Below are 131511 nucleotides of genomic sequence, written 5' to 3' on the forward strand. Positions count from 1 at the left end.
TTCATAACTTACTCCAAGCTTGCTAAGTCTTCTATTTGCAGAAAGAAGAGATGATTGACAGATGAAGACCTGGCATAAGGTACATGCTCAATAAATGGTAAATATCATGATTAAATTCATAATGAAACCCCACCATTGAAATTGTTTCATTGGTCAAACTTTAACTTCTTTTAAAATTGAAATAATTTTGGAAATGTTTAAATTACAATAGGAACAAGTTGGTTTATTGTATCAATTTTCTTGAAACTTTGGAAGCCTGGGATAGGAAAAATTCTAAAAACAGGGTGTATCTGTCTTCACAGATTTGACCAACTATATCAATAGAACAAAAGTTAATTTTGAATTTCTCAGCTTTAAAATAGTTAAATAAATAAAGAATAAATAAATAAAAATAGTTAAATAAAGACATAAATAGACATCCACACTGCTAGGTTTATTGCAGCACCATTCACAATAGTCAAGCTATGGAATCAACTTAAGTGTCCATCAACAGATGAATGGATAAGGAAAGAGCATTGTATAAGCCAGGTGCAGTGGTGCATGCCTATATTCTCAGCTACTCTGGAGGCTGTAGTGGGAGGATAGGAGTTCATGGCAGCCTGGGCAACATAGCAAGACTCCATCTCTTAAAAAATAAAGAAAGAAAATGTACACACACACACACACACACCATAGAATAGTATTCAGTCATAATAACTGAAATCCTGTAATTTGTGGCAACATGGATAAAACTAGAGGATAATTATGTTAAGTGAAATAGCCAGGCAAAGAAAGACAGATACTAAATGATCTCACTCATATGTGGAATTTAGAAGGTTGATCTTACAGAAGTAGAAAGTAGAATAGTGGTTACCAGAGGCTGGAGGGGGTTGGGGGCATGAGGAGGGGAGATTAATAGAGATTGGTCAACAGGTACAAACTTACAGTTAGATAGAAGGAATACATTCTGGTGTTCTACTGCATAGTAGGGTGATACGGTGTGGCTCTGTCCCTACACAAATCTCATCTCAAATTGTGATGGGAGAAACCTGTAATACCCACGTGTTGAGGAGAGGGAGGTGATTGTATCATGGGGGTGGATTCCCCCATCCTGTTCTCATGATAGTGAGTGAATTCTCATAGCATCTGATAGTTTCATAAATGGTTCTTCCCTCTTTGCTCTCTCTCCTCCTACTGCCTTGTGAAGAAGGTGCCTGCTTCTTCTTCCACCATGATTATGAGTTTCCTGGGGCCTCCCCAACCATGCAGAACTTTGAGTCAATTAAACATCTTTCCTTTATAAATTACCTAGTCTCAGGTAGTATCTTTATAACAGTATGAAAATGGACTAATACATAGGGTGACTATGGTTAACAATATTATATTGTATAACTCAAAATAACTAGGAGAGAAGATTTTGAATGTTCTCACCACAAATAAATGATAAATGTGTGAGGAGATAAATATGCTAAATACCCTGATTTAATAATCACACAATGTATACTTCTATCAAAACATTACACTGTACCCTATAAATATGTCAATTATGGAAAATGGGTAGGGAGGTTCCAAGATGGACAAACAGGAAAAGCTCCAGTCTACAGCTCCCAGAGTGAGCAATGCAGAAGATGGTTGATTTCTGCATTTCCAACTGAGGTACCGGGTTCATCTTACTGGGGCTTGTCAGGCAGTGGGTGTAGCCCATGGAAGGTGAGCCAAAGCATGATGGGGCATCGCCTCACCCGGGAAGTGCAAGGGGTTGGGGAATTCCCTTTCCTAGCCAAGGGAAGCCATGACAGATGGTACCTGGAAAATCAGGACATTCCTGCCCTAATACTGCACTTTTCCAACAGTCATAGCAAATGGCACATAAGGAGATTATAACCCGTGCCTGGCTTGGAGGGTCCCACGCCCATGGAGCCTCACTCACTGCTAGCACAGCAGTCTGATATCGAACTGCAAGGTAGCAGTGAGGCTGGGGGATGAGCGTCTGCCATTGCTGAGGCTTGAGTAGGTAAACAAAGCAGCTGGGAAGCTCAAACTGGGTGGAGCCCACTGCAGCTCAATGAGGCCTCCCTGCCTCTGTAGACTCCACCTCTGGGGGTAATGCATAGCTAAGCAAAAGGCAGCAGAAACTTCTGCAGGCTTAAACGTCCCTGTCTGACAGATTTGAAGAGAGTAGTGGTTCTCCCAGCATGGAGTTTGAGATCTGAGGATGGACAGACTGCCTCGTCAAGTGGGTCACTGACCCCAGAGTAGCCTAACTAGGAGACACCTCTCAGTAGGGGCTGACTGACACCTCATGCAGCCGGGTGTCCCTCTGAGATGAAGCTTCCAGAGGAAGGATCAGGCAGCAACATTTGCCGTTCTACAATATTTGCTGTTCTGCAGCCTCCGCTGGTGATACCCAGGCATACAGGGTCTGGAGTGGACCCCCAGCAAACTCCAACAGACCTGCAGCTGAGCGTCCATACTGTTAGAAGGAAAACTAACAAACAGAAAGGACATCCACACCAAAACCCCCTCTGTACATCACCATCATTAAAGACCAAAGGTAGATAAAACCACAAAGATGGGGAGAAACCAGAGCAGAAAAGCTGAAAATTCTAAAAATCAGAGTTCCTCTTCTCCTCCAAAGGAACACAGCTCCTCACCAGCAATGGAACAAAGCTGGATGGAGAATGACTTTGATGAGTTGAGAGAAGAAGGCTTCAGACAATCGGTAATAACAAACTTCTCTGAGCTAAAGAAGGATGTTTGAACCCATTGCAAATAAGCTAAAAACCTTGAAAAAAGATTAGATGAATGGCTAACTAGAATAAACAGCATAGAGAAGATCTTAAATGACCTGATGGAGCTGGAAACCATGGCATCAGAACTACATGATGCATGCACAAGCTTCCATAGCTGATTCAATGAAGTGGAAGAAAGGGTATCAGTGACTGAAGATCAAATGAATGAAATGAAACAAGAAGAGAAGTTTAGCAAAAAATGAGTAAAAAAGAACAAACAAAACATCCAAGAAATATGGGACTATGTGAAAAGACCAAATCTACGTCTGACTGGTGTACCTGAAAGTGACAGGGAGAAGGGAACCAAGTTGGAAAACACTCTTCAGGATATTATTCAGGAGAATTTCCCCCACCTAGCAAGGCAGACCAACATTCAAATTCAGGAAATACAGAGAATGCCACAAAGATACTCCTCGAGAAGAGCAACCCCGGGACACATAATTGTCAGATTCACCAAAGTTGAAATGAAGGAAAAAATGTTAAGGGCAGCCAGAGAGAAAGGTCGGGTTACCCACAAAGGGAAGCCCATCAGACTAACAGCCGATCTCTTGGCAGAAACTCTGCAAGCCAGAAGAGATGGGGCCAATATTCAACATTCTTAAAGAAAAGAATTATCAACAATCAGAATCTCATATCCAGCCAAGCTAAGCTTACTAAGTGAAGGAGAAATAAAATCCTTTACAGAAAAGCAAATGCTTAGCGATTTTGTCACTACCAGGCCTCCCTTACCAGAGCTCCTGAATGAAGCACTAAACATGGAAAGGAACAACCGGTACCAGCCACTACAAAAACATGCCAAATTGTGAAGACCATCAATGCTAGGAAGAAACTGCATCAACTAATAAGCAAAATGACCAGCTAACATCATAATGATAGGATCAAATTCACAAATAACAATATTAACCTTAAATGTAAATGGGCTTAATGCTCCAATTAAAAGACACAGACTGGCAAATTGGATAAAGAGTCAAGACCCATTGGTGTGCTGTATTCAGGAGACCCAACTCACATGCAGAGACACACATAGGCTCAAAATAAAGGGATGGAGGAAGATCTACCAAGCAAATGGAAAACAGAAAAAAGCAGGGGTTGCAATCCTAGTCTCTGATAAAACAGACTTTAAACCAACAAAGATCAAAAGAGATGAAGAAGGCCATTACGTAATGGCAAAGAGATCAATTCAACAAGAAGAGTTAACTATCCTAAATATATATGCACCCAATACAGGAGCACCCAGATTCATAAAGCAAGTCCTTAGAGACCTACAAAGAGACTTAGACTCCCACACAATAATAATGGCAGACTTTAACACCACACTGTCAACATTAGACAGATCAACAAGACAGAGAGTTAACAAGGATATCCAGGAATTGAACTCAGCTCTGCACCAAGCAGACCTAATAGACATCTACAGAACTCTCCACCTCAACAGAATATACATTCTTCTCAGCATCACATTGCACTTATTCCAAAATTGACCACATAGTTGGAAGTAAAGCACTCCTTAGCAAATGTAAGAGAACAGAAATATTAACAAACTGTCTCTCATATCACAGTGCAATCAAACTAGAACTCAGGATTAAGAAACTCACTCAAAACCGCTCAACTACATGGAAACTGAACAACATTTTCCTGAATGACTACTGGTTAAATAACGAAATGAAGGCAGAAATAAAGATGTTCTTTGAAACCAATGAGAATAAAGACACAACATACCAGAAACTCTGGGACACATTTAAAGCAGTGTGTAGAGGGAAATTTATAGCACTAAATGCTCACAAGAGAAAGCAGGAAAGATCTAAAATTGATACCCTAGCATCACAATTAAAAGAACTAGAGAAGCAAGAGGAAACACATTCAAAAGCTAGCAGAAGGCAAGAAATAACTAAGATCAGAGCAGAACTGAAGGAGATAGAGACACAAAAAACCCTTCAAAAAATCAGTTAATCCAGGAGCTTGTTTTTTGAAAAGATCAACAATATTGAAAGACCACTAGCAAGCCTAACAAGAAAAGAGAGAAGAAACAAATAGATGTGATAAAAAATGATAAAGGGGATATCACCACCGATCCCACAGAAATACAAACTACCATCAGAGAATACTATAAACACCTCTATGCAAATAAACTAGAAAATCTAGAAGAAATGGATAAATTCCTGGACACATACACCCTCCCAACACTAACCCAGGAGAAGTTGAATCTCTAAATAGACCAATAACAGGCTCTGAAATAGAGGCAATAAGTGATAGCCTACCAACCAAAAAAAGTCCAGGACCAGATGGATTCACACCCGAATTCTACTAGAGGTACAAAGAGGAGCTGGTACCATTCCTTCTGAAACTATTCCAATCAATAGAAAAAGAGGGAATCCTCCCTAACTCATTTTATGAGGCCAGCATCATGCTGATACCAAAGCCTGGCAGAGACACAACAAAAAAAGAGAATTTTAGACCAATATCCCTGATGAACATCAATGCAAAAATCCTCAATAAAATACTGGCAAACCGAATCCAGCAGCACGTCAAAAAGCTTATCCACCATGATGATGTTGACTTCATCCCTAAGATGCGAGGCTTGTTCAACATATGCAAATCAATGAACATAATCCATCATATAAACAGAACCAACAACAAAAACCACATGATTATCTCAATAGATGCAGAAAAGGCCTTTGACAAAATTCAACAGCCCTTCATGCTAAAAACTCTCCATAAATTAGGTATTGATGAGACATATCTCAAAATAATAAGAGCTATTTATGACAAACACACAACCAATATCATACTGAATGGGCAAAAACTGGAAGCATTCCCTTTGAAAACTGGCACAAGACAGGGATGCCCTCTCTCACCACTTCTGTTCAACATAGTTTGGAAGTTCTGGCCAGGGCAATCAGGCAGGAGAGAAAGAAATAAAGGGTATTCAATTAGGAAAAGAGGAAGTCAAATTGTCCCTGTTTGCAGGTGACATAATTGTATATTTAGAAAACCCCATCGTCTCAGCCCAAAATCTCCTTAACCTGATAAGCAACTTCAGCAAAGCCTCAAGATACAAAATCAATGACAAAAATCACAAGTGTTCTTATACACCAACAACAGACAAACAGAGAGCCAAATCATGACTGAACTCCCATTAACAATTGCTTCAAAGAGAATAAAATAACTAGGAATCCAACTTACTGGGATGTGAAGGACCTCTTCAAGGAGAACTACAAACCACTGCTCAACGAAACAAAAGAGGACACAAACAAATGGAAGAACATTGCATGCTCATGGATAGGAAGAATCAATATCGTGAAAATGGCCATACTGCCCAAGGTAATTTATAGATTCAGTGCCATCCCCATCAAGCTACCAATGACTTTCTTCACAGAATTGGAAAAACTACTTTAAAGTTCATATGGAACCAAAAAAGAGCCTGTATTGCCAAGACAATCCTAAGCCAAAAGAACAAAGCTGGAGGCATCATGCTACCTGACTTCAAACTATACTACAAGGCTACAGTAACCAAAGCAGCATGGTACTGGTACCAAAACAGAGATATAGACCAATGGAACAGAACAGAGCCCTCAGAAATAATACCACACATCTACAACCATCTGATCTTTGACAAACCTGAGAGAAACAAGAAATGGGGAAAGGATTCCCTATTTAATAAATGGTGCGGGGAAAACTGGCTAGCCATAAGTAGAAAGCTGAAACTGGATTCCTTCCTTACACCTTATACAAAAATTAATTCAAGATGGATTAAAGACTTAAATGTTATACCTAAAACCATTAAAACCCTAGCAGAAAACCTAGGCAATACCAATCAGGGCATAGGCATGGGCAAGGACTTCATGTCTAAAACACCAAAAGCAATGGCAACAAAAGCCAAAATTGACAAATGGGATCTAATTAAATTAAAGAGCTTCTGCACAGCAAAAGAAACTACCATCAGAGTGAACAGGCAACCTACAGAATGGGAGAAAATTTTTTCAATCTACCCATCTGACAAAGGGCTAATATCCAGAATGTACAACGAACTTAAACAAATTTACAAGAAAAAATCAAACAACCCCATCAAAAAGTGGGCAAAGGATATGAACAGATGCTTCTCAAAAGAAGACATTTATGCAGCCAACAGACACATGAAAAGATGTTCATCATCACTGGCCATCAGAGAAATGCAAATCAAAACCACAGTGAGATACTGTCTCACACTAGTTAGAATGGCAATCATTAAAAAGTCAGGAAACAACAGGTGCTGGAGAGGATGTGGAGAAATAGGAACACTTTTACACTGTTGGTGGGTCTGTAAATTAGTTCAAGCATTGTGGAAGACAGTGTGGTGATTCCTCAAGGTTGTAGAACTAGAAATACCATTTGACCCAGCAATCCCATTACTGGGTATATACCCTAAGAATTATAAATCATGCTGCTATAAAGACACATGCACACGTATGTTTATTGTGACACTGTTCACAATAGCAAAGACTTGGAACCAACCCAAATGTCCATCAATGATAGAGTGGATTAAGAAAATGTGGCACATATACACCGTGGAATACTATGCAGTCATAAAAAAGGATGAGTTCATGTCCTTTGTAGGGACATGGATGAAGCTGGAAACCATCATTCTGAGCAAACTATTGCAAGGACAGAAAACCAAACACTGCATGTTTTCATTCATAGGTGGGAATTGAACAATGAGAACACTTGGACACAGGATGGGGAACGTCACACACTGGGGCCTGTCATGGGGTTGGGGGAGGTGGTGGGGATAGCATTAGGAGATATATCTAATGTAAATGATGAGTTAATGGGTACAGCACACCAGCATGGCACATGTATACATATGTAACAAACCTGCACATTGTGCACATGTACCCTAGAACTTAAAGTATAATAATAAAAAAGTCAATTATGTGTCAATTAAAAATAAAATAAAACTTAAAAATTATATTAGGCCTACTTGTGGCAGACAGTCACATGCTTGTAAAAGGGACTAGGGCAAAAGTTTAATGAAAGCTTATGGACCATTTTCATATTAACTTTTCTATAATACAGACCCCTCAAATGTCACAAAATTTCCATACCACTAAGGCAAGCCAGGAAGAATAGTTCTCCATATTCTTTCCTGATTAGGAAGGCCAGATATCTTGATGTCTAGCACCCATTTTTATTGTTTTGACTGCCCAAGGGCTAGCATAAATAGTGCATCGTCATTACTACTGAAAACATCTAGAGGCCAGGCACGGTGGCTCATGCCTGTAATCCCAGCACTTTGGGAGGCTGAGATGGGTGGATCTCCTGAGGTCAGGAGTTCGAGACCAGCCTGGCCAACATGGTGAAACCCTGTCTCTACTAAAATACAAAAATTAGCCAGGAGTGGTGTTAGGTGCCTGTAATCCCAGCTACTCGAAGGCCTGAGGAAGGAGAATCACTTGAACCTGGATGTGGAGGTTGCAGTGAGCTGAGATAGTGCCATTGCACTTCAGCCTGGGTGACAAGAGCAAAACTCTGTCTCAAAGACAAACAAACAAACAAACAAACAAAAACATCTACAGTCAAACTCATATTCTTAGAATAGCCATTATAATCCTTTGAGAGTATCTGATTCAAACAAGTGATAAAGACCTTTAAAACGGAATTTCATGACTAAACTCTAACTGGATGACACATTAAAAGGTCTATAATTCCTTGAATGGTAAGTTTTGTCATGCTTGTTTTAAAACCACAGATTTATGGTCCTAACCATTGCTAGCCCTAAATCCTCAACTTGGCTTAGTTCTAGGCTTCTCGCTTTGTTTTCAAAACTTGAAGATTGCAATACATCCAGCTTCATATGCACTGGATTGCATACCTGTTTACAGATCTGGGAAAAGTCCTTTATAGAGGTAAGTCCCTTTGTTTCCCTGTAGTTCCATTGAATTCCACTCCTTCTCTCCCACCCTCTCTCCCTTAGATCTTCAATGTAGATGACAGGATTTTGACTCTTCTTGGTTTGGTCCTAAGAGAAGCTGCTGAATGAGAGAGAATGAAAATTTTCAATACATTCTTTTTTAGAATAAATTCTTTTGATACTTTTTTCATTGTGCAGGATTCAAAAGCATGCTATATAAACACAGAAGCAATGAAGAAAGAACTAGGAAGCAGGCTGCAAATATTCCAAGTAACTTTCTCCACTGGGATGTTAAACTAAGCATTTTATGAAACACAAAATAAACAAGAAAATGGACATGCTGGTGTACCAAGTAACAGAATAAATAAGGATATTTTATTAAATTAATGCAGGTACAAAAAGTGACAGTCAAATGCAGAATTAGATATTATCTCTGCCTATGCCATTTATGATGAAACATGAGACAAAAGGGATAAAGTGCCTTACAAATCCAACACCACAAGGAGGAGTTAGGAATAGACTGAGTAGACTATATGCCTTGCTCAGCCACAGTTCTTGCCTGTAATTCACACAAAGAACACTGTCACACAAATTACTGTACAAATGCACATGTACAAACAGATAACACAAGGAGCTCTGTTGGAGACGCTGTTTCTTCAACCTTGACAGGTGGCAAAGTAAAGGTATTCCTTGTCACTGACACCAGAATGTGGCCAAGAGGGAAAGGAAACTCTGGGATCTCTCAGGGCATCTGAATCTCAAAACCTCCAGGAAGCCTCTTAGGAGGCCTGTGTAGTGATGAAAGCTGGTGGCATTCAAGGGTTCAAGCACAACGAATGAGGCTTTTCTGGCACAGGGTAACTAGCAGTCAAGGTACACTACTGGAATTTCCAGAAAGAAAATGTGATTTTGCAAGTACAGCATCAAAGTGAAGTTTATACTTGACAGAAAGCAGAAAACAAAAGTTCCAGATGTGATTCTGTCATACAGAGTTAATAACAAGATTGCTTTTTAGGACTAGATTGACTCAGTGCACCCTGGAGAGCCCATGGGTCTCCTTTTGAGCAAACATAAACAAATCCAAACTCAGTCCTAGAGCAAATACTTAACAAATGCTGGTTGTCTAAATGTATATGTAGCACATATTTAACATGTACTAAATCATATGAAAGATTATGAAAAGCTATGGGAAAGATAACTTAGAAACAAAGAAGGCATGTGTCCTGACCCTTGGGAGCTTCAAATTCATTCCATGTGCTACATAAGAAACACTACAATAAATAAAAATAGCAAAGTGCACAGCAGACATATAATGTGTTACTATTTAGGGAAAAAAATTTAAAAATATATGCTTTTAACATACATTTCCAAATGTAGACTGTCTTTAGAAGAACATATGAATAAAAGGCAGTAGTAGTTGCTTCTGGAAAGGAAACTTGAATGGCTTGGAGGATGAAGTGGAGATTTTCAAACCATCTCCCATAGGATCTTTTGAATTTTGAATCATGGAAAGGTATGAATTTAAAATTTAATAGCATTTAAATAGAAAAGACAGAACTGTTAAACAATATCAGACACTATATAAACAAGCATTAGATTGTATGGCAAAGGCAAATCAGGGATAAATATAATGCTAGAAAAGGAATTCCAGTGTTATTTTTCAGGGTTATTTTAAGTACTGACCTCTCTTTGTAAACAAAAATTACTTTGATTATTAAGATGTTAAAGTACATTCAACTGTCCCAGACCACATTGGCCTATTTCCTCCTCTTGGCAACACTGCTTGGCTTTTCTCCTCACATCATCCTTATGCTCTGACACTGGACTAGATTGTAATAATATATTTTCTTATTAATCTCCTCATTATACTCCGAGCTCCTTGAGGACAGGTACTTTCTCTTGCTCACATCTGTAGATTCAATGCCTGGCACAGTGATTGATATTGCAAGGGCAGTTAATAAATGGGTTTTGAATAAATGAATTACTTAAAGTAAAATATAGCTGTAAATTGTATTATAAAAGGACAGTGGGTGGCAGTCTGAGGTCTGCTATTTACTGGTTTGGGCAAGTTACTTAATCTGTTTGCTTCCTCAGCTGTACAATGGGTAAAATAATAGTGGTTATCACAACAGAGTGGTTACAGTGATGAAAGGAAATTATGTGTGTACGGTATCACATAATTATAAAGCTGATATTTACATGGAATAGATACTGCACAGACACTTGAGGTCTGAGAATAAAATTAAGTCAATCAGAGTATTAATGGGTTAAATAAAGGTGACATCCTATACAAATCAATGGTTTGATCTTTATGCTTCCAATGTGTACTTGTAGTTGTAGAGGAGACCAAGCACCTTACAAATACTCCATGTTTTACTAGATGTGAGCAAGTCATTAAGCACCAAGTTTAGTTTGGCGACAAAATTGTAACATCTACTACAATATATCTTCAAAAGAAATCATTCACAACCACACTCCCATGACAAAAAGACCTCACAGACTCAAAATAAATAGGAAAATCTCATACATAAATACTGTTCCAACACTGGGACTCTCAGTCACGCAGAAAACAAATTGAGGCATTGAGTGGAGGCAAAGGGCACTTCTGCAGGAACTGACCCTCAAATTAGGGATTCTCAACCCGTTTTCCTAAGATGAGCAATGGATGATTTGCTTGGAGGCTCCTTGTTCAGAAGTATCCTTTCTCCCTGTCACATGCGCCGATGAGCCCCTCAGGCATTTGAAAGTATCAAGGTCTCCCTCCAGGCTCCCTGTTCAACTCCATTTTTCTTCATTCTCCTCCTCTGCTTTCGCCAGGTTCCATTTTCAGTGCTTGGGCCTTTTAAGTCCTATACTGCATGCGTCCCACGGGCCCATTCATTCCTCTGGTCGTGCTCAGCCCTGACAAACCCCCATACCACAGGCTGAGAATCCCTGCTTGAAGATCAGAAGTTCCAATGCTGGATTACGTCTCCTCCAATTGTGTATCTGGAGAGTGATAATAGTATATTAATTTCATGGGGAGTGGTCTGGGGAAAAAGTAACAAGAAATCTAATAAAAAACATAACATAGTTGCTGAGATGATAAATGATAAATTTGAAATGAGAGAAAGAAGCAGGTTATATTTGTACCCAATTATCCTTACATGATATCCTGAAAAACCCCTCAGTCCTGAGCAAATTGGGATGACTTTTCCCCCAGGATGACCCAAATAACATTTGCTACTTAGCTTTACAACACAGATGATGCTACGGGCCACAGAATGAAACTTGCCTGAGCTTGTCAAGTTAATTAGACTGCTTTAAACTTGGGCTCATTGTTAAGTTTGGTTTCTAACTACATTAAAAAAAATTAGAAACCTTAATATAACTTTCTTCTTAGTTCAATAAACTGGATGAGACTTTTCTGCCCTGCTTATAAATGTAAACATTTGTAGCAAAATGGATTGAAGCAGATGGGTTAAGAGTAAGGGTCTGTGGTTAGGCTAATGGCCCCCAAGCTTGATTTTTGTGATCAGTTGTGTATTCTTGGGCACTTTACATTATCTTCTTGACCCTCTGTTTTCTCTACTGTAAAATGAGGATAATTCTAGTATTTTTCTCTCTCTGTTTTTGGTAATGGCAAGGGGTGGGGGATTAAATGAGATACCGTGCATGGCGCAGTTAACATAGTATTACAATACTGACACAGAATATTTTAGAATCAATTAATTATCCATCCACCTAAGTCAACCTTGTCCCCTGCTGCAGGGAGCTGCTAGGGTGCAGGGCAACAGATTAGCAAAGAGAAGCTGACTCCTTCCCCTTCCCTGCTCCTCTCCTCTCTCCACAGAGCTGGTCCCTACTCTCTACTCGTGAGGGCCATCCCTAAACCTCCTGAGATGGTGGAGAAGTTCTTGTATTAGTTGTGAGGCAAAGGGGAACCAGCATTCTTTAAAAGGAGAGGAGATTATGACTAATGGATTTCTCTTTGTTATTGCTTTAGCTTTTTGTTTCCTTTGACTTCTACTTCCCAATTCCTTCTGATATTCTTACCACTTTGCTTCTTTGAGTTTGTAACTCGGATGCCACATTTTTTCATATCCATCATTCTCCCTTGAGAAAAAGAAATCATTTTTATTTCCATATAGCACAGCTCTACATCCCATACAGTGACCCAAGTTTAAATTTCAAGTTCTATGAAACATTTGTAATCCCTAGGAAGTCTGGTGGACATCCTTATTCCACAGTTCCCAACTTCTGAGGTTAATTAATTCAATAGGGTAAGGCACATGCTTTTGATCCCAGATTTTCTTGAGGACTATACACTTTTATTTTTCATCTTTTCCCAGAGATGAACCAAATTCTAAGGTATTTTAATATCTGTTGATTTCTATTCATTTCTACTGCCAACTAATCTCTTTTTCCAGAGAAATTTTCAAAATGCAAGCTGGCAACAATTATTTCTTTGTGCAAATCAACTGCATCTCAGGATCTTACTGTCATTGAAGCTTGATCCTTATATTCTGGCTATCTCAATCCTGTTAAGAACATAATTTTTGGTAACAGCTTATCTCTACTCTCTCAGTTAACACCACTTTCCCCCATGTAAGGGGTTGTGGGGAATTTTTCAATGACTATTGGAATTCCCTTCCATATTCTACTTCCCTATTTAACATCAGACAACTCTATATAATCACTGGATCTCTTGGTATACTTCTCTAAGTATTGGAGGAATTATTTACTCTGAATCATCATAAATGTGAGGAAATTATTTGAATATACTCATTTTCCTGGATTTTAATTGTTCCCACAGGTAAATGGAGAAATGAACACATGCAAATTATGTAACATCCTCTACCAATAATTTTACAAAATACTCTATGGTGAAAATACTACAGTTCTACAGAGGAACTATTTTTATTACTTAGAGTACCCAGAAACCAGCTGGGTGCAACTAATGCAAAACTAAAATGCAACTGAAAATGACAGGCATTTTAGCTCCTTCTTTACAGTAAGTCTGTGGTTATTTTCATGATAGAAAAAAACTGTATGACACTGCATCTTCTACCTCCATCCATACCCATTCTCCTGTCCCTCACCCCTTACACCTCATCTTCACCCAGTGATCCCATGCAGCTTCAATATAATTACTGTTGAACAGTGGAATGCCTTTGCACCACCCTGCATAGGTTAAGTCAGGTTTCCTTGCAGCCATGATCCAATTCTCACCCCCTCCTCATCCCCAGTGGAGACCACTGCAATTAAGGAAATACTACCTTTTCTTAAATAGAAGATGAATGTCAGTGCTACACCAAGGAGTAAAAAGATGGCTCCCAGAATTACCAAGTGAGTCCTTTCATTTGGAGGAAGTGCCAGCGGTAGTTCTGAAAAACAAAACAAAACAAAAACAAACTGACTAAAGATAAAATTTTGATGGGAAGGGATCATCAGGAGAATAGTCATCCTTGAAGTTTAGTTTAGCTTTAGGATAATTTTCTTAAATGCCAAAGTTTGAGTGGCTGGAATGGCGAGATACGTCTGTTAAAATGGGAACAGCATGGAGAAGTGTAAGAAGCCTAGACTTTGAAAAGGTGGCGCTGGGGTTAAATTCTGCTGCCCCTTAACCAGTTTTGAGGTCTTGGGCAAGATACTTAACCAGTGTACAAAATACAAATGCTAATACATTTCTTGTGAGGCTAATATTTTATAATGTGCTTAGCACAGTACCACATGGAGTGGCTACTCAGTATTAAATGGTGGCCTTGATTATTTCACTTCCTCTTATTTATTTATTTATTTATTTATTTATTTATTTATGTTTGAGGCAGAGTCTTTCTCTGTTGCGCAGGCTGGAGGGCAGTGGCACAATCTTGGCTCACTGCAACCTCCGCCTCCCAGGTTCAAGCAATTCTCGTGCCTCAGCTGGGTACTGCCTCCCGAGTAGCTGGGATTACGGGTGCACGCCACCACATCTGGCTAATTTTTGTATTTTTAGTAGAGGCAGAGATTCACCATGTTGGCCAGGCTGGTTACAAACTCCTGACCTCAAGTGATCTGCCCACTTTGGCCTCCCAAAGTGCTGAGATTATAGGCATGAGCCTCCACTCCTGGCCCCTCTTGCATTTTTTAATATAGAAGTTAGTAGCCTACAGTACATGGCAGAGATGGCCCACAGTAGAACATGGAAGACCAATCAGCACTGCTAAGGAGCTCCCACCTCCTCCTATCTGTCATCATGATTGGAGGCCAATGCTTGTTGTCTTATCTTTCTCTGCAGTTTGAACATCTCTGGACAACAAGTCATTAGTATCTCTTACTAGGCTCCTTGTCTGGGGTACCATACAGGAGGAAAAGGGGTCCCATGGCACACAGATGTTCAGAGATTGCTAATTCCCACCTCTCACCCTTAGTTAGCTTCTGCCTGGCTCAGCTCTCCACTGAGACCCATGATCCATCTTTAACTACCCAGGTGAAGCTTTAAAGACACAACAACAGCCAGCTTTTTCCATAACTTACAGTTTACAATGCCTGTTCGTATATGTTTTATTTCAGTTTCAGAACAACTTTATGAGTTAGGCATGCCAGTTATTTAAAAAAATCCCCAATTTACAGATGAGGAAACAGATTCAGCACAGTTATGTGAGTTACTATAGGCCACCCAACAAGTAAGTTGTCATAAAACAGCTTTTAAATGGCAGGAACCCACTAGTCTAGCTTTTACTGAAAGCCAGTTGAATACCTGAGGACTCATACCCAAGGATTATCTTTTCCTATTGATGGACTTTTCTGTCTAATTTTTCAGCTGTTTTTGCTGAAGTACATGGCATTTTCCTGTCAACATCTATTGGGGGTGGGGGAAGTGAGAAGCTCTTCTCAGAATATCTTTGTGTTTATATTAAATATCATGCTCACTCACCTCACTTTCTTTCACATTCTGAGCCTCCCATCAGACTGTGTCTCCCACCCTACCTACTTCTATAGAGTAGTGAGATAAAAAAAAAAATAGTTGAATTTGTGCAGGCAATGGTCTCAAATCATTTTCATACACTGTTGCTAATTTGACCCCCACAATAACCTTGCTCAGTAGGTTATAATCCTACAGAGAAAGTGAAGCACACAGAAGTCTAGCAATTTGCCCAGGGATACACAGCCTCATGTCCTGTGCACTAAACAGACTGCTAGCATTGAAATATTGTAGACTACCTTGTGAGAGGCACAGGGGAGAAAGGGTCCCTCCTGTTTGGCATAAGATAGAAAAATACGTTCCATTTATTTCCTGCCACAGAAACCCTGGAAAGAAGGAGGCGGCTCTGATGTGCCAGGATTTGGATTCCTGAAACATGGCCTGAATTGCGTATTCCTCTCAGGTATTCCCCCAGGTTTCCCACGTGGTATGAAAGCATTTCTCACATGGTATTGGATTGCCTGTTTTTTGTTTGTTCGTTTGTTTTTTATCTGTTTCCTGAAGAGTGTGAACGTGAGTCTTATTATTCTATGTGTATCAAATGAGTACTACAATGCATGGAACAAAAGGCATATTCAATAACTATCTGGTGAATGTTTATTAAGTAACAATATGATTTGGGTGAATGGAGGTGAGGAATTAGGATACATTTTGTAAATATAATGTTATTCATTAATTCATTTATTCAACAAACACTGAATGACTATGATAGGCAGACATCATGCTACGTGCTAGGGGACAGTGTTAGACATATTTTAATGAACACATTCAGAATATTACCTGGGATGACCAATTCAGCTGTATGGTTTTCCTCAGGATCTAATCTCCTAAAAATGCAGTAGAAAATCTCATTAGCTGTTGTGTTGATTCTCAGTGTGCTGGTCACATTGAAAAGCTTCTCCTCTCTCTTGGAATTGGTGGTGGTGGTCTTACCACTCAGGACTTGATGGTCACTGCTTGTCCAAATGACTTCGGCCTTGGGGTAGCCCTCAGCCTGACATGTTAGTTCATGTTCAGAGGTGACTGGGTCCACAACCAAAATTCTTTGGTTGATTTTGTTGTATGGAGCTAGGACATAAGCAAAAAGAAGTCAGGGCTTTTGCTGAGCACAGAACTAGATATATAGCTTGATGCTGTCTACATTAGAAAGAGTATCAATGCAGGCTGGTTCTCAGAGGGATATGCTTAATGTTCAGATGCCTCAGCAGTGGGGGACACCTGCTAGCTCTGCCTCAGTTCAGTTCAAAGTTGGGACAAGTTTGGGTTAATAGGAATGACTATCTTGCTATAAAAATCATGTTGGTACATTTATTGGGCTCAAACAAAATGTAAAGATTAATTTACACTAAAACCCCAGACTTCACCACTATGTAATATATCCGTGTGACAAAACTGCTCTTGTACCTCTTAAATTCCTATAAAAAAAAAATTTTTAAGAGAATTATCTTTAAACTAGCAGTCTTTCTATTCAAATATAAAATACCTCTCTCCATGTATTCAGGTTTTCATATGTTTCTCAGTAAAGTGCTATACTTTTTACATAGTGCCCCATTTCTTCTTAAATTTATTCTTGGATATTTTATTTTTGTTGTTATAAATCTGTCTTTATAAATATGAATCTCTCCAGCTGGTATGCTTTGTTTTCTTAGACTTTATTTAGTAAACAGAAAACCTGATCTTGATGTGTCATTCACTTTTCTGATTTGAAGTCAATGATCAGAAATCAGATATAAAAGTACATACTGTTTCATCTGTAAACAGTGATACATGTTCCTGGTGATACTTTTTAATGTTTAAATTTGTTCTTTATTTTAGAAGTTTTAAATTTACAAAAATAAAATTGCAAAGATAGTATAGAGTTACGTATACCCCTTACCCAGTTTCCTCTATTGTTAGTATCTTACTTTACCATGGTACAATGGTCATAACTAAGGATATTAGTACATTATTAATAACTAAACTGCATAATTTATTCCATTCCTCCAGTTTTTCCCTAATATCCTTTTTCTGTTCTGGGATCCTATCTAGGATACCACATTATGATACTTATATTTTAAGCTTTTAAATGCTGGCTATTTTAATAAATCACTTAAATAATTATGCTCAAGGAAGAAAGTTTGATTCAATTTTAGATCATTGGTTTGGGACCCTTTTAGGATTAAGATACCCAGTTTGCTGACAATTCTAGTAGATTGTTCAGTGCATCTATATAGCATAAGAGCTTTATTCATGTTTATCTATTACAAGTACATTAACATGTTCTTATTTTGTTGGTATAATCTTTTTTTTTACTCCTAATACTTACAGCGTAACCACTAATGATCTAGAGCCTTAACTCTCCATTTCTTTACCAAGGACAACAATAGATCTGTGATGTAATTTCTTCAGAGTTAACACAAAACAGCTAGGATCAAACAAAACTGAAATAAACAATGAGTGATGTTTTGATACTCCTACATCAATGAAACCACTACCAGTGGAAACACTGGAAATCAATGAAATTATGATTTCAAAACACAAAAATAATAGTTCTTATGAGTGGGTTGCTTTGGGGTAATTATGGATTTTCAGATTCTCTTATCTAATTTTGACTAAACTAACCATCTTACAAAATTAAATAACTAATTAAAAAGTTTTCCACAAAGAAACTGAGGATTGAAGATAATACTAATAATTCAAGCACAACCCAGAGGAAACAGCAGAAGTGACACTTCTTATTGGCCACTGTATGAGGTTGTAAACAATAAGTACTTACTTAGAACTCACAGTGTTATATAAAAAGACACAAACCTCAAGATTATTGACACCATCCACCTTTGTTAATGATAAATTTCACCCTAAGGTATATTATGCCTTGACATGTTAGCTAACAATAGTGAAGCATCACAATTAGTAAAAATTGAAAATATTGTTTATTAAATTTTTATTTCATCCTCTTAAAATGTCTGTTTTTGTACAAATGTCTATTAGGTTGAACCAGATGAAACCGGTAATATTCAACCTTTTTTGCTCTTCAAAAATGGCAATTTCTTACGGTACAACCTATATATTAATAGATAGTACATTTTTTACAATTACACACAAATGTGTGTGCATAGACACACAAGTGTAAAATGTTTTACAGATGAGGTGAGTAATCAAAATTTTTTGCAGACCCCTGGTTTACTAGATCTAGAACACTATACTAACGTTGAACAATCAAAATCAAGAAAAGGTCATGATAGTTTTGAAGCCAATATGTAACTTGATACATACACCAGAGGTACAAATACAGGCAATAAGTGGTTATTAAGGGCCCAGACTTCAGAGCCAATCTGCTTGGATTTAGAACTAGCTTTATCATTTACGAGGCTGGGTGAATTTGGGCAAATTACTTAATTTCTTTGGACCTCGGTTTCCTCATCCTTAAAATGGGAATAATACTTCTCATGAAATCAAATATTCCATCATTGAAAGACACACTCAGATTTCAGAGACAGTCAAGTGTGAAAAATACTCATCTTACATGATGAAACATCTACCCCACAGAGTCATTTCCAGGAGGAAATGAACTAATTTAGGCAGAATGTTCAGTACAGGACCTAACACACAGAATAAGCAAGTGCTAATTGTAGTAGTACTCGATAGTAGTAGTAGCAGAGCTGCTCCTCCTCCTCCTTTTACTACTGCTGCTTCAGTGTACCCTTTAGAAGGTGCTAACAGTTCCTGATGAACAGTTTCAGAAATAAATTTTCATATATCCAAGTCTGTTCATGTTTCCAAAATTTAGGCTAACCCTATTTGAGGAAATCATTTATTCATTGACTCAACAAATATTTTTTGTGTGCTTTTGTCATACTACCACTCTGCTGTATGTCAAGCCTTGGGGATATAACAATATTAAAAAACAGACCCAAATCTCTGTGCTTGTGGAGTTTATATTCTAGGAGGAGAGAGACAATAAACAAAATAGAAAAGTACGATATGATATGCTACACAATATACTAGATAGAGATAAATGCTACAGAGAACACTTAAACAGGGCTGGGAATTTTGGGGAAAGATGGGGTTGGTGGGGAATGACAGCAGTTGATGTGGTCCGTACGATCCAAATAGCTTTATTGGGATAACTATGCAACACTTTGATCTTTCAGCTGCCTCATCTCATTGAAGGTCCTGAAAGTCTGAATGAACATTTCGTTTTCCCTGCTATTAGGTTCAGTGATTAAAGAAAAACACTTTTAATTGAAAGTTAGAGGCCTGAGAGTATGGTATTTAAACTCACAAACATGAAAGGTGCAATAACACCCAAAGTGATCATAATTGAGTGAATCCAAAACTAAATTCTTTCAAATTTCAGTTTTGAAATGTTTCACCTTTAAAATCCCATGGTGAGTAAACTCCTGTGGCAAAGCTATGTTGCCACACATTTGCTGTGATGGGAAGTGAAGTTCAACAGCATTACTGTGAAATCATTTGCATATGGAGGTGACTGAGGAGTTCTACTTCCCTGAGTTGTAAAGCTCCTGCAAGCCAGCTACCTCATTTCCATTGGAGACACTGCCTCAGTGCAAGTGAAGCTTGGTGGTTGCCTTCCTTGTTCTAAGTGCAGAAGGTTCAGTCTTTTGGTATAGCTCAACTCAACCCCAAAACCACTGTCTGCAAATGACAAGACGGATTGGGACTAGGATGCAAATTAACCAATTTAAAATACAAAATGGAATTGTCAAACAAATCAAGTCCTCAAACCTGGTGGGTTATTTGCTTTGCTCCCTGAAGAACTCCCCCTTGGAAAAACCATCAGTGCCGGAAGATTTCCTATTGTGTTGATCCATGGCAAAGGAGACTGCAGATACACAAGGGACATTATGGAGCCCAGATGACCTGAATAAAACCCTTTGCTACTACGAGGACAGCTGTCCCTTCCCTATATACTCCCTACAGGCTGATGAGAGATCTTCTTTGGAAGCAGAAACTTATACTTTATGCGGCCTTCTTCCTGACTGCCAGGATTATACTCTTCTTTTCCATCCCAGATCTAGCAATGCTGTTGATGAGGCTAAGTCATGATGATTTCTTTAATATCTTGGAACACAGTAGATGCCTGATATTTGCTGATGGACTGGAGAAAAACTGAAAGTATAAACCACGACATCTCAAGAAATGCCGTGAATGGAGAAGCACATGGTAAAATATAATGAAAATTAAATCTACTTTACAAGTGATATCTTCTTGACAATAGTAGCATTATTTGAGCCAGAATCAGGGACCAGAAATACAACACAAAACTGATACATTTCTCTTAATCCCCACATGATTTTGTTTTTGAGCTTATAATTATCAGTGATCATTGACTAATCATTGATCAATGATCAGTGACAAGTGTAGACTTTTTCTACTTGTTTGTTAGCCCTCAGATTGATGGTAGTTAGTCCAGGAATGGAAATATCAAGGGGAGATGATTTAATTCTAGTCAAATATTAAAAGGTCATCATGGAAATGAAATAATTCCAAAACTACAACTAGAGGGGCAGATTTCAGCTTACTATTAGGTAGTAATTTCAACAGGATATGGAAGGGGAGTCCAAATGGTAGGGATGCCATTGTGGGATATGACAGGGACGCCACTGCAGGAAATATATGAACAGAAGATCCTCTGGGGGATTTTTGTTCTTTGTGGGAGTTTGGATTAGTTGCTCCTGCCTGGGATCATTTCAGCTCTCAATTCTATGAAACTCAACAATGAAAGCAGAGGTGTTTTCCTTTACTTAGCTAGTACCAACACAAAACTTCGAACTCAAGTGACCTGATGACATAACTGTGGGTCAATTCCCAGGAATTGACACTCCTAGTTCCTCTTCAATTCCCCAAGACAACATCAGTATAGATTTTCAAGATGAATATATGCCCAGTGAGTATAGTTTATACTGTACTGGAAGAATAAGTTCTTTTACACTTAATATGATTATTTTTTGTCTTCATAGGGAGACTTCAAGTCTTTTTTAATGTGAACCTTACAGTGGGGTTTGTTCTGAATATATTTATTAGCATTTAATATAGAGAGGCTCAAAAAAGGAAAACTGACAGACCTAATAAAATAAAAAAATAGTAGTTGAATAAAAAAGTTTTTGGAGGGACACACAAATGGTGGTTACTCTCTTGGAGTGTCTCTTGGTTATCTCATGGGAGATAGTGGTGAAGGGAGGAGGGACACTTTTGCAATTCATTTGATCTCTTCCACAGTATCTGAATTATTTGCAAGTATATGTATTACATTTATAATAAAAAAGTAAAGACTAGGAATTATTTTTGGAAAACTGTACATACTGTAGAACATGGCTCTGTGTTGTCTCTGGATTTCCAGTGACTATCATATAGGTGCTCAAGAAATGCTAATTGTAGACTTATGTGAATGAATTCATGAACTGAATGAATGACAGACTATGCTATTCTGTTTGAAAATAAGTATGGACTTACAAGAATGAAAAGTCTTCAACACTTAGAATATGTTTTCAATAAAGATCAGGCCTCTCATCTATAATAATTCTTACCATTGACTTTCACAGTAATCCGCTTGTAGTCGGCACCACCATAGCTGATCATGCAGCGGTAAACCCCTGCATCCTGCAATTTCACATCTGTGATCTGAAGTGCAGCATTTCCCTGGGAGAGCTGGTCCTTCAACAGCTGAGCCCTCTGTCTGTAGTTACTATGCTGAACCTTCAGGTCTTCCTCTCCATGCACAAATTGAATAATGTTCTTATCCTCCATTTCCCAATAGACAATTAGTGAAGCCAGGTCTAGTTGTTTTTCTACTGGGAATTTGCATTCAATTGTCATATTGCTGCCATACTCTACCACATATAGGTCCTTGGGAACCGTGACAGTAAATGCTAAAAAGAAAGAAGAACAACCTTCAGAAAAGGGAAAATTCCTCAAAACATTTATAAAGTTGGCACAGCATTTAAAAATCACTTTATCTGGTCAGTTATGTTATCATTGTATTTAAGAACTTGCTAAATACATATTTTATCCAATGGGCTTGAAATATGTTTTGGGACACTATATTTCATGCCGAGACATAGTGTCCCAATAACAGAATAATAAAAGTAGCTAAACAAGTTGCCCCCACAATTTATAAACATATATTACTGTAAAATATTATATGGAGATGGAGTACTTACAACCAGGAGACTTGGTTTCATGTAGACATCCCCAGAATGTCCTTTGACTGAACACCTATTTGCTTCCTACATAGAGGGAATGGTAGATTCTAACAGTCCTCTCTTTTTACTTCCCTAAACTTTTGATCAGTTTTCTGGCAAGAAGTACATTGGTATGGAGTTCAAGAAAGACCGCAGGGTGGTGCCAGTACTGTGTTACCCTGACATTTTCCATGTATCCTACAAGTCTTCCTTAGAGTATCCTCGTCAGGAAAGGCATGTCACAGAGCAACCAAGATTGAAAGATCGAAAGATCCTGGCCTTGTTGAAAACAAACAAATAAATATATACATACAGGCCATTTCCCCAGATATTTTCAGTAGTTAACCCTGGGAAATGGGTAATAGATTATTTTGTGTCTTTCAATTTGTCTATATTCTCTATATTTTTACACAATGACACAGGGAACTTTATCATTGTGTAAAGTAGAAGAAAGACTTTGTCATTGTGTAAAGTAGAAGAAAGAAGAGAGTATTCTCTCTATAAGAAAATTGCATGCATTTTAAATTATCATTTTAGTTTTAAACTCATGGTTAAAATATTTAAAATATAGAACCTAATGGAAGGATTTGGTGTCTTACCATGCAGCAAATGCCAGTAGATCGTGAATATAAAGACAGCAAATATCCTCATCTTTCTGGAATGCGCTAATTATGGAAAACACAAAAAGAAGACTGCTTTACTTAATAATTAAACACACAATATGACATTATGGGACTTGGTGGTTCTAATTGAAATAGTCTTCTAATAACCAGTCATGATTGACTTGTAATTGTGGAAACCCAACAGGGAATTGGAAGTTCAATACCTTCATTCCATTGCCCACAGCCACATAAACTTAAGTGAAAAAAGTTACTAAAAGATGAGAAGTTTCAAATTCATTATAGTTACAGGCCCGGAAAAAAATCTGCTCACTCAAAAGAAGCCAAGACGATAATATTTCACCAAATTCCTCTCAACTATTTCATGTTTTTTCTGCATTGTAACATACCTAGTAGAACCTGCCCTGTACAAAATTTCAAAGCAAGGAGAATCTGACTTTTACATTTCCAACCTGTCAATGCTTTTTCCCCCTATGGCTAAATACTTTCATCTTACCCTTTAGCTATTCAAGACTTCCACTTCACTATCTCAGCCATGCTAGTCCTCCTTCAGGTGCCATCCTTCAAAATCTCCTCTTCTGCCCCTCTCACTTATTCTAAATTATAAATCTATTCTCTCAATAAACAGATTATTCTACTAACAGTGGGGAGTGGGAAGGGGAGAAAGCTGGATTTGACTAATTCATACCAAGACCATGAATGACTCACAGTCACTCTTCCAGAGTATCTGCCTGGATTCTAGTCTTCATTTAGTCATCCTGCTTGAAATGTTACTAATTCTTTCATTTAGCAAAGACTGATTGAGCACCTCTTCTGTGCTAGGCACTATTTTAGGCATGGGGAATATGGAAGTCAGCATGAAAGAAAAGTCACTCTCCTTTTGTAGTTTATGTTGAAGTAGTGGAGTAAAAGATTTATACTCTATTTCAGCATTTATTAATGTTTTCTCTCTCTTCTGTTATACATATATTTACAAACTTTGATAAGAAAGAGGTAAGTTTTCCCTCTTAGTGCCTCTCCAATCTTTGTATACAGACATGAACTCACAAATGATCAACTAATCAATGCCACATACATATAAGACAGGAGATTAATGTTCCTAGTATATAAATAGCTCTTAATAATCAATAAGACAACTACACAAACTACACATAACCCATGAGGAAAATAAGTGAAAGGTCATAACGTATAGTTCAAAGAATAAGAAATACAGGTGACATGTAAACATAGGAAAGATGTTCAGTCTCACAATAAAAATTATAAGATATGAAATACCATTTTCACTTATTAGCTTGAACACAATTGTAAATATTTCTAATATTTAGTGTTTGTGAAGATATGAACAAATAGGCTTTCTCACCCACTAATGGGAGGAATTTTTTTTTTTTAGGGGGCACTTTGATACTTCCTATTACAATTGTAAATGTGGATGTCATATGACATTTCGCCCTCTCCTAGAAATCTATCCTACTAAAACAAACACACACACACACACACACACACACACACACACATATGTATATGTAAAGGAAGAGCATTGCTCATAACAGCAAACTGAGAATATCCTAGATTGTCTAAGTGGTTAAATAAATTTTGTTATATTCACAAAATATAATACCATTAAGGACTGAATTCAGCATATATAAATGTACTGATTTTGTAAACATGTAGGAAGTTGCAGAACACTACATGTAGCAGAAATCCACTTTTGCTAAAAAAAAGAAAAAGTGAGTATGTGTGTTTAGACACAGGAAATGTCCAAGATGTTAACAGTGATTATATTGCGGAATTAAATTGGAGGGAGAACAGGTAGGTTTTCACTCTTTATTGTTTTTAAAGGGAAAAAAGGAAGGAAAAGACAGAATAAGAGAGATGAGATTATGGATTTTTTTTTTTTTTGGTGTTCTGTGTCCAAATTTTCAAGTGAATGAATGTTTTACTTTTAGTATCAGGTAAAAAATGAAAACAAAATTTCATGAATCATTTCACCTTGCCAAACCATAGAATGTTTAGCAGACCAAGTGATATAATGGAAAGAACCCCAAAATGGAGTCCAAACATCCAAACTGAGGTAGAATAATAAATTCATTTATTTTTTATGTTTTTTCCTTATTATTAAAGTAATGTGACAAAATTACAGAAAATGAGAAAAGAAGGGGAAAATCACCTACTGTTTCATCACTCTCACCCAGGGACAATCTGGTGACGCCTGGAAACATTTTTGGTTGTCAAAATTGGGCTGGTTGAGGGAGGGTTGCTACTGCTATCTAGGGGTAGAAACCAAGAGTGTTGCCAAACATCCTGCAGTGCACAGGCCAGCCTCCCACAGCAAAGACATACAGCCTAAAATGTCAATAGTGCCAAGGCTGGGAAACCTTGTCACACTGTGAGCATTTCAGTATATATCTTTCAGTCTTTTCCCTTTAATCTTTTAAAAAGTAATTTATAACCTTACCATACCTTTAATACCCATTGGTTTCATTTAAGCTTATGATATGAATATTGCGCATCTTACTGCATGATATTTGTAAGCATCTTATTTAACAGTTCCATAATATTTAATTCCTCTATTGTTAGGTATCGGATTGTTGCCAATTTTTAAAATATCATAAGTATTTGTGTGTTCAGCAAATATTTGTTCAGTGCCTACTGTGTGCCAGGCCCCAGGCTAGGCCCTGAGGATAGATTTCCTCAAATAGTGTTGTTGATCAAAGAAAAAGAACATTTTTCTGGTTCTTGACACATGTTGATACTTGATACTGTTACATTGTATTTTCACCCAGAACTGGGTATTGTTTAAAAAATATTTTTTTTGCTAATGTGAAAGATCTGACCATTTTTTGGTCTTTTTATATCACTAGTTTCTTATTGACCTATATGAGTCCTTCATGTTAAAAGGTAAAAAGGGTAAGTGAAATAACATGAGTCATCATCCTCTTGCCAGGGTTAGATACAAAATGGGGCTGCAGCATCTATCGGACTATCTTTTCCTTGGGCCAGAGTTAACTGTACAGTTATAAAATATTAATGTGATATTTTATAATTATTGTATTATAAGCACAAATACACTTACTAGGCAGAAGAAAACTTAAAATACCCCTAATTCCAAGCAAAGCATTATAACCATATGTGAATAAAACAAAGGGACATTAAATCTAGTCATAGATTACAACTAATTTTGCCAATGTTTATGGCCTACTCTGGTGGAGTTCTTGTCCTTTAACAAATTTGGTTGAAATTTTTAGAAGTAATGGAGGTTTCCTGGAAGGTGATGGATTAGATCCAATATTTACCTACTTTCTCATCAAACCCTCTCCTCCACAGCTCCATTTCCTTGGGGTTCAGCTGTCATTAGTGAGGGACGAAAAGGCAGAATACAAAGATCATGTAAATACACACATGTTCTTTAACCTCTAAACCTCACATCAGGGCAGTTGGTCTAAGAGAAGAAGACTGACGTCTTCTTCAGGTAAGAATTATGACCATATGTGAATTCCCATATCCAAACGGAGACATTCAAAGAGCAATGAAATGTAAACTGGGGAAGAAGTGATGGCTCATTCAGGTTGGGGAAGTTGGTTTGTCCCTGGGGGAAGCCCAGTATAACACGATGGAACTGATACTACTTCTCTATCTTCCAAGGGTAGGATGGGTAGGAGGAAGAGATAGAGAAAAAGTCAAGTGGCCAGGTGCGGTGGCTCATGCCTGTAATCCCAGCACTTTGGGAGGCCGAGGCAGGTGGATCACCTGAGTCAGGAATTCGAGATCAGCCTGGCCAATATGGTGAAACCCCATCTCTACTAAAAATACAAAAATTAGCCGGGCGTGGTGGTGGGTGCCTGTAGTCCCAGCTACTCAGGAGGCTGAGGCAGGAGAATCACTTGAACCCAGGAGGCAGAGGTTGCCATGAGCTGAGATTGCACCACTGTACTCCAGCTTGGGCAACAAAGTGAGACTCGTCTCAAAAAAAACAAAAAAAAAAAAAACAAAAACAAACAAAAAAAGGTTAAGCTTCCTTTCTCAAAAGGAGGAGTAAGAGGCCTGCATGGTGGCTCTGGCCAGTAATCCCAGGACTTCTGGAGCCTGAGGCGGGAGGATCGCCTGAGGCTAGGAGTTCGAGACCAGCCTGGGTAACATAACAAAAGCCCTATCTCCATAAAAGAAAAAAAAAAAAAATTCTTAAGTTAAACCCCAAGCCCAACCTCCTTCTCAGTCACACTGAGACACTCTTGTGCATTTTCCATGTGGGGTTTCAATTCCCCACAGTATTTCTGTGACTTCCTTGAAGACCACACTCTAACTGCTGTCATGTGGCCTCTGCCTACCTGCTTCTACTGAGAAAGGCTAAGTTTTTCTTCAGAGTATCATAGTTCTCCTTAAATACTGTTGACGACCATCAGTGTCAACTGATACATCCTTTCTGGAAAGCATTTTCAGTTTTCTTCAAAAGGCCTTTAAAATATTCAGTCTCTTTGACTAAGTAGTTACACTTCTAAGTTTATTGACGGAAACAATCAGCAATATTCCAGAGATATATATGCAATGATGTTCAGTGAATGGCTAAGACAGAACCACTGTAAATATCCTTTATACCCAACAATGAGGAATTAATTTCATTTAGTTATCCAGCCTAATCGAATGCAGCGATAAAAACATTTTTTAGAAGGTTATTTAATTAACAGAAAAGCATCTACAGTAAATTTTTTTTCAAGTATTAAAAAAAGAGGTAGAACAATGGTACTTTTACTCCTTGTGTTATAAGACAAACCCAGACTGAACTTTGACATAGGCCAAGGTCAAGGTGTCTAAGAAATGTTTTATTATACTATTTTTATTCTTAGGCTCCTCCATTCCTCTTTTAGGACTCCTTTGGGTTCTCAGAACGGATAGAGCAAATAAATTCCGTTCATGGGTCCTGGACCTGCCTAGCGCAGGAAGAGACTTACTTATATGCTGCAGCTGGGATGACTTACACAAGTCATATTACTAGCAAGCAGCTGACGGTGGACTAGGACCCGTGTCCAGACCTCCAGCCTAGCATCAGAGCTATATTCTGAACACACAGTCGCATAAGAATGACTACCTATCCTATATTACCCACCTTATTTATTTTTAGAGGTATAAATTATTTTTAGAGCAAAACTGAATTGCGCCTGGAGGAAGGCCAGATGCATTGCCTGTTCTTATTAATCCCAACAGGTAATTGGCTCTACTGCCCCCTAGACCATCGCGTTCCCTTTCCCTCCTCCTCTCTCCATCCCAAAGAAAGGGTGTAGAGATCCTCCGTCCTAAAGTGCCCAGCGAGTTAGCCAGAGATGCTGGGCCGTGGGCACCTGCGGAGGAACAACGCTCCCTACCTGCAGGCAGAGAGAAGCGCGGCTGGTGCGGAGCCTCGGGAAGCAGCGCAGGACTGGGGCTTCAGGACTGGGGCTGTGCGAGGTGTGCCAGCTGCTCAACTTGGCGCCCGGCCCGGAGGCGGGGTCCCGCCCACCTCTGCGCAAGGCAGCAAATCCAGTTTGCCGGGCATTGGACTTTCCTGACCTTCGGCGGAATCGGGGAAGCTTTCAGTTTGGGTAGCTAGTGGCGGTGGTGTCCTAGGAATAAAGCTGTGTATAGAAATGAAACAGAAAGTGAAACCTGTTAGTCCAGTTTTCTTGTAAATGAGGTTTTCACCGGAAAGAGTTCCGAAGATTAAACCAAATCCACATTTGGTATGTTATTAATATAAACAGAAATTTACAACAAGCCAACATCTGAATGCACCTTGATTTTACCTTCAGAGGGGTAACAGCTTAAGGTTACCCCTTAACCTTTATCAGAAAGGTTTCCCCCTTTCTGATAAAAGCGTCTTCAAGGTGGCTGAACATCTTGACCTAACTTGATATAACTCTACAACATATAGAAAGTCAACAGCAGACCCATATGGCTTTGGTTTTTATTCTAGAAAGTAGGTGTATGTGTGTATGGGTGTATAATAGGAAATATATTTTTAAATCGTGGATTCTGTGACTTCCTCAAAGTTCCTCGACATAATGAAACTTCATTTGCTTTGTCATTAAAAGAACTTCCCATCCCGAGCTACATCTTTTAAGAATGCTCAGGGTCCCTGCTATTCTGCCACCCTAGGGATTCAGGCTGGGGAAGCCTATTCTAGGTGAGGGTTAAGAAAGCCCTTTTAAAAGTTTTGCGTTAGTGAATGGGCCCAAGATGACAGACAATGGTGTCATAATTTATTTAAGTATTATCCACTGCTGAACTTCGAGGTGCTCCCTTTTCTCGAACTCCTGACCTCAAGTGATCCACCAAAGTGCTGGTATTACAGGCTTGAGCCACCGTGCCTGTGTGCTCCCTTTTCTTTTCTTTTTTTTTTCTCTTTTTCTAAATTAAGAAATTGAACTCTTCATTGTTTGCCTTTCCTTCTTATTCATTTCAACTGCAGTTCAAAATACTGCATAATGAATGAATATTGAGATGGCCCTTGCACTGGTTATGACATTTGCTTTCCAAATAAGATTTTTCACATTCTGATCATATCACAGATTTTTATTTTTATCTTGGAAATTATTGAGGCTGACAGTGCCTTGATTTGGCAGGAGTGTGGAGTTCTCTTTGGCTTCAATAAAATTGCAATAGGGTTTGGACCCAGCTCAGATGTTCCTTCTTTCAAATCTCTATTGAGGTCACATAGTAGAATAGAGCAATTTTGGTGACTGTGAGTTTGGGTGACTTCCCAAAGTTCCCCAAAAGTCCTAGAGGACTGTGTCCTCTAGGAAAATATAGACATTATGTGGCAATATAGTTTACAGGTACTGCATATGTATAGTCTGTGTATGACACACACATGTACAAACAAGTTTCATGAAAAAATACTTAGACCTACTATCTGCAATGCCCTCTGATATTTTCATTTAATGTTTTTTTTTTTTCTCAATAAACCCAGGGCATAAACTTCATGTTCTACTAGTTCATCATGACTCTTGAGGTCTGCAAAATAATAATAATAATAATAATAATAATAATAAAAACAAAACAAAACTAAACCAAAACAAAAAAAGAAAACTGGCTTTAGAGCCATCTACCACTAACTAACTGAGTTAACTTGGGCAAATAATTTACTAAGTAGCCAGGATTAAATCATATCCTTCTAGATGGACTGGATGATCTATGAATAATTTTTTGAACTGGGGATGGGTGTTTTGTTTTTGTTTGTTTTGTGAAAGCAGTGTTCAGGGTCGACCTAAATGATCAACAGTGAGGCAAATGGAATTTGCCTTTCTCTAAAGTTGTTGATGGGAATTGAGGGTATTTGCTCAACTTGCTGCTCAGTGATTTGCATATTAGTAATGTGAGGATTTGTGTTTTTGTTCATCTTTCCCACCTGTTTCTACCCTTCAGCCATTCATTTTCCCATACAATTGATCAGCCATCTGGAGATTGAAAAACAGGCTGTGTTTAGAAAAAGAGAAATTTTATCACCTTAAAAAAATATGTAAAGCGAAACAGATGGCTAATGAGTGGGGGGAAAAGTCCTGAAACTCTGTGTGAATTTTTTTGTTTGGACGAAATGGATGGAGAAGTGCTGAGATAGGAGAAGAGCAGTGGGGAGCCAGGGCCGAAGAGCTAGATACTCTGGTCATCTTGAATACCACCACTTCCCATTCATATAACACCTACTCTATTCATTTTTAGACATATAAATTCATCATTGCCAATGTGCTGTTTCTCAGAGTGTCTCTGACAGTTACTTGCATTACACTCGACTTGGGGTTAATGTTTAAAATACAGATTCTAGGGTTCTGCCTGGGATCCAAACCTGGGGGCAGGGTCTTGGGGGTCAACATTTTAACATTGTCTTCAGGTGAGTCATGTTCACATTGAAGTTTTGAAAACTAGTGATTTAATATTTAAGGAAAAAATGAGCCCAGAGTTCTTTGCAAGTACAGCTGTAACTCCCTTTTTTCCATCTAATTTGGCTGATTTATCAACACCACCCTTCCTTCTGCCTCTGTCTACCCCACTTGCCACTTTTGCTTCTAAAACAGGAGAGATGATCCTCATTTGTACTGATCTCAGGAGGACTGATTTCAAGGTCTTACAAGTGGACCTGAAGAGAAGTAAGCAAATTCCTGGTGAAGGAGCAATTTTCAGTAAATGTTCTTGATCTTCAAAAGCAGCATATACTAAAGAGACTCGAAACAAAAGACATGGACAAACTGCTTTGTTTGCATTGAATATTTTAAAATGTATTTTATTATGTATAAAGACAATATCCAGATTTGTCTCCACGTTCTATTTTTGATCGTGTAGGGTTGTAAACCACTGTCCTATGCAATGCTCATTTCTCTTCCTCTGTTCTCATCTAGCCCCTCACATTTGTTGCCCCTACCCTTGTCACAGACTCACATCCTATATGTGTCTCATATCAAACAGGCTTTGTGGAATAGAATACTTTGTTCTGGTTACACAAAACAATGGTTTAAATGACAGGGGTAATTAACATGTATGGGAGACCAGAGAGTAGCAGCTGTCCTCATCTGACACCCACAATCAGATGCTTCTCTCACTCACACTGTGTCTCTCTCCTTCCTATCCTGAGCTGGGGAAGAGCTGGGCAGGTGAAGAGCTCTTGCGTTCAATGGGCAGATCCTGTGCCACAGGTACTTTAAAACAAAGATGAGGCCTCCAACAATTTCCCCTACCCACAGTGAGTTCATAAACCCAGACATAAGTAGTTATGGCCTGGATAAATGCTGTGGGAGTTGGGGAACACTCTGTGGTAAATATTTTAATTCTAGAGAATCTCAATAAATCAACAGAATGCCACTAAAGATAAAGTTTACAATTGAGAGATACTCTTTCAGGGGATCCTGGAAAATATTTCTTGATTTAATATTCTAGAACTAATAACATAAGTGAGTGTCACACAAAGGAAATAGTCACCTTGTGAATCATTTCCTTTGGTAACCATACTTAAGGTGAACTGGATCAAGAACCCAATTAACCCATTTATTTTTGTAGGCTCATCATAAAAGAATGAGAAGTAGTTTTTTTTCTTTCCCCACCATTTCCTTGAAAGCACAGCAAGATCTTTCTGTTCTGAGAGAGATACGTTCCAAACAGAAACTAATCAATAAAAATTGCAGATACTGAAAAGTCCTATAAGAGAAAAAGGAAAACAAGTCAGAGCAATATGGTAAAGTACACAGGTGTGAGGTTCCTGTAGTTATGGTGGTCAGGAAACGTATAAGAGGTGATATCTGAGAAATGAATCATGAAGATAACCATGGAAAGATCTGCCAAAAGAGCATATTTGGCCGGGGGAAGAGACAGGTACAAAGACTATAAGGGTGGAATAAGCTTGGCAAGTTCTAAGGATGAAAAGAAGAAAATTGTGGGTAGACAGTGAGGAAGAGGGATGGTGGGTCAAATCATATCATGAAAAGCCTTGAGGACTAAGGGGAGAAGTTGGATTCTACTTGCAATGAAAAACCACCAGATGGTTTAGAGCAGGGTTGCCTGATGAATGTTCTAAAAATACCACTCTAGCTGTAGTATGAAGAATGGAATGTAGAGGGGCCTTACATTCATGGAGACTGGAAAATCTTTAGGAGCTGTTTCTGTAGACCATGTTCAAAATATAATTTGGAAGTAGAACCAATAGGACTTATTGAGGGATAGTAGCAGTAATGGATAAAAGGAAATCAAGGAAGATACATACACACACACATATATTTGTATATATTTATATACATTACAAATATATTTGTATATATTTATATACATTACATATATACTTGTATGTATTTAATATGTTTTTCCAAAGTAGGATACTATAGTCAGTTTCAATTTTATGTGCATTCTCTAGATTAAGGAAGTCTAAAAAACAAACAGAAACTTTCTTGGTAAATGAACTACTGGAAACCAGTCTAAACCAATCAAGAAAGTCACGATTTCTAAAGAAAAAATTACAGACTTTTCTGGAAATGGAGAAATTGGTGGCAGTATGTTGACAGTGTTTCAAAGTCATGCTCCTGAGGTTTGCTATTAACCAGGCTCCAGTCATTTTGGAGAAATTCACAAGCAGGGCTGTGGGTTATGGTTAAAGCATTTTTTTTGACCAAGTACAAAGAAGGAAAGCCTCAGAGGCTGAGAAATGCCATCAGGTGAGGCATCAGCACTTAGGTGAGTGTGTGAACTCTGTTTGGAGATGAACTGTTTTACCTCCTTACGAATATGACAGGGTGGAGAGAAATGGAAAAGCATAGGTTTAATTCATGCCTGTGTATGAACAAGCCAAACAGAAATGTGTGAATTACAGACTAGAGTTATAGACATTTCACAACTCCAAGTAAAGGCCGCCAACCCAGAAATTCTTGCTGATTGCGTGCTAATCAGCGCTGACAAAGCAAAAGAGGGATGTGGCAGCATTTTCAGAGTAAGCCCGAATAATGACATTCCTGGGGAGTCAGAAACAATGTAGACATACTTCTACTCCATAAAGTCCAACTCTCCCAAGGCAGGGTTCCAGGGGCTGGAGATGAGCAGCCTCTCCAAACCCTGTAAGGGCTAACTTAAGTTTGGATTGGAAAAGGTGGACTTATTACTTCTGGTGTAGAAAAGTTGGTACCCTTCTTTTCTGGTGTAGAAAAGTTGGTACACTGGGTACCCTTCACCCTGTATTTCCCACACTCCAATAGCTATGGCAATAGCAATAACCTTCACGTACTTGGTTTTTGTTAACAGGGTAATTAATGCCTTCTGCGACTACAAATATTTTAACACAGTTCACTCTTCCTTTTTCATATGTTGTTGGGTGGCAAGAGGAAGATGGAGACTTGACATGGGAAAGAATACATTCTAACATTAACATATGTGTTACCTGTTATCAGGTTTGTTTGGAAGAACTTTGATCAACACCACTAGGCCAAGCTATCCAGCACGTCCAGGGATGCTTACCATAGAAGGAGGAGAAAAGAAAGAAGACTGACATCCAGGTTTTTTTGTGTGTGTGTCCCTGAGTGACACAAAGAGATACTATGTCTCCCTTGTGAAGAACTGCAAAGAAGGGGGAATATATAATGGGACAGGAAAAAACAAACTGTTTTTCCTACTCTTACACTCAACTCAGCACAGAATATTTCTAGTTACCAAAATGTGTAGGGTTTTTCCCTACACAACAAGCAGTTCTCCAGTGGACACCACCTGAGTGTCCTATAATTCAGTTCAATTCTGAAACGATCTATAGGAAGTTAAAGTTAAATCTCACAGGTTAAGGGCTCAGTCCCATGAGGCTGCCCCAACTTCAGATGCCAATAGAAAGTCCAGGCCTCTGGAACTTTTGACTGACTGGCTTTAAATTGTGGGTCCCCATGACCCCCTCCTTGGTCTGATTAATTTCCTAGAGCAGCTCACAGAACATAGGGAAACAGTTAACTTACATTTACCAGTTTATTATATCAATTAATATAAAAGATATTACAAGGGATACAGATGAACAGCCGGATGAAGAGGTACATAGAACAAAGTATGGAGGATGGAGTGCAGAGCTTCCATGGCCTCTTTGGATAGGCCACCCTCCAAGCACCTCCATATTCAGCACCTCCAGAAGCTCTCCAAACCCCCTCGTTTAGGGATTTTTATGGGGACTTCATCATGTACACATCAGCAATTGTTAACTCAATCTTCAGCCCCTCTCCCCTTTTCACAGGATGGGGTAGGGGCTGAAAGTTCCAAGCTTCTAATCATGGCTTGGTCATTCTTGTGACCAGCTCCCATTCAGAAGCCCACCAAGAGTTACTTCAGGAGAACAAAAGATGCGCCTATCACTAAGGAAATTCCAAGGGATCAGGAGCTCTGTATCAAGAACTGGAGTCAAAGATCCCCTAACACAAAAGATATACCCAGCACACCTATCACTCAGGAAGATACAAGGCTTTTAGGAGCTGTGTGCTGGAAAATGGGGACAGAAACTAAATGTATATTATAATACCACATATCATAAGGTAGATGATTTTACTCACAACAGAGCTATGGATCAATACAATAACAGAATTCAGGAACTGTTCTCTGTTATTTTTATACACATTCACAGTAGGAGACCAAGTTGAATTTCACAGTATTGCAGGAGGCTGAGATTCACAGACTGAGAATAGGGTCATGTGAGCTGCATGGGTTTCAAGAGAAGGAAGTTAACAGGGGCTTAGTATAGTGCTGTAGTGACCTCACAGTTGAGAAGGAGGATAGATATAAGGGGCTACTATGAGTGGAAAAAAATAGGAAAGAGAGAAATATCTAGAGAACATTTTAGGAGTTTCTTGTTCAATATGCTGTGTGAAACATTTGCGGGGACTCCTTAAGAAAGCGTAAGGTGAAGACCCTCATTATTCTTCATGCTTCAAAGTTTATGTTTTCATTCAGGTTATGTTTTCTTAGAATGCTATTACTTGCTTGGACTGAGCCATGTGAAGCCTCAGTTTTATTCAGGTTACACTCTGAAATATAATCATTTTCAGCTCAAAAAAGCTTCCTTGACTTTATTACCCCTTACATTTTTATCTTCTCCAGTTACTCCTTTTCATAACAAACATCAATAAACTGTATCATTACCTTTTAAAACTATCAAATTAACAAAACACAATAATTATAATAAAGATTAAAATAGCAGCGATAGTAAAACATAAACCATTTAAAAAATGTCAGACCCTATTTTTGTGATTACACATATTAGCTCATTTAAATCTTACAACAATCCTATAAGGAAGGTACTATTATTGCCTCTATTTTAGAGATGTGGACACTGAGGCGCATAGCTTTGGTAACTTGTCTAAAGGACACAGCTAGGAGATAGCACAGCTGGGATTCAAACCCAGACATCTGGCTCCAGCATTTACGCTCTTAACTATTGTGCAAGGGTGTAGTGAAATTAGCATCCTTATTCACTGCTGGCACGGTGTATTTGTTGAACCCCAAAAAGTTAAATGCAGAGTTACCATATACCCACCAATTCCACTTCTACATATATACCTAAGAGAATTGAAAACATACATTCATATAAAAACTTAGCAGCATTATTTATAATAGCAAAAAAATGGGAACAATCCAAATGCCCCACAATTTTGAATGGATAAACTAAATGTGGTATATTCATACGTTGGAATATTAATGAGACATAAAAAGAAATGACGTTCTGGTACATGCTACAACTTGGATGAACCTTGATCATGCTAAGTAAAACAAGCCAGACACAAAAGGCCATACATTGTAGGCTTCCATTTATATAGAATGTCCAGAATTGGCAAACCTGTAAAAACAGAAATTAGGTTAGGGGTCCGCAGACACTGGGGGGAATGGGGAGAATGGGGACTGGCTGCTAATGGTTACAAGGTTTCTTTTTAGAGCAAAGAAAACGTTATGGAATTAGATAGTGGTGATGGTTGTACACCTTTTTGAATATATTAAAAACCATTAAATTGTACATTTTAAGGTGGTACATTTTATGGTTGTGAATTATATATCTCAATTTTAAAAATCTCTAGGTAGGGAGAGAACCCACTGATGTCATTATATTACACTGCCACGTGGTGTCACTGTTGAGGAATGGAGGAAGTCCAAAGAAGGCTTCTACAAAGCTTGTGTCCAGGTCATACCTAAGTTGCAGAGGTGCCCCAGGATTGGAGTGAAGGTTAAAATCCAGAATTTGGGAAGCACCATCCCAGAATGGTTTAATATTAAGGAGGTTCTAGCCTCAGCCCCACACTGTGCAACTATTTGCAGTCCTTCACAGACTGAAGTTCTTGGCTAAACTTGGTTCCCAGATCAATGGGGAAATTCAAATCCTTGTGAAAGCATCTCTGTTAAAAGGAGATATCGCTAGGCACATCTTAAAGTTCCAAACACTTTATTTTTGGAAAAGCTGCTTCTTTATGGAGGTCCAGGGAAATAGTGAGCACTTTTACTGTCCTGGGATAGGGAGCATCAAATGAGTTGAGGATTTTACCTCAATTTTCTCTAAAATACTTATACTACTTAACTCAGTGTATACATACATATATGTGTGTGTGTGTATATGTATGTATATGTGTATATATACACACATACATAAACACACACATATATGCATATATACATATGTACACATATACGTATATATACGTATACACACATGTAGGTATACATACACATAGATATGTATATATACATATACACACATATGTAAATATACACACACGTATACATATATGTATACACATATATGTATACATACATAAATATACTGAGAAATATCCAGCAATGGAAGGTGTTATAGACACACTTATTGAAAATCCTTTAGCTGTTAAAAATGGTGAATATGAATGCAGTGTAGCAACACAAAAATCCTTATGCTATAAGGCAAGATGATATAAAACATATTTATATATGTGTGTAAAAATATACACATATATATTCACAAATTCATACAACTGAAAATAATTCACATACCAGTTAAAGTTATATGCCATTTGATTCTGAAATAAATTTCCTTTAACCCTCTTACTCCGCATTTTATAAAATGTGTCCAATATCTATACCAAGACTTTTTTTTTTCAATTTCCTGGTCATTTTTCTATGGTCACTTTTTTCACTTATGTTTTAAAATTATGAACAATATCATACATACAAGAATGTTTATAATGTGTGTGTTCAGTTTAAGGTGTATCCATCAGGAATCAGAATTTTACTCAGTTGGTTTGATTAAAGAGATATTAGTGAAGACACTACTTAAAGGAGTATGACTAAGTTAAGAGAACCATCCAGTTGAGGCATCCAGAGTCTAGCAACAACAGGAAGACTGCGCTGTCTCTAAGCTACATAGTAAGGGAGAAAAGTGTTTCCAGAGCCCACGGAGCTGGAGCCATGGAGAAGGGACCACTTGCTAAGAGCTGCAGTTGTGAAGAAACACAACCACCACCAGATACTTAGCCCCAAACGGAGAAAGAACAGAGAAAATACACCCCGATGTCTTTTTCCTCCTGCCTCCCATCTCCCTGAATGCCTCCCGCTGTCCAAACCCAAATGGAAACCAGCTGAGGAGAGCCCAGGTGGTGCCGTCCAAAGAGGTCAGCTTTGGGGTATAGAACAGGGCAGGGAAGCAAGGAGAATGAATATGATGGAAAGCAAACAGAAAACCTAGACAGTCTAATTGTTTTGTCACCCAGAATTTATATTTTTCCTTTGCTCAGATGAAGAGAAGCTCATCCCTTACATATGAGAATAACTGAGTGTGACAAGATTTCTTCTCGACCAAACTTTTGTCAGGCTCCTCTAAGCTATCTCCTTGATTAGATCTTGACCTTAGGCTGCAGTGTTCATCCTTGCAGAGTCAGTGTTAGCAAGAATCCTGCTAAGTCAGTTTAGAGAGGATCTTCCCACCCTGAAGATTTGACCACCCTCTATAGCTGATCAAATTCCTTACCCCCACCAGCCCCCAGGTGATGTCTGATACCCTGGCCTGCCTTCAGCAAGAATCCTGTTAGGTTAGTTTAGCAAGGATTTCCCCTACCCTTGATGTCTCTTCTTAGTAATTTTCCATCCACAGACCACACTGCCACCCACACAACCTACTTCTTGGCTATAAATCCCCACTTATCCTTACTGTATTCAGAATTGAGCCCAGTTCTTTACCAAGGCCTCTTTCCCCCTATTTCAAAAGTTGCTGAATAAAAATCTGTTTTTACTGCTACAACTATTGTCCAGCTTTGATTTTCTTTAACAAGCCCCATCAGCCACCATATTGCCTTGAGGGGATGTCAGTTCACCTACATTCTCATCTAGAAACTAAATTGTACTCTTCATGCAGGGTAATAGGAAAAGAGGGTCAGGGAAGAAGTAATTAACATTTTAGATGGAGAGCTACTATAATTCCTGCCTCTAGAGTTTGTTACAAGGCTAAAATTAATAATCATAGCTTCTTATGCATTTACTTATGTTTCCCCTGCCCTATGCCAACACCTAGGTAGATCAGGAATTTTTATCTGGTATGCTTCAACACTTTAATTTCTGCATGATCTGAAATTTCTGCATTACTTCAGTTATCTGATAATCATTATTATGGCACATGGCAGTATTAAGAAGTGCCCAGTGAATCTCCAGGTGTCACGCATAGTTCTTCTTGCCCTCAATATATAGATGTAACCCAATTTCCTTTTGGTAATTGGGATCAATCATACCATTCTATCGCTGTGAAGAATCAAAATGACCAGAGGGCAGTTTCAGCTTTCCAATCAGTGAATTGACATTCAATTCAATTCAGTGACTGGGTCTTCTAGTGGAACCATTCCTTTCTTTGGATCTAGGCTTCCAAACACAATAAACCCAAGGTTGTAGAAACGGTGTGCTGGATATTTTCTATTTATCCCTCCAAGCATTGTGCCTAGGAGGCTGACCTCTACAGACTACACAGACCTAGCTCCATTGTCTTCTGGCTTTCTGGTGGATCAGCCAATGGAAGTCCCCAGCTGGATATCAGAGCTGGGAGAACAGAGAGGTGGGTCTTCTCCACTCTGTCCCTGCTTTGGGCTGACGTGTCAGCATTGGCTACAACTATACACTCTCACCTTACTTGGTGAAAAGTTGGCATTGCTGGCTTTCCCCTACTGAACAACACAGTTCCAGTTGGTTACTCTCTCCTATAGCCACAGCTACCACTCTCGCCTGATTTTAGTAACTGCTTCCTTCCCCCTTCCCCTCAGCCCTAGAGTTAGTAACAACTCCCCGCTGTTACTGGTTATTACTGTTTATTGGAGGCGAACTATGTGCCAGGCACTGTGCTAAGTGCCTACATATATTATCTTTAGTCCTCACAATCCAATACATTAGATGGCTTTAGTCCTACTGCAGAGGTAATAAAGTCACAGAGTGACAGTGGCAGAGCTAGAAATTGAAGGTAAGCGTGTTTATGTTAATCTGTGCACTCAAACACGATTCCCTACTTCTTGCATCAGTTGTTAATCTCCCTTAAAGAGTGTCAAACATCCTGGTAACCCGCCCATTCCTACGACTGGAAATGAGGGTGCTGTTGTAATTTCCCCATCCAGCTATTCAACAAATGGTATCCGGAATGTGGGACCCAGGCTCCAGAATCCTGAGGGCTGCTGTTGAGAGCATCAAGACGCGCCCAGGAGGTCAGGGCGGTGTTCACTCACACGCTGAGCCTAGAGGAAGTTAGACGCCTTCCCACCGCTATGGTGGTTAGTGGGGACTTTCCTGAAGGCCAGAGACTGTTCACGTTCATGCTATTTTTCCAAGCCATTTGGTAGCAAAGAACAGAGTGCCAACGATTCAAGTATTCTCTCAGGCTGGGAGAGAGACTTGGCTTATTCAAGATGGAAATTGCTGGTGAGGTTGAGACAAGATTGACATCTCTCAGCAGCAGGGGAGAAAGACGGCTCTGTTCAAAAGAGAATGGGTAATTTCGGTCAATTCTGTTCTTTTTCGTTTCTGTCTTATCTTTATGCCTCTTTAAGAGTGGCAATTTAACAGATGAGGGGACAGAGGCCTTTAATTGAGAATTCCACTTCGCTTCCTCTGCCTTATCTCAAAAACCCGGCAGCTGAGTCGCCGCGGTTTTGAATTTGCCTCTTTTGACCTTCCCCTTCCACCTCCGGTAACACTGAGCCTGGCCCGGAAGGACACACCCTACTTCTGGCGGACGTGCTGGCCCTTTAAAGAAGCCGAGGGCTGCGCGAATTTGGCTGAGGCGCGTCATCTACTGTGGCTCGGCGCCAATCCCGACGCTGGGCGGAGTGAGGCCCGGTCCCTACCGCGGGCTAAAGGAGCCCGGGCCTGGAGGCCTCTGCACCGGTCGCCTGGTCCCGGAACCAGTGCCGCCCAGTGAGTGAATACCGGCCGCAGGCGGGTGGGGAGAAAGGTCACTCCGGCCATGTCAGTCAGCGCGATCTCCTGGGCTACGAGCTTGCCAGGCCGCGCTGGGCGCCCTTTCCTCGTGAGCGCCTGCCCTTGGCTCTCGCACTGCCCCTGGTGCTGATAGGTATTGCCAACCTCGTTCCATTAGGGCGCGTTCTTGTCTCCTGGCGTGGACTCCGGATCTCTCCGTAGCTTTAAAATAGAGTTGAGAAAAACAGGCAGAGTGGTCTCAACAGAAATCAGCACACCATTGCGGGGAATACCTAAATTACAATAATTGGCCTCAGGGAGCGAGGGCGGTGTTAATTACAGAAAACCTCCGGAAGCTGTGGGCTCTGGACTGGAATTTGCAGGGGGATGTGGCCTAGTTTGAATGGAATGCAAATATTTATTGAAATGATTGTGGTGAGACGATCAATCACACATTCAGGCAATGTGTCATCTGATCAGGAAATAAGTCAGCGCAGTAATCCCGATGACAGAATTCATGCAGTTAATCCTTTTTGTCCCCCCAAGTAAAATCAAATCCAGGTACTCACGGGTGACTGGAAGAAAGGCTGTCCGGAACTTGCAGCCCCCACTTCTCCCCAGAAATACACCTTCTCATAGTAATCTATAGTTCACCTGAGAGGCAAGGCTGAAGCATTAAAGACCCCTTCCAAGATATCAGTAGGAATCAAAGGAAAAATGAAGGCAGAGGGATTGAAATCAGCATTCTTTGCAAAACATCTCTCTGAGACACAGTGATGTTTAAAATTGTATAAGTAGCAAGACATTTTTTACCCATGGTAAAAAGTGTTAGTTTTTAAAAGACTTACCTTATACAAGTGAGTGAAATCAAAGTTATCTGTATTGCAAGGTCAACTTTTGCTTATTTTCTGATGCATATTTTGTGAGCAAAAGGAGATAGCTGAAAGTGTTCTAGACACCCTAGGGTATATTCCCAGACTTTGGGAAATGACTTTGTCAGTAATGGGGAAGTTGGGAAAGGAGAGGATGTTGAAAATTCTGAACTCCACAGTGAAATTTACAAGGTGTGGTGCATTTATTCTCAGGTGTGGTTCCCATAAGGAAGCTCTTCTTCCTGCTTGGCTTCCACCTTTAACCCTTCCACCTGGGAGTATCCTGTAACACATTCAGACTACAAGTCCAGACCCAAGAGAGCAAGGCCCAGAAAGAGGTAAGTCTAAATACTAACTTCCTAGACAGTGTTTCTTTCCCAGATGATTGACATGAGGACTCTCTCTCTTTTCAGGGGAGATCCTAACCCCTTACAAACAGGAGCACTTTTAAGGACACAGTTCTGTGATATACAGGGTATGTGGAGGAATAGTACTAGAGTACAGTTGTTTTTTTTTTTTTATAAATGTTTGCAGCAGGTGTAAAAATTTAGTCATCCACTCCTATGTTCAGAAGAAAAATAAGTAATGGCAAGTGGCCTGAGCCACAGTTTTTCTTATCTCTCTCATGCTTTGTGCAAACATTTAGGGGAAGTAGACACGATGGAGACTGTCAAGATGGATAATGTCTCACTCCTAACCTCAGGCAGGTTCTGGTCTGCCGTTAGGGATGAGTCACATGGGACTGTTAGCGTTTGGAGAAAGGAAAGAACTGCCAAATCGCCCTGCTGTCAGTGAGTGACCTCTAACTCTGGTCACAGGGTGCTGGAGTGGCACAGTGGCAGAGGGGGAGGGAGATCTCACCACCTCAGGCCTGTTCAGCATTGTGCCTCTTCATCCTGGTAAGTGATTTGGTATCCTGTGCTCAGCTTTGAAGCTGACTCTGGCACACAGCCCTGAAACTCCAGGGTGTATCCTTGGCCAGAATACAAGGAAGTAACTGAAGTCTTGCTTGCAGTTCCCACTCACCTGGAACCCCATTAGCAGGGCTTCCCACAGAATACTTGTGAATCCTGGCTGTAATGAATTAAGACTGGCCATTCTTACCTGAGGTTCACAACCCTACTCAACAGCCTGTTAAAGAGAAAAGGTATCAGCAACATTGTTGAGAAGGGTAGAGCAGTTGTAACTTTCCCCTGAGTTTTGCAATATTCTGAAATGCAACCAACTAACTCAAGGTCTTCTGTACCCACCCAGTTGGATTGAAAACAAAAATTGGAGTTCTGGCCCATGTAGAGTTGACGGCCCACTTGAAAACTTACATAAGATAGACACTACTGTGCATTCATCTAAAAGGTACATTTCTCAGGACATTTAAGTATCCGTATGTTTTTCCATTTTTGAGAACTTTAGTACATACTATCTTGGAGAGAATGAGAGTGAAGCTGGAGGAGGATGGCTAAGGCAGTCAGCAGTGGGTGGATGGAAATAAGGGGCATGTAGGAGAGGGACAGGGATTGTGGTGGGATGACAGGAAGAATAACTGATCTGACCTTGAGACAGCTCAATCTTCTTAAAACGCAAATGCAAAAGTACAAAGAAATATGTTCTCAAGATGCACAAGGCATCTTCTTAATCACCCCTCCTCAGATGCAAATGTTCTGTTGCCTAATTGTACAGAGGTAAGAAGATGGATGGTATCCACCCGGCCCCTCACAAAAAAAGAGAGTTGTTTTTTTCTTCAAGAATTCAGGTCTTCAAGATTTATGGTGGGAAGAAAAATCAGGAAACAGTCATATACTTATAGTGCAGGGATACGATTTTGGAAATTATCTAGTTCAATCAGTTGGTGTTAGGTGAGTAAAATGATGGCCAGAATTGTTAAATATGCCTGAGGTCAGACAGCTAGTTAGGAGCAAGGACTAGAATCCACACTGTGTTCCTAGGTCAGAAAGTTTACTTTTTTTTTTTTTACTTTGTCATAAGCCCAGTGTAACTCAAAGTGGAGCATACAAGAATGCATGTAGTATATTATTATAAGTCTCCTTGCTTTTTTTACATTTTAGGTCAAAATGGGGTTTATATTTTCAAAATCTATGAATGAAAGCATGAAAAATCAAAAGGAGTTCATGCTTATGAATGCTCGACTTCAGGTATGTTTTAAAATAATTAAGCTATTATGTTGTTATAATGTTTAAAGTTTCTACCACATGTGCTCCAGCCCTACATTCTCTTTGACCCCCAAAAATAAAATGTTCTTGGGGCTGCATCCTCAAAACCAAGATAAAATGGATTACTAATTATTTGGTGAATGGGCTAGTTTAAATCTCCAATCCAGATAAATTTGTGTAAAAATTTCCATTCTGTAGGAAGAGATAACTGCTTAGAGTATGTGGTACATAGAATAATGCCCCCTGCCCCCAAAGATGATGTTTGAGATGGGGAGATTATCCTGGATTATGCAATTGAAAGAATGGACAACTGAATTATTGTAACAGAGCAGTGACCAAGGGGAGACCAAGTATTAGGTTTACAAATCAGCCAGGTGTCCAATGCTTAGCATGTCCTTGTCAAAGACCTTTGGAAACTACAGGATTTTTACTTGTATGTTCGTCCCCATGAAGTCAGGGTCTGTGAAGGGTCTGGGATTTTACCCTACTTGCAAGCTAACAAGTTAGCCTATTACAGAAGACTGGAGACACCGACATCAGAGTCAGAGGACTTTATTACTCACAGCACAGCAAGCAGCATGAGTGTGGTGGTGTTAATTCCCCATGTCCTCCAAAACTCACTGAGGTGACAAAGATGGGCATGGGCGAAATGAGTGCTATGCACTCAGTGGATTTGTGTCACAGTTGAGCAGCGTTGAGGTTAGAGAATCTACTGCTTTTACAGTGGGCCATGAGCAAGGGGTGGGTTGTGGCAGGGGGAGAGGGTGGGAGCTACTTTCCTTGTAGTTGTTGTGTCCTGGTTGACCCGTCCCAAATGGAGATGTCAGACTTGGGAGTTACAAGCCTCCATGGGTCAGGAGTTCATTTTTAAGAAGAGCTCAGCAGCAGACCAATGATTGCTTCCCATTTTTGAAAGGGGTGTGTTATGGGTTGAAATGTGTCCCCCCTCTCCAAATTAATATATTGAAGCCTTAACCTCTAGTACTTCAGAATGTGATCTTGTTTGGAGATAGGGTCTTTACAGAGGTATTCAAGTTAAAATGAGGTGGTTAGAATGGGCCCTAATTCAATGTGACTGATGGCTTTATGAGAAGAAGAAATTTGGACACAAGATCATACAATTCATAGCAGACTATTCATACTGGGAGCATGCAATGTGAATATGAAGACAGCTGTTTACAAGCCAAGGAAGGAGCCTGGAACAGATGCTTCTCTCACAGCCTTAGTAAGGAACAAACCTTGCAGACACCTTGATTTTATATTTTTCCCCTTCAGAACAGGGACAATACATTCCTGTTGCTTAAGCCGTTCAGTTTGTGGTCCTTTGTTATGGCAGCCCCAGCAAACTAATATAGGATGTATTTGGCGCCTGTGCCCAGCAGGTGGTGCTGCTGTATTGGGCAGTGGCCTCTCTGGAGCTTGATAGGGATTTTCTTTTTCTCCCTGGGATTCTATGTTTCTGTTAGACCACCTGGAAGGGGTCTGGGAATCCCTGACTGGGGAGTCCGTTTTGGTCACCATGAGTTACGTATTACGTATAATACAAGCACGTAATACATCAATGTCATTGTACATTTGTATGTAGTGGGGAGGGACAGTGTTGACACGCATCACAGTATCTTGAATTGGCTAAAGGTTCCTTTAATTTTTTTTACTCACTGTGAAGTTTGCTCACACTCTATCAGTTGAATTCAGTTACTTTCCCCCGCCTAGTCACAACACACATGTGGCCAAGCATGATGACTCACACCTGTAATCCCAGCACAGTGGGAGACCAAGGCAGGAAGATTGCTGGAGCCCAAGAATTCAAGACCACCCTGGGCAACATAGTGAGACTCCATTTCCATTTAAAAAATTAAAAAAATTAGCCAGTCATGGTGTTACACAACTACAGTCCCAGCTACACAGGACGCTGAGGTGGGAGGATTGCTTGAGCCCAGGAAGGTCAAGGCTGCAGTGAGCCGTGGTCATGCCACTGTACTCCAGCCTGGGTGACAGAGCGAGACCCTATCTCAAAAAACCAAAACAATAACAAAAGAACAGAGACCAAAGAGTTTAACATAGTTACTTCAAGGGTGGTTGTAATAGTTTCAAGAGATTATGCTGTCTTCAGCTAGGGGAAAGGGGTAGTAAGGGCTTTTTGTCCTTTGGCTCCTTGTCCTAGAATGGGTGCTGCTTCCTCTCCTGTGTTCTCTGGCCTCTGGAGAGAACTGCCACTCAGAGCCATCATTATTTCAGCCTTTGCTGGTGCCACTGCACAGCCTTGCAGTCTTTGGAGCTCTGGGCCACCCCAGTGCTTAGCATACTTGCCTTCCCTGAGACCAAGTAGACTTTGGCACCTGTGTCCAGTCCAACAGAGCCATAAAAGTTTGAGTCCCTCCCTTCCCTGAAGTTCCTTAGCATACTTCCCTAAAGCAGCAGAAGTTGGAGGAGAGGCAGGGGAGGAATAGGGGACTGGAGGGAGACAGCAGCTCAGTGCCAGTAAGCAAGGCTTTGTATTTACTTTCAGTTTCAAGTGGCCTCCTGCCACTGGGCTCAATAAACAAGTTTCTGATGCTTTTAGTCTACCCACAGTTCCCTACCCTCATTGCTGACACCATTTATTTCAGCTTTGGGGACCCCTAGATTCAGCAGCCGTAGCCACATTGCCTTGTTGTTTGGCTGGAGCATGGGACTTACTGCCCCATTGTCTTGATAACATCCTCCCTTCTCCCACCCCAGAAGGGAGCATGACACAGCCAAAGCACCATTAGGACACCTTGTTTCAACCCTACCTTTTGTTGTTCAACCACATTTAACACATAGGACAGTGAGGAACCCTTATTCCACTTTCCCATCCTCATCACTATCTAGGCAAGATCATTTACTACCAGATCTCCGGGAATTTTCTCATGTCCTCTAATACAGCCAACCAGGGCCCTTGTCCCTCCTTTTCCAGAAAGTCAGATATCTATATGAGCATCTCACATTGGCCACCAAAACTATCAGGGCATGTAAAGTGTCTGAGATTTTATGCTACTTGCAAACAACAGTAGTCCTCCTTATCTGTGGGGGATATGGTCCAAGATCCCCAGTGGATACCTGAAATCATGGATAGTACTGAAGTCTGTGTATGCTGTGGTTTTCCCAGTACATACATACCTGTGATAAAGTTTAATTTATAAATTAGCCATACTAAGAGATTAACAATAATTAATAATAAAAATAGAATAACTATAACAATATACTGTAAGTTTTGTGTATGTTCTCTCCTTCTCAAAATACCTTATTGTACTGTAGATCTTAACAACCTTGGCATATGATTTTTCCTTTTTTATTGAGAACTTTCACTCTTTCACTTAAAGGAAGCACTTTATTGCTTCTCTTTGGTATATCCAAATTGCCAGCATCACTACTCTTGCACTTTGGGGGTATGGTTAAGTAAAACAAGGGTTACCTGAACACTAGCCACTGTGATATTGTGACAGCTGATCTGATAACTGCGATGGCTACTAGGTAACTAACAGGCAGGTAGTGTGTACAGCTTGGCTACACTAGACAAGGGGATGATTCATGTCCCAGCTGGAATGGTGGGAGATTTTATCACATTACTCAGAATGATGGACAATTTAAAAATTATGAATTGTTTATTTCTGAAATTTTCCATTTAATATTTTCAGACTGAGGTTGACCATGGGTAACTCAAACTGTGGATAAGAGGGGACCGCTGTAATAAATTAGCCTGTTATTATTTCTTGGATGCTGGCGGAAGACTTTATTCCTCGTAGCACAGAAAGCAGCACACACTCCAAGTCCCATAGAGGAGATGAAGGAGAGCCTCATTGGATGCTGGGATGGATGCTTTGGGTTTGTGGCATAGCTGAGGAACATTGAGCTTGTGGACTCTATCACTTTCATCATGAGTGATAAGCAAGTCTGCTGTGACTGGAAGGAGATGGTACCTCATCCCTCAAGGTTGTTTACTGCAAATGCAACTCTGGGAAATGACCCAGCTAAAGAGCAGTCAGGGCTTGTGACCTCATCCTACCCAACAAGATGGTGCAGGAAGACGTGGCCCATGGTGGACTGATTCTCCCGTGTGTTGCTTAAGGTGACTAGGTTTTACTTGTTGATCAAGATACAATTTATTATTTATTTCTTAATTTCAAGAAAGGATGAACAGGGGAATATAGGCCAACATGGTTGAGCCAGTGTTCTAACTCTAGAGATACTTGAGTTCTGATCCTACCTGGGGCAGCCTAGAGAGAAACATCTTCATCTACAGCAGTTTCGGAAGATCAGGTTGCTCCTTGAATGTGTCCTACTTAAGGAATTAAACTTCTAGCATCATTCTAGGGTATAGAGCTATTCTTTCCCTTTTTAAGAGTATGAAATACTTGATATTTACCACAGAATATATTTATATCAAATGTAAGTTATGGAGTATAAGATGAACACCAGCGAATCTCCCACTAAACTTAAGAATTCTGTTATGATAATATTCCTGAAGCTCCCTGGGGGTTCTCCTCCCTATGTGTTGAGTGAATCCAAATAGCTAAGGCTGGGCTGGAATTTACCTCATGTCCCAGAAGTCTCTAGGGTTGAAAAGGATCCTGGAAATCAAATGGACTTGACTACTGGGCTAGAAGATGATCTTTTTTTAGGGTCCTCAAAGGTGAAGTTTTAAAAAAAATTCTGATTAAAATACCATGTCCAAATGACATATTTAGCCTGTGATTTAGGCTTGTGGCTATTTTTTAATTTAATGGCACCTCCATGAAAAGGATAAATAGAAGAAATAAAGCAAAACATTTATTAAAGTAAATCTAATAACTAAAATCTTACCCTACTGGAGTTTCTTTAGTTCTATATTTTTTGATTAAAAAAAAAGATAAATCACAACTCAATAATTTTGTGTTACTGTTTTTTTTTTCTTGTGGGGGGAAAAGACCACTCATGATTCAACCCCATCTCTTATACCACTGGCCAGGCTCCCAATCCTGGCTGCACATTTGATTCATCCAGGGCCTTCTGAATGTTTGGGTCCCACCTCAGACCTTCACAGAGTTGTTATTTTAATCTCTTCAGGTGACTGTAATGCATGGCCTGGGGTGAGAACCATTTTTTCCCTTCTTTTTCCGTGATGTTACATAATTATAATTGGTGATTGTCAGTGATTTCATATAATCTATACTGGAGATAGAAACCAAACAAGTTTTCAATTAATAGCCAATCAGGAAATGAAATTAAATCAATCACTGGAGTCTGGTTAATCAAATTTGTAAAAGGCCTCAAATCAAAAGGTTTTCTTTTTTTTAGCTAACAACTTTGCTTCAAATTGTGATGGAGAGGATTCATGCTACTAGTTATAATGGTATTTTCAGATTATCAACAAACTTCAATTTCTTTCTAGCCTGTGTTTGGATGGTGGATGAGTGGTAAACTAGCACTCCTTTTAAATACTTCCTTAAAATACCACTAGGTGGCACACCTAAACTAGAGTGGCTGGAAAAGCATTTTGAGAATAAGGGAAGAACATATTCTATAGGTCCATGCTATGCTACAGTGCTATGTAGGCAAAGCAGTTATGATCAATGTAAAGATTAGTTGGGTAGTAAACAGATGTTTATTTGTTGTTTATTGTGTTCAAGCAGCAAACTAAAGATTTAAAAAAAATACATGAGATCTAGACTTTGATCTTCATGTCTATTGTTAGATTTTGGTGTTAAGAAAATGAGGCATAGCTATGAACCAAAAAATATAGTTATTTAATATTAATATGTATAGGCTGGGTGGGGTAGCCCATGCCTATAATCCTGATCAACGCAGTGAAACCCCATCTCTACAAAACAAGAAGAAAGATTAGTCAGGCGTAGTGGCTCGTGCCACTTGGGAGAAAGATCGCTTAAGCCCAGGAGTTTGCGACCAGCCTGGGCAACATGACGAAACCCCATCTCTTCTTTCTCTCTCTCTCTCTCCACTCTGTGTCTCTCTATATATGTATACAAAATATAAAATATATCATATATAATAATATATGTTACATATAATACTATAGGCACCCATCACATTGCCCAGCTAATATATATAATATATAATAACACATGATATATACCGTATATTACATATATTATATAATTACATATTACATATATTATGTATTACACATATTACATGTTACATATATTGTAGTATATGCAACATATATTACATATATTTTATAATATGTGTAACATATTACATATATTTTATATGTATTATAGATTATTATATATTAGCTGGGCAATGTGATGTGTGCCTATAGTTTCAGCTACTCAGGAGTCTGAGGTGGGAGGATTGCTTGAGCCTGGGGGGTCAAGGTTGCAGTGTGCTGTGATTATGCCACTACACTGCAACCTGGGTGACAGAGAAAGACCTTGTCTCAAGCAAAAGAAAAATAATAAAAAAGAAATTTCCCATCTGAATTTCTTAATGAGCTGTTGTTGAGGTACCTGGGGCTTGGCAGTCTGTTCATAGAGTGTTTCAAGAAGAAAGAAGGTGTTTTCAATGGTGTCAAATGTGACAGAGAAGTCAAAGGCCTTTAAAAAAAAGTCAGTGCCTGGGAGGAACCATGTCAGTAGAGTATGAGGGAAGAAACAAGTCTGTAAAGGCCTGAGTGTACATAAGGATAAAACGAAGGAAGAATGTATATAGACTCCCTTAGTTTTCTGTGAAATCTTACTATGCAGGTAAAAGATATGATATGTTCCAAATATAATTATAAGAAGAAACATACTTCCAGACACATACTGGGAGGTATTCCTTTGGCATTGCAACATTCACTTACACATTTAATACACTTTATGGAGTGTCTATCATATGCCAGTTGAATTAGGAGCTAGAGATACTTTGGTAAAACAGCACAATCCCCTCTTTCAAGGAACTCAGCTCTTGAACAGGGTAGTGGTGTGGTAGTGATAACAAACAGTTTCAATATTGTGTTAAGAACTGAGAATTCTAGAGTGTTTTGTGAACCAAAATTGGTCTGGCTTCAAATGTCTTCTAAGTGCCAGAAGACTATGGAGCCATATCTTCAGAATTTTGAGAGAAAAACCCCAAAATTTTAGGTAAATTATACATGCATGCTGATAAAAAGAAAATTTTAAACATGCAAATATTAAGAAAATAAGTCAGCCAGGTGTTTTGAAAAAAATTAACTGAAGATATAGTTTCATCAATTTAGAAAGAAATACTAAGACCCACCAGCAAATCTAACTTGCTAAAGTGCATGTAGAGGAGAGGAAAACTTTTAAAAAAACTTTAAAACCAACATTTTGGTAATCTTGTTTCTTCTATTCCATCTTCCTTTGCCTTTTTGCCCCTTTTTGTTGGAATATACTTTAAGGCAAATTTCAATTTACCTGTAAATATTTCTGTATGAATCTGTAACAGATATGGATATAACCATATTTAACTAACTTAGCAGTAATTTCTTCCTATCATATGCAACCTAATTTCAATTGCTTCACAAGTGTCTTTTACAGTTGGATTTGAAATAGGGATCCAAGGGCAGGGCGCCGTGGCTCAAGCCTGTAATCGCAGCACATTGGGAGGCCAAGACGGGCGGATCACGAGGTCAGGAGATCGAGACCGTCCTGGCTAACACGGTGAAATCCCGTCTCTACTTAAAAAAAAAATACAAAAAACTAGCTGGGCGAGGTGGCGGGCGCCTGTAGTCCCAGCTACTCGGGAGGCTGAGGCAAGAGAATGGCGTAAACTCGGGAGGCGGAGCTTGCAATGAGCTGAGATCCGGCCACTGCACTCCAGCCTGGGCTGCAGAGCGAGACTCCATCTCAAAAAAAAAAGAAACAGGGATCCAAGCAAAGTTTTCATACTATACTTGATTATTATGACTCCTAAGTCTTTCTCAGATTGTGAGACTATCCCTTCCTTCCTACTTGTCGTACCATTTATTAGTTGAAGAAACCAGCTCATCTGTTTTATGGAACGTCCTACAGTTTGTATTTGGCTGATTGCCTCCTCATGGTATTTTTTAACATATTCTTCTATACTTCATTCTTCCTATGAAGTGGTAAACCTAGAGGTTTGATGAGACTCAGGTTCAGTTCTTTTAGCAAGAATCTTTTCTAGATGGCACTGTGTACTTCCTAATACATCACATCATAAAGCTCATGAGGTCTGGTTGTCTTTCCTTTAGTCATATCAACCTCATCTACCCGTTATAAAGTTCCCCATCAACCTGTGATCAACTGGCCTTACCATCCACTCATGATCATTGCTTACATCTGTGACTTCATTAGGGCTTGAAAAAAATGGCAGTTGAACAATATTCTCTCATTCCTTTGACATTTGTTGTCTGGAAATTTATTAAGAACTTTCTCTTCCTATTTGGTTATCCTGAAATGTAGTTTGTACAGGAAACAAAAATAAATGCTTGATTCTGTCCTTTTATTTAGCAATTTCAGAATAGTGAATTGATACTCTAGAAGTCTCCAAAGGTGACCAAATAATTTTTGTTTATTTGCATATTATGACTATAAACTCTTTAATCAGTTGTAGTCATTATTCTTCTTGCTCAAGTTATCCCATCTTTGGCTATTGGAAGTTCTTTCAAGTTGATTCCTATGTCCCTTGGATAAGACCCACTTAATTCTTGATTGTAGGCACGTTGCTTTAGCCTGCCTGTGTCTCATTTCCCACATGTGAGTATATGGTTTAATAATAAGGATTATGATACTTTGTAGAGTTACTCTGAGGATTAAGTGAGATGTCTCACATAATAAGAATTTAGCACACAGCATCTGCCCCATGTAAGCACTCAGCAAAGTCAGTAATTAAAGCAAACGTTTTCTAATTAGATGTGCCATTTATTCATTCACCAAATATTTATGGAGGAGCCCCTGCTCTACACTGTGCAGTATTTAGATGGGGAGACATAACAGTGAACAAAACCCTTCCCCTGTGGAACTTACACTCCAGTGGGAACACATGCAACAAACCAACAACCACGGTGTCTTAGTGGTGATGAGTTCTGTGAGGGGAAAAAGAGTAAGGGATGATGATGGGAGACAGTGGGTGGGTGAGTGGGAAATCCCATTTTTGGTAGAGTAGTTAGTGCAAGCCTCAGAAGGTGACCTTTGAGCTGAGCCTTGAGGGAAATGACAAAGTGAGCCATGCAGATAGCCGGGGAAAGAGTTTCAGGCAGAAGGAAAGTGAATGCAGAGGCACTGAGCTGGGAGAACTCGTGGTGAGTTGGAAGACCAGCAAAGAGGCTGGTGTGGCCAGAACTCTGAAAGGATGCGGGGGAGTGGAGAGAGATGAGGTGAGAGGTCGTTCAAGCTTTGTACCCAGGACAGATGTTTTGAAATGTATTCTGAGTGATGTGGGAAGCCACTAAAGGGTTTTGAGAGGAGTAGTGATGTGACCTGATAGTTTTTGCAATATAAAATATAGTGTGTGCTCAATAAATGCTTTCTCAAATACATAAAAAAGCAGCAAACAACTATTACGAGCACATTTAAAAGTTGCTTAAATCCTTATAACTTCTAATATGTGTCATACTTGTGCCCTCCCATCTGTTTTTTTCTTTACTTGCTTGTTTTTTGAGGAGAAGACCGTACTAACATCTTCAAATAGGAAGGGTCCTATGTTCTGAGGAAAGGAAGAAAGTGCAGTGTGTGCTTTGCAGAGAGGCTTTTGGTGACAGGGAACCGGAATGTAGAGTAGGTGGAGGAGAAGAAGGCAGCACAAGTTTTGTAGGTAGAAAGACCAGGTAGTGAGTGGGAGTTGGCCCAGAGCCTAGAAGTGTGAGTGGACTTAACCTGGAAGTGTCTTGCATAAAGGGATGGCATGGCCAACACAAGTTCGCTGAGGGAGTGGGGGTACGTGCGCGACTTAACTCCTGGATCCACACCGTCTTTAGCTTGTCCTTCTGGGACTCATTTCTGCCCATACCTCCTGTACCCACCACCTGCCTTAGTCTCCCCATGTTCCTCACCTGAAGTCATTCTTCCGAAGTTCGTTTTTTTCACTTGTGAAAAAAATACACATCATATAAGTGTAACCGTTTTAAAATCTACCACAATTCAGTGACATTTAGTACATGTACAATGTTGTGCAATTGTCACCACTATTTAATTCTGTAACACTTCATCACTCCAAAAGGAAACCGTATAATTGCTAACCAGCCACTTCAAATTCCTCCTCTCCTTCCTCAGCCCTTTGCAACCACTACTATGCTTTCTGCAACCACTAATCTGTTTTCTGTCTCAATGGGTTTGCTTATTTGGGGCATTTTCTATAAATGAAATCATAGAATACATAGTCTTTTGTGTCTGGCTTCCTCCAGTTAACATAATCTTTCTAAGATTCATCCGTGTTGTAACATGTATCAGTACCTCATTCCTTTTTATGGCTGAATATCATCCATTGTATGGATATACCATATTTTGTTTACCTAGTCATCTGTTGGTGGATATTTGGGTTGTTTCTACCTTTTGGCTATTGTTTAGTGCTGCTGTGAACATTCTTATACCAGTTTTTGTTTGAACAGTTGTTTTCCATTCTTTTGGGTATATATCTAGTAATGGAGTTGCTGAGCCATGTGGTAATTTTATGCTTAACTTATTGAGGAACCACCAAACTGTTTTCCACCATGGCCGCAGTTTTTTACATTCCCACTGTAAAGTGTAAGGGTTACCATTTTTTATGTCCTCACCAAATCTTATTTTCTCTCTCTCTCTTTTTTTTTTTTTCGAATCCTAGTCATCTGGTGATTTTGAAATATATCTCATTCTGGTTTTGAGTTGAATTTCCATAATGGCTAATAACATTGAATATGTTTTCATGGGCTTAATGGCCATTTGTGTATCTGCTTTGGTGAAAAGTCAGTTCTAGTCTTTTGTGTGTCCTTTTTGTGGCTCGCGGTGGCTGCTGGCCCTAGGGCCTGTCTGGCTCAGCTGGGCGGGCGCGCCAGGACCACCCCGGATGCTGATGCTGCAGCCTCTGTAGGGAGCGCCTGAACCCGCCATGGAGAAAGTTCCGCTGAAGAAAGCTCAGTCTCAGTTGTGCTTCCTGGCTCTTGCCTCCCAAACGCGTACCATTTCCACTTGATGTCATCACGCAGAATGGGGTGAAAGGGACTCAGTGACATATTCAGTTTGGAGGATAAATAATCATACTGCAATGTTTTCCTTGGGAACCACTATTTCCAGAAGCCATGGTCTTTGAAAATTACCATTGCTGCTGGCCTTGTATTCCTGGGTGTTTTGAGAGAAGATGTGCCCCACTGCTGGCTCTGAGTGCCTGTCGCTGAGGTCGCCCTTGCCTTTGACAAAATGAACACACCTGTGAGTGTTGATGCCTGTGAGCTCCCTATCACCTGCACTGGAAAGACGCAAAGCGGCGGCCTCTGAAGACCAGCTCCCTCCCCTTCCCCTTGGCCTTGTCCTTCCTGCTCAGGGTCCACCATGGAGACGCTGTCCCAGGACTCTGCTAGAATGTCAGATCTGTTTTAATTACTACAGCCCCTAGCGAAGGCCCAAGTTGCTGGATTGCAAGCACACCTGCTGTTCAGTGTGCCTCCAGCAGATGACCAGCCAGAAGGAGGTGTGATGACCCTGGTGCAGCGGTGTCACCAAGCTGCCCCCCCGGCTTCTCCGTGTCGCAGCTCCTCGATGACCCCAAGGTCCTGGCTGTCATCACCATTCCACACACTTCCGAGCACATGCTGGTTTTCATCAGACTTCCCAGCAATGGGTGCTACATGCTGCCCCTGCCCATCTCCAAGGAGCATGTGCTGCTGCCCGGAGACATGAGCTACCGCCTGCTTCCCAGGAGCCCACAGAAGTCCGTCACTGTGGTGACCCTCCCTGCTGGACAGCAGCCTCTGCAAGGCCGGGCTCCCCAGGAGGCAGCGGAGGAGGAGCAGGATAGGCGGGGTGTGGTGGAAAGCTCCATCTGGTTGGGGGTGTGCACTGTCATCTTGGTGGCTTGGGTCTTGGTCTTCCCCCTCAGCATCGTGCTCCATAACATGTCCTGCATTTCTAAGCATTTCACTGTGACATCTTGTGGCTGGAGAGGGCTGCAGGGAAGTCTCTTGTGGGTGCCAACTTAGGGGTTGAGCATGTTGGTGATGAGATCCCAGTGAGAAGATGAGGGGCGACACTGACCATTTGGTGCTGAGCACTGGCCTCTGGTTTGCCTCTTGATTTACCCCAAGACAGACATGAAGGGCAGAAGGTGAGGTCTCAACAAGATACCAGGCGAATTGCTCTGAGTATTGATGGCAACAGCTTTGAAGATGATCGTATGCATCCTCATAATCGTGTATTAAATGGACAGTAATTTCTGATTTTTCAAAATCATATTATGAGATCGACATATTCTACTTAGACATTAAACTCTACAAGTGCGTACAATGTGATCTTCTCTAAATATGTTAGATTAAAACAAAGATGCTACGTATGCAAGGAGAATTAAACCTGCAAATCCATGTAAAAATTCAGTTAAGACATGCAGTACTGACTTCTTTACGTTTTTTTTTCCTTGAAACTCAGTCTTCATTTAGTTGCTAAGGCTTTTTATACATTTTGAATGGCACCAAAACAAAATAAGTCAAAATGGACAGTCGTTTTTATTTTTTGAGAAAATATTTTAACAAGTGTCTCCATTGTGTTGTGTTTTGTCATGAACCTTCATTTTCTTCACTTGTAATTAGAGCTTCTATGTGTTTATTAAACAGAAAGCCCAATAGGGGCGCAATAAACTGAGAAATCATGAGGAAAAAAAAAGTACTTTACATAGTATGGATACTAGATTTTTATTGGATATAAGTTTTGTAAATATTTTCTCCCATTTGCAGGTTTTTTTTTTCTCTTGGCAGTGTCCACTGAAACACACATTTTCAATTTTTATGAAGTCCAATTTATTTTTCTTTTGTTGTTTTTGGTGTCATATCAGAGAAACCATTGCCAAATCCAACTTCATAAGGATTTGCTCCTATGTATTTTTTCTAAAAGTTTTCTAGTTGTAGCTCTTAAATTTAGGTCTTTGGTCCATTTTGAGTTAATTTCTATGTATGGTATGAAGTAAGGGTCCAACTTTACTCTTTTGCATGTGGATATCTAGCTGTCTTGGTATGAGGTCCATTCTTCATGAGTATACAGAAGCTAGACACTGTACAGTAAAGATTAGGGGTCACATACTAAGTCTTTAACTGGCTCAGATAAAGAAACTGCTCACCAGGTTCTGCCCACACAGCCCCTTTGAAAAGTGCATCTTGACCTTTACTGGTCTTCAAAGTTTGAGTGGCAACCTGCTGTGTCTTTCTCTTTCAAAGCTGGAATGAGTGGAAATAAGTTAGCTTAGTTATAGTACGAAGGACTGTATCTAAATGCAAATACTATTATGCATTATTTAACTTTTAAAGAGCCTACTAAAAATGTCCACCAAGTCTCTTAAAATGTGGGGCAGATACTAATATGTCTGCAGTCACTTAGGGGAGCTAATGAAAATATGTTTAATATTTCCTATATTCTGATGTCCAGAAATGGTAAGAAGTGAAAGTAGAACACTTAATAAAGGTCATTAGAGCCACAGGCACTTTTCTACAAAGGTAGATAAATGGCAAAGAAAGGTCAAGCCACCAAGCTGATCCTTGGCTGCCTAGCCCTTCCATGCAAACAATGGGTCCAGGACAGACACTTCTCCAGGGCAGACACACAGTTTTTAGATTTGTTCACAAACTTAAGTGAGACCAATGAATCTAGTAACCATCAGAAAGCTTTTTTTTTTTTTCCTCCAAGCTATAATTTTATTTTCATAAATCTGAAGAGAGCAAATTTTTGTTAATTTTTGTTCTTCATTGCTTGGGCAAGGGGGTGGATTGCTTTAATATTTATTAATTCTGTGAGGCATTTACAAAATGCCTACTATATGCAGGGTTTCAGGTGCAAAATGATTAAAAATGATCCTATAGCTTTAATTGTTTTTGCCTTCTTTATACATTTTGATAATATGTATACAGATAGACACATAGTCACCGTACCATATTTCAAAAGAACTTCAGGTAACCTTGTTATTAAAATCTTTAGACTTTTACATGTCTTTTTTCTACTTTACCTGGTTCCTTAAGTTGATGAAGAATTTAGGGCAGCAGGAGGAGGAGGATTTCTAGAGAGAGAAAAAAGCCCCCATAGATGTCTTTAATGTTGAGTATTAAGGAAAACGATCTGAAGTATTTTTAGACTTGAATAAACTCATGATATTCAGAATAAAAGTGAATCTGTATTTTTTTTTTTTTTTTTTTTTTTTTTTTGAGGCAGAGTCTCGCTCTGTCGCCCAGGCTGGAGTGCAGTGGCCGGTTCTCAGCTCACTGCAAGCTCCGCCTCCTGGGTTCAGGCCATTCTCCTGCCTCAGCCTCCCGAGTGGCTGGGACTACAGGCGCCCGCCACCTCGCCCGGCTAGTTTTTTGTGTTTTTTAGTAGAGACGGGGTTTCACCGGGTTAGCCAGGATGGTCTCGATCTCCTGACCTCGTGATCCGCCCGTCTCGGCCTCCCAAAGTGCTGGGATTACAGGCTTGAGCCACTGCGCCCGGCCGTGAATCTGTATTTTTAAAAAATGCTTAATTTTGAAATAATTTTAGATTTGCAGAAAAGGTGCAAAACATGGAGAGTTCAAGTATATCCTTTATCCAGCTTTCTCTAATATTAACAATTTACAAAATAATTGTACAGTGATCAAAACCAGGAGATTAATATTGGTACAATACTATTTAAACCACTGATTTTTTTTTTTTTTTTTTTTTTTTTCATTTCACCAGTTTTTCTCCTGAAGTCCCCTTTCTGTTCCAGGATCAAACCCAAGATCTTGCTTTACATTTAATTGGTGTCTTCTCAATCTCCTCCCATCTGTGACAGTTATTCTTTCTTTCCTTGGCTTTTATGATAAGTACTTTTGAGAAATACTGGTCATTTATTTAGTAGAATTTCTTACTTTGGGTTTGTTCAATATTTTCTCCTGATTCGACTGAGATTGTGAACGTTTTTGCTTATTTTTCTTAAACCATAAAATGCTTTTGTGTCTTCCTTGTTGCATTGTATCAGAGGATACATGAAGTTGATATGTCTTATTGCTAGTGGTGTTAACTTTGATCACTTGGTTAAGGTTGTATCCATCAAGTTTATATACACTGTAAAGTTACTGTTTTTTCTTTCTAATTGATAAATATCTTTGAGGAAATACTTTGAGACTTTGTTAATATCCTGCTTCTTCTTGAACTTTTGCCCACTGATTTCATCTTTCATTGGTGGGATCTTACGTGCAACAATTATTACTCTGAGGTTTGCCTAATACTGATTTTTTTTATTTACTTCATTTCATCTGTATTTGTTAATTGGAAGAGCCATCCCTTCTTTGTGTGTTTATTTATTCAATTATTTATATCAATATGTTTTCATGGACATTTTGTTCTATGGGTTATAAGCTAGTGCCATCATTATTTATTTTGTGGCTCAGATTGTTTCAGCCTTGACTTTGACCAACTTCCATTTGCTTTCTATATCATTTCAATAGAACTCATCCTTTTTTGAGTACTTGCTTCTTTTCTGTGATCACAGTATATGCCAGGCTCATCTTATATTGTTCCTGTTCCAGGCCTGGAATTATTGACTTCTTCATGGAGTCCTGGTTCCTTTTGTCAGAGAATGATATTTGGAAATCAAGACCTGGGCTCTGGGTGTGCTCACTGTTACGATGATTGTCCTTAGGTTCTCTCAGTAAAGACATGTATGTATATGAACCCATGCATAGACGCACATCTGTATTTATTTCTATATCTACCTATCTGTATATATTTTCTAAACCACAAGTTCATATTGGCACCTCTAATTCCAATCCAGTATGACACATTTCATTCTAGCTCTTTCCTTTTCTTTTTCTGTAAGTTGTTTTTCCTTAGGTACTGAGACACTTTACACTATATTCACTTCAATCCCAGTAGACACATAAAATAGTTTTAGAATTGCCCATATGTACCCCTGTAAGAAACAGATTCAATAACTAGAGGACATTATTTGTATGTTCTTTTTGTCTTCACAGTATCCAGTCAAAATACTGATTTCAGAAGTTAATAAGGTTAGTTTTTCCTGGCTCCTTCAGTGTTAGTTTATTGACTTGTAATGCAGTTGGGTTTATTTGTTATACTTTGTATTCTCTCCACATCTGGTTGATTTTAATTAATTATAGGGCTGAGGAGTATATGAAACATGGCTATGGTTCTAATAGTCAGAGCTATATAAAAAGATACATTCATGGTAGCTCATGCCTGTAATCCCAGCACTTTGGGAGGCCAAGGTAGGCAGATCACCTGAGGTCAGGACTTTGAGACCAGCCTGGCCAACATGGTGAAACCTTTGTCTCTACTAAAAATACAAAAGTTAGTTGGGTGTGGTGGCGGGCACCTGTAATCCTAGCTACTTGGGGAGGCTGAGGCAGCAGAATCGCTTGAACCCAGGAAGTGGAGGTTGCAGTGAGCCGAGATGGCGCCATTGCACTCCAGCCTGGTGACAGAGCAAGACCCTGTCTTAAACAAACAAACAAACAAACAAGATACACTTCAAGAAATGTTCTTCCTCTTTCTCCCTATTAACCCATTCCCATTCCCTCTCCTCTTTATAATACCCTGTTACCACCCTTCCTCTATAGGTGTTTAATTTCTTAACCAAGGTAAATCTTTGGTTTGTCCTTCCTACATTGATTTGGTACAGTGAATAGCTACATGTGTATTTTCTCATGCCCCCTTCTCTTATGTGCGAAGGGTAGCATATTATTGATACCTTGCTTACTTTGCATTTTTCATTTAACAGTATATCCTGGAAACCACTCCAAATCAATTCATAGAGATCTTTATCATTTAAAAAAATGGTTGCATATAATTTTATTGTGTAGCTATATCAAAATTTATTCAAATAATATATGTACACTGTATTAGTTTTCTATTGCTGTAACAGATTATCACAAACTTAGTGATTTAAAACAACATAAAATTTTTTATCTTATATTTCTGAAGGCCAGAAGTTTGAAATGGTTCTCAATGGATAAAAATCAAGATGTGAGGGGGTCTGCATTTCTTCTGGAGGGTCTAGGAGAAAAACTCTTTCCTTGCCTTTTTTAGTTTCTAGAGGCTGCCTGCATTCCTTGGCTCATGGGCCCTTCCTCCATATTTAAGCTAGCAGCATGGCATCTTCACTTCTCTCTAATTCTGACTCTCTTGCCTCCATCTTCCACTTTTAGGACCCTTGTGATTATACTGGGACTGGATAATACAGGATACTTTTCTCTTCCCATCTCAAAATCCTGAGCTTAGTCACATCTACAAAGTCCTTTTTTGCCATGTAAGGAGATAGATTCACAGGTTCTGAGGATTAGACATGGGCTTCTCTGAGGGCCCATTATTCTGCCCACCCCAGGTACTTAGATTATTTCCAATATTTTGCTATTACAAACGGTGCTTCAGTGAATCACTTTGTGCTTTCATATTTTTATATTGTTGGAGGTGTATCTTCAGGGTAGATTTTTAGAGTTGAGATTGCTGAGTTAAAGGCAGGTACTTGTTAGACATTGCTACGTTTCTCTTCAGAAGGGTTTATCAATCTGAAAGTGGCTATTTTCCCAAAGTCTCAGCAACAAAGTGTGTTGTCTTGCTTTTTAGTTTTTGCCAGCCTGACAGGCAAGAAGTGGTAGCTCAGTCTTGCTTTAATTTGCTTTTCTTTAATTATGAGTGAGTTTGAACATTTTCTCATGTTTGAGGGCCATTTATACATCTTGTTTTTTGTGAATTTTCTGTTTATTGGGCTTTTATCTACTGTTCCTCAAGGGTTCTTTGTATATTAGGAGTATTGACCTCTTGTCTATGGATATATCTTCCTAATATTTTATCTGAGTTTGTCACTTGTTTATGGTGGTTTAAAATTTTTTACACCATGAAAAAAAATTTAGTTTTATGTGATCAAGTTATTAATATTTTATTGCCTCTACATTTTGGTTCTTGATTTAGAAAGCTTTTCCCTATACCACAGTTATCCTTGTTTCCTGTGGTACCTTTGTCTTCATTCATTTTCTGTTGCTATAATCCAATATACAGACTGGGTAATTTATAAAGAATAGAGATTGATTTAGCTCATGGTTCTAGAGGCTGGGAAGTCTCCTTCCTTCTGCATCAGGACATGGCAGAAAGCATCACATGGTGAGACACAGCAAGCAAGCCCAAGAAAGCTTGGTTTTATAACAAAGCCATAATAACAAACCTACTTACATGTCAGGGACATTAATTTATTCATGAGTGCAGAGCCAGCATTTATTCATTCATGAGGATAAAGGATTAAGTTTCTAACACAGGAACTTTGGGAGGACACATTCAAACCATAGCAACTTGTATAGCCTCATTTATTGACATTTAGATTCCAAATCCATTTGGGGTTTATTCTCATATATGATATGAGATAGGGATCTAATTTTATCTTTTTCTGATGGCTACCTTGCAGTACCTATACCATTTATTACAAAGTCTATCTTTACCCCCAGTGAGTTAAGATACTACCTTTATCACATACTAAGTCTCTGTATGTACTTGCATTTATTTCTGGACACTCTAATTCATTGGTCAGTTTGTCTAGTCATGTACTAGTGCTGTAGTGTTTTAATTACAGATACTTTTTAGTACGGTTTAATGCTTGTTGAGGCTAGTATGCCATTGTAGTTTTTCTTTTTCAGTGTTTTCTTGGATAATCTTGCATGTTTGATTTTTCACAGAAATTTTAGTATCAACATGCCCAAGTATAAAATAGTCTGTTGATATGTTTCATTGGGATTGTATTAATTTGTAAGTTTATTTATGAAGAACTATGGAGTCATTTTATTCAAGAATAGGAAATGTTTTTCCATTCGTTTAAGTCTATTTTAATGTCTTCCAGAAGCTTATAAATAAACTGTAGGCTAAACCAATGAAAAACTGAAATTTTAAGTTAAATTTAAAAATGTCATATCTTATCAGTAATTAGAAATATATTCTTTTTTTTTTTTTTTTTTTTTGAGACGGAGTCTCGCTCTGTCACCCAGGCCTGAGTGCAGTGGCCGGATCTCAGCTCACTGCAAGCCCGCCTCCCAGGTTTACGCCATTCTCTCACCTCAGCCTCCCGAGTAGCTGGGACTGCAGGCGCCTGCCACCTCGCCCGGCTAATTTTTTGTATTTTTTTAGTAGAGACGGGGTTTCACTGTGTTAGCCAGGATGGTCTCGATCTCCTGACCTCGTGATCCGCCCGTCTCGGCGTCCCAAAGTGCTGGGATTACAGGCTTGAGCCACCGCGCCCGGCCAGAAATATATTCTTATAGTTGGGTTTCTTCCCTAGCCAGCAAGGGGCTGTGTTCGCAGTGGCTTAATGTCATGATATGGCTACTGAGGGCTGTGGATTCATTCTTCTTTGTGTGCACTTGGAGGTTCACAGGCTTTGGAGTCACACATACCTGTGTCTGAACCTGACTCTATCACTTACTGGTTCAGTGGCCATGCATAAGTGACACAGGCTCTCTGAGTCTGGCTTCTTCATCTCTAAGATGGGGAGAAGGATACCCAAGAACTGGTTCATGTAGCAGAGTAGATGCTCAATAATGTGTCCCTCTTTTCTTTCTTTGTTGTTGTTGTTGTTTTTTTGGAAACAGGGTCTTGCTCTGTCTCCCAGGCTAGAGTGCAGTGGCACAATTTTGGCTCACTGCAACCTCTGCCTTCTGGGTTCAAGTGATTCTCCTGCCTCAGCCTCCTGAGTAGCTGGGATTATAGATGCATGCCACCATGGCCCGGCTAATTTTTGTATTTTTAGTAGAGATGGGGTTTCACCATATTGGCCAGGCTGGTCTCAAACTCCCGACCTCAGGTGATCTGCCTACCTTGGCCTCCCAAAGTGCTGGGATTACAGGCGTGAGCCACCGCAACCGACCCATTTCCTTCTTTTCTTACCTGCTTTCTTTTATTTGCTTATGATGACTCTTCCATTCTTTCATCATCTAGTTTCTTTCTTTCTTTCATCTCTAGTTTCATTATATACATAACCAGAGAGTAAGTTAAGCTAAATATTGTCATACAAATACCCATTTTCTTTAGCCATTTAACAATTAGCAATATTATATCAAGCTGAAGTAAATAATGCTGATTTATTTCATCTAGAGTGTTGTTTATTGGTCTCAAGGTAAAAGGCTGTGCTTTAAAAAATGGAGACAAAATTTTATTGTTCATTTGTGAACGCTTATTTGATATACTGATGCCATGTCTAATCTTTCTCTGTGGTACAGGCCATAAACCTGTACTAGAGGTGAACCATTTTAATTTTCTACTGTGTATCTGCCTTATTCCAAGAGCTATACAACAGACAATAGTGTTAGACAAAGTTTCAATATGAACAAATTCATTTTTATAGAGAAGCAAACTCTAAAACATAATTTTCCCAACCCTGCCTGCTTAAACTGCTTATTGCCTTAATTATGATTTCACCATGATTTTGGTGACTTCTGTTAATTTCTTTTTTTTTTTTTTTTTTGAGACAGAGTCTCGCTCTGTCACCCAGGCTGATGTGTGGTGGCACGATCTTGGCCCACTGCCCACTGCAACCTCTGCCTCCTGGGTTCACGTGAGCATGTCATCTAATTTTTGTATTTTTTTTTTTTTTTTTTTTTTAGTAGAGATGGGGTTTCACCATGTTGTGTTGCCTAGGCTGGTCTTAAACTCCTGACCTCAAGTGATCCACTTGACTCAGCCTCCCAAAATGCTGGGATTACAGGCATGAGCCACTGTGCCCACCTACTTCTGTTAATTTCTATGTCTTGAGTTTATAGTGAGGTTGATTGCACAGATTGTGTAATGAAGCATAAACTTTTATACTTCAAAATGATTGCCTTAAATGCTTATTTCAGTCACAAATAGAAAAATGAATAGGTACAATTAAGGCCAGCAATAGCATTAGAAAAAATGCTTTTAAAAATAAAGTTTTAAAGTCAAAATATTATTTTGTTATTTTAAAAGCAATCATTTTATCATCTTATATGCTTGGTTTCTAGGGTTTTTAAAGGTAAAAATTTCTCCAGGTCCCACTTCACCTATGCTTGTTCTTAAACTTAGATAAGAATTTGAGAAACCATGCCTTAGAATGTTTCTGGAAAAAAAAAAGTTAGAATTTCATTATTCCAAGATACAGTGGAGGTATTCCAAAATACACTGGGTAAACACTCTCATTAAATAGGAGAATTTGGCCAAAAGAAAGGGGCTACAGGCCCCATGCATCTGAAACCCAGCAGGGCAGTCGTTAAACCTTAAAGCTCCAAACTAATCTCCTTTGACTTCATGTCCCACATCCAGTGCACACTGGTGTGAGGGATGGGCTCCCAAAGCTTTGGGCAGCTCCACGCCTGTGGCTTTGCAAGGTTCAGCCCCCACAACTGCTCTTATAGGCTGGTGTTGAGTGTCTGTGGCTTTTCCAGGTGCAGGGTCCAAGCTGTCAGTGGATCTGCCATTCTGGGTATATATATAAAGGGGAGTTTATTAAGTATTAACTCACACAATCACAAGGTCCCACAATAGGCTGTCTGCAGGCTAAGGAGCAAGGATAGCCAGTCCGAGTTCCAAAACTGAAGAACTTGGAGTCCGATGTTCAAGGGCAGGAAACATCCAGCATGGGAGAAAGATGTAGGCCAGGAGGCTAGGCCAGTCTAACTTTTTCACATCTTTCTGCCTGCTTTATATTCACTGGCAGCTGATTAGATGGTGCCCATCCAGATTAAGGGTAGATCTGCCTTCCCCAACCCACTGACTCAAATGTTAATCTCCTTTGGTAACACCCTCACAGATATACCCAGGATTAATACTTTGCATCCTTCAATCCAATCAAGTTGACACTTAGTATTAACCATCACAGTGCCCCAGTAGAATCTGTGTGGGGACTTCAACCCCATCTTTCCCCTCCGTACTGCTCTAATAGAGGTACTCCATGAGGAATCTCCCCCTGCAGCAGGCTTCTGTCTGGACATCCAGACTTTTCCATACATCCTCCAAAATCTAGGAAGAGGCTCCCAAGCCTCAACTCTTATATGCTGCATACTCACAGGCTTAGCATCACCTGGAAGCTGCTAAAGCTTACAGCTTGCACCCTCTGAAGCAGTGACCTGAGCTGTATCAGTATCTGAGCTGTATCTGACCTAAGGCTGGAGCTGGAGTGACAATGATATGGGGAACAGTGTCCCGAGGCTGTGCAGGGAAGTGGGGCCCTCGGCCTGGCCCAGGAAACCATTCTGTCGTCTTAGGCCTCTGGGCCTGTGATGGGAGGGGCTGCTGCAAAGGTCTCTGAATGTCTTTAGGCCTTTTCTTTATTGTCTTGACTATTAGACTTGCCTCCTCTTTACTTATGCAAATTGACGCAGACTGCTTGAATTCTTCACCCAAAAATGGACTTTTCTTTTCTACCATATGGCCATGCTACAAATTTTGTAAACTTCTATGCTCCCTTTTAAATATAAGTTCCAGTTTTAGGTCATTTCTTTGCTTGTACATTTGAGCCTAGGCTGCTAGAAGCAGCCAGTGTGCATCTTGAATGTTTTGCTGGTTAGAAATTTCTTCCACCAGATACGCTAAATCATCACTCTCAAGCTCAAAGTTGCACATATCCCTTGGCAGGGCACAGTGCAACCACGCTCTTTGCTAAAGCTTAGCAAAAGTGACTGCTCTGCTTCCCATAGGTTTTTCATTTCCATCTGAGACCTCATCTGCCTGGCCATCTCTGTCCATATCACTATCAGCATTTGGGTCACAACCATTCAACAAGTCTTTAGGAAGATCCAACTTTCTCTCATCCTCCTGTCTTCCTCTGAGCCCTCCACACTCTTCCAACCTCTGCCCATTATACAGTTCAAAAGCCACTTTCAGTGTCAACAAGATAATATGATTTTATAGCAAAATATAATCTAAAATAAAACTTTTTATCTAGTCCCTCCAAATTTAGACCAGTTATTCCCTCAGGGAAGATTTCTACATGTCTTCGGTGGGCTTCTGTTAAATTCCATGTCCTGGGCTTATAATAGAGTTGTCCATATACAGATTAGGCAATGAAACACTAAACCTTTGTAGTACTTGAAAGTGGCAGCATTAAATGCTAATATCAATCATACACACACACACACACACATATAGTTACAGGTGCAATTAAGAGTGGTGATAGCATTTTCCTTTTCTTTTAAAATTATAGTTTTAAGGCCAAATGTTTCTATTTTTAAGCCAATTATTTCAAGATCTTATCTAACTTGATTCCTAGGTTTTTTAGGGTAAAGTCTCCAAATTCTCCACTTCCCCTATTCTTGAGACATCACTTTAGGTGTGGATTTGCAAAGCAATGCTTCAGAATTTTTTTTTTTTTTTGGAAAAATTTGTAAGAACAACATTATAATGCCGCCTAGAGGTATAATCAGACATGTTTATATTATGGATAGAACCCAAAATAGAATATCATAATACTAATTTATATATTCAACACTTTTTAAAGACCTGACAATATGCCAGGCCCTGTGCTAGTCAATAAGGATATAAAGATAAAAACACAAGGTTGAGAAGTTTTATAATAATTAAATGCTCTGAAGTGTTTCAAATTATATCACATAGTGCTTTTCTTGGAAGAAGAACTATTTAGATTGTGTTCAATAAACACAAATTTGGTGTTTGTGTATATGAAAAATTAGTGATGTTAGTTTAAGTTCATGGGTAGGTTCAGTTCAAATATATTTACTGAAGACAAATTAGCAATATGAGGCCATTGTGTTAGGGATTTATTTATTATGGTAAGATAATTTCATCATTTAGCATCTGAATTTTTGTTATATATGGGAGCATTCATTTGATTGTCAATCATTTTACATGTTTTAGATGCCAAATTATAGAATAAAATTATTTATGTACTCCAAAATAAAAATATTAATTTGAAGAAATATTTACTTTGAGAAAATTTTGTACATGAAGACCTCAGTTTTAAAAGCAATATAAAAGTGAGGGACTATGGGTGATTTTTCTCTCCTGAAAAAAACTGCAGTTACATTTTATTCTATAATGTACACAAACAAAAAGCACAGTGAGAGCTGCAACTGTAGACCTTGTACCTTAACTTCATTTTTATTTTAAATATTTTTAAAATTTTCAATAGTTTTTGGGTACAAGTGGTTTTTGATTACATGGATGAATTCTATAGTGGTGAATTCTGAGATTTTAATGCACCCATTACCTGAGTAGTGTATGTTGTAGCCAATATGTAGGTTTTTATTAGTTCCAGAGTGTATGTGCAGGATGTGCCTGTTTGTTACATAGGCTAACGTGTGCCATGGTAGTTTGCTGAACCTGTCAACCCATCACCTAGGTATTAAGCCCAGCATGCATTAGCTCTTTTCCCTAATGTGCTTCCCCCTGGCCCACCCTCCCCCAACAGGCCCCAGTGAATATTGTTCCCCTCCCTGTGTCCATGTGTTCTCATTGTTCAGCTCCCACTTGTAAGTGAGAACATGCGGTGTTTGGTTTTCTGTTCCTGCGTTAGTTTGCTGAGGGTAATGGCTTCCAGCTTCATCCGTTTCCCTGCAAAGGACATGATCTTGTTTCTTTTTATGACTGCATAGTATTCCATGCTGTATATGTACCACACTTTCTTTATCCAGTCTGTTATTTGTTGTGGGAAGTCAGGGACCCCAAATGGAGGGACCTGCTGAAGCCGTGTCAGAAGAACATAAATTGTGAAGATTTCATGGACATTTATCACTTCCCCAATCAATACTCTTATAATTTCCTATGCCTGTCTTTACTTTAATCTCTTAATCCTGTCATCTTTGTAAGCTGAGGATGTATGTCGCCTCATGACCCTGTGATGATTGTGTTAACTGCACAAATTGTTCGTAAAGCATGTGTGTTTGAACAATATGAAATCTGGGCACCTTAAGAACAGGATAACGACAATTTTCAAGGAACAAGGGAGATAACCTTAAAGTCTGGCTGCCTGTAGGCCAGGCAGGACAGAGCCATATTTCTCTTATTACCGAAAACGGGTAAGAGAAATATTGCTGAATTCTTTCCCCAGTAAGGTATATTAATAATTAACAACCCTGGGAAAAGAATGCATTCCCGGCTGGGGGGCCTCTGAAATGGCTGCTCTGGGGGTGTCTGCTCTGTGTTATGCAGTTGCAGATAAGGGATGAAACACGCCATGGCCTCCTGCAGCGCCCCCAGGCTTGCTAGGATTAGGAAATTCCAGCCTGGCGAATTCTAGTCGTTTTGTCAGGTTTGTCAAAGATCAGATGGTTGTAGATATGCAGTTTCATTTCTGAGTTATCTATGCTGTTCCATTAGTTTATGTGTCTATTTTTTTTAATACCAGTACCATGTTGTTTTGATTACTGTAGCCTCGTAGTATAGTTTGAAGTCAGGTAGCATGATCCCTAGTCTAGTCAGAATTGTAGTCTCTGCTCTTGAACCCTGTTTCCTGCTAAGATGTTTATCAATAACAATGTGTGCCCAGTGGGGCATGGACCTTCATTAGTAATTCTAGTTTCACCCTGACCTTATGATCTTGCTCTGGTCTTCTGCCTTGTGATATTTTATTGCCTTTGAAGCATGTGATCTCTGTGACCCACACCCTGTTTGTACACTCCCTCCCCTTTGAAAATCGCTAATAAAAACTTGCTAGTTTTGCAGCTCAGGGGGCATCAAGGAACCTGCCAACATGTGGTGTCTTCCCTGGACACCCAGCTTTAAAATTTCTCTGTTTTGTACTCTTTCCCTTTATTTCTCAGACCGGCCAACACTTAGGGAAAATAGAAAAGAACCTACGTTTAATTATTGGGGTGGTTCCCCCGATAGTTATTGATGGGCATTTGGGTTGATTCCATGTCTTTGCTATTGTGAATAGTGCTGTAATGAACATATGTATGTATGTGTCTTTATAATAGAATGATTTATAATCCTTTGGGTATATACCCAGTAATGGGATTGCTGGGTCAAATGGTATTTTCGGTTCTAAATCTTTGAGAAATTGCCATACTGTCTTCCACAATGGTTGAACTAATTTAAATTCCCACCAACAGTGTAAAAGCTTTCCTTTTTCTCCTCAATATTGCCAGCATCTGTTGTTTCTTGATTTTTTAATAATTTCCATTCTGACTGGTATGAGATTGTGGTTTTGATTTGCATTTTTCTAGTGATCAGTGATGTTGAGCTTTTTTCATATGTTTGTTGGCTGCATGTATGTCTTTTTTTGAGAAGTGTCTGTTCATATCCTTTGCCCACTTTTTGATGGGGTTGTTTGTTTTTTTTCTTGTAACTTTTCTTAAGTTCCTTGTAGTTTCTGGATATTAGACCTTTGTCAGATGGATAGATTGCAAAATTTTCTTCTATTCTGTAGGTTGTCTGTTTGCTTTGATGATAGTTTCATTTGCTATGCAGAAGCTCTTTACTTTAATTAGATTCCATGTGTCAATTTTTGCTCTTGTTGCAGTTGCTTTTGGCAATTTCATCATAAAATCTTTGCCTATGCCTATGTCCTAAATGGTATTGCCCACATTTTCTTCTAGGGTTTTTATAGTTCTGGGTTTTACATTTACGTCTTTAATCCATCTTGAGTTAACTTTTGTATAGGGTGTAAGGAAGGGATCAAGTTTCATTTTTCTACATATGGCTAACCATTTCTCTCAGCACCATTTATTAAATAGGGAGTCCTTTCCCCATTGCTTGTTTTTGTCAGGTTTGTCAAAGATCAGATGGTTGTAGATAGGCAGTTTCATTTCTGGGTTGTCCGTTCTGTTCCATTGGTTTATGTGTCTATTTTTTTAATACCAGTACCATGTTGTTTTGATTACTGTAGCCTCGTAGTATAGTTTGAAGTCAGGTAGCATGATACCTCCAGCTTTGCTCTTTTTGCTTAGGATTGTCTGGCTATGTGAGCTCTTTTTTGGCTCCATAAGAATTTCAAAATACTTTTTTTTCTAATTTTGTGAAGAATGTCAATGGTAATTTAATGGGAGTAACATTGAATCTATCAATTGTTTTGGGCAATATGGCCATTTTTACAATATTGATTCTTCTTATCCATCTGCTTATGTCCTCTCTGATTTCCTTGAGCAGTGGTTTGTAGTTCTCCTTGAAAAGGTCCTTCACTTCCCTTGTTAGCTGTATTCCTAGGCATTTTATTCTCTTTGTGGTAGCTGTGAATGGGGAGTTCATTCATGATTTGACTCTCTGCTTGTCTATTGTTGGTGTATAGGAATGCTTGTGATTTCTGCACATGCATTTTGTATCCTGAGACTTTGCTAAAGTTGCTTATCAACTTAAGAAGCTTTTGGGCTGTGTCAATGGGGTTTTCTAGAAATAGGATCATGTCATCCAGCTTTTGCCCATTCAGTATGATATTGGCTGTGGGTTTGTCACAAATGGCTCTTACTATTTTGAAGCGTGTTCCTTCAATACTTAGTTTATTGTGAGTTTTTAACATGAAGGGATTTTGAATTTTATCAAAGGTGTTTTGTGCATCTATGGAGATGATTATATGGTTTTTGTCTTTAGTTCTGTTTATGCAATGAATCACATTTATTGATTTGTGTGTGTTGAACCAACCTTGCATCCTGGGGATAAAGCCATCTTGATTGTGGTGGATAAGCTTTTTGATGTGCTGCAAAATTTGGCTCTCCAGTATTTTATTGAGGATTTTTGCATCGATGTTCATCAGGGATATTGGCCTGAAGTTTTCTTTTTTTTTGCTGCGTCTCTGCCAGATTTTGGTATCGGGATGATGCTGGCCTCATAGAGTTAGTTAGGGAGGGGTCCCTCCTTTTCAATTATTTAGAATCATTTCAGAGGAAATGGTACCAGCTCTTCTTTGTACTTCTGGTAGAATTCAGCTGTAAATCCATCTTGGACCTGGGCTGTTTTTGGTTGGTAGGCTGTTCATTACTGCCTCAATTTCAGAACTCATTGTCTATTCAGGGATTCAACTTCTTCCTGGTTCAGTCTTGAGGGAGTGTATGTGTCCAGGAATGTACCCATTTCTTCCAGATTTTCCAGTTTATTTGCATAGAAGTGTTTATAGTATTCTCTGATGGTTGTTTGTATTTATGTGGGGTCAGTGGTGTTATCCATCTTGTCATTTCTGATAGTATTTATTTGAATCTTCTGCTTTTTCTTCTTTATTAGTCTTGTAGGATAAGGTGGAACCTATGAACAGGCAGAGGCCATAGAAATGGTATTTCCTTCTCTCATCTGATGTGAAGAAAAGTGCATGAGCCCATTTTCTCATGGATTGATTTATCTGTAACCATTAATAAGGACACCATTTTATTTTGTAGTCCTCCCCTTCATATTCATCACTAAAATATTTGCTTGCAGGATAGAAGTTTACTTAATAGAGACATAGAATGGGATTAAATTATAAACTTCTGATTAATACTGTGATATTGTTTTCTTGTGCTTTGGTAGAACAATCTTATTGTTGCCTTTATCCTAACTGTGAAGTATGAATCATTTCAAAATTTACAGCATTAAGAATGAGAATCATGGCCGGGCGCAGTGGCTCATGCCTGTGATCCCAGCATGTTGGGAGGCTGAGGTGGGCGGATCACCTGAGGTCAGGAGTTCGAAACTAGCCTGGCTAACTTGGTGAAACCCTGTTTCTACTAAAAATACAGAAAATTAGCCAGACGTGGTGGTGTGCGCCTGTAATCCCAGCCATTCAGGAGGCTGAGATAGGAGAATCGCTTGAATCCAGGAGGCAGAGGTTGCAGTGACCTGAGATCGCGTCATTGTACTCCAGCTTGGGCAACAAGAGTGAAACTCCATCTCAAAAAAAAAAAAAAAAAAAAAAAGAGAGAGAGAATCATTTAGCGACTCCTCAACTCACTGCTCTATAACAAAGCACCTAGTATTGGTGAAATAAATTGTTCCAATCTGCTGTCTGTTTAAAATTATATAATGCCACCTTCCATCTGTTACATTGACACCAATAATGATTAAACGCAGCAAAATAAACCTTATTTCTACCCAGCCTTCCACCACCTATTATCCAGGGGAGAATATTATTTTTTCTGCTAGGCTTTGATCTGTTCTGTAAATTTCTTTATTTAATACTTTTAATGTCCCTTGCTCATTTCTGTTTTCAATTTTTTCTTGTCAAGACATTTGCCTTCTATTTCAATACTTATATTTACTTTACAGCTAATTCTGATTTGTGCTAACCATCATTTCTCCCTAAATTTAAAAAACATTAAGTACTTAATTTTGCTGTCCTACTTTTACACTTTATAAAAATTTTGAAACTGACTTAAACAAGAACTCTAAAAATAGTCTGTCATGCTGACTCAGATCACTATTTGACATACATCGGTTGGAGACCTGAGCATTCTCTGTTTGATGCCCTACTGCAACATCCCCACCTGGCTCCTCCATATCCTACTTTTCCTTGTCTGTCACTGCCCTGTGCTCTGAGTCTGACCCTCCACACTGCATTTCCCAGGCTCCCTTGCCCTCTGGCTTCGATGGGGATCAGCCAGTGTGGTTCCCAGCAGGAGTCTGGAGGGTAGGGAGACAGTGAGTTTAGGAATGTATGTGGTCTGGCTATGGCAGTGGGTTCCTAAGTCACAGATCCTTTTAGACAGTACCACTTCAGTAGCTCCACCTGTTGCTGGATCTGGTTAATACTGTTTCCTTCCCCTTCCCCTTCGAGCCTAAAAGAGCTCATGGTTTCCTGCTATTGTCAGCCCCTGGGTGCCTTTTCATCCCTTGAGGTTACCTTAAACCCTGTCCACAGAAAGTGCAGAGTTCTTTCATTACATTCTTCTCTGTTTAACTCTTTTGAGGGAATACTATCTCTACCTTCTATTGACACTAATCAAACAAAATAATGGTATGTTCGTGTTTTTGTTATAAACGATTTTCTAAAATGTAATAGAAACCTGCATTATTCAGGAACACTAAAAATGTACATTTAAAGTAATTGTTTATTAAACTGTAACAAGTTTTCTAGCAATTTTAGATTGAATCTGATGCTCCCAAACTGCTTTAGATACCTTTCCTAATTACAAATTAAATTTTTGGGTAAGACTTTGCTGTAACTGTGGTAATTAAAAAATACCCACATTCAACATGAGACAAGTGTTTGTTGACCAAAGAGAAAAGAACGTTCCAGTGTGTTACATGAATTTTATAATAGAGAAGCTGCTTCCACAATATAATTGATGTCCCCTTGACACTGCCATTGGGAAGGAAAAAAAAAAAATGATGTCACCTTTCAGATATAAATATTGGAACCTCAAAGAAATTATAGAACTCCAACGCTTATCTTCACCTGGAACATAAATTAAGGTAATACTGGCTTGTGAATACCCATTTTCCTCATATAACAATTAACAAATTTACATCAAACCAAAGTAAAAAATACTGGTTTATTTTATTTTTAAGTAGTATATATTGTTTTTAGATGAAAGGCTCTGCTTAAAAAATGTTTTTTTGATACCGTCTTCCTGTTCATCTGTGAAGCTTATTTGGTATATTGGAGTCATTTCTAATCTTTCTCTGGGTTAAAGGCCATAGAAGTTTGCTAGAGGTTAACAGTCTTAATTACAAATTCTCTTTATTGCTTTATTAAGCTTTCTTGTTTGTTTTATTGTATATTTACCTCATTCTAAATGCCATGCAACACACAATAGTGTTAGAGCTTTAATGTGGACAAATTAATGCAGTTTTCTTTTTTTTTTTTTGAGACGGAGTCTCGCTCTGTCGCCCAGGCTGGAGTGCAGTGGCCCGATCTCAGCTCACTGCAAGCTCCGCCTCCCGAGTTTACGCCATTCTCCTGCCTCAGCCTCCCGAGTAGCTGGGACTACAGGCACCCGCCACCTCGCCCGGCTAGTTTTTTGTATTTTTTAGTAGAGACGGGGTTTCACCGTGTTCGCCAGGATGGTCTCGATCTCCCGACCTCGTGATCCGCCCGTCTCGGCCTCCCAAAGTGCTGGGATTACAGGCTTGAGCCACCGCGCCCGGCCATTAATGCAGTTTTCTAGAAAAGCATAATCTAATCTACATATTTTTTTCTAGCCCATCCTATATTTAAATTTGTTGCCCTTCTTATTTCTTTTTGTCTTTGATAGACTTCCAATAGTTTCTAAGACTTGAGCTTATAGTCATGTGTCTTGTGTAGACTGGGTAATGGAATAATAAGCTTGTATACTTGAAAATGACAGCCTTAAATTCCCCTATCAGCCACCTGTCCCTGCAAAATAACAGTAATAAGAAAGGCCAGCAATAGCAGTTATTTTTCCTTAAAAAATAAAATTTTAAAGTAAAAATATTATGTTTTTATTTTTAAGCCAGTTATCTTAAGATCTTATCTAACTTGGTTTCTGGGGTTTTTGAGGGTAAAGTTTCCCAACATCCCACTTCTCGTACACTTATCCTTACACTTAGGCATGAATTTGCAAAGCAGTGCCTCAGAATGTTTCTGGAAAAAATGTGTTAGAATTACATCATATGGCTGAATAGCAGTGTAGTGGAATATGTTGGTTTTCTAATTTGCGTCTTCACATTTGTTTATGTTAAGGATAAAACCCCAAAGAGAATAATACTGGTTTACTTATTCAATGCTTATTAAACAATAACAATATGCTAGCCTCTGTATTATTCAAATGAGGATACAAAGATGAAAAGACAAGGTTGAGTACTTTAATAATATTTATATGTTCTGGTGGTTCAAATTTTTTTACACAGTGCTTTTCTTAGAAGAAGAAATATTTGGATGATGTTCAGTAAACACAAATTTTGTGTTATCTTTGAATCTGTTTGGTAGGTTTATGATGTTAAAGTTCTGTTTAGGTTCAGTTCAAGTATATTTACCAAAGACAAATTAGAAATACAGGGACCATCAGTTTAGGGATTTATTTCATTATAGTAACAAGATTATGTCATTTGGAATTGGAATTTATTTTACACTTGGTCTGACTTTTAAATCATTTTATGTGACTTAAATGTAAAATTATAATGTAAAATAATTATTTTCAGTTATGCACCCCAAAATTTGAAGCCACATTTGTTTTGAGGGAATTTTGAATATGAAGAGCTTAGAGTATTAGAAGTTATATTGAGTGGTGATTATGCGTAATTTTCCTCTCTTGGAAAATCTATCTGTGATGGTATGTTTTCTTTTTAATGTACATAAGCAAGTAAAAAACACAAGGAGAACTTCAGCTGTAGACCCTGCACTTTAGCATTAGTAACTGCTAATCTACCCACAAATTTTGGTGAATTTTTTTTGCACATATTACAATAAAAATTACTACCACCACCTTAAGAGCTGATTAGAATAACACTTTATTTATTTATTTATTTCATTTTTTTTTTTGAGACAGAGTCTTAACTCCGTTGCCCAGACTGGAGTGCAGTGGTGCGATCTTGGCTCACTGCAACCTCTAATTTGGGTTCAAGTGATTCTCCTGCCTCAGCCTCCTGAGTAGCTGGGATGACAGGTGTGCACCATCAGGCCTGGCTAATTTTTGGTGCTTTTAGTGGAGACGCCATTTAGCCATGTTGGCTAGGCTGGTCTCAAACTCCTGACCTCCAGTGAATCCACCCACCTTGGCCTCCCAAATTGCTGGGATTACAGGCATGAGCCACCGTGCCTGGCCTGCGTATTTTAATTCCATATTTTGCTTATATTTTCAGTATTTAAACATTTGTGTATTTAAAGACATTAGTATACTTACAAGTAAGGGAGATTCTATTAGATTAGATATTTTAAAACCTCTGAAAATTAATTCATTTCTAAGTAATAGTTTGTTGCTATGTACCTTTAATAAATATAGCAATTAGAGCTTTCATATTCAAGAACTGTCAGTTGCAAGGACTGGACACCCTAAAAATGCACAACTCTAAAGAAAAGGTAAAAAATCTGCCTATTGAGCCATATTAATGGGAAGAATAAGTAACCTTTTATAACAGAAGTTATGTAAGGTGAAATAATGATGGCAAGGATTTTATTTTCTTCATATATTTTTTAGGAGAAAAACTACTGTAGAAGAGGGAAAATTGCTTCTGTGTACCCTTCTAGATTTTTTGGCTGGTCTATGAATTAAATTGACATTAGACAGATTAAAAGGAGAAAAAACATTTAATTACTCACATATGCACAGGAGTCCCACCAAAATATGAGACTCCAGGAAGCAGCCACATGATTGAGACAGATACTATCTTAAGCTAGAGTAAGGAATAGGAATAAGGATTTGGGGGTACTGGGGAGTGGTAGAGATGAATTGTGGGAAGGCAGGAGGAGGAAATGTGTGGTGAATAAAGGTTACCTTGGTATGCAGATAAAAGTCTCTCCGGTGAGAAAAAGTTATCTATGAGTAACTCTCTTTCTGGCAAAGATAGATACGTTTACTTATAAAAATATCCTTTATGAATGGGAAATTATACTTTAAGCAAATGGGTAGGCAAAGTGCTTTTTCTGCATTGACTGGTTCTCAGTTTCTTTTAGCTCAAAATAATACCTCAAGTGGCATATTTTGGGATGACTTGTTCTGACCCCATCACTACTTGGTGGTAAAATGCTACCCAATGTTATAACATCATGTGGCAGTTTCTTTTAAAAAGTCTTTAGACGTGATATAATTTCCTCAAAGCTTTATGATGTAAAATGAGGTATCTCAGATATGGACTTCTCCAGTGAGAGGATCCCAAAGGCTTTATATCCCCATATGCTATTGTGGATTGGGGTACAGTGGAGAAGAAATGCCAGGATGTTTGTAGCTTTATCACATTAAAAACTTAGAGCATCTAATTATTACTCACTTAGAAATCAAATTGTTTTCTGTGGACTTCCTTCTCCAAGGAGATTCAAAGCACTTGCTATAAAAAGGGAAGATCACAGCTTGCTTCTCTGTTTTCCTTCCTCCAGGCAAAACCTTGTGTCACTTGGTTGGCTTAACAGAATTAACTTCTCTCCTTGGATCGCTGGTCATTGTTTTTATGTAGTTCAGTAACTATTAAGTACTTTTCATCTGTGATTAAAAGCCTATTGCTTCTGGAGGGTCCCTGGCATGCTGTAGTCCTGTGACTGGGCAGCAGGTTTCTCACCTTCCTAAATCTGAGCAGCACAGCCCTGCTGGAGGGTAACCCACACCTTATGTTTCTCCTTTTGTGGTTGGTGAGTGCTCAGGGTGCAGCTGCTGCCCTATCAGCTTTCCCAGAGTCACAAAGAGAAGCTCACACTTGGAAGGGACCTTATTCATTGTCTGCTCCTCGTTTGCTGTCCATCCATTGATATCCTCATCTACCTGCTCTAGTCCTCAGTGTGGTTCAGGCTTCGCTCTACCCATCCATTTGGATTTGGGCCCCAAGCTACAAAGTTCATATTTGTACAGATCTCAGCTATGTCCTCCTTCAAGCTCTATACCTCCCCGTTCTAGTTTTGAAATAAAAGGAAATAAGGAGGAGAAGAAAGTGACCAATATTCTCAGGGCTACCTCAAAGCTAGAGATAGAGAATAGGAACAAGCTCACAAACTTGAGTGTGCTGAGCATAGCTGACACCAAGGGCAGCCAGTGCTCCCTGTATCTTTATGCTCTGTAAATTCAGTGACCTGTGGGCAGCTGGGACAACTGTTTCTAGTGTTCTTGCTTTTTCCTTTTTCCTTAGCCACAGTGCATTAGTTTAGGCAGATACCTTCAAGCCACTGACCATTGCTTGCTTACTTGCTTCCTTCTGTCTTCCCTCCCTCCCGTCTTCCCTCCCTTTTCTTCCTCCTTTTCTCCATTTCTTTCCCCCACCCTCCATTCCTTCTTTCTTTCCTTCCCTCCCTCCCTCCTTCCTTCCTGCCCTCTTTTCTTCCTTCTTTCAACAAATATTTGATGAACCCCTATCTAAGGTGATTGGGATACAGAATTGAACTCAGTCACTGCTCATATACAGCCTACACATTTAGTAGAAATGACAGACAGTATTTAAAGAAATACAAAGTGTAAATCAAGCTAAGTGCTATGATGAACACTATAGCTGGATGTAGAGGTCAGGGAAGAGCTGCCTTTGGAAAGAAGTATTTGAATAGAAATGTGAATAAAGTGAGGGGAAAGCCATGTGCAAGATGAGGGTAGTAAGCACACTCACTTCTTTGATCTTACCTTGAAGAAAGTCCATGAGCTCATTTCCTAATGGGTTGCCACTAGTAGGCACTAGTAGCCTACAATCTGTTGCCACTAGTAGGAAGCCTACAATTTTGTTTTGTAGCCTTCACATTCATACTTACCACTAAAATGTTTGCTTCCAGCATCAAAATTTACTCATGAGAGAAAATAAGTTTGGAAGTTAATTTAAACTTTTGATTAAAACTGTGATTTTCAAAAATTCTGCTTTGGTAGAAGAATAGTCTTATGTTTACCTTTATTGTTACTGTAAAGTATGAATCACATTGAAATGTATAATTTTAAGATGAGAATCATGTTGTGATTCTTCAACTCACTGAAAATAAAGTACCTAATTTTGATGAGCTAAATTGTTCTAGTCTTTGTTGGAGTTGTAGATTTATCCATAGCTGGCTTCCATCTGTTACATTCAGATGATAATGATAAAATGCGTAATTTCTACCCAGTCTTCCAGCACAGACTAGCTAGAAGACAAAACTGTTTTCTGCTAGGTTGTTGCTGAGCATAGCAGAAATGTCTTTATTTATTCTTAATAATAAGAATTATTCTTAAAATGTCTTTATTTATTATTTTTAAATGCCTTCTGGATATAAAGAGTCATTAAATGCAGTTCTAAAACTAACTTTTCATATGTGAAAATGTTTCATTTAAATTATTTTGTTGTAACCCGGCACGGTGGCTCACGCCTTTAATCCCAGCACTTTGCGAGGCTAAGGTGGGCAGATCACCTGAGGTTAGGAGTTCAAGACCAGCCTGGCCAACATGGTGAAACCCTGTCTCTACTAAAAATACTAAAATTAGCCGTGTGTGGTGGTGCATGCCTGTAGTGTAGTGGAGGCTGAGGCAGGAGAATCACTTGAACCGGGGAGGTGGAGGTTGCAGTGAGCCGAGATCACACCACTGTACTCCAGCCTGGGCTACAGAGTGACACCCTGTCTCAAAAAAAAAAAAAAAAAAAATAGATCATTTTGTTGTGTTCTTGTTAGTGTCCAAAATCCACTTGAGAGATTCTTTCAGAATTGTAAAATATAATTAAAAGAATTAGGTTTGCCGGGTGTCATGATTCATGCCTGTAATCCCAGCACTTTGGGAGGCTGAGGCGGGCTGATCACCTGAGGTCAGGAATTCCAGACCAGTCTGGCCTACATGGTGAAACACCATTTCTACTAAAACACAAAAATTAGCCAGGCATGGTGGCATGCACCTGTAATCCCAGCTACTTGGGAGGCTAGGCAGGAGAATCGGTTGAACCTGGGAGGCGGAGGTTGCAGTGAACCAAGATTGTGCCACCTCACGCCAGTCTGGGCAACAGAGTGAGACTCTGTCTTAGAAAAAAAAAAAAAGTGTTAGTTTAGAGGATGAACCCTAGTGCATTTCTTAATGTTATCCAATCAAATAAAAAAAAAAAATCCACAGTTTTTGTCAATGTTTTCATGCAAATGCCTTGGAAAAATGAAAACTATGCAAATTAGGATGAAGAAACTACATCTTGATTTGGTTCTTTTTGCTTATTTCAAGAGACAGGCTTCCAAGTTATTATGCTGTCTTATAGCTCAGAGGATAAAAGAAAATGCAAGATCAAGTAGTGAATAGAGATCATTGTACAAAGGAATTTGCACTATTTAGAGATGTTCTTAAGTTTAATGCTTCTTTCTTTTTTTTTTTTTGTGAGACGGAGTCTTGCTCTGTCGCCCAGGCTGGAGTGCAGTGGCGCGATCTCGGCTCACTGCAAGCTCCGCCTCCTGGGTTTACGCCATTCTCCTGCCTCAGCCTCCCGCGTAGCTGGGACTACAGGCGCCCGTCACCTCGCCCGGCTAGTTTTTTTTTTTTTTTTTTTTTTTGTATTTTTTAGTAGAGACGGGGTTTCACCGTGTTAGCCAGGATGGTCTTGATCTCCTGACCTTGTGATCCACCCGTCTCGGCCTCCCAAAGTGCTGGGATTATAGGCTTGAGCCACCGCGCCCGGCCGTTTAATGCTTCTTTCACCTGTTCTTTTATTATTTTCTACTGCATGAGTCAATACTTTCTTGTTTCATAATGAATGTTACTCTTATTTCTTAATGAGCCATGCTCCATAATTCTGCAGTTATTTACACAAATGGTCAGCACTACTGTCCAGGATTTCAGTGACTTCTGAATTGAAGTCCAGAATTGAAGTACCAGCAATTTACTGAGTTGCTTGCTTGCCAATTATTGTAAATAAACTAATATCATGCCTCAGATTAATGATTCCATAAAGAAGATTCAGTTTTTTAGTTTCATATATCTACAGCATGTATCAGTAACTTTTCTCAAATCCTAATAAAAGTTTGTCAGCTTAATGTATTTGTGCATGAACTTAACTACCATTAGTTCTCAAATACTTCTCTTGAAAATTGTAAAACCCCAATTATATATTACACCTATTTGAAGATAATCTGTTTGAAGAAAATCTTTCATTAAGTTTTTTTTTTTTTTTTTGCAAAGTCTTTTTACCACTAGGAAAATCTAAGTGTAATATTTTGAGTGTAATGTTTGATTGTCATAATGCCTTCTAATAAAATGTAAAACAAAAAAGTCAGACTCTTTCAAGATAGCTTGGGTAGCCTTGCTGTAAAGCCTTGCAGAATGGGGGCCCCTCTGCCCACTTCCCTCACCCTCATTGCCTTCCCTGAGGCTCCGTTGCAGTCAGCTTCCCCTTGGCTGGTTGTTTGGAAATAGTTCACTGTAGTCTATCTCCGGCAGCAAGAAGAAAGTTAATTAAAAAAGACATGTTTAAATCACTGATAGAGGGAACTATGGTAAATTTTGTTAAAGCATCCAATATTGGAACTTTTTCCTAAATAAAAAGTTACATTTTTTAAAAAAACTTGTCTGTCATGTGGTGGCTCGTTCCTGTAATCCTAGCACTTTGGGAGGCTGAGGCGGGTGGATCACCGGAGGTCAGGAGGTCGAGACCAGCCTGACCAACATGGTGAAACTCTGTCTTTACTGAAAATACAAAAATTAGCTGGGCATGGTGGCAGTCGCCTGTAATCCCAGCTACTCTGGAGGCTGAGGCAGGAGAATTTCTTGAACTCAGGAGGTGGAGGTTGCAGCGAGCCAAGATTGCGCCACTGCACTCCAGCCTGGGAAACACAACGAGACTTCTTTTCAAAAACAAACAAACAAAAAAACTTCTCATAAAAAATTGTCATGGGAAATTCCATTCAGTTTATGTTTTCTCCCTCGTTCTTCATTTCCCTGCACCTGAGCCATTCGTCTTGTTCTTTCCTCAATGGCTATGTTAGAAACTGGTAAATATGTCTTGCCTCCTCTGCCTTCCCTGCTCACCCTTAGTTCATCAGGAAGTCATGTAGGCTTCCTGCTTTTGCTTCCCAGAAATTAAAGAAATCTTAGTCAAAACATCAACAAGTCTAGATCATTTGGCCTTTGAAAACTGTCACTTCCTAAAAGTTACTTGTAGTCAACGTGTTTATAGTTCCTTAGGAAAGGGATGTGTATGAAACTTGGTGTTAATAAAAATAGCAACACTAGATAGAATGCTGGGCTAGGGAGATGGTCATTTCTAGAGATTCATCAACTGAAGGAGAATGTATCTCACTATAAGGTAAGAGGCTTTTCTTCCCAGATCATCGAACATCTGGATATAGTTTTCAGTGTTCATTTGCTGAGGGCACAGATTTGTATTTGATTGGCCTTTTTCTTATTGTCAGTCTTAAAAATCTTTAAAACGAAAACCTATTCTCTTTGGAATCAACCCGGAAAAAAAAGTAGCTCAACTTTAAATCAGTAAATGGTTAAATATTGTTAGAAAGAAATTACTTAATTCCTTGAGTTAGCTGGTCCTTATTCCAGCTTATTAAAAAAAAAAAGAAAACTCAGCAAAAACTACAAACTAGTAAGAGAATTTCTGAATCCAAAAGATTGAAAATGAGCAGCACAGCTCATTTTCTTACCAATAGGTAAGAAAAAAAATAAGATTATTAATTCTCTTGTTCTGTGTTTCTCTTTGAGAAGGTCCATATCTGTTGCTGAGTAAAATGACTAATGTTGAGAGACCTTACTAAATTATAGACAAAACTTCTTTGAGAGGTATAGTAATAAGAAATTACTGTTAGAATTATTTACACTTACCATATTGGGATTCTACGGCATCATTTAACTGCTAGAGCTTTTTAAAGAAATCCACATATTTCACAGTAACTATAGTAAAAAACCAACAAGAGGTGTAGCAAATAGAAGGCTTTTAAATGTATTTCATATTATTATGAGATGTTCATTTTTCCAACCAGCTATTTCTTGTTATTGTGTACATGGTAGGAGGAACAAACAAGGATGTTTATCCTGACTTCACTCACTGAGGGAGAAAATAAAAATGGCAGAATGAAGTCATCTTATTATAATGTTGCAAATAGTTTTTAAAATCCATAAATTGTGGCTGGGTACGGTGGCTCATGCCTGTAATCCCAGTACTTTGGGAGGCCGAGATGGGCGGATCACCTGGGGCAGAAGTTCGAGACCAGCCTGGCCAACATGGTGAAATCCTGTCTCTAATAAAAATATAAAAATTAGCTGGGTGTGGTGGCATACACCTGTAATCACAGCTACTGGAGGCAGGAGAATCACTTGAACCTGGGAGGTGGAGGTTGCAGTGAGCCGAGACCACACCATTGCACTCCAGCCTGGGCAACAGAGCAAGACTCTGTCTCAAAAAAAAAAAATAATAATAATAAAATGAAATAAAATAAATAAAAATCAATCCAGAAATTTAAATAAAGGAGCATGCCAAAAATACTAATAATAGTTAATTTTTACTGAGTGCTTATTAAATGCCAGTTACTAGTCTGAACATTTTATGTATTCTCTTACTTTATGATCACCCAGTAAGGGAATCTAATTATTTATTTCCTTTTAATAGATGAGATAACTGAAGCCCAAAGATGAAAAGCAGCTTGCCTGAGGTCACACAGCTAGTATGTAGGGAATCTCAGATTCAAACCAGGGAGCCTGACTACAGAATTGGAATGCTTATCTCCTCCTGCTTCAAATATTTATGAGACATATGCAAAAGCTGAGACATGCTACTGTGAGAATGTGAGTTAGCCTTAAGCAGTTTGCTTTATGAATAACCATATTATAATTGCACAATAATGATACAGTGAATAGAAAGTGTTAGTAGAAGTTTTAAGATACAATTAAAGATAAGTTGTGGAAATAAAGAATACATCCCTCTGGGACTGATTGTCAATGGCAATTCATTTATATCAACATACTAACCTTAAGCAATTAATCAGAATTATGATCGTATCTTTATTGTGAACATCTATAACAACTTGACAAATATCCATTTATCCTAAAAGCGCCTCTCTGGAGTAGTCCTGAGGAGATCAGATAATATAACTGCTATTACAGTGTCTGAGATTTAAGTGGAGAAAAATCCAAAGGCACAGAAAACTCAATTTTTCCCAGTGTGTTCAGAATGCTTAGCCTTGTTGCTGCCTCACACACTTTCCCCCTCTAGGTCTCGTGGTATATATGTCAGAGCTCTAAGAGATGAGTTTAGTGTTGCCCAGGCCAGGCCAACTTCTCCCCTCTGTGCATCCTTGCAGCTAAGGAGATCAGCCTTGAATTGTTCAACTGAGAGGAACATGCCCATCTCTACTTCTGCATGGAAGCGATGAGGGAGGGGAGGTGCATCTAAGTTACCTGCAGGGCTTACCCAGCCAACACTCCTTCCCCTAATTCCTACAGAGAACCTAGCTTTGAGGTGTCTTAGCTTGCTAAAAGTTTAAGGACAGCTAAATTAGACAAAGCATTAATACGATTGAACCTATCGGGGCACCTGTGAGGCTGCCTGCTTTGTTTATTGGTTCATCCATGGAGAAGAGCTAGCCTTACCCTTGCCTCAAGGCCACAAACTCTGCCTTTTACTCTGGAGGACAGTCTCCAAAGTGTGTGTCATTGTTTACAGGGCGATGTGGAGAAAGCAGAGTTCGGTCTACACCAGTTTATCACTGCTTCTGACCAAAGGCCAAAGATGTGGCCAATGTGATGTCATCTTTGTACCCAGAAGCACAGCTCATTACATATGACAAACTAATTTTATGGAATTTTCTGATATGGAGTCAAAGTGTGCTATCCTCAGGAGAAATGTTGTGATAATCTAGGTGAAATTAGTATTGCAGGAGGATGACTTCCTTTTCTTATCTTAGCTTTTATTTCCCTGGCAATGTTTTAAAGACATGTTGGCTGTTTTGTGTTCCACTCCAAGAAACCAAATGCCATAAACTGGAATTGGCTCAAAGATAAATAATCTTATTTTGACTTAGCACAAATCAAAACCATATCACAGCATACAAAGTTGCCTCAAATCAGTGATTTTAGATAAAGTTAATGATGCTTCATTCTCACACATACATTTAACCATTTAAGTCAAGTTTTTAAAGTCTTGTGACCAACATCAATTCAGCAAAGCACTTTTCTGGCTATTGGGATGTGCTAGGTATCTTTTAATTGTTCTTAGAAAATCCTGCTGCTTTGATATTTAGGGTGGAGAGACTGAATAGCACAAAAACAAACAAAGAAAACCAAAAAAAAATAAAAAAACCCAAAACCAACCACTAATGTCCCCCTTATAATTTTCTGACAATTGAGAATTATGTTAGTAAATAGAACTTTTTTCTTTTTGAAGATTTAGTCATTTTGTGTTTTGAAGACATTTTAAAAATCCCCACTCCAGATATGAAAAGCAGCATAGCTGTAAACTTGACTTGGTATTATTTATCTTTGTTGGCTACACCTGGGTTTGCCTTTTTACACATATTATCTCTAAGTCACACAACAGCCTTGCAAGGTAGGAGTGACTGGGTACACTGGGGAAGCTGCAGTTTGGAGGAATGCCATGGTTGAGATCAGGCAATGATTACCTGAAGGAGCCTGAGTTGAAGATCTGGGTCTCTCTGGCTCCAAAGCCACTAACCCCAACTTGATTTGCTGAATTATCAAATGCCAAGGAGAATAAACATCATTTGTAGAGGAAAGGTGAGAATGATGTGATAGTGTTTGCATTCTGCCCTTGGACCCTGTGGGGACAGCCAAGGCAGGAAGGGTCTTCAGCCCCGACCGTCTGCCTCTTTGACTCTCTCTGCCTGAGACCACTCTGTTTGGCCACTCCTATGATCTTTCAAATTTTGAAACTGGTCCAGCATGAGGCTACCTTGATAAATTCTGATAAAAGTGTCACATGTCTAGGTCTTCCTCTGGCAGTCTGTGGTTTTTCAGGGCTAATTTTACATGGAGAAAGGCAAATACACACACACACACACACAAACACACACACGAACTGAATTAGTCACAGAGTTGAAAATTGCTGGTATTTTAAGCAAAAATACCCTCCCGTCCTGAAGCAGACCAGGGCTGGTATCTGGATTTTAGAACCTTCTAGACAGCCTGCATTGGTTCCTCTGACTCCACTAGATTTCCTCAATGAAATCTGACCCCAGTGGCACCTTCCTAGTGCTTCTGGACATGATGTACCAACCTTCCTGGGTACTTTTCATTTCAGGCCCCTGGAAATCTCACCCTTGTTCCTCACTCCTCCTTGATATTTCTCCTGGCAGTTCAGGTTTTCTGATGTGCTTTCTGGCTGAGAGTTCCCACAGGTGCTGTCCTTCAGTGAAGGTCCGTTTCACGTACTGTGAAGCTGGTTTCTCTACTTTGTCTTTATAATGGCCTTCAGTCATTAGGGAGAATGCCATTTTATCCGGGAGTGCAGGCCAACAAACTCCTATCTCTTCCTGTTTTCTTCATGAACTTTTTTTGGGTCACCTACAAAATTCTCAACCCCTTCTGAGATCGTTCAGTGAATCGTGCAAAGCAGAGAAGATGAGCATGTCTAGGACTAAGCAATTGGGCTCTTCCTAGATCAGTTACTCCTCTCTACCCACCTCCCCAGGTTTTCTCTGATGACTCATTATCCAGATGGTACTGGAGGAAATGGAAAGTCTTTCCAAAGTCTTTCAATGACCCCCTCAAAGCACATGGCATTTTATACATAACCTGACAGGTGGGGGCTGACCTGGCACTATCAGCTAGACCGTCATGTTCTCCTGCAGAACATAAACAATTTCATAGATCAGCACCATCAGACAAGGCCGTGCTGTGACTGTGATGAGTAAAGGCATAAAAGAAGACCATTCTGTAATCATGCCAGAACACTGACAACCACATGAACGTTGTCAAAACCACAGAAATGACCAAGCATTCCCCCCTGCTGACTAATAGCAGTGCTACTGCAGCCTTACTATTTATCACTGTTGCCTGCTTTTTTCTTCCTGCTCCTAAGTAAATCTTAAGATATCCCATCATAGAACTATGGCCACTTCCTGACAGCATCCAATCCAGATAATCTTTGAGCCCTCCCCCAGATATCTAACACAAGTCCATGTCCTATGTTAAGTCCTCTCTAATACTTTCTTACTGAGACACCCCACAGTTCCCCATTGTGCATGTCTTCTTCATTGCACAAGTCAATAAGCCAACTTTATCAACAGTAGTTATGTTCCTGGTACCTTCAGCTGGAGGATGTTGTCAATATCATGACAATATCATAAATAACTAATACTTATTTAGCACTTGCCATGTGCCAGATGCCGTTGTAAGTTCTTTGCATATATTAACACCTTTAATCTTTGTAACAAATTATGAGATTGACAATTTTATTATTCCCACTTTGTAGATGAGGAAACTGAAGCACAGAGAGATTAAGTGGAAGTCCTGTTTCTCTAAAGAGGAACATTTCATCACAAGTTTGAGCAGAAATTACAGAACAGGCCAAGAGAACACTTCATGTCTCCATGGGTGACTGAGAGCTAGGCTCATGCCCTTGGGCTATGCCAAATGGGGAGAAGGTCCTCTATACTTGCTCATTTTAAGTCAAAACCTCAAGGACTGGGGAAAGAGTGAAAGAGTAGGCCAGTTTGTGAAGATTTGTTATTTTCTTCAATGCAGAAATATGATCTGTTGGCAAGAACAGTGAGTTTATATAGATTTTTATGTATCATCTGCATACATCCTGTGCTATTTATTGAGTGATTTCTCTGTGACAGGCACAATTTTAGATGTTTACTAATCAATGACAAGCTTGCGATATCTCACTGCTCATCTCACCCAATTTCTCAGCAACTTTTGACACAGCTGATCCCTCCCTCCTTGAAAAGCATTCCTCAGTTGTTTCTGGGACCACACTTCCTGGCTGTCTCCCTGTCTCCGTGATCATGCTGTCTCAGTCTCCTTTGCTTCCTCTTCTCCCTGACTGTTACACATTCCTGGAGTGGCTGTGGCTCAGATTGCCATTGTCTTCTCTCACCATCTATACTCACTTCCTGGGGCATCTCATCCAGACTCATAATTTCAAATACCACCCACATAACTGATGCCTTCAAATTAATATTTCTAACCCAGAATTTGGCCATAACTACAGACTGCTTTACCAAACTGCCTGCTTGACACGTCATATCACCTATATCCAGTCCATTAGAAAATCATTTCAGCTCCCAATTCCAAATATATCTAGAATCCAACCACTTCTCACCATTTTCACTGGTGTCACTCTACCCCAGACCCCTGTTTGTTGCCTGGATTAGTGCTATAGCCTCCTAACTGTTCTCCCTGTTGTTACCCTTGCCCCTCTACAATATCTCCTCCCTTTCTTCTTATGTTAAAGTATAACATAGATATAGTGATGTGCACAAATCTTAAGGGTACAGCTTGATTTCTGCAGATGTTTATTCCTGTGTACTTAATGCAGAGATCAAAAGATAGATCATTTCCAGCCCCCCAGGATGCTTCCTCCCGCCTCTCTCACTGCTAGAAGTCACCACTCTCTAGACTTCTATCCCCATAAATTAATTTTGCCTATTTTAACGCTCCTTATATATGGGACCATGTACTTTATTATGTCTGTTTTTTTTAATTCAACATTACATCTGTGAAATTCATCTACATTGTTGCTTGTAGAAGTAATACATTATTTTTTCCATGTTTTATAGTATCCCATTATATGAATAAACCGTAATTATCCATTCTACTGTTAATGGTCATGTGGATTAATTCCAGTTTGAGTCTATTATGACAACTGCTGCTATGAATGAAAACATGTGTTCACTCCTCTTGAGTACTCAGTATTCTTAAAACAGAGGTCAGATGGTCCTATTGAAATGTCAAATTACATAATTTCTTGATCCAAACCCTCCAGCAACATTCCATCTTTTTCAGAGTAAAAGCTAGAGTTCTGGCAAAGGCCTATGAGACCCTATACTCTTGTACTCGAATATGGCACATTTTCTAAAAGCATTGATATTGGAGCTCCTTAGAAGTAGAAAATTACCTGTCCCTCCTAGGTCTACAGAATCAGAACCTGCTTTGAGCAAATCCCCCAGGTGGTTCACATGCATGTTAAAAGTTTGAGGAGCTCTGCCCTTGGCAGTCTTTCCCTTTGCCATCACCCTTCCAACCTTGTCTTCTACCACTTTCTCCCTTGCTCACTCCATGCTGTACACATGGGTCACTTTGCTGTTTCTTAAACACCCCAGGCATTTCATAGTTGAGGGGTTGTCTGGGCAAGACCTGGTGAGCAGTTTCCTCTCCTGACCCAGTCATAGGATTCCTGTGTGACCTTAATTTTATGGTATGGTTTCTAACTTTTTATGCCCATAATGAATGAACTCAGAGGATAATTATGGGTGATGGATATAGGATGACTAACAGCAGGTAGCAGTGATAGGAGGTGGGGGAAAGGGGGCAGGTGGGATGAACAGGAACAGATGTCAGAAGGAAAAGATGAAGACTGGACTGAGGTTGAGAGCTCCCCGAGGGCAGGAGCAGGGTCACATTTCTCTTTGGCCCCTATAGTGCTTGTGTTGATTATATGGCCTCTTTAATTGAGGCCAGAATTTCTCAACCTCAACACTATTGATATTTGGAGATGAAAATTATTTTGTTGTGTTTGGGGGATCTCCTGCATATCATATGATGTTCAGCAGCATCCTTGGCCTCTACCCACTAGATGCCAGTAGCATACTTCAGTTGTGACAATCATAAGTGTCCCCAGACACTGCCAAATATCCCCTGGGAGGCAAAATCATGCCTGGTTGAGAACCACTACTTTGAGACTAAAATATCCTAAAGGTATCAGGGAATTACCTGTGCTTAAATTCTTGACCACTGCTGGGCTTTGGTCTTACTCTCATTTGTGTCAACAACTGTAGAAGGTCTGAAATTTTTATCCTACATGCAGGCCAGCAAGTCAGCCTGCCATAGTTTCATGGATGCTGGTGGAAGACACATGACTCCTGGGTCAGAGAAAAAGGACTTACTACTCATGTCAATAGTAACATCCAGTGTATTTGCATTTTCTTGCATCTATTCTCCTTGTCCTCAGGTCCCACAGGAGCTATGTGATCAGGGCCAGGAGATACTAGATATGTAATGGTTGCATTACATGAGATGAAGTCTGACATAAGGAATCCAAATCCAAATATAAAGGATCAACATTTATTGACCCATAACTGTGTGCTTTTACTAAAATAATGCTAATGGACAATAAGCATGCCTTTCCTTTTCTCTTGAGAGAGACACCATCTCTGTCTTCCAAGGCTTTTGCTATATAAACAAGAATATAGGACATATTTTCTGGAGGAAACACTGTCAGTGTCTTTGCTTGAAAGGCATACAGAGATGTGGGAGACCCATGGAGAATTGCCTTTCAAAAATAGACCACAAATTTTGGCTGTTTTCCTTTCCTTTCCACCATCCTCTCTGTCATGGGGGTTCCTCCTTACTCATGAGACTTCACACAGCAGACCCTGTTCTTCCTTACTTTCTCCAAAACACACAGGTACTAAAAAGTGGCAAGTATGTGAGCCACTGGGAAAGGAAACTGAGAAGGAAATGAGAAATGGTCAGGAGATCGAAACAGAACAAGACAGGGGAATCTTTTAGTTATTCCAGAGTTAAAAAATGATCTTGGCCAGGCACGGTGGCCAAGGCAGGAGGATCATGAGGTCAGGAGATTGAGACCATCCTGGCTAACACAGTGAAACCCCATCTCTACTAAAAATACAAAAATTTAGCCAGGCATGGTAGATAAAAGACATATATCAAGATGTCCTTTTCAACTCAAGCAGATGAGAGGTCACAATAATAACCAACATTAGGAAAGTTACAAAGGCTTAAGCAGTCCAAAAAGTTCTTATAATACTTATTTACTGTTTTAATATTTATGGATTTAGAACATTTATTGATTCATAACTGTGTACTGTTGTTGATATAATATTAATCACGCTGTTTCAAAACCTTCCACAGGCTTTCAGTATCACTGGGAATAAAATCTGAAACACAATGGCCTGAAAGGTCCCACATGATCTGCCCTCCCCTGGCCCTACCCACCTCCATCTGACCTCATCTCACCTTCATGTCTTCATTTCTACTTCATCTTCCCTCACTTTGGCTGTTGCTCTAGTTAAATAAAGGTGTAAGCAATACCAAATATCAGAGGAAAATGAATTCATATATCGAAATTATTATGTTTTCATTTATAAGTTTCAGTGAAAGACCTTAGGAAACAAGAAGGAAATTCACATTAATTAGGCACTTTCTGTGTGCGAGGGACTATGCTGGGTTCTTGTGCATCTTTTCATGCTGGTTTTTGTGTGGGCAGTGATGATTTTTCTTCTGCTTGGTTAGTTAAGAGGTAGCTCTGAATTTCTAACTCATGATCTAATTTTACCTATCATGATCTTAGATCTTTTTCATGTCATGTTTACATGGTCATTCTTCCTTCATCTTACCTATGTGTAGTTTGACTGCTCTTCCACAGATGATTTAATCTAATCAGAGCAGTGTCTCCAGAGTAGCTAAGTATTGATATGAAAAGAAGATTTTAAATGAAATTTTGACTTTACCTGCCGAGTACACAGTCACAATCAAAGTATAGCAATGTCATGGTGAGATTTTATTCTTTTCCATGTCTAGCATGAACTATGATATATCACATGCACTATTGACTTTTTCTTCTTTACTAACAGAAGCTCTGAAAAAAACAGGAGTGTGAATTATTTTTATCAACTTTATCTGAAATTTCATAAAGATCATTTTTTAACTCTGGAATAATTAAAAGATTCCCCTGTCTTATTCTGTTCTGATCCCCTGACCATTTTTCATTTCCTTCTCAGTTTCCTTTCCCAGGGCTCACATACTTGCCACTCGAAAGGGTAGAGTCCCAGGCCTTCCACTTCTATGGGATCTCCCCCAACAATGGCTTTTACTTCCATCACTTTAATCTAGGAATATACTGGAAGTTCTCAAACCTAGAACTTCAATGTGGACCTCTTGCCTGAGTCTCAGATCCATCTATCTCACTGCCTTTTGGAGCCAGGGCTGCCACAAATGGTCAGGCAGCTGTGACGGTGGAGTGGCTCCATGTAAATGGATGCCGACACTTGAATGTTTTCCAGGCCCTGTAAATTCAGCACATCTGAAGCTGAAGTCATCTGGCCTTCAGATTGCTTCTCCTTCATTCCCTGTCTCAATAAATGGCACCTGTATCCACTAATTCTAGGATTCCCCAAACCCTGGGCCACTGACTGATACTGGTCAGTGGCCCATTAGGAACCGAACTGCACAGCAGGAGGTGAGCGGCAGTGAGTGAGCATTACCACCTAAACTCCACATCCTGCCACATCAAGGGCAGCATTAGATTCTCATAGGAGTGAAAACCCTGTTGTGAACTGTGCACATGAGGGATCTAGGTTGCGCGCTCCTTATGAGAATCTAATGGCTGATGATCTGTCACTGTCTCCCATCACCCCCAGATGGGACTGTCTAGTTGAAGGAAAACAAGCTCAGAGCTCTCACTTATTCTACATTATGGCAAGTTGTATAATTATTTCATTATATATTACAATGTAATAATAATAGAAATAAAGTACACCATAAATGTAATGCACTTGAATCATCCTGAAACTATCCCCCGACCTGGTCCGTGGAAAAATTGTTTTCCATGAAACTGGTCCCTGGTGCCAAAAAGGATGGGGACCACTGCACTTGCTGATCCAGCTAGCAGCTGAGGAGTGTATTCGTTTCCTAGAGCTGCCTCAACAAATGTGCTAGTTTTAAGCAACTGAAGGTGATTATTTCACAGTTCTGGAGGCCAGAAGTCTGAATCGAGGTGTGTCAGCAGGCCCACGTCTCTCTGAAGGCTCTAAGGGAGAATCCTTTGCCTCTTGCAGCTTCCGGTGGCTCCAGGCATCCCTTTGCTTGTGGTTGCATTGCTCCAATCTCTGCCTGCATCTTTACACGGCCTTCTCCACCTGGCCTCTCTACTCTGTGTGTCTTTTATAAGGCCATTTGTCATTGGATTTAGAGCTCACTTGGGTAATATAAAGTAATCTCATCCTAATATCCTTAACTTAATTATATCCCCAAAGACTTCCAAATAAGGTCACATTCTTAGGTTTCTGGCATTAGGATGTAGACCTACCTTTTAGGGGCCACCATTTAACCCACTATAGGGAGTCAACCCGTACTCTTCCCTTCCTTCTCCACCCACATTAAGGTTCCCACAGTTCTTACTGAGTCTATGTCTTTTGGTGCCCATCTACTTCTTTCTGTCTCTGCCATCCTGCTTCAAGGCAACATCAGCACCTGCCTGTCTGAAGTGAAAACTTCCCTAGTGGGTCTTCCTGTGTTCAGTCCTGTTCCCCTCTCTTCCTTACAGGGCCATTTAAAATGCAAATCTGATCATCTCACTGTTCTGTTTCAGTCACTTTGTGGCTCCCCATGAAGTCTAACATCTTTAGCATGGCTTGCAAATTCCTCCGGTCCTGCCCTCTTTCCTCTATTACCTCAGTTGACTCTCTCCTGTTTTCTTCAGTAGCCCTTGCAAGATTTATTTCATTTCCTCAAATTCACCATGCTTACTCTTCTTTCCAGGCTTTGGCCCATGCTGTTCCCTCTGCCTGAAGTGCTCCCCACTTCTCACCCCTCGTTCCTATCTCCCTTCACCTGGCTAACTCCTATAGATCTTCAGCTTCAACATCATTTCCTCACAGAGGCCTCTCAGGACCTGTTAACTAGCTCTGGCAGCCCTGCCGTGTACTTTCATAATGCCCTGAAGTGTACCTGTCATAGCTCTGATGACCAACATTGAAATTTCTTCTTTAATACTTGTCTCCCTCTACTGGACTATAGACTTGATGAGGGCAGGTGCTGTCTTCCATCATTAGCATCCAGAGACTGCCTGAACTCCCCATGAATGGATGGCAAGTGAGGGAATGAATAGAGAGTCTTCATGAATCGTTTATTTTCCAATGATTTATTATAGGAATAATTCTGAATATCTCTAAGAATAAAACAGGAAATTTGTGAGGTTAGTATGACTTTTTTTCAGGGTGCACATTTTCGACTGCTGAGTCTTGTGACTGGGTAAACAAGCCAGGGGAGGAGTGCCTTGTGCCTGAGAGCTGGCTCAAGTATGGAGGCCCTGTCTTGGAGCAGACTCTTCCTCTCATGATATGGTCCCTCTGTGATTTGGTACAACTCAAGGATCTGCTAGGAAGGTATGTCAGTTAAATTTAGTCTGTTGTTTTTTCTTTATGTATTTTATTTATTTATTTTTTTGAGACAGAGTCTCACTCTGTCACCCAGACTGGAGTGTAGTGGCACGATCTCGGCTCACTGCCTCCTGGGTTCAAGTGATTCTCCTGCCTCAGCCTCCCGAGTAGCTGGGATTACAGGCACCTGCCACCAGGCCCGGCTAATTTTTTGTATTTTTAGTAGAGACGGGGTTTCACCGTGTTGGTCAGGCTGGTCTTGAACTCCTGACTTCAGGTGATCCACCCCCCTCGGCCTCCCAAAGTGCTGGGATTACAGGCGTGAGCCACCGCACCCGGCTATGTATTTTTTAAAACTACAATTCTTGGCCATGTTTCTAGACCAACTTCCAAACAATACAGTCCTACTACACAGAGGAAACAAGTGAAGAACATGCTCACCCTCTCAGCACAGTCCCATTTCCTCCCAAGAGATGACCCCTTTAAAGCGTGTTTTAGATCTTCTCTGCATTTACAGCCTCAGGTAGTTATTTATAGCAGTGTGAAAAAGGAATAATATATCCCCATTTTATGTAACTTTCTCATGGCCACACATCTGCACATTTGTAAATGCAAACTTTGCCTGGACATCCAGGCATTTCCATACATCCTCTGAAACTGAGATGGAGGTTCCCAAAGCTCAATTCTTGACTTCTGTGCACCCACAGGCTCAACATCATGTGGAAGCTGTCAAGGTTTGGGGCATGCACCCTGTGAAGCAATGACCTGAGCTGTACCTTGGCTCCTTTTAGTCCCAGCTGGAGCTGGAGCAGCTGGTATGCAGGGCACCATGTCCCAAGGCTGCACAGAGCAGTGGGGCACTGGGCCTGGCCCATGAAACCATTTTTCCCTCCTAGGCTCCTGGGTCTGTAATGGGAGGGGCTGCCATGAACATCTCTGAAATGCACTGGAGACATTTTCCCCATTATCTTGGCTGTTAACATTTGGCTCCAAATTCCCAGTACCAATTTTCTGTATTAGTCTGTTTTCACACTGTTACTAGGTAATTTAAAAAAGAAAGAGCTTTAATTAACACACAGTTCTGCATGGCTGGGGAGGCCTCAGGAAACTTATAATCATGGCAGAAAGTGAAGAAGAAACAAGGCACATCTTTCATGGTGGCAGGGAAGACAGAGAGAGGGGGAAATGCCACACTTTTAAACCATCAGATTTTGTGAGAACTCACTCACTATCATGAGAACAGCATGGGGGAACCACCACCCATGATCCAGTCACTTCCTACCAGGTCCCTCCCTCTACACATAGGGATTATAATTTGAGATGAGATTTGGGTGGGGACATGGAGCCAAACCACATCAAGGGATGAGTCATTCAATCCAAAATATTTATTTTGCATCTATTATGTGCAAGGCACTGTTCTAGGCACCAAGGTTATGGCAAGTGAACAGAAAAGAAAAAGATACTTTGCCCTCATGGAGCTTACATTTTAGAAGTGGGAAAAAGATAAAATAAACTTTAAAAGTGAATTATATAGTATATCTGAAGGTAAAAGTTCAGTAAAACAGGGAAGGAAAAGGGTGTACAGGGGATGAGGCACTTGCAGTTTTAAAAAGTGGAATCAGTGAAGCCCTCACTGAGAAAATGATATTTGATAATACTAATATCCAAATCATAGGATTGTGATTTATGATTAAATGAGAATTAAATGAGTTAATAGAATAGTATCTGACACATCGTAAGTACAATACAGGATAAATATTAGCTATTATTTTTTTCTTTTTTCTTTTTTGAGACACAGTCTTGCTGTTTCACCCAGGCTGGAGTGCAGTGGCATGATCTCAGCTCACTGCAAGCTCCATCTCCTGGGTTCATGCCATTCTCCTGCCTCAGCCTCTCAAGTAGCTGGGACTACAGGTGCTCGCCACCACGCCTGTCTAATTTTTTTGTATTTTTAGTAGAGACGGGGTTTCACCATATTAGCCAGGATGGTCTTGATCTCTTGACCTCATGATCCACCCACCTTGGCCTCCCAAAGTGCTGGGATTACAGGCGTAATTACACTGCGCCCGGCCTATTCTTTTTGTTTTAAATAGTTCATCCACAGCAAGAATATATCAAAATTTATTTAATCATTCTCTTACTGGTAGACATTTAATTGGTCCCCAGTTTTGTTCAATTACAAATACTGCTTATATTGAACAGTCTTGTATTTATGTATTTCTTTGATCAAATACATAAATATTTTAGTAGATAACTTCCTGGACATGAAATTATGGGGGAGAAAAGCATGAAGATTTTCTATCAGACAGATACTGTCACATTGTCCTTAAAACTGCTGTACTCTTCTTCTGCTTTCCCCAAAACAGTGCATGAGTGCACTCTCACCAACAAAGGATAGTATCAATTTTTATCTATATGAGACTTAAAAATGAGATCTGTTTGTTGTTTAGATTTTATTTTTCTACTACAAATGAAGTTGAACATTTTTCATAATTTATTTTTTATTTGTATTTATTCTTCAGTGAAATGCCCTTTTTCTATTGGGTTAACTTTATTGGTTTGTAGATTCTCTTTACTATTATTTGTTAAATCATACATATAAATATGATAGGCTAAAAGTATGAGTTTATATTTATGTATTTGTGTACACACACACACACACACACACACACACATCCACTCCCATGTGGCTGTTGAACACTGGAAATGTGACTAGCACCTCTGAGAAACTAAATTGTTAATTTTAATTAATCTTAATTTAAATATCCAGTATGGCTAGTGGCTACCATATTGGACAGCACATCTCTGTAGTAACTTTAGATGTCTGGCAGGTAAGACAGTTTTCAAAATTTTCTTTTCTTGTATATTTTCCCCTCCAAGGAAATCTTACAATGAGCTTGTAAAGTTCACTAAAGTAATTTCTGATCAGATTCTGATCAGTATTTCTTCCTGGGTGTTATATTTACAATATTGTGAATAACTATTAATGGATTTTGGCATATAGAAAATTTGTGATGTTTGTGTGTTGATTATATATTCAACCATTCTGCTGATTCTGATTAGAATCTTGTTGATTCTAATAGTTTGTTCAGTTTATTTTCTTGAGTTTTAAAGCTAGGTAATCATGATCCAGTTGTATTTATTTCTATTTTTACTGTACTATGGTTAAAAAATATGGCCTGTATGATTTAAACATTGATGAATTTATTGGGATGTTTTATTGTGGCCTAATACAATATTCCCTAAATATTTATAAAGAATTTAAAAATATTTATTGGCTATACATATATGCACATATTAAGCTTTTTGATTTAATTGCTCAATCTTTAATATTCCTACATTTTTCCAATTTGACCTGTATATTTCTGAAAGAGATGGTTAAATCCTACCATTATTATTTATAATTTGTAAAATTTTTTTTGTATTCCCAACAGTTTTGCTTCATATCATTTAATGTTTTGTCTGATTTATAAAAAGTTCTCAACTGTTCTATCTTCTTCATTAATTATATGTGCCTTTTATCACTGTTAAAGTGTATAGCTCAATTAATTTACACAGACTGAATATATTCCTTAAGCTCCATCCCAGCCCCTTGCAGTCACTAACCCCACTTAAGGATAACACTATCCTGACTTCCAATAGCACAGGCTAGTTTTTTTTTTTTTTTTTTTTGAGACGGAGTCTCGCTCTGTCACCCAGGCTGGAGTGCTGTGGCCGGATCTCAGCTCACTGCAAGCTCCGCCTCCCGGGTTTACGCCATTCTCCTGCCTCAGCCTCCCGGGTAGCTGGGACTACAGGCGCCGCCACCTCGCCCGGCTAGTTTTTTGTAGTTTTTAGTAGAGACGGGGTTTCGCCGTGTTAGCCAGCGTGGTCTCGATCTCCTGACCTCGTGATCCGCCCGTCTCGGCCTCCCAAAGTGCTGGGATTACAGGCTTGAGCCACCGCGCCCGGCCAGCACAGGCTAGTTTTTTAAATCTACTTTTGATCTTTTTACTTCTGGTTTATCCTTTTTTGTGTCTAGCTTCTTTTGTTCAACATTAGGATTATGAGATTCATTCATATTGTGTGCCGTGTTATCATACCTTCTGTTGGACTCCCTTAGCAGGAGCTGAAACTGCAAGCCAGATAGAGAAAACATGCTGGCACATGAGGGGCATGTACATCCCGGGGTACGGAAGGAAGGTTCTCATTGCATGGGCTGCGTTCTTTTCTTCTGTCCTGCATTACCTCTGTTATCTCCTGTTCCAGGTGTTCTCTTTATGCACCTTGATCCTTATCTATTATGCTGTTGGTTTCCCTCAAATGTCTGGTAGCCCTTGGTTGCCTTTTCAAATGTATGATGAAGAACCAGGTTGACTATCTTGAGGAGCTGGCATGGATTTTCTCTGCAGTCTGTGGGCCTTTTGGAATGTGCAACATATGCCAACACAAGAGCTTCCCTTTAGGGTGGATGAGCAAGAAGGAGGCTGAAAAACCCCACAATTGCCAGAGAACAAAGGTTTACTCTGGGACGAAGCATGATGTCATACTTCAGGCCTCAGTGGTACTGCCTTCTATTTTTTCTTTCTTCCTTGTCTGCTATCGAAGTGCAGAATTGCCTCGATATCAGCTCTTCTCTTTCGGACCCATCCCCTAGAATAAAAGCTTCCCCCAAGAGATTTGCCACTTTGGAGAAAATCTGGCTAGGGACAAACACTGCCACCTCTGTATGTATTGGAAGGGAGGGGCACCATTTGTTGTTACGTGGGTAGTTATTGAATTATTTCCAAGCTTGGAGTTTCTCTGGCATTCTTATAGGCAGAATGGTCCTCCCTGGAGTCTGCTTTAGGTTGTAGTTTCTTCTACAGAAACTCCTATAGGTTTTACCATCATTCTGATCCCATCTGCTTTCTCTCTTTCAGAAATTTCTCAACATTTCTGGCTTGTAGATGCCACCCTTTCTTGCTTTCCAGCCCCATTATGGAGTTATTCTTTTAAAAAATATTGTTAGCTTATTTTTATATAAATACAAAGGAAAAAAAAAAATGAATAGTCTGTTATGTCACTACCCAGTAATCCCTGCTTATATTTTTCCTTTTTAATATGATTTTTTATTATAATGAGAGAACTCATAAATAAAAAAATTATATAATACATTTATATGGAAAGAAGAAAAGATTACCATAGTTCTGTTGTTTCAAAACAGCCATATTTAGTGGTTCTGTTTTTTCCTCTGTGCTTTTTTTGTTGTTGTTTACTTGTTGTACTCTCTAAAAGAATTTTATATTATGCTTTTTGCACTTGACACTGTATCTAAGCACTTTCCAGTACTGTGGCTAGCCTTCATAATGTAGGAACGTCATTGTAACAGTTGCAGGACATTTTATTGTATTTCATTACCTCCTTATCCACTGCCCTGCAGTTGGACAGGGAAACAGATCTCTAACTTCTCAGGCCTGAGTACAGATTCATACTGAAATGAAGGCTTAAGGGATTTTGTTTCTTTATAATAAGTATAAATTTTGGAATAGTTAATATGTGTACATGAATCAAAATTCTAAAAGAACAACAAGGTATATATTGAAAACTTCCTCTTATCCCTGTCCCCAGCCACCTGGTTCACCTCTTCAGATTCATCCATTACTAGTTTCTTGAATAGTCTTTCAAAGATAGTCTATACATAGTTAGGCATATTGGAATATGAACATATGTATGTATGTGTGTATGTATATATATACAGAAATGACGAAAAGTAGCTTACTGTACCCTTGTCTATACCTTGCTTTTTCCACTTAACAATACCTTACAGAATTTTCCACATCAGGACATTTGGCTGCATAGGGATGATGATGATGATGATGATGATGATGATGATGATGATGATGATAGGGAGGAAAAGGAGAAAAACAGTTTCTACTGAGTGCTAATTCTGCTGGAAAGTGAAATTACTAGATCAAAGAGTAGGTGCATTTTAAATTTTAATAGTTGTTTCCAAATTCAGCCACAGGGTTGTACTACTTTTATATGCTATTCTCATTAATAATGAAGTCTCAAAACCCCAGAGGTAGTTACTATTATTACCCATATTTTACAGATAAGGAAACAGAGAGATTAAGGGACCTACCCATGGACACAGAGCTAATAAGTGGTGGTGGCTGAATGCAAATACAGACAGTCTGGTTGCAGGGCCCAGACGTGGCCCCTTCACTACACCTCTCCCTTATGCTGCCTTGTGCAAACATCACCACCCTCTATCTCCGGAACATTTCCATCTTAACCAAATGAAACCTTGTACCCATTAAACACAAACTCCCCACTCTCTACTCCCTCCAGTCCCTGGCAACCACCATTCTCCTTTCTGTCTCTCTCTATTAATTTGGCTACTCTAGGTATAAGTGGAATTATATAATTTGTTCTTTTGTGATTGTTTGTTTCACTGAGCAAAACGTCTCCAGAGTTCATCCATGTGGTTGTATGCATCAGAATTTCCTTCCTTTTTATGGCTGAATAGTATCCTATTGTGTGTATATGCACATTTTGTTTACAGAGTCATCCGTTGATATGCAGTTGGGTTGCTTCTACCTTTTGGCTGTTGTGAATAATGCTACTATGAATGGAGGTGTACAAACGTCAGTCCAAGTCCCTGTTTTCACTGCTTTTGGGTGCAGACCCAGAAGTGGAATTGCTGGATTACATGTTAGTTCTATGTTTAATTGTTTTAGGAATCATCGTACCATTTTCCACAGCAACTGCATCATTTTACATTCCTGCCAGCAATGCAAAAGGGTTCCAGTTTCTTCACATCCTCACCAACAGCGGTTATTTTCTGTTTTGTTGTTTGTTTGTTTGCTTTATTTTGGATAATAGCCATCCTCTTGGGTGGGAAGTGGCAACTTTTTGATTTTTAGTGTATAAAGTGTGTCCATATTTTCCTTTATTTTCCCTGCCTTCCTTGAAAATATCTTTGCCTCTCTAAGGTTATAAAAGCAGTTTCAAAATTTTACATGTATTTATTATTTCATTTGGTACATTTAGGGCTTTGATTTATCCGGAATTCATTTTCTATTTTATCTGATATTGGGGACACTAATTGTCTTCCTCTGGACTGAAAACCAGTGATGCCTGCATTGTTCCTGGAAGCTCATGCATTTTCCTTTCAACCATCCTGTCATTTCTGTGGCTCCTCCCCACCTCCCCCATACATACCTGGGGCCCATACTGAACCACTATTGTTTTCAACACTTCATATCTTAGCTTGCATGTCAATACTATCAAATTAGGCTTTCAGTTTTAGCAAAAGAAGTCAGTGTGACTAAACAACTCATAATGTAAAATGTATGTCTTTTCTTATTAAGGAAAAACATTCAAGAGGACCAGAAAAGTTTTATAGTAGAGAATTGTAATTACATTTATATTTATGCTTCTGAATTTGACCTCTCATTCCCTATCTGTGGCTATTCAGTTCGGATTTTTATTTAGCATTACTTTGAAGTTGGGGAGTGGTGAGTGTCTACAGGGATTAAATAGCAACAAATCTAAGATTTGTTGGTTGTAACTGGGTCATGCTGACCTTTCTGTAGAAATCTTAGATTTATACAAATCAGAACATAATAGCATGTAAAAATAATGACTTTTTTTTCAGTTTCAGGAATTAATGGTTATTTTCTAAAATAATGAGATGTTATGTTATTTTTGCAATCATATGGGAATATGAATGTTGGAAGTATTATTTTCCAGAAATGGATAACTAAATAATGAATACTTTCCATAATCTACTTTTGTTTTTATATTGAAATCGGGCTTAAATGAGAAATTTCTAACTTAAAGTCTTGCCTAAAATTATTTAGCATTGGAAATAACCTGCCCCATGAGTCCTGAAGCTCAAGCAGTTTGGGGACCTTGCCCACAATCACATGATAGAGCTAGAATTTGAACCCAATTTCATGTGACGCTAAAGTGTGTGTTCTTTCCATAAGCAAACAGGTGTGGAGAAGTCAGCATGTGTGGCCTCACTGAGGCTTGAAGGCTGAGGTCCAGGGAAAGCCTGGCAGGACATGAGGCTAGAGAGTTAAGTTGGGATGGGATTTGTAAAGGCCGTGTCTTGTCTAGGAGCTAAAGAACCACTGAATGTTTTTAAGCAGGAAAGTAACACCAGATCATTTTTGAGAGAGGAATCTGGCAGTGATATAAACAGTAGATTAGACGGGGAGGAAACCAAGAACAGAAAACACAATTTAGTGATCACCTCAGTGGTTCTATTGATGGGTAATGATGGTCTGAACTGGAATAGGGACTGCAGATAGGAGACTTGGTTCAAGAGTTACTCAGAGACATTATAATAAGATTTGGCTCTCCGTTTCCCAGTGGAGATCCCAAAGGACAGTTAGAAATATAAGCCTACGACCAAGAACAGTTCTAAGGTAGAGATTTGAATTTAGAAGTCATCAGCATGAAGTGGTGGTTAGAGCCCAGAAGGTTATATATTATCAGGAACTGAGAAGACCAAAAGGATGTGTATGAGAAGGACATTCTGGGGGAAAGTGAACAAATATGGGATTTGAAGAGGGACCCCCTCTGGAGAAGGCTCTAGTGCCTGGCTGTTCTTAGGAGGTGCCTTTTCCCTTTGTATTCCAGTTATGGGAGGGGAGCAAGATTTGCCCTTTTAGAAGAACTTCTTTAGCTTCCTGTTCTGTCCCCACCTTAAGCACAGACAATTCTTTTTTTTCTTTCTTGAAACAGGGCCTCACTCTGGTCACCCAGGCTGTGTCACTGCAGCCTCGACATCCGAGGCTCAAGTGGTCTTCCCACCTCACCCTCCCAAGTAGCCAAGACTACAGGTGTGTGCCACCATGCCCAGCTAATTTTTATTTTTCCTAGAGACAGAGTCTCACTATGTTGCCCAGGCTGGCCTCGAACCTATGGGCTTAAGCTATCCTCTTGCCTCAGCCAGCCAAAGTGCTGGAATTATAGGCATGAACCACTGTGCTCGGCCTAATTTTCTTGCAGAGACAAAAGCTAGACCTGATCTCTCCCAGGGCTCTTGGTTCAGAGCCCCAGACCCACATTTGTGCACCAGAGTAGAGGAGGCCATCGCTCAAGAAATGTTGAGAAAGTTGAGTTTATAGAATGTGGTCATTATTTGGATGTCATGGTTTCTCCCAGTTCTCTGAGGAATTAGATAAGCAAGGAAGAGGAGATCACAGGGACCATGGAAGGCTTAATTTCAGAGAGTTGTGGTCACTGAAATTACACACTACAGTGGATAGGGGCATAAAATCCTGGTGAGAAATTGGAGGCAGTGAGTGTATAGGCTCTTTCAAAGAAATTTAAATAGAATAATTTGGGTCAGTCTGTACCCCAGATCAACTTAGAGCTCATTATATGTGTCTTTTTATAATTCTTGCACTAATTATTTAGAAAGGTGAAGGATTTTGAGATGGCAGTCACATACACTGTCCATTCCACCCCAATTTTCCATATTAACGTGATTATTGCAAATAGACGGAAAAGGTTGGCTCTGGAGCAGGCAGGCCTGGGTTGAATTCCAGATCTGTCACTAAATAACTGTGACCACAGGGAAAATCACTCAAATTCTGATCCCTAGTTTCCTCAATTGTAAACTGAGATAATACCTTCAGTGGCAGGTAATACTAATTGGATTCCATTCCAACTCCCTAATAGCATGCCTGCCTATACAACAGAGGCTAGAAAGCCAAAGAGAAAATTTCCAGACTCCCTCGCAGCTGGGTTTTACATCTGACCTGGTTCTGCCAAGTAGGCACCCCTGAAGGAGACTTGGGAGGTGAAAGTGGCAGTGAAAAGCTTTGAGACAACATTAGCTCTTCTTGTAGCACAGTAGCGGAGGTGACGGGTATTTTGGAAGTGGTGGAGGTGACGTTTCAGTATTTAGTCCTGAGTACCTGTGGCAGGAGGCAGTAACTATGGAGTTCCCCTAAGAGAATCCCACGTTCTGGTTGAACGTTTCTCCAGAATGACTGCATCGTTCCTGATAATGTAGAATGCAAACTTAATTCCATGCTCCCCAGAAATTCTGTAGCTGCCAGGTACCCTGCAATCAATCTTGTTCTGTTTAAACTACTGTTTAGGATGGATTCCATTGTCTGCAACTCACAGACTAACCTCATAGGGTTTGGGGGAAGGCTCGGCATATTGGAATATGAATATATGTAACTTGCATATACTGTGCACATGGTGAGCCACATTATTATTTTTATTAGTGCATCACCTGTTGTAATAAAATCAAGCATCCTGCAATTTCTTAAGAATTTGCTTTGGGAGACCGAGGTGGGCAGATCAAGACATCGAGACCATCCTGGCCAACATGGTGAAACCCCGTCTCTACTAAAAATACAAAAATTAGCTGGGCGCGACGGTGCGTGCCTATAGTCCCAGCTACTTGGAGGCTGAGGCAAGAGAATCGCTTGAACCCAGGAGGTGGAGATTGCAGTGAGCGGAGATTGCGCCACTGCACTCCAGTCTGGGAGACAGAGCCAGACTCCATCTCAAACAAACAAACAAACAAACAAACAAAACAAAGAAAAATAATTTTCTGATCATTGTTTTTTGTAGCACATCTTGGTTCCAAGATTCTTGGGTATCCTAATTATTATAGACTGTAATACTTAGATATCCTAAGTATTGTAGAATAGAGGTCTTTTGTGCGCTATTGGGAATGACATAGTGAAATATTAACTATCAAACTATGAAATATGTACTCTTTAAAATGAGGAAATACAGGATAAATGAAAACACCCTTATTGTTTTTACTCAATAGACAATCTGGAATTGTCTTCAACTTCAGTTAACAGTGCTAATAACTTACCAGACACTGTTAGGAGCTGTGACTTTCAAGGATTTTAGATAATGGTTGAGAAGTCCGTTATCACGCTGCTGATAAAGACATACCTGAGACTGGGAAGAAAAAGAGGTTTAACTGGATTTACAGTTCCACATGGCTGGGGAGGCCTCAGAATCATGGCAGGAGACAAAAGGCACTTCTTTCATGGTGGTGGCAAGAGAAAATGAGGAAGAAGCAAAAGCGGAAACCCCTGATAAACCCATCAGATCTCGTGAGAGTTATCTGCTGTTATGTGAATAGCACGGGAAAAACCGGCCCCCATGATTCAGTTACTTCCACCTGGTTCCCTCCCGCAACACGTGAGGATTGTGGGAGATAAAATTCAGGTTGAGATTTGGATGGGGACACAGCCAAACCATATCAGAAGTGGATGGTCTTTTGTCGTTTCTTTCCTAGGTTCTATCAGCTGCTCAACTTATTAGCATCTTCTGATCTTTTTAGAAAAAGTCTAAATATTTATTTTGGAATCTACTTCTTAATATGGCATTTGGCCTAAAACACAGGATTTTTGCTAAACTGAAATTCTCATTTTTACATATGGCAACCTTATTGTTTATAATAAGATGTTACATCTATAAGTAAGAACGGAAGTAATTATGTTGTAATCTTTATTGGAAGATATATAGTAAGATGCTGTTACCACAGCTTTTAAGCCTCTGAATAATACTACAATTTGGTTTGTATTCAATTATTTTTATAAGTTATTGATAAAGGGGGACTTTTTTTCTTAAGGCAAAAAGAACTTCAAATTGCTACTTATTTCCTCACTGAGATTCTTCCTAGACTGGACATTAAACATTTAACTTATCTGTAGAGCAAGTTAAGGTTAAATGCCACTTGCCACAACTTTCATTATGGCTGCTTTGTTTTAACAATGTTAGTTTATGTTTTATTTTTACCTGAAACATCGATTTTCTTTTGGTTTAGAAGGTATTATTCATGTTTCTATTAATTTAACAAAGGCATAGATAAATATAAAATATTCTCATTTTGGATAAAAACAAAACAAAAAACAGGTCTACATGACCTCTTTTGTGGCAGAACATGTAGAGTAACTTTTTGGCATTGCCCAATTAAGCAAATAAAAACAAAACTTTTCTATCATGTGAATTTATTGTGCATAAATTAAAATGTCATTGGAAACCAAAACACAGTAGTAAACTGATTTGTTTCTCAGAGTTGGCCTAATTATTCCTCAAAAATAGGGAAGACTCCAATAAATACGAAATTAAAACTGCAGTAAGAATAATTCATAGGATAATGCATTATACAATGTTTTGTGTGTCCAAATGAAATTTAATAACTTTATTATTGTATTAAGGGGAAAATTATATTAAATAGTCTGTGGACCTTTACATAATTGCCCCTTTGGAAACTCAACAGATTGACAAATTACTGAAGTCAGTAATTTTATGGCTGTTCTTAATATTTTTTAAACAAAGAAATTGAAGAATGAAAATGCACAGGAAAGAGCTGATGTAACAGTTTTATGAATGTGTTTAGAATGTGGTTCTTCCTATGTACAATTATTTCTAATATGCTAGCTTCCTTTTATGTTTTTTATTTTTATTTTTTATTATACTTTAAATTCTGGGATATATGTGCAGAATGTGCAGGTTTGTTACATAGGTATACATGTGCCATGGTGGTTTGCTGCACCCGTCAACATGTTACCTACATTAGGTATTTCTCCTAATGCTATCCCTCCCCTAGCCCACCAGCCCCCGACAGGCCCTGGGTGTGATGTTCCCCTGTCCACATATTCTCATTGTTCAACTCCCATGTATGAGTGAGAACATGCGGTGTTTGGTTTTCTGTTCTTGTGTTAGTTTGCTGAGAATGATGGTTTCCAGCTTCATCCATGTCCCTGCAAAGGATATGAACTCATCCTTTTTTTAATGGCTGCACAGTATTCCATTGTGTATATGTGGCACATTTTCTTTAGCCAATCTATCATTGATGGGCATTTGGGTTGGTTTCAAATCTTTGCTATTGTGAACAGTGCTGCAATAAACATATGTGTGCATGTGTCTTTATAGTAATTTATAATCCTTTGGGTATATACCCAGTAATGGGATTGCTGGGTCAAATGGTATTTCTGGTTCGCGATTTTTGAGGAATCACTACACTGTCTTCCACAATGGTTGAACTAGTCTACACTCCTACCAGCAGTGTAAACGCATTCCTATTTCTCCACATCCTCTCCAGCATGTTGTTTCCTGACTTTTTAATGGTCGCCATTCTAACTGGCGTGAGATGGTATCTCACTGTGGTTTGGATTTGCATTTCTCTAATGACCAGTGATGATGAGCATTTTTTCATATGTTAGTTGGCTGCATAAATGTCTTCTTTTGAGAAGTGTCTATTCGCCCACTTTTTGGTGGAGTTCTTTCTTTCTTTCTTGTTAATTTAAGTTCTTTGTAAATTCTGGATGTTAGCCCTTTGTCAGATGGTTAGATTGCAAAATTTTTCTCCCATTCTGTAGGTTGCCTGTTCACTCTGATGACAGTTTCTTTTGCTGTGCAGAAGCTCTTTAGTTTAATTGGATCCCATTTGTCAATTTTGACTTTTGTTGCCATTGCTTTTGGTGTTTCAGTCATGAAGTCTTTGCCCATACCTATGTCGTGAATGGTATTGCACAGGTTTTCTTCTAGGGATTTTATGGTTTTAGGTCTTACGTTTAAGTCTTTAATCCATCTTGAGTGAATTTTTGCATAAGGTGTAAGGAAGGGCTCCAGTTTTAGTTTTCTGCATATGGCTAGCCAGTTTTCCCAGCACCATTTACTGAATAGGGAATCCGTTCCCCATTTCTTGTTTTTGTCAGGTTTGTCAAAGATCAGATAGTTGTAGATGTGTGGCGTTATTTCTGAGGGCTCTGTTCTGTTCCATTGGTCTATATATCTGTTTTGGTATCTTTATTTTTTATCATTTCAACTTTTGTTTTAGGTTCAGGGGGTGCAGGTTTATTATGTGTGATGCTGAGGTTTGGGGTATGAATGATTCCATTACCCAAGTGGTGAGCATGGAACCCAATAGAGAGTTTTTCATCCCTTGCTCCCCTCCCCCTCTACCCCTTCTCGTAGTCCCTGGTGTCTATTGTTGCCATCTTTATGTCTATAATTACCCAGTGCTTAGTTGCCACTTACAAGTGAGAACTTGAGTTATTTGGCTTCCTGTTCCTTTGTTAATTCACTTAGGATAATGGCCTCCAGCTGCATCCAGATGGCTGCAAAGGCTATGATTTAATTCCTTTTTATGGCTGCATAGTATTCCATAATGTATATTTACCACATTCTTTCGTCAATCCACCACTGATGGGCAGCTAGGTTGATCCCATGTCTTTGCTATTGTGAGTAGTGCTGAGATGAAAATATGAGTAGACATGTCTTTTTTGTCGAATTGTTTATTTTCTTTTGGATATATACCCAGTAATGGGATTGCTGGGTCAAATGGTCATTCTGTTTTAAGTTCTTTGAGAAGTCGCTAAACTGCTTTCCACAGTGACTGAATTAATTTACATTCCCACCAACAGTGTGTAAGCGTTCCCTCTTCTCTGCAGCCTTGCCAGCATCTGTTATTTCTTATCTTTTTAATAGCCATTCTGACTGGTGTGAGATGGTATCTCATTGTAGTTTTGATTCGCATTTTTCTGATTATTGATGTTGAACATTTTTTCATATGCTTGTTGACCAAGTGTATGTCTTCTTTTGAGAAGTGTCTGTTCATGTCCTTTGCCTACTTTTTAATGGGATTATTTGGTTTTTGCTTGTTGAGTTGTTTAAGTTCCTTATAGATTCTGGATACTAGACCTTTGTCAGATACATAATTTGCAAATATTTTCTTCCATTCTGTAAATTGTTTGTTTACTCTGTTGATAGTTTTGTTGTTGTTGTGCAGAAGCTCTTTAGTTTAATTAGGTATCATTTGTCAATTTTTGTTCTTGTGGTCATTGCTTTTGAGGACATAGTCATAAATTCTTTGCCAAGACCAATGTCCAGAATGGTTTATTTCAGGTTTTATTCTAGGATTTTCATAGTTTAAGGTTTTCCACTTAAGTCTTTAATCTATTTTGAGTTAAGTTTTGTATATGGTGATAGGTAGGGGTCCATTTTCATTCTTCTGCATATGGCTAGCAAGTTATCCCAGCACCATTTATTAAATAGGGAGTCCTTTCCCTGTTGCTTATTTTTGTCAACTTTGTTAAAGGTCAGATGGTTGTAGGTATGTGGCTTTATTTACGAGTTTCTCTATTCTTTTCCATTGGCATATATTTCTGCTTTTGTACTAGTACCATGCTGTTTTGGTTATTATAGCCTTATAGTATAAAGTCAGGTAGTGTGATGCCTCTGGTTTTGTTCTTTTTTGCTTAGGATTGCTTTACCTATTTGGACTTTTTGGTTCTATATGAATTTTAGAAAAGTTTTTTTTCTAGTTCTGTGAAGAATGATATTGGTCATTTGGTAGGAATAGCATTGAATCTATATTTTGCTTTAGGCAGTATGGCCATTTTAACAATATTGATTCTTCCAATTCATGAGCATGGAATGTTCTTTCATTTGTTTGTGCTGTCTCTGATTTCTTTCATCCTAGGGGTGTGTGTGTGTGCGCGCATGTGTGTCTGTCTGTTGTAAATGGGATTGCATTCTTGGTTTGGCTCTCAGCGTGACTATTACTGGTGTGTAGAAATGCTACTAATTTTTGTATGTTGATTTTGTATCTTGAAACTTTGCTGAAGTTGTTTATTAGGTCTGTTAGGGCTAGGAGCCTTTTGGCGGAGTCTTTAGGTTTTCCTAGTGTAGAATAATATTCAGTGAGGAGGGATCATTTGCCTTCTTTTTCCATTTGGGTGCCTTTTATTTCTTTCTCTTGCCTGATTGCTCTGGCTAGGACTTCCAATACTAAATTGAATAGGAGTGGTGAGAGTGGACATCCTTGTTTTGTTCTAGTTTTCAAGGGGAATGCTTCCAGCTTTTTCCCATTCAGTGATGTTGGCTGTGGGTTTGTCATAAGATGGCTCTTATTATTTTGAGATATGTTCCTTCAATGCCTAGTTTGTGGAGGGTCTTATGCGCTCTCTTTAAAATTAATTGTGGTTCTCTAATTGTTAAACTAGCATCAGATAAGCCTGTAAAATCCTCAGAGTGTGAAGTTATAATCAGGAACATTTTGATTTCAAATTATTCTGTAAAGCAGTATCAAAAGGTCCAGAGATAAGAAAATTATTATTATAAAAGGTCTACATTTCTTTTAAAATAGGATAAAAATTTTGTATTTAGGATTTGAGTTAACAACCACTAAGAGAACTTGCTGTACATGTTCTGTTTTGCTTTTATTTGTTGTTTTTAGTGTCAGTAATTGAGAAGGAAGGTTGAAAATGAATGTACACATAGTTAAAGGATGCCAATTCTTGGTAAATTGATAATTGCATTAATTCATTTATCCCTTTATGGCTATTGAAAAATTTGGTAGTCTAGTTTATTAATTTGACTTTTAAGATGTATACAGATATAGACCTATGACTTTAAACATAATCTTATGAAATATAGGGTAGTTAATAACATTTTAATTGATAATTAACATTACAGATCAAAATATCTTTCATTAGAATGTTTTGCTCATGGAGAGAGTCTGCATGGAATTTTTTCTCACTCGAGGCTCATAGTTTATCACAGGTAAATCTTGCTGATTTTTATAATTTATCTATGAAAGATGGACATGATTGCCTTCATTCTTAACAGTAAGGGAGCAGACTCAGAATATAATATTTGTTCATAACTAGTTTTTTAAATATACTTAAATTTGAGACTAGTTTTAGATTGATAGAAAAGGCATATAGAATTCCCGAATACCCTACATTCATTGTGCCTTGCTGTTAACATCTGACCATTACCATGGCACATTTGCCACAACTAAGAAGCTAACATTGATCCATTACTATTTAATACATCCCACATTCAGATTTCATTTATTTGTCTCTAATGTTCTTTTTCTGTCCCAGAATCTCGTCCAGGATGCCACATTACATTTAGTCTTCTTGTCTCTTTAGCTTCTTCATCCCTCACCCTGCCCTTTCATACTGTTCTCATTGGAAGCAAGTAACTAAGCAAAGCCCAAGATCAAGAGGTGGGAGTTAAGCTCCACTTCTTTGAAGAGGGAGGAGGAGTATCTACGTAAATGAGTTGGGATTCTTCTGTACAGGATATTTGTCTCTTCTCCATTTATATTAGTATAGACTCATGGATATTTATTTTATACTTTAGGTTATAATCCAATACTATGTCATTTATTTTGCTGATAAAATTGTTCCAGCTTTGGACATTAGTAGCTCTTTCAGATTGACCCTCATGTCCCTTTGACATACTCCATCATCATTATTATTATTTTAGTATCTCTTGACTTTCTGATACTATAAGATGCTGTAGGCTCCTCTTATACATTTCTTGCCCCAGTCCTAGGCCAACTATTTCTCCAAGGAGCCCTGGTTTATTTATTTATTTTTTGGGGGGGGAGTAGAAATCATATCTGGGTGTTTCTGGGTGTTAGGTATGCTTGTTTGCAAGAGGTTATTGCCTCTATTCCCTGTCAGTGGACAGAGCTGAGAAAACGTATGTACTTACACTAAGCCATGAATGCCTAATCCATGCATGCATATAGATATGCATATCTATAATTTCATCTTTGTCTATCTCTATATCAAGCACTAAGCATGAGTTTGTACTGATGTCATTGGCTCTAATCCAGTACCACATGGTTCATTCTAGTCTTTTCCTCTTGCTTGTTTGTTATCTCCCTGTTTAATAATAATAAACCTGACTTCCACCATCTGCTGTCAATTTACTTGTTGCTCATCTCCAGTAGACATGTAAAGTGGTTTCAGAATTGTTAATCTGTAACTTGTAAGAGACAGTTTTACTCACTAGAGTACAGTGTTTATGTATAGTTCTTTCTGTCTTTAGTTTTACAGTTTTTAGTCAAAATACCATTTTCCAAAGTTAGATCAGTTATTTTCCCCCAACCCTTCAGTGAGATTGTGCCATACATTTGTAGTACAGTCAGATTATTTTGTCACAGTCCACATTCCATCTTGTGCATCCCTTGCCCTTTTGGCTGATTTGTAAAATTTGTATGCGCTAAGGTTCACGCTGTGCTGTAAAGTTTTATGAGTTTTGACATATGCAGAGTGTCATGTATCCACCACCATAGTACCATACAGATTAACTCCACCACCCTGAAAGCCCTCTGCTCACAATCTTTTGAGAGTTCCCAGTTGATATCTTTCAGACTGATATCTCACGTTGATCTGTCGTGGGAAAAAAGCATAAGCTATGAGTCTTTCATTTCTGGTGATGGTTCTCAGTCCCGGCAGCACACGAGAACTATCTGGAAACCTTTAGAAAATACTGATGCCTGATTTTACCTCCAGATCCTGACTTAATTGATCCCACCTGGTTTAGTTGGTCTGGGGTGTAGGTTTGGGTACTAGAACTTTGAAAAGCTCCCCAGATGCTCATGGTGTGCAGCAAAAGTTTAGAACCACTCTGGACTCCTCTATTTCTTGTTTACTGCCTTTTGATAAAAACACAAATAATTAATTGCTGCATTTACATCACTTTGGGGGATATGATGAATCAGTATGTAAGTTTTGTAAATAAGTAATGTAGCAAGGATGAATTTCACACACTAAATAATCTTGTGCAAAAACACATCTATTTTTTATTGCTAATTGAACTCAAAATGAACCTCAACTTCTCTTGGTGACAGCAAATTTAATTTTGACAAGTCAAAGTTACTCAGTTACTTGTAGTTTAAAACTCGGTTCTTTGGGAGAAAATAGTTGAATTCAGCTTTCCTCCTCCCCTTCTCCGTTCATCTTTTCCCTGGTATGACCTAGGCTTGGGTGCAGGTGATCTCAGGTGGCACCAGCATCAGGGAAGGCACATCTAGCCAGATGCATTTGGGGATCCCCAGACAGAGAATTATGGCCCTGCTTCCTGTGGAGAATGTTGGGAGGGAGCAGATACTGCAGAGCAGAAAGGGTTTCAGAGCAGACCTCACAGAGAGCATGCCTAAGAGAGGCCACTTGCGTCTCCCTCAGCGGCCCAGGGTTGTGAAGAAAGTCTGCAAGGTTCTCACCTCAGCTGGAGAGGGGCAGAGAAGGTGGCTGCAGATTGAGAGCCGGTAGCCTACTGGAGTCCAAAACCTTGGGCCGGAGACCCCACAACAGACACTTGGGAGTGAATGTAAGCCAGTGGCTGAGCGGGGAAGGCCACTGGATCCCAGAGGATCAGCAGCACCTGAGAGTATGGGGATGATGGTTATGGCAGCCTAGAACACGGCCTCATGCCCTTAGGGAACATCATGTGGTGCTGTCCAGGTTGATCGAACAGAAAACAGCAGAAAAGCACTCTCGGGTGCTGCTGATCCTCTGGGATCCAGTGGCCTTCCCCACCCAGCCACTGGCTTATGTTCACTCCCAAAGTGTCTGTTATGGGGTCCCCTGGCTCTAGGTTTTGGACTCTTTGGTAGTCCCCCTGCTCTCGATCCATAGCTACCTTCTGTGCCCCTCTTCAACTGACGTGAGAACCTTGCAGACTTTCTTCACAACCCTGGGCCGCTGAGGGAGACTCAAGTGGCCTCTCTTAGGTGTGCTCTCTGCGAGGTCTGCCCTGAAACCATTTCTGCTCTGCTGTAGCTGCTCCCTTCCAGAATTATCTACAGGAAGCAAGGCCACAAGTCTTCTCTGTTTAGGGATTCCCAAACCCAACTGAGGCTTCCTTCGTATCTTCTGGGGATTTAACTTCCCAAATAGGCCAAGGAGCCAAGCCCCATCTTTACATCTAAACTATCATTTGCCCCTCCCAGCTACTCCCCTCAGTAGAAAGAGGACATGGAGGGAAAACTAAATCACCTTCCTCTCCTCTTCCTTGCCTCTTGAACTCCCTGTGTACTGCCCTCTAGCTTGGCTAATGACATGTAGTGCCAAGATTTTAGAATTAAAACAACAACAACGCCAACAACACTTTTCTCTGTCAAGAATATAACTGTCTTCAAATAATGGGCTTGGGTTTACAGACAATTGCTTCTCCTGAGTATTTTCTAAAAATCCATTTAGAAATTCAGTCTCCTGTGTTCTGAGCCATCTGCCTTCTGTTCAAAGTGGTGAAAGGCACTGAACAAAGTGGTGAAGAACTTGAGGTGAGAAAAATGTGGCAAAGAAAAATCTCTATAGATGTCTCAAAACAACACCCATCTACTATCATATTGTGGTGTGATATGGACCAAATAAATACCCCAAATAAATTTCAATTTGGAGTGGATTTGGAAGGCAGATTTCCATGCAAGTGGAAATAAAGGCCAGTAAGATGTATCTACATTTAAAGACCCATAGATCTTTCCACACATGCAATAGGAAAAGCTGGACATTTATTTGAGGCTTGGCTAAAGCTCCAGACCACAGGCAGTCAAGACCTCAGGGTGTAAAAATGGAATATTGATATTTATTCTGTATTTATTCCAGGAAGATTTCACTGCCAAGGTGACAGTTCGTGAGAGCTGTCCAAAGGAACTTTGGTCAAAGTCTGTTGAGATTTTTTTTGAAAAAACATGAGAGATTAAAGCAATTGAAGAATGAATCCGCTGGAAAAACAGATTACTAACTATTTGTTCAGATTCCAAAGATGAGTAACTTTACTTTGTCTTTTGTTTTGTCGTCAGCTGGAAAGGCAGCTCATCATGCAGAGTGAAATGAGAGAAAGACAAATGGCTATGCAGATCGCGTGGTCTCGGGAATTCCTCAAATATTTTGGAACTTTTTTTGGCTTTGCAGCCATCTCTTTAACAGCTGGGTATGTTTGCTATTTAATATTTTCTTCAATCATTTACTTCTTTTTGTCTTTTCCATTACCATTTTATTATGAAGTTGGCCAGAATAAGACTTTGGTCCAAATAGTGTATGTAAGCAAAGTAACCTATTAACCTTAGTCCTTGGGGGTAACTCTGTGAAAGCAAGGCAGTAACAGTTAATTTAGTTTCCTAGGTTGCTTCTGTCTTTTTCTCTACTTTATTAGTTAGAGAGAGAGAGCACCAACTTGACAGCAAGAAGGCCTCTATATGTTTATCTCCATAATCCCTTAGTGGTAGATACCAATCCTTATCCATTTTAAAAACAAGGAACCTGAGCTTCAAAGTCAAATAAAGATGAACAAGTCACAGACCTCGCCCTTGAGAACTGCAAAATCTGGTTAGGGATATTGGGTAAGAAAATCCTATTTCCATAGAATTATCAAATGTATTAAGTAACTTCTGAAGGAAAAGGCATTCTTCCAAAAAGCAGTTATTTTTTTTTTCCTTTAAGTATACAGGTATGTATTTACAGATTAGTTTTTGATATTGGTTCTTTTTTTAATTCTTAAAATAGAGCGATTAAAAGAAAGAAGCCAGCCTTCCTGGTCCCAATTGTTCCATTAAGCTTTATCCTCACCTACCAGTATGACTTGGGCTATGGAACCCTTTTAGAAAGAATGAAAGGTAAGTCTTTGATAAACTAGAGTTTCTATTTGCTGATTTATTTTCCAGTTCAAGGATCCCTGCCTTAGGAACCTTTGACTTACAAAGATTCTGACAAGACTCTCTCTTTGAACCTCTAATGACCAACATTTCTGTCCTTCTCACACAGTGATGTGCTAGAGCCAGCTCATATCAGCTCACAAGAACCAATCACTACATTTTCAGGGATTGTGTAAGCCGGTTGTTAAACATAGTCATTTAAGGTATTAAAACTTATATAAACTTGCAATAAATAAATTACAGCAAATAAATAATATTAAATTGTGTTTAAAAAAAGGTAATAAACAGAACTCAACTGTTTCTAAATATTTGCTATTATCCATACTCTGATTATTTATAGCTATTGTATCTATATGATAGAAATGCAGATATAATACACAGACAAAACAAAATACAGCTACCGTCCAGTTTCAGTGACATCCCATTGATAGTCTGAAGTTGGTCTTGGTGGGAGTATTTACACAATGGAAATCTGTGGTTGCCAAATCAAGGCTTGACTTCTTATTTTATTGATTGTCTAGACCAGGGGTTGAAAAATTATGGCCTGAGGCTGGCCACCTGTTTTCAAAAATAAAGTTTTATTGGAACACATCCATGCTCATTCATTCATGTATTGTCTGTGACTACCTTCCCATTACCATGACAGAGCCATCATTGAAACAGAAACATATGAGCCCACAAGCCTGTAATATTTACTGTCTGGCCCTTTAAGACAATTTGCCAACCTATGGTCTAGATTTTAAAAATTGATGAAGAAAATGCTAATAATGCAGATTAAGCTTAAAAGTGTGCTTTGTCTGTAACTATTCCATTGTAAATAGCATAAAAGGTGGTGAAATATTCTTCTAATATTGAAAAACTATTATCCAGTTCAGCAAATAAGTTGTTTACATCATTCTCAAATAAATGAAGTTCCAACATTTGTCTTCAATAAAACAACTCATTGTTTCACTTTTGTCCTACTCATTAGTGTGAATGAAAACACCAGCCGTCATCCATTATACTCTCTCATCTACTGCAACACAGGCTGGCCACGGATTCAAGCATTCCATAAAAATCAATGAAAGCATTTGTGAGAATAAATTTGCTATGTGAAATTTTATGTACATTTTATTGTGATACATATTTTTATGTATAATGAACATGTATAACATGTAAATTAGCATATATATTATAAATTTATATACATTTTATTTTCAGAGAACTGGTTGGTAAATATTCACCTGCACGCTGCTGCTGTCACATAATCCTGATTTTTATTGCCCTGGAATTTGACACAGCTGGCACAGAAATTTAATAGGAAATATTTGTGGGAATTTCCTGTTTAAAAAAAATTTGAATTCATCAGAAAACTTATCACATTAGAAAATGTAGATTATAGTTTTTTTCCATGTTAATAGTGATGACTCTAAAATATACAATCCCTATTCGACTGAGTTTATTATCAGCCATTCTGTAAACACATGATGAGAATTTACTGACAGAAAGAAAGGTTCTCTCACATGGAAAACATCTAGTCTGTCATCAATGGCCAACCTAATTATATGTAATTTTATCATGATTTTTACTTGCTATTTGAGACAGAGGTAAAAAAAAGAAGATATCTGCAGACGATTGAAATGCTCTTATAATTTGAAAACTATGGTCTGTTTTGTTGGGTTTGGAGTACAATTAATAGCGTGTTAAAAGAAGGCCAGGTGCAGTGGCTCACACCTGTAATCCCAGCACTTTGGGAGGCCAAGGCGGGCAAATCACTTGAGTTTGAGACTGGCCTGTCCAACATGGTGAAATCCTGTCTCTATGAAAAGTACAAAATTAGTCAGTGTATACTGCCTGTAGTCCCAGCTGCTCAGGAGGCTGAGGCACAAGAATCGCTTGAACTGAGGAGGCAGAGGCTGCAGTGAGCTGAGATTGCACCACTGTACTCCAGCCTGGGCGACAGAGTTAGACTCTGTCTCAATAAAATAAAATAGTGTGTTAAAAGAGGAGTACTCACAGAAAGTGTCACCTTTTAATCCCAAGGGAGGCTTATGAAATGTAAACATGTACTGTAATACAATTTTTAAAAATGTGCTAAGTAGTCTTCAACAATAAAACCTGGCAAATGTCACTGGGCCCAAGAAATTACTGCATTGTATAGCTCTTTGAAAGGGGAATTGTTTATAAAGATGTGTGTATATGTATATTTGTATGTACACAGACTAAAGAACATTTAATATTATTTTGAGTGTTTACAAGTAATGTCAGGTTGAAGATTAGCTTTTCTGAAAAATTAGGATTTGTAGTAAACTTTACTTTCTCTCTTGTCACTTATGTTAAAGGACAATGGGAAAGACTATATATGTGGTTTCTCTACCCAAATCCCTCCAAACAGAATTAATACTAATCCTGACTTTGGTTCAAGGGAAAAAATTACTTATCTTGATGTTCTTTCTCTTCTACATGTCAAAAAAATCTGTACCTCCTGATTTATTTATGAGTTTTCAGAATTCATCACTGTGTTTCCTCTGGGAAGTATATTACTTCTCCTGAGGAAAATGTTTAAGTGTGAAATTGGGAACATGGCTCATACGCTGTTAGAGCCTGTCAAGGAATATAGCAATCAGGCTTTGTCACAAATTGCTGATGACCCCTTTGTCACCTTGTGTATTTCTGTACTTTATTTAAGGTGAAGCTGAGGACATACTGGAAACAGAAAAGAGTAAATTGCAGCTGCCAAGAGGAATGATCACTTTTGAAAGCATTGAAAAAGCCAGAAAGGAACAGAGTATATTCTTCATAGACAAATGAAATCCTGTTTAGCAATCAAATCTCAAAGCACAGAATTGTTGACTTAAATCATGGTTTTTACAATTTTTTAAATGCTCAAGATTTTGATATTATAGATTTTATTTTAAAATATTAAAATGCAAGATGAGTTTTGAGCTATTTTAAAATAAAATTTATAACATTCAACACAAAATCATGGGGGTGCTCTAAATAACATTCAGATTTCCTCTCTCTGTGTGCATTACCAATATCTAAGTGTAAAATTAATAAATTGTTTTGAATTCCTGGAAGCAAATGCCCAGCTGCTCTCACTTCTCTGTCACACATACTTTCCATACCACATTCCATTTCCACAGATGCTTCTGTATTTTGGATTTGTCAATTGTGTCCTGTCCCTACATGACAGAAAACAGTATTGTTTGACTAACATATATACTGCATTTACTATGACTGGCGCTATTCTGAGTGTTTTGTACAAATTCTTGTAATCATCCCAATAATTTTATGAAGCAGGAATCATTTTATAAATGTGGAAACTGAAGCACAGATAAGCAGCTTGAACAAAGGCAGAAGCATGCAAGCCAAATCCAAGAAGTTGCTGCGGGTCATCCAGTTTGGCTGGGCCAAAGCCATACTTGGCCAGGGCTTGGATTTGAACAAGTGTGGCTCCAGTGGCTGTGCTCTAAAAGGCCTTGACAAGGCCTTAACTGATGCTTAACCTGCAAAGAAAAGCTATAAAAGGGAAAAGGTAACAACATTCAAATAGTGACTCGGGGCATAGTTCCTAGAGAGGTGGAAACAAGAGAGAGGTAGATTTGGATGACTGCCTTTTTATTTAGACTCACCGGGAAAACACATCATAAAATACTCCTCTATGTAAGTATTCCTTCAGATGCAAACTCTACATATAATATGCTTATTCCAAAGAGATTTATTGATACTATTATGTGCCAGGCACTGTTGTAGACACTAGAGCTACATCAGTGAATAAGTAGACAATGTCCTGTATCCTGGGCAGGGGAATATGTTCTAGTGAGGGGTGGGAGAATTGGGGAGGGCAACAAATTAACATGGAGAAAAACAAGATCATTTCTAATCATGACTGATGCTTCATTGGAAATGAAACAGAGTGATTGGGTTAATGAGGTGGTGCTACTTTAGATCGGGGCTGCAGACACTGCCTCTCTGCAGAGGTGACATTTGAACTGAGACATGGCATGGCCAAATAATTGAAAGAAGCCCAGGAAGAATAATAGAATAAATATTAAGGTAGGAACAAGCTTGAATATAACGTGGTCCCTACCTTCAAGGAGCTGACAACATACTAATGTGTTTTGTTACAATTTTAGTTTTAGAGAACCTTGAGCCAAGTCTTGAAGGATGCATGGAAGTTCTCCATGAACGTAAATGTTGAAGAGGAAGGGTGCCCCAGGCAGGAGAAGCAGCTTGAACAAAGGCAAAGGCAGGACCATGCAAGCCAAATCCAAGGAGTTGCTGCAGGTCATTCTATTTGGCTGCAGCAAGGGGTTCCTCATGTGGGGGACTTTTTCAGAAATGATCCTGGTGGAGGCACAGTTCAATTCCTGAAGGGCCTTGGATGTAACAGCAAGGAGTTTGGATTCTTTTCTGAGGGTGATAGCAGTGAAAGAATGCAAAATGGGATTTTTACTCAGATTAGTAGATTAGAAGGGAAAGGTGCCAGATCTCAAGTAATGAGGAGCTGCAATGATCCACCTGAGTGCTGACCAGCAGCCTGAATTAAGGCTACAGCCTTGCGAATGGACTCAAGATTATGAAAATAGAGAACAGCGGCACCAGGAAACCAGTCTGAGGTCACAGAGTGGGAGAAGTTGTTTTCCCTGCATTTTTAGTCTGTGTGGATTATCTAAGGCCCCTAGAGAACATGCGAAAGAAGTACTGGGAGGAACACTGGTGGACTCGTGAATGCCTAAGATCTAGTGCTGGTTGTAGGTCACACCAGAATCTGGAATTGTATTTCTTTCCCCATAATTCAATCATGCTATTCAAATGTTCCTGTCATAGTCTAGCCAGGGCTCGCCAAGAATAGTTCAAGGCCTCTGCAAGGGCTGATCGGCTCAAGACTTTATATGGGATTTTCGTTGCTGGCAACATAGCCAGGCCCTGGGCCCCCTTAAGAACACCAGGCTGTTTAATTATAGTGGCTTCTTCCTCTGGCACTGACACTGAGTTTAATAATTCTACCTCAATAGAGGCCCTGCTGAGAAACATACACACGCACTTACATTCATACTTTTGTTTGCTCCCAATTGTATAGAGAGGCAAAAATCAAAGTGGAGCTATTAAAAATGACCATGCAGCACAAGTATGTTGTAGCATTTTTCAGTGTTGTAACTGCTGATTATCCAAAGCTTTTCCTCTCATTATTACAGTGTCCGTTGGTTGAAAGGAAAAACATTTCTGCTGTGATGCTCCTGAGCTATTTCTTCATTTATGTTAATTGAATATTTGTTTATACTTATGATTAAGCCCTAATTACCAACTAGACATCTGATGTTTCCAAATACTGAAACTTATATGGTCTTCTATAAGTAACTAGCTTATAATTTTCACAAACTTTTGTGATATTACAAGAAGAATGAGGAAATAAATGAGAAAGTATATTAGGAGAAGGATAAGAAACAGATTTCATTATGAACAAAGATTTAGAGATTAAAATAATGACAACCTCACTCAATCTCTTTGTCAATTATTAGGAGCAAAGTTGGAGGAAAACTTGTCTACACTCCGTGTGGTTCTTTTCTTCCCAAGATACTCTTGGCTCAGCCAAGGCAATGCAGAAGCTGCCAAGTATATGTGGAGTCTGTCATAGTTAAGGGATGTAAGTATGGATCCAGAGATTCTCTGCAACAGAAAGACTGTTCTTGACAATCACTGCATGATAGTAGACATGCAGTCTATGACATTGCTGTACCTAAGTGTTCTGAATGTTTCATATTCACATTTACATTAGAGAATTGTTACCCCAGTTAAAAATAATATATCAGGATCTAAAATTTACAAATAAATTAAATTTATATGGTGTTCAACCAATCTGAATTTGTGTTTATGGGTAATGTTGAAGGTTCATTTGTAGTGTGGTACTCATTGCACTTTGGAAAGGCTGTGAGAAAGTTCCCATAAGCCAAAGTAGTTTTAATGACAAATAGTGAAGTTATGATCAAGGATTTTAAAGATGAAGGGAAGACACTTAGAAATAGTCCAGTCTAAGGTCCTCACCTTATACTTGAAAAAATTGAGGCCCTTTGTGGTTGACCTAAGGTTTTATATCTAGTAGTGGTAGTTACACTAAAACCTTTGTATTTGGTATCCCTGGCAGGATTCTTTTCAATACAACATGCTGCCTGATCAAGAAAAAATAGTGTCAAAGTCAAAATCAAATATAATTTTAAAAATTATCATACATGTTCAGTCTCAGAGCCATATAAAGTGTCCTAGGGTGGGGTTAGAAGGGCATTGGTTAGAAGAGAATTGAGAAGGAATAGACACAGATTGCAAAAATAATCTATGACCAATATAACCTAAATATGAGCCATCTGAAATTGATAATATATTTTATAGACTTTCACAGTTTTAATGTATGAATGTTCAAGTGCGATATTCTAGAAACACGAGCCAGAAACTCAACACTTTTTCTGCCCCACCGTTCTTGGAAAGGAATAAATTGTTACTGAGAAAATATGATTAAAGCACATTGCTCAGGCATTGTGGTGTCTCTTGACCTTGGAGTGTGTCTGTTTTGTGAGAGGATTAGAAATACTCCCTTAGATTTGGCCTTGTGGATGCCCACAGGAGATCTCAGGAAGTACCCTGTCTACCATCAACTGCTTTCTGCTTTCAGAAAACAGTTTCTAGTATTTTCTGCAAAACACTGGCTGTTTAGCATCTCCACTGATTTTTCTCATGATAACTTTGAGTCTGTCTGGAGCAGTATCTGGGCTGCAAATGTGCTAAGAGACACAGGTGAATGGAAGGAGAGGAAGTGAGAAAAGTCTGGAAAATAAGAAAGGGGCCAAGGAAGAATGGGATGGAGCTGACTCAACTGCCTCTAACAGTAGACAGTCCAAGAATGTCTGTTAGGGTTCAGCTACTGGCTTGGTTGGTGTAGCTGAACCCACCAATCCAATCCAAAGACTAAAGCCACCAATGGGGTTCCCTCACAGGCCAGTTTATTTTGCTGTGTTAACTTGTTTCTCTGGTTACTCAAATGACAGAAGTGTGGCTGCGGCAGTACAAATTCGTCATCACCACTGAATAAAAGCAACTAGAAACTGTATCCCACTGATAAGAACTCAGTGGTATCACTAAGTCTGAGGTTTGAATAACATTTCTGGCTCAAAATTTCTCGGTCCACAAGTGTGAAGGATTGAATGACGGAGTGTTAGCCTTAGTTTATTTTTTTTCTTGAAGGACTCCATCTGTGGTCAGCAGCATTCCATGGGTGTTTTCTTCTCTGCACTTGAGGTGGAGTTAGACCCTGACCTTGAGTTGGTTTAGGCATGCCATTTGGTGTTAGGAGAACAGAGTCCATGTTGTAGGAAAGACCAGAAATCTAGGATCGTAGCTTGGTGAAGGTTTCAAAAAATAGTAAGGAAGTAAATGGCCATTGAATGTATGTGAAAGTCAACGGGTTAGAGATAGTGGTAGATATTGAAGTGTGATAAGGGAGACCTGTGAAAGGCTGTCACGATAATGTTAAAATAATATGATCAGACTTTGAGAAAGACGAGTGACTGTTTTTCCTTCTCTTCCCACCATTCCCACACCATTAATTTACTGCTGATAAACATTTGACTTGACTTGAAAGTAGCACCAAGTTTATCCCCTAAGGTGATTTTGAAGAAAGATAAGCTAGGAACCCAAGATGGGTTCTGAGGCACTTGACAGTTTCACACTTCCTTAAAATACTTCCAACTTGGTCTCTGGAATGTTTTTCTTTTCATCTTCAAAGAAATAAGAATTTTGGAAGCAGACCAACTGATGCTACCTATTTCAAACTAGTGATAATAGAAAGACACCTGGGGTTGGAATACAGTTTGTGCTGATGAATAGTTGCTTCTTTCTAATTCAGTAGCTGTGGAAGACACAGGGCACTGGATTGACCTTGCAGCCAGTTTGCTTCTCTGAACTGACAGCTTAGGACAGTTCACAGGTGAATTTTTGCAAAGCCTGACACCTCTGAAGCATCCTAAAAATCTAGGTAGCCAAAGGGGTTCTGTTCAGTTTCAGACTTTGACATGGTCTCTCAAACAGAGGCATCAATTTCCTATTAGAGTAGGAGTGTTTTAGGAAAAGGCAACATTACAAGTAGCTCATTGATCATAGCTGGAGGAAAGATGTGGTGGAGTGGAACACGAAGCCAGACCCACAGGAAACACAACTTGCCTTCAAGCTCATCTCTGGTCCCACCCTATTCTCTCCTTCTAAGGACCTCTCACAGGAAATGCTCGATCTCTTAACCTGACTCTAGCTGCTCATTTGCACAGCATCATGGAAACCTGCTAGAAACAGTTCTAAGTTGCAACATATTCAATAAAAAGTACAATGTCTTCTGACCAAGAAGTAGATGTATTTTTCACTGCTGTGACTTTGTTGCATTTCTAAGCATAAAGCCCACTTTAGCAGGTTGAATTGTTTTTCTTTATCTGAATGTTTCTTATCCCTCCCATCAGTGTGGATATTATCTAAGAGCAAAGAAGAACTTCATAAAATTCTATTACAATGTTCCTGCTGAATTATTTTGTTAAATTAAACATCAAATGCTGCCAGAAATCTAACTATAAATTCAGAGCTTTGCATATTACATATTTACACTCTTACCTACTGTTCTTAAGTATACATCAGGGATGATTTTAATTAGACTAGCTTTTTCTAAACACACTCATTACACACAACTTGAATTGCTTCAATACTATTCAATGTCCAACTTTCATTCTCAGTTGTCACTTTTTAATCTGATGTCATGATGAAAGACCAGTTCTGGCAAACTCTCCTTTAAATTAAAAGCAAATGCATATATGAAGTTTAAAGCAAAACAAATCTCATTTTATCAGAATAGTGCCTACCCTAAGGGTTGAGGATTGATCAGAAAGAGATATGAGGAAGTTATCTGGGAAGGGAGAATTGTTTTATATCATAATAAAAATGTGTCTTACTCCGGTGTACTCATTTGTCAAAATTGTACAGCTAATATGTATGCATTTCAAGGTATATTATATACGTAGTGATAGATACAGGTATATAGTGAGAAATGAGAGATATAGATGAAAAAAGAATGACAAAAATAATGATAGCCATTGCAGTTGTATAATGTAGGACATGAGAATACTTTATACTATTTTGTTTACTTTGTACATATTTGAAATTTTCATAATAAACAGTTTTTCATAATAGAATTTTTAAAAGCCAAAGTACTTTCTAAATCGTTCAATCAACAAACCTGATTTTGCTAGACTTTTGAAACTACATGCATTTTAAAAAGATAGATAGCAAATTTTTAATCTTGATTGAAATAATACAATATGCAGAAGAATACATTTAGTAGGTTTAAAAACATGGCAGAAGTTGAGAGATTGATATTATCGAGATGGTGGAGTAGGAGATATAAGCCTTCAATCCTCCCCTAAACACACACACACACACACACACACACACATGAGCATGGACAGCTATTTCCACAAAGCACTATAGCCCTGAGACAGCTCTGCCACCTCTTTTAACTCTGTGTTCCCCAACTCCCAAGCTGCAGTTGCCTTATGAGTGCCCACACTCTAGAGCTGTGTTCTGTGGCTTAACTGCCCTGACCACATCTTAGACACTGAATGCGCATTACCAATACAGCAGTGGGGGTACCTGCCCCATGTGCACCAGTGCCTCTACTGCTTAGAGCCCAGAGCTATAGTGCCTGCATGTGTACCTATGCCTTAGGACTAACCTCTGTGACTGCTCCATGGGTGCCACTCATCAGATGCCAGAGTCATCATTACTGCAAAAGGGCCTGAAAGCTGGTCCCAGTGCCAAGAGGGACCTGCCCCAAGTCACAACTTCCCCGGCAGGAGGAAGAAGATTGGGAGGACCATAGCAGCCATTGTCATGAAAACCCTAACAACCCTCACTGCTACTGTGGACATTCACAGCATTAACTGCTGAGGATTCTGTAATCTTCAAACAACACTGACCTTAGCTGACAGAACTACATGGTTACTGCCAAGGAGCCACACTTCATCCATCCAGAGCCTTTACTCCTCCCTGTTGAGGAAGGCCTTTTCACATTGAAATTAGTCCAAATGTCTGAAAGAGGTAACTGTTTCAACAAATGTATAGACATCAATGCAATACAACAAGAAACATGAAAAAACAAAAAGACACATCACCACCAAGAGAACAGAATAGTTTTTCAGCTTCTGACCCTAGAGAAATGGAAATATATGAACTTTCTAACAAAAAAAACCAAAAGATTTGTTTTAAGAAAGCTCAGTGAGAGTCAATAAAATACAAACAATTCAATGAAATCAGAAAAATAATAAAATGAGAACTTTATAAAAGCGAGTGAAATTATTTTAAAAACACAAATAGAAATCTGGACCTGAAAAATACAATAAAAAATGGAAAAGTCAATAGAAAGCATCAACAGTGAATTGATTAATCAGAAGAAAGAATCTGTGAACTTGAAGACAGGTATTTGGAAATATACAGTCAGAGGAGTAAAAAGAATGAAAAGGAATAGAGAAAGCATACAGGATTTATGGGACAGCCTCGAAAAAACAAATATTCAAATTATAAGAATTTAAGACAAAGAAGAGAGACAAAGGGACAGAAAGATTATTTTTAAAATAATAGCTGAAAACTTACCAATTGAGTAAAGATATAAATTCCCAGGAACAAGGTGAAAGGTCTCTAATCAGATACAATCCAAATAAAATGACATCAAGACATATTATAATCAAACTATCAAGCATCAAAGACAAAGAGAGAATTCTAAAAGCAGCAAAAGAAAAGAATAAAACACTTATAAGAGAGTCCCAAAGGCTAGCAGATAATTTCTCAGAAGAGCTCTTACAGGCCAGGAGAGGGTGGAATGATATTTTCAAAGCGCTAAAGGAAAATCTCCTTACCAAGAACACTATACCTGGCAAAGCTATCCTTCTGAAATGAAGAAAATTAAAGACTTTCCCAGCCAAACAAAGCTGAGGAAGTTCATCACTACCAGACCTGTCTTTTTCTTTGTCCAAAACAGAGTTTCCCTCTGTTGCCCAGGCTAGAGTGCCACAGCACGATCTTGGCTCACTGAAGCCTCCACTTACAGGGTTCCAGCGATTCTCATGCCTCAACCTCCCAAGTAACTGGGATTACAGGTGTGAACCATCAGTCCCAGCGAAGATCTGTTTTATGAGAAATATTAAAGGAAGTTTTTCAAGCTGAAAGAGTGCTAAATAGTTACATGAAAACATGAAAGTATAATACACACTGGTAAAAGTAAGTGCATAGTCAAATTTGGAATACTATGATACTATAAAGGTGATGTGTAAATCATTTATATCTTTAGTATTAAGGTTGAAAGGCAGACCTATTAAAATAATAATAGCTACAATAATTTGTTAAAGGATACCCAATATAAAAAGGTGTAATATGTGACATCAAAAAATAAAAATGGTAGATGGAATATGGAGTAAAAGTGTAGTTTTTGTATGTGAAGTTAAATTTTTATCAGTTTAATGGTTTGTTACAAGTATAAGACGTTTTATGTAACCCAATTACACACAAATTTAAATGGATTAAATTTTCTAAGTAAAAGATATAATAATATCTTATATATTTCAAAATTGCATTTTTTAGAGATAAATTTTCTTTGTACATTTAAGGTATACAGCATGTTATAAGATATATATATTGTCATCTCTTGGTATCCACTGGGGCTTGGCTCCAGGACTCTGAGGATACCAAAATTACTGGATGTTCAAGTCTCACTGTAGGTCCTATGGAACTCGTGAATGCAAAAAAATCAGCCCTCCATATCTACTGGTCCCACATCTAGCCAATACTATATGCTTGATCTGCAGTTGGTTGAACCCATGGATGCAGAACTCATGGATACAGAACTTGTGGATATAGAAGGCCAACTGTATATAGTAAAATGGTTACTATAGTAGAAAAAAATCAACATATACATGACTTTGCATAGTTACTCATTTTTCCCTCATGGCAAGAGCAACTATAATGTACTCATTTAGCAAAAATCCCAAATACAATATACTATTATTAGTGATAGTCCTAATACTGTACATTAGATCTTTTGGCTTGTCCACCCTACCTATTTGCCACTTTGTATTCTCTGCCCTGCATCTTCTCATTTCTTCCCCTCACCCCAGTGCTAGTAGCCACTGTTTTGTTTTTATTTATTTATATCTGACTTTCTTCTTCTTTTTAAAAGATTTCACATGTAAATGAGACCACGCAATATTTTTCTTTCTGTGTATGGCTTAGTTTACCTAGCGTTAAGTTTCCCCAGATCCATCCACGTTGTAGCAAATGGCAAGAGATCCTCCTGTTTGAAGGGTGAATAATATTCTCTTTCTCTCTCTCTCACTCTCATACACACACACACACACACACACACACACAGTTTCTTTATCCATTTGCCCATCGGTGGACACCTAGGTGATTTCCATGTTTGGGTATTATGAAAAATGCTACAATAAATAAATATCGAAGGGCAGATGTCTTAACAAGGTGGTGATTTCATTTTCTTTGGTTGTATATCCAGAAGATGGGTTACTGGGTCATATGGCAGTTCTATTTTAATTTTGTTAGGAATCACCAGACTGTTTTCCATAATGGCTGCACTAATCTGCTGAACTAATCTACATTTGTATCAACAGTGTACAAGATTCTCTTTTCTGTACACCCTTGCCAACACTTATCTCTTATCTTTTTGATAATAGCTATCCTAACAGGTGTGAGGTAGTATCTCACAATGGTTTTGATTTGCATTTCTTTGATGATTAGTGATGCTGAGCACCTTTTCATGTATGTTGGGTATTTTTATGTCAACTTTTGTAATATGACTATTCAAGTCCTCTGCCCATTTTTTCAATCAGGTTATATGTTTTATTGCTATATTGAGTTGTATGAGTTCTTTATAAATCACGGATATTAACCCCTTATCTGAGTTCTATGAGTTATTTATAAATCTTGGATATTAATCTGTTGGATATGGTTTGCAAATACTTTTTCACAATCGGTATGTTGCCTCTTCATTTTGTTGAATGTTTCCTATACTGTGCAGAAGCTTTCTAGTCTGATATAGTCCCATTTATGTATTTTTGCTTTAGTAGCCTTAGCTTTTGGTTGATGCCTAATAAATCATTGCCAAGGCCAATATCGAGAAGCTCTTCCCCTATGTTTTCTCCTTTTAGGCATTTTATGGTTTCAGGTCTGTGTTTAGGTCTTTTATCCACCATGAGCTGATTTTTGTGTATGGTATAAGATAAAAACCTAATTTCATTCTTTTGCATGTGGAGATCCACTTTTCCCAGCACCATTCATTGAAGAAACTATTCTTTTCTCATTGTGTCTTTTGTGGCCCTTGTCAAAAATCAGTTTATCGTATGTGTTTGGATTTGTTTCTGGGCTCTTTATTCTGTTCCACTGGTCTATTTGTCTCTTTTTATGCCAGTACCATACTGTTTCAAGTATTTTAGCTTTGTAATATAATTTTAAACCAGGATGTGTGATGCTTCCAACTTTTTTTTCCTCAGAATTGCTTGGCTATTCAGAAACTTTTGTGGTTTCATGCAAATTTTACAACTTTTTGTCTATTTCTATGAGAAGGCTATTGGGGTTTTGGTAGGGATTGCATTGAGTCTATATATTGCTTTAGGTAGTGTAGACATTTAAACAATATTAATTCTTTCAGTCCATGAGCATGGAATACCTTTCTGCTTACTTGTGATTCCTTCAATTTATCTTATCAATGTTATTGCAGTTTTCAGTGTACAGGTATTTCTCCTTTTAGTTAAATTTTTTCTAAGTATTTTATTTTTTAGTGCTATCATAAATAGGATTGTTTCTATGATTTCTTTTCCAACTAGGCTGTTGTTTGTGCATACAAATGCCACAGACTTTCAAATGTTGTTTTTGTATCTTACAACTTACTGAATTCATTTGTTAAGTGTAACAGTTTTTTGGTGAACTGAGGATTTTCTACACATAGGATCATGTCATCTGTAAACAGAGATAATTTTACTTATTCCCTTTCAATTGGGATTCCCTTATTTCTTTTTCTCTTCTAATTGCTCTTGATAGTACTTACAATGTTGAATGGAAGTGTTGAGAGTGAACATCCTTGCTTTGCACCAGATCTTAGAGAAAAAAGCTTTCAGTTTCACTCCAATAATCATGACATTAGCTATGAGTTTTTCATAAATGGCTTTTGTTATGTTGAATTTCCTTATATTGCTAAACTGTTGAGTTTTTATCAAGAAAGGATGTTGAGATTTTTATTATTTTTAAAATTGACATTGTGATTACATGTATTTAGAGGGTAAAACTTGATATTTTGATAGATATATGATGTATAATGATCAAATAGCATGGCTGTCACTTCGTGTACATATCATTTCTTTATGGTGAAGACATTCAAAAGTCTCTCTTCTAGCTCTTTTGCAATATATAAATTTTACTATTAACCATCATCACCTTACTGTGCAACAGAATATCAGAACTTATTCCTTCTATCTAATTATAATTTTGTGCCCATTGACCAGCTTCTCCTCATACTCCTGTCCTTCTATCTCCAGTCTCCAGTAGCCACTGTTCTATTATCTGTTTCTGATATCAACTTTTTTTTGACTCTACGTGATTGAGATAATGTAGTATTTGTTTTTCTGTGTATAGTTTATTTCACTTAATATGATGTCCTCTATGTCTGTCCATGTTGTTGCAAATGATAGGACTTAATTTTTTTAGGGCTAAATAGTACTCGTGTATATATGAATATGTATATATATATGAATATGTGTATATATCACACTTTTTATTTATTTTTTTATTTTATTTATTTATTTATTTTTTATTATACTTTAAGTTCTAGGGTACATGTGCATAACGTGCAGGTTTGTTACATATGTATATATGTGCCATGTTGGTGTGCTGCA

General features: G+C 39.0%; 2 protein-coding genes and 1 pseudogene across 3 annotated transcripts; 2 read left to right on the forward strand and 1 right to left on the reverse strand.

Annotated features, from left to right (window-relative positions):
* Window positions 1-8946: 8946 nt before the first annotated feature.
* Window positions 8947-29018, reverse strand: CD274 (CD274 molecule). The gene is made up of 7 exons (XM_023213172.1): window positions 28763-29018; window positions 23385-23450; window positions 22132-22473; window positions 16382-16669; window positions 13914-14021; window positions 12691-12750; window positions 8947-11643 (listed from the first exon to the last, which is right to left on the reverse strand). Exons 2-7 carry the CDS (start codon window positions 23434-23436, stop codon window positions 11621-11623), a joined length of 873 nt encoding a protein of 290 aa, XP_023068940.1. The 5' UTR covers window positions 23437-23450; window positions 28763-29018; the 3' UTR covers window positions 8947-11620.
* A 12066-nt stretch (window positions 29019-41084) lies between these two features.
* PLGRKT (plasminogen receptor with a C-terminal lysine) lies at window positions 41085-119612 on the forward strand. 2 transcript variants are annotated; one of them, XM_023213173.3, is made up of 6 exons: window positions 41085-41273; window positions 42362-42486; window positions 44212-44298; window positions 115697-115827; window positions 116400-116509; window positions 119217-119612. In XM_023213173.3, exons 3-6 carry the CDS (start codon window positions 44218-44220, stop codon window positions 119336-119338), a joined length of 444 nt encoding a protein of 147 aa, XP_023068941.1. In that variant the 5' UTR covers window positions 41085-41273; window positions 42362-42486; window positions 44212-44217; the 3' UTR covers window positions 119339-119612. The 2 variants fall into 2 exon arrangements, with proteins under 2 accessions (XP_023068941.1, XP_023068942.1); XM_023213174.1 differs by having other exon boundaries at window positions 41268-41430.
* On the forward strand, window positions 55566-56410 carry LOC116418444 (annotated as a pseudogene).
* Window positions 119613-131511: the final 11899 nt, after the last annotated feature.

The sequence above is a fragment of the Piliocolobus tephrosceles genome, chromosome 14 (genome assembly GCF_002776525.5).
Source record: "Piliocolobus tephrosceles isolate RC106 chromosome 14, ASM277652v3, whole genome shotgun sequence".
NCBI lineage: Eukaryota > Metazoa > Chordata > Mammalia > Primates > Cercopithecidae > Piliocolobus > Piliocolobus tephrosceles.

Bases quoted from the DNA above. Each gene is read 5' to 3' on its own strand.
- CD274 (XM_023213172.1), bottom strand. From the start codon at position 23,436: ATGAGGATATTTGCTGTCTTTATATTCACGATCTACTGGCATTTGCTG. The intron at 16,670-22,131 runs GTAAGAATTATT...CTTATGTCCTAG, and splicing joins GATTACTGTGAAAGTCAATG to CTCCATACAACAAAATCAAC. The intron at 14,022-16,381 runs GTAATATTCTGA...TTTGTTTTTCAG, and splicing joins AGCTGAATTGGTCATCCCAG to AACTACCGCTGGCACTTCCT.
- PLGRKT (XM_023213173.3), top strand. From the start codon at position 44,218: ATGGGGTTTATATTTTCAAAATCTATGAATGAAAGCATGAAAAATCAA. The intron at 44,299-115,696 runs GTATGTTTTAAA...TTTTGTCGTCAG, and splicing joins TTATGAATGCTCGACTTCAG to CTGGAAAGGCAGCTCATCAT. The intron at 115,828-116,399 runs GTATGTTTGCTA...TTCTTAAAATAG, and splicing joins GCCATCTCTTTAACAGCTGG to AGCGATTAAAAGAAAGAAGC.